This window comes from Nymphaea colorata, chromosome 13 (assembly GCF_008831285.2).
Source record: "Nymphaea colorata isolate Beijing-Zhang1983 chromosome 13, ASM883128v2, whole genome shotgun sequence".
NCBI lineage: Eukaryota > Viridiplantae > Streptophyta > Magnoliopsida > Nymphaeales > Nymphaeaceae > Nymphaea > Nymphaea colorata.
This window is the reverse complement of record NC_045150.1, coordinates 9,025,449-9,141,340: the sequence shown is the minus strand read 5'-3', so window position 1 is coordinate 9,141,340 and position 115,892 is coordinate 9,025,449. Positions and strand designations below refer to the sequence as shown.

The window sequence follows — 115,892 nt, the reverse complement described above, 5'->3', positions numbered from 1 at the left end:
GCCAGAACTTTTTCATGGGGAGGGAGGTTGGATTAAAGTTTTAAAATTTTGGTACGGGTCTAAATATCATTTTTCAAATTTTTTATATAGGACAAGTAATTTTTTTAAATTTACATGTAATTTTTTTAAAAATAAAATTGAGGTGGGGTCAAGGCTCTTTTCTTCGATTTTGCTGTAAGAAAGAGGATTACGACCCACTGCCCATAAAAGAGCAGAAGCACACCCTTCTGTCCCTTCCCTTTTATTCCCTTTCCATTCCTCTATGATTACATTAGTGCCGGACGAGAAATCAATTAAATAGTCGACACGTCATTTTCTAGACATCAGTCCGACCAGTTATGTAATGCTCCTCGTTCCGCCATCTCATCATCATGGAATTGGTCAAACCTTTTATCTGTCCCTTAATTTGCACCTTAAGTAGGCATAAAGAAATCCATGCGATCTCAAAATGATAGTCCAACTGAAGTTATATATATGGTGTTGTAAGCATGTTGTTGGTCAGAGCTTACCTAGGCTTTCTTTTAACCCAGCCATTGCTTCAGTTGTCATAGAGTTTTTAGTAACAAAAAAAAAAAAAAAAACTGTTGTTTAAGTTCTTTTACCGCACAATTATTTATAGAATTTAGTTGACTCATGCATAGTATTTGACAAAGAAAGCAATTGATTAATTAAATGAAGTAATACATAAGTTAATTTTCCACCACATGTGACATTGATTCGAGCGAGCCCAAGGAGTCTAAAAACCGATGGTCCTCCTTCTAGGGTGCACGATAGGACTACGCTGGTGTCTGGTGTGAAGCCTCAAGTTGCATGAGATAATATACTAAACTGTCGCTAACCCCAAGTCTAATGTGGTCACCCTAGCTAATTTATAGCTCATCACAATGTAATTTTGAATTTTTAAAATGAAATTTTTGATAGGCTGATGTGGGCGGTGTTCCATACCAGGCCTCGTGTATCTCCACCACTGTGTAGATCTGTTTCAACATTAACCAGACTAGAACTGGACCACCACCAGCTGTTTGGCAGTTATTTTTTGTAAATGCATATAAACACTTAAAATTTGACTTCATTTAGTTCATTCATGTTATTTATTGCAAGAAAAAAAGAAACTAAATTCTTATTTTTTTGGGAGAGAAAAGTGCATTCAGGAAAGCAAGATTCGATGTTCCTTATGTGAGGAGAAAGAAGAATAGTAGAATATAATAAAAAAAAGTAATGTAGTTAATCAAATTTCTGTTTAGAACAGTGTATAAAATGGGCATTTCATGTATATTTGGCTTGTAATGTAGGATATTTGTCTCTCTTGTTCTCAAGATAATGCGTCTTGATTTCTCTTGGCTAAGCAACTTGGGAATCGAAGCCAGCAATATTATGTGAGTTACTGTGCCTATTCTTATATTGGAACGCTCAAAGAAGAGTTTAAAATGTATAGGTTGTGTGTTCTACATGTTCTTGTTCAATGTTTGCATTTACTTTCATAAAGCAGAACTGGTGAGTCCTAAATCAGGCATAATGTAAGGAGGCAATTAAATAAAAAGAATATGATGTCCTTGAGACAGATCTACGAAATAAGATGAAATTATTGCTAGTGTATGAATGTAACAATTTAAGAACAATATTTATGATAACACCACATTTACTAGCACAAGAATGTGTTGTTTATGGTACATGTGACTTAAGTTGATATATTTCAAAAGCACATATTCATAAATCTCATAAGGCCACACCCATATAACTTCGAAGTTCTGGCTTGCTTTGAGACCCAAATGAACTTATGTTTGGTCTTTCAACTCGAGTGTCGTGATTGCTGTTGTTTACTGGTTACACTACAAATATTTTTTTAATAATACAATGTCACTGCAAAATAAAATTACACTTTTGAAAAATAGTCGAATATTTATGTACAATACATAGGGGTGAACATGAGCCGAGTCGTGTCCAATTTCAGTCAGTTTGAGCTCGGCTCGACTAATGAAACCTTGAGCTCGAGAATAGCTCGACGGAAGCAGCTCGAACTTGACTCGATTAAAGCTTTACAAACTCGTAAACTTGTTTGAATATATCGACTTGATTAAGGCTCGACAAACTCGATTAAGGCTCAAGCTCGACTCGGCAGTTACGCGTTGAGCTCGAACTCAACTCGACTATTTGAACGAGTCAACTCCTGAACTCGAACTCGACTCGTTAAGCAGATGACTCAGCTCGAACTTATTTACGAGCGGAGCTTTAACGAGTCAAGCTCAAACAACTCCACTCGTTGTTCAACCCTAACAATACACGAAAATTATATCTTCATCCTAACTTGTCCATCATTTCACTTTCTTATAAATTGCATTTAATGAAGAAAGATGATGTGTGTGGGAAGAAGGTGGGGGCCAGTGCACCAAATACCAAACCTTTTCCTTTGGACACTTTCAAATGCATGAGGGACCAGTGGATGCTAAATCATAGCTGGTCAACAAAGACTAAATGTGGGCCTCCTAGAAATCGCGAATTCGGATATTCCCAGCATATGCAAACTGCCAATTGTCAATTGATTTGGAAGGCATAGGTTGAGTGCGTTTGGTAGCCGCGGATCTAAGATTCACAACCATTTCTAATTATCGTGGATCTCAGATCTGCGGATTTGAAGCCCAACCCCTCCCTCTAACCTCACATTCATGCTTTTTTGCATGAGACCCGCCCTTGCTGCCCGTAGCGGAGCTAATTGCTGGTTGGGGTGGGCCACTGCCCACGCCAAACCATCAAAATTTCATTATAATGTGTTAACTTCATATTGTTATGACTCTAAAATTATATGCACTGTTCACACCAAAGTTGTGCCACCAACACAAGTGCTCCACTGATGAAAAGTCTTGGCTCTGCTGCCGATCGCACATAGCTTGATTTACATGTAGGCTTCAAATTTGAGATTCAAAACTATCAATGTTACAAAAACCCTTAACAGAAGATTAAGGATTGGCATCCGGATAGAAGTACTGAAAACCCCTACACAAAATTGATCCAAAGACAAAAGAAAAAAAAAAAAAGAGCAAGTGCTACATACTTAACTACTAGATTGATAACAAGTAATCTCAGCCCTTGATCTTTTTCAAATCCACAATATAAAGAGAAAAACAAGAAAAAACAGTGATAAGACATTTTAGTTATATAGTATTAGTTCACACATTTTTTTCTTTATTTTTTTAAATTATTGATATAAAAAAGATGAAAGCTTGAGATTGTTTTTTTATTCATCTAGTGTCTAACACCTACTCTCTCTCTCTCTAATATATATATATATATATATATATATATATATATATATTGACAAATACTAGCACTTGAATGAAGGACAAAAACCATTTCAATTTAACCAGATCAATATTATATTGACAGTATTTTGGTGAAAAATACATGACAAGTTAATCATTTTTTTTAATTTAATAACGTTCCTTTTGGTAATAAAAATTGAAAGGCTCTTATAACATCAAAAGTTTGAGAGTAGAAACTCTCTTTTTTTTATAAAAAATAATTTGAACTAACATATGATTTATATTATATTGGTGGCTTCAAATAGATTAGGAGGTTCACACTTTTGTTTAAAATATGTTTCAACACAAATTTAAGATGTCGGGCTTTTGTCCCTTACCCAAAGGATTCAGTATTCACTAATTACTAAATTATTTGGCTAACTTTTTAATTTGTTTCTTTTCACAAATTAAAAAATGAACCTTGGGTACCGACAATCCTTTGCGCATGGTATCAACGTTGCGCTACAGTTACGGGCCAGCGTGGAACATAATGGCCCGCCTAACCTTGTTTTGCTTTTGTTGCCATTTCTGGGACAGATTGTCCCGGACACATTTTTTGGATGCACTTGGAGAAGAGTGGTCCTCCAAGTTCCTCTTCCTAGTTGCCTCCCTTGATCTATACTTCCTTGCATGAACCTGCCTCTCGTCAAAGTCAAGTATAATATTTAACCTCAGGTAAATTAAAGTTTCTAAATTTTAACTGGGGCCGAAATATCATTTTTCAAAATTTTTATACAAACCAAGTAAATTTTTTTTATAAATTTATATGTACATTATTTTGAAAACAAAAATTTGAGGTGAGACCAAGCCCCAAGGGGCCCTACGTTTGACTTCGCCCGTTGGTGTTCCAAAAGTTCCTTTGGGACTACTGAACAAGAAGATCAATGCATCCTCAGATGATGTATGATTAGAGGATTTATTCGTCGAAACTTAGGTAGAAAAATCTAAAAATCATGGTATGTTTGTCTATTTATAATGGACATGGATTTAATTAATCAAATGTTCGTGAAAGTAATACTTGACTAAAACGCATCTTCTTTATGTGCTCTCAATAATAAAACGTTATACGAAGGATAACCATATAATTTTGCTTACATATGGAAAGTGGCATGAAAGCAAAACCTGCTTGAATCAATCAGCTTAAATATTCGCTTCCACTTGCAATAAAATACACCAAAAATAAACATAAGCCGCTCAAAGCCATGAATCAAGTGGGCACTTGATAGAGAAGCCGTATCATGAATCTTGGTGCATTGCGTTTAAATGAAACAACATTGAATCCCTGCTGATAAAATTTAATTTTTGAATGAATTTGCACAATCCGATTAAAAATGGGAATAACTACAGATTAGAAAAAAAAAAATTATGAGATTTCATAATTTTCAGCATTAATATTTGGTGGATACCAGACTACGTACATAAAGAGAAAAGCTCGCGTTTTTTGATGGAAAAAAATCTAAAAGAGGCGGAAATCGGAAATTTAGGAGAAACGTAAGGGGGGTAGGAGAAAAAAGAGGTGGTGAGTTGGCGCTGAGCTGGCAGTGTAGGAGGGAGCAGGTGTCCCGGTCATCATTCTTAAGAGAGAGAGAGAAAAAAAGAAGAAGAAGAACGTGGAACGTGGATGACAGCTTCCCTCTTTCTCTCTCTGTACGATTAACGCCGTCAGGTTTTCCGTTAATTATGCTGAGCTGGCAGGACTCGAATTTTAAGTATTTCCGGGGATGGGCCAGCTGGAGCGCCACTCCAGCACATGGCCAGCTGCCCCTCCCTGCCTCCTGCTCCGCGAAATTTTTGGTATTCCGATTATACCCTCTTCCCCGACCCGTAACCCGTAAACGACGCTCAAAAACCAAAATATTGGCCTTTTTTTTTCTGAAATTAATTAATTTCTTTGAGAAAGTAGTACTTGCGTCAAAACAGTGGCATATTTAAAATTGTATTTATTTGTTATTTATCTTTTTTTTTCAAACTAAATGTTAATATTATTCTTCCTTCATTTTGAAAGGGAAGTCGGCTACGTGAATTGTGGAGGAGTGCTAGGGACATAAGTGAAATACTACCCCTTTTTAAGGGTAGTTTCGAATTAAGGGAGTGTAATACGAGCCGAAAACTTTTCCCCTTTTCACTTAGCGCGGGCAATTTGCGCGGTTTGAAATTGGATGGCATTTTGGTAATTTCACGTTGCAGCTCGATTGATCCCCGATGGGAAAGAAATGTCCGACACCTTAAGCAGCCGCAGCTGGCGTCGCTTCGTACTTAAAATGCCCGAAATACCCTTTTCTTTTCCGAAATGCCTACTATCTCCTCTCCTGGGTTTAGTTTTCGAAGAAACCACCAGATTCACCTCGAATGAGAAAAAGGTGGGAAAAGGGATCCCGACGAATGACGTCATCCAATGCTTGAGCCATATGTCGTAAATACCCCTTCAAGAAACGAGCATGTTTCCTGGATACCCTCACAAAGAGAGGGTTTTAAAGTCATACCGTCCTGAGGATTGGGAAAAGACGAAACGGCCCCTCTTCGAGTCCCGCACCCCTCTCCGTCTTCCGTCGACGGTAGCGACCAGAGGGTCGTCGTGGTAAACGATACGACTCGTGAATCGGGTCGATTCGTTTGTGTCCATAACAGGGGGAGCTGACCCGGTTCGCAACCTGTCAACGTTCATATTGAATTTTGTTGACGGAAAAGGACGAACGTGTCCCCGCAGGTGGAGATGGAAAGTGAGCGAGCGTGGACACGTTCGTAATTATCGGACGCCTCGTGGACGACGGCCGTCCTTTTGTTTTAAGAAAAATAGAAAAAAGAGTGATAAATAAAAATAAAATTAGAAATATTAAATAATACAGATAGGTGGAGGAGGCGGACAGGCAAGAAGGGGATGGACTGTAGAGAGAGAAAGTGAGAGGAGAAGAGGAGAGAGAGAGAGGGAGGGAGAGTCCCGTGAAGCGGCAGAGGCTAGTGAGACTCCTCGCTTTTTTTTCTTTTCTTTTTTTTTTAATTTTAATTTTCATTATCGCAAATTCTGTATGTTTTTTCTATAAGTATTCAATCTCCGGCAGCTGCTCATTTTTTCCCGTTCCCTTCGTCTCTCCTCTCTCTCTCGTAACACATTCATTCCTCGCTTCCTCACCGATCACGAGATCCCCATCTCTCTCTCTTTCTCTATCGATGTCTACGAGACGTCGGGCTAAATCGTCTTCCTCCTCTGGTCTGTGTCGAAGGGCAGATTGTTGACCAGAGGAGAGAGAGGGGGAAGCGGGGAGTGGAGAGATTTCTCTTCCCTGAGAGAAGATTTGTTCTCTGGTAAATTTGGTTCTTTCTCTTGGGGGAGAGGAAGAAGTGGGGATGTCACATTCCGGGGAAGGGAGACCCAGGTGGCTGCCGACGAGCCAGAGGAGGGCGACGACCCCACCGCCGCCACCGCCACCGAGGGAACTGGGACTGGGGGCGCTCGCTGATGAGTTAAGAGACGTGCTATGCAACAAGCCGGACACGATCGACCTGAGGCTCGGGTCGCCGGTTTCCCCACATGGACTGCATTCTCATCCTGGCGGAGCTACCACCAGCTCGTCCGGCTCCTCCGGCCCCCCGACAACCAGGAAGGCAAGCAACAACAACTCGGGCGAGCTCTCAGCGGGGAGCAGCGGCAGCTCCAATGGTGGTGGTGGCGGCGGCGGTGGCGGGGCAGGAGGAGGCAGCCCCACTGCGGAGAGCGTGCGCAACTCCGGTAGATCTGTCCGGACGGGGAACATCCTCGCCGCTGCTCCGCCAACGGAGAACCCTCCGGAGTCATCCTGCGTGAGGAGGTCGGTAGGCCCCGCGGCAACGGGGTTGCTGATCCAGTCGGGAAATCCGGTGAGGAGCAGCTCGCCGGTGACACCGGCGAAGACCGGGCGAAGCGACGTGCTTGGTTCCGGGATGGGGAATTATGGACATGGGAACGTAATGCGGGGTGGCGGGAAGCACAGTGACTTTCCGGCTCCTATGCCGGTGGCGGCGGGGAATATCCGGCTGGCAGGAGAATCCATGCTGGTGCGGCGGGCAATGGAGAGCGGAGACCCGGAGGAGGTGAGGAAGGCAGGGAACGAGCAGTACAAGAAGGGGCATTTCGTTGAAGCCCTGCGCCTTTATGACCGAGCGTTAGAGATCTCGCCTGACAATGCCGCTTGCCGAAGTAACCGAGCGGCTGCACTGACGGCTCTGGGGAGGCTGGTGGAGGCAGTCCGGGAGTGCGAGGAAGCGGTCCACTTCGACCCAAATTATGGAAGGGCGCACCAGAGGCTGGTCGGGTTATACCTCCGGTGAAAATTTCTTCTTATTGATTGTTTCTTAGTTCTTTTCAATTGTTGGATAGATTCAGATGTAAAAATCGATTTAATCGTTGACTCTCAATGTTTCATAAAGAGCTTGATGCAAATTTGTATTACCAAAAATTTGGTGTGGTATGCTTCTTGTTTTGTACGCGACATATCTTACATTTTTGTGGTCGTTACGTAAGTAGTTTCATTCAGGAACCTGAGTGATCCGTCGATCCTGGATCGGGTTCTTGGTGTGCTCTTGTTTAGGTGAAGCGGGTCTCATTTGGTTTTGCACGTCCCGTCGTTTACAATTATTACCCTTTTCTGTGTAGTCGTATAGTCAAAGCGCACTAGTTCTACTGCTGTTTTTTATTTCTTCAGGCATTGGGATTGGATTCTGTAGCTGCCATTTATATGACGGTCTTCCTTTCAACTTGTTTATAACCCTTCTGCTAATCGAGTTATTTTGGTTTTAATTTGCACGGTTTATTTTAGTCGCGCCATTACTGGTGATAGAGGTTTATGCTATTTTTAGCAAGATCTGTCAATATGTTGCTTTGTGAGTGCCATTAGCACATGGTGGTTCATTGAGATTGTGATTGGATCCTTTGTCTTTCTCCTTCCCCTAGTTGATTTGTTTCTGAATGAAACCATGATTTTAGCTTCATGTTTCAGTTGGTTTTAATTTTTGGGCACTGATTTTCCATTCATAGGTGCGTTTGAATGAATTTTAGTTTGTATTTTTGGTTGTCTGGCACCCTATGCTTGTTTCGTTTGTTTCTGAATGAATACTGTTTGTGCGCATTTCCCGTTCTTGAATTGTCAATCCATCGCATATTGGGCCTATCCTTTACATGGACAGGCTTATTTCTTATTTCTTACACCGTTCCTATCTCGTATAGACTAGGCCATGTGGAAAATGCAAGAAGGCATCTCTATTATTTTGGCCATCAACCAGACCCAGGAGAGCTGCAAAAACTGCAGATCATAGAGAGACATATAAGCAGATGCACTGATGCCCGGAAAATTGAAGACTGGAAGAGTGCTTTAAGGGAAGGTGATGCAGCCATTGCTGCTGGAGCAGAATCTTGTCCTCATGTAAAATTCTCTCTCCAGAATCATTTGTCGATGGATTTTCTTTCTTGTGGTATAACTATTTAACATGTTGTGTTCGCAGTTATTTGCATTACGGGCAGAAGTGCTGCTCAAACTCCACCGGCTGGATGAAGCAGATTCATCTCTATCTAGTCTGCCCAAGTTTGATTTACCCCTGCCTTCCTGTTCTCAGATCAAGTTCTTTGGAATGGTTGGTGACTCCTACTTGTGTTTTGTTCGTGCACAGGTCGAGATGTCATTGGGCAGGTGTGCTTTTAGATTGAATGTATTCTTGTTAGTTATCTTGCTATTCCTAGTCCCTCAAAGAGATTTTGGGTCTGTTGCAGGTTCGAGAATGCAGTTTCAGCAGCTGAAAAATCTGGGCAGTTAGATCCACATAACAATGAAATTTCAGTACTCCTGAGCAAGGTGAGAGCTGTTGCCAGAGCTCGAGCAAGAGGAAATGATCTTTTCAATGCTGGCAAGTTTGCCGAGGCGTGTTCTGCTTATGGAGAAGGTTTGGGTTATGATCCATCAAATCCTGTTCTATATTGCAATAGAGCAGCTTGTAGATCAAAGCTTGGCCAGTGGGAAAGGGCAATTGATGATTGCAATAATGCTCTGAGAATTCAACCCAATTACACCAAAGCTCTTCTTCGGCGAGCTGCTTCCAATAGCAAGGTATTTTGTAGCCTTCTGTTGACCATGTGTTTATGGTTTTTTTTTTTGAGTGCTGTTTGGAGTAATAATGGTGATATAAGTCATTGCAGATCCATTAAGTAGGTATTACTACATCAGATCATCTCCTGTGGAACATTTACAGATTTTATTGGATATTGCTATTTTGATTGGATTGTTAGTTTTGTAACACTGGGATGTTGCATGGACTTGCTATAGTGAGTTAAATTTGATTGTTATGTGTTGTGGGATTGATTTGTTGGGCTGCAGTTGGAACGATGGTCAGATGCAGTTCATGATTATGAGATATTGAGGAAAGACTTACCAGATGACAATGAAGTAGCAGAGGGATTATTTCAGGCACAAGTTGCATTGAAGAAATCAAGAGGTGAGGAAGTATATAACATGAAGTTTGGGGGTGAAGTGGAAGAAATTTTTGACAGTGACCAATTCAAAGCAGTGGTTGCATCACCTGGTAAGTGTGCTTTTTAATATGCTTACTTTAGATTGACAGACTATTCTTTCTGACACAGTAGGAGCTGGACTTGCTAACCTCCACATGTTCTGAATGATGATTAAAATGTTTAAGCAATGGACAGGCATGCAGCTGATCTAACCACTCAAGTAGTCTAGGCTCATACGTCCTAACTTTCTTAATGATCAAACAGTGTCTTGTGCAAAAGTTAGTCAATCATGCAACACACCCTTCTGAAAATCTATTTCTGAATAATCATGCATTGCGTCCACCCAAGGGTATCGTTTGTGTTGAGTGGATAATGTTCACGGTGGAAACCAAAATAGGTTCATGGTTCAATATGAAAGTCTAACTTGCAATGAGCCTCTGCTTCATGAATAAAGTGTATGCTGCCGGATTTATTTACTTTGGAGGATGAAAATCTTTTACCTCATTAGCAGCCTGTTGCAGCAACTGATTCAAGTTTCCCTCAATTAAAATTTTTTGACTTTGACTTATAACCACTTAAGATGAAGTGCTTGCCTAAATTCCTGTCATTTAGCCCTCGTACCTTATTGATATTCATAGAAATTTCATTTTCAGGTGTTTCAGTGGTGCATTTCAAGAGACGTTCAAACATACAATGTGAGCAGATCTCTCCATTTGTGGACACACTTTGTGTTCGATATCCCTCTTTAAATTTCCTCAGGGTGAGTGCAGAGCCTATTCGAGGCTCTTAATAACAAGATGAAAGCTACCATTCGATTTGTGTGTGTGTATTTGTTGTTATCCAGAACTATATAGGACAATAAGTTTTGGAGAATATGCCCTATTCATCTTGCTTCCTAATTCCAAATGTTCCTCGCTGACTCTCCTCCTGTCATGCAATGAAGGTGGACATTGATGAAAGTCCAGCAGTGGCCAGATCAGAGAATGTGCGGATTGTTCCTACCTTCAAAATCTACAAGAACGGCAACAGAGTGAAGGAATTGGTGTGTCCAAGCCAGCAGGTATTGGAGTACTCTGTCCGGCATTACAGTCTTTAAGAGAGTCTGATCATTTATTTCTCATTCTTCCCATCCCTTTTGAAATTCTTGCACTATGCATTCCACCAGCAGCTAGAACCTCAATTATTCTTAGTTTTGAGGCCGGAACCAAAAGATTTCAACAATTACTGTTTTTTGGCCTTATTATTCTTTTTATTTATCCCCCTGTACGTTTATTTTTTTTTTTCATCTTTGTTGCTTTTTTCCCTTCTTTTCCATGATTAGGTCAGCCCTGATTCTTATTGCCGCTCACCTTGAGAAGGTTGAGTGAGAAACTCTGTACTATTACTTGGCTGTAGAGAGAGAGAGAGGGAGAGAGAGAGAGAGAGAGAGAGATTGGTGGTGGAGAAATCTTGTAAATGTATATATTGATATACATATTGGAATCCATGTTATATTGAATGCTCTGCTATTCAAAGTCATTTTTTTCAGTCTGATAAATGCTGATTGCAAGAGGATGATGATGTTGCTGGAAGTCTCATCAATTAAAAACTGCTTGATCTTCATTGTGTTTGGTGGTGCCTGCAGAAGTTGCAGTCTTTGATGGTATCTTCCTTTTTGCTTCTCTCATTTCAGTTTGTCTCCTAAAAAAACATGGTTTTTCTAGCCACCGGACGTTCCCAGATCTTTCAGGTGCCCTTCTGCACGTTTTGCTTTCTTGGCCTTGGCGGGATGGGCCCATTCAAGCCCCCCCCCACCCCCCCCCTACAACCCCTACCGTGTTTACGTGTTTGATAGGACTACAGCTATGACATTGAGGCCCATGGTCGAGAGGTTAGATGCCCTATTCATCGAGCAATTCTCTCAGTCACCCGATGGTGACTAATACTGTTCCCATGCTTCCCTGTTCACTGAACCCTAACCTATAGCCCCCCCTATTGGTTCTGTTCGAGCACAGTTGGATATTACACATGAATATCTTCTTTTCCTCTCTCTGGCATGGGTAGTAACAAAGAGGCCATGATAGCTTGTTTAATAGCTAGTTTGATTGTGGCTAAGGTTAGGTAGCAAATTTGGCAAATTTTACCTTTTGAAATTATTATGATTCATATGTGAATATTAACTTGCTGGGAGACGAAGGCGCTGGAGATCTCTCTGCCGCTTGAGTTTTTGCTACTCTACTTGTTCTCTCTCTCTCCCTCTCTCTCTTCCAGAACTTAACGGTTCACGGGGTAATGAAACTTACCATTTGCTCTAAACCAATTTCATTTTCCACTTAACCAATAGGAATGAGTGTTCCATCTGTTCCTAGAACAAGGAACCATTGTCCTCGTGGACAAGTCGTAATTCTGTGCGGCATTTGTTTACTTACACATCATTTTCAACTTGTCTTATCTCATGGTTTGTTTAAATCATTGGACATGCATGTTGAAGTTTTGCATTTATCTCTTTCTTCATCAAAACACATGAACTAATAAATATTCTTTCTCCTCATACATATAGATGAATTAAAATTAAGATAAAATATATTAAAGAAATATGAGCCGATAAAAATATTTTTCTATCCTCTTTCTCTCTCTTCACATATGAGAGACTTAAAATTAACATAAAATATCTGATAAAAATATATAAAAAAACAAACAAGCCAATAAAAATACTCTCTCTCCCTCTTTCTCTTTCTCTTTCTCTCTCTTTTACAAAATAAACCGCCTAAAATCCAGGTACGATGAAAGAAAATATACTATAAAACTTGTAAAAGAACATACGAGCCAAAAAGTGCTCTCTGTCTTTTCTCTCTCTTGTTTTTTCTCTCTCCACAGATAAAAACATGTAGCCACTCCCTTTGCTTTTTTCTGCATTAACATTACAAACAGGTCGAATACTGCAGCTTAATGAGCAAGTTCCCAAGCTTAGCACAAGCTTTTGGGTGACAAAAAATAAATTGCTGGAGATTTCCCTTTTGGCACATAAAGCAGCAGTGCACTTTTCCCAAAAGTAGCACGACTTCCATTTCTTTCTTCAATAATTTTCCTGTTTCTTCCTTCCCCGTCAATAATTCTCCTGTTTCTTCCGTCCCGCACAGACATGGCAGAGCTCCAAGGATCTGTCCCAAGCTTTACACCATTTTCCAGATCAACATTCAAGATAAAAGTAAGATAAACCTCAACACACCCACGTATACATGTGTAAGATCTAGAATGCCAAGAGACTATTTTATTACTCAATATATCATGGCAATTTCACGACCAAATGTCTTTTTAGCCTCAGACTGCAAATCTCAGCATAAATAGCGCTGTTTTTCCAAAATATTCTGGCTCTTAATGACTATGACTAGGAAATCCATGAGAGAGAGCGAGAGAAAGAGAGAGGAGCAAGATAAAATTCTTAGAAGTGGAAGGCAACTAAGTGAGATTAAATTGAAATATAATGATGCTCTCTCATTCAGAAAGGATCAGTTAGAAGGAACGCAGGCAAAAGCAAGCCAAAAACACAAGATGCTCTATCGCATAACATGCTTCTGTATCAGTCTCTGATCAGGCTTCCACTACCAGTAAAGTGCAATTCTCTGTCCAATCTTCTGTAGTGTACTCTCTCTCATTCCCTCTGTTTGCTATAAATACCCTTCTCATGTTCATCTCTGCAAGGGCTCCTGCAGCTAAGTTCACTAGAAGTCTAGAAACGCTTGAGGAGCTTCATTTGCAAATTTTCATTGTGTACCTGCAAAAGTATTCTTCATGCTTGTTTGAAAAGCTGATCCTTCGCGAGAGACATAAACATGAAAATTTGTCTTCATCGTTTCTTTGGAGAAAGGATCTTGCCTATGTATTTTAAAGGACTCTGGTTCTTAGAGATACGGACCCTTCCTTTAACAGTTACTATTATCGAAAGAGAAGGCCTTTCTTGGGCGACTTTTCTCGTTATGCAGATCAAGAGCCTTGTTTACCATCTTTAAAAATATCAGAGGTTAGGTAAACAATACACAGAACAAATTGGTCCAGGAATAGTGCATTACGATGTGAAAACTGACATTTAACGAAAACGCTGCTTACCAAATAGAGTTGCAGCTACTGTTCTTCAAAATAGAAATACAGAAATCCAACGCAATAGCACCAACAGTTAAGATTATTATAAATTTACGTATTCTTTTCTAAAAAAAGAATAAAACAAAAGGAAGTGTACGAGGTCAAGACGCTTCAATCAGCCACAAAAATTCAAAATTCTTTTGTCGGTGAATAGAATGCATGTGACAACGAGAAAACAGTGGATGGCTATACAGATGACAAAAAGCTTCAGAAATGTTGCCTGATCTTGTTCTCTCTTCCTCGTTGTTTGCCAATACTTGTATATCGCTATGCCCGTAAAGGCACATAAACAGGAACGACAAGCTACAACAAGCACCACCAATACTACATTCCCATGTTTAGCAGTATTGCCAATCGGTGAAATAGATTCATAGCCGCCTGCATCCATTGTGATAAGTACCAAAAACAGATTCAGGATAGAAAAATAGCAACACAAGTAATTAGGCTCCAGCCACCATCCAACAAGTGAAGGCGCTTGCCAATTTATTCAACCAAGAACTAACAAAACCAACGCAGAGTCGGAAGATTTGCAGAACCTCACAATACCAATCATGGAACATCCCGATCTCATCACTGCTGAAGAAACAAAGGCGTTTCAAAAGCAAGCAACCAGTTCCTCATAATCAGCACGGGAATCATCATATTCATAGACCTATTTCTTACACCGTCTACAAGTCCCAAAATTATACTTTCCGACTTTTAATTTACATGAACAATGACAATGAAAAAGGAACAATCAGCATTCCAATGGGAAAAACAGCAGACAGGATCAGCAGCCAGGAGGCCTGCCTCCAAAGCGATTGGCAGTCTCTTTCACCGGTCAAGGGAAAGAACACACAAATTTTCTAAGATGGGTATCATTGTGTACGATTGAAGAAAAAGAAGCATACCAGTAACGAACTCCACATTAGAAGGCTGGAGAGAGGCAAAAACAGCGAAGTCGTGGTCAATGGCCTTATAGAGTAGTAACCCCCGACGATAGAAAAGAGCGGCACAGAAAAGGAGGCGTACGGAGAAGAAAACGAGGAGGAATGGCGAGATTGCGAGAAGAGGAGAGGAGAGAGTTACAATGACGGTTTCCATAAGGGCGCGAGCCTCGCGTTCCTTCCCTGGCCGGGGAACCGGCGCTTCGACTAAAGCGTTCTTGGCGGACACTGAGAACGTACTCGGTCTTCTACTTAATTGATGTTTGATGAGGCCACTTGTTTTTCCTCCGAGGTGCATAGCTTCAACTGGAGGGATGAAGGGATATGCCCAAGAACAGAGGTGGATGGACTCTCAACAGGGTGTATGACCTTAAGTAGCCCACCCTTTGAAACTTTAATTTAGTGTTGAAATCTAAGTGAATTTAAGTTCAGTTACATGATATAGTTTTATAGTCAATTGAAAATTTGTTAATAATATATTAATGCTTTAGAAAAATCTGAATTTTTTCCTGATTATGTGTCTATATTATAAAAAAAGGTAAATTCAACATACAAATTAAAGTACCTAAAGAAAGATGATTCAAGTCTGTTACCAACACAATTTTAAACTGTGTTAATAAAGAGAAAGAAGTAAACTTCGGCTCTCATTGAAATAGTAAGATTAATTATATTAGCTGTTTACTAGAACATCTTAGTGTTCTTAAAACGTTATGCAAACGCTATCCCATCGAAGGCGGTGGTGGTGGGGAAAAAGAAAGAAAGGAGTAATAAATAAAAATAAATTAGAGGAGGCAGACAAGCAAGAAGAGGGGGACTGTGAAGTGGCAAAGGTAAGTGAGGGTCCTCGCGTTCTTTTCGTTTTTTCTTTTCCCTTTGTTTTTTCGTTTTTGCAAATTCTGTTGTTTTTTCTATAAGTATTCAATCTCCGGCAACGCCTCGCTTTTTCCCCTTCCCTCCGTCCCTCCTCTCTCTCGTAAACGTATTCGTTCCTCGCTTCCTCTCTCCGATCACGAGATCCCCATCTCTCTTTCTCTATCGATGCCTACGAGACGTTGGGCCTAATCGAGTTCCTCCTCTGGTCTGTGTGGAAGGCAGATTGTTGACCAGAGGAGAGAGAGGGCCGAAGCAGGGAGTAGAGAGATTTCTCTTCCCTGAGAGAAGATTTGTTCTCTCGTTAATTTGGTTCCTTCTCTTGGGGGAGAGAAGGAGGAAGGGATGTCACATTCCGGGGAAGGGAGACTCAGGTGGCTGCCGACGAACCAGAGGAGGGCGACGATCCCACCGCCGCCACCGCCGCCGAGAGAGCTGGGACTGGGAGCGCTCGCTGATGAGTTTAGAGATGTGCTATCCAACAAGCCGGACACCGTTGACCTCAGGCTCGGGTCGCCGGTTTCCCCCCTTGGGCTGCATTCTCATCCTGGCAGAGCCACCACCAGCTCCTCCGGCTCGTCCGGGCCCCCGACAGCCAGGAAGGCGAGCAACAACAACTCGGGCGAGCTGTCAGCAGGGAGCAGCGGCAGCTCCAGTGGTGGTGGTGGCGGCGGCGGGGGAGGAGGAGGAGGAGGCAGCCCTACTGCTGAGAGCGTGCGCAACTCCGGTAGATCTGTCCGGACGGGGAACATCCTCGCCCCTACTTCGCCAATGGAGAACCCTCCGGAGTCAGCCTGCGGGAGGAGGTCGGTAGGCCCCGCGGCAACTGGGTTGCTGATCCAGTCGGGAAATCCGGTGAGGAGCATCTCGCCGGTGACGCCGGCGAAGACCGGGCGGAGTGACGTGCTCGGTTCGGGGATGGGGAATTATGGGCATGGAAGCGTAATGCGGGGTGGGGGGAAGCACAATGACTTTCCGGCTCCTGTGCCGGTGGCGGCGGGGAATATCCGGCTGGCAGGCGAATCCATGGTGGTGCGGCGGGCAATGGAGAGCGGAGACCCGGAGGAGGTGAGGAAGGCGGGGAACGAGCAATACAAGAAAGGGCATTTCGTTGAAGCCCTGCGCCTCTATGACCGAGCGTTAGAGATCTCGCCTGACAATGCCGCTTGCCGGAGTAACAGAGCGGCTGCACTGACGGCTCTGGGGAGGCTGGTGGAGGCAGTCCGTGAGTGCGAAGAGGCGGTCTGTTTCGACCCAAATTATGGGAGGGCGCACCAGAGGCTGGTCGGGTTGTACCTCAGGTGAACATTTCTCCCTGTTGGTTGTTTCTGAATTCTTTTCCATCGCTCGATAGATTCAGATGTGAAAGTCGGTTCGGTTCTTCTGTTATCTTTGTGTTCTCTTATCTAATGATGATTTATAAATCATTCCTAGCAGTTTAAATAATTGACTGTCAATGTTTTGGAAAAAGCTTGATGCAAATTGGTATTACAAAAATGTGGTGGTATGCTCCTTGTTCGGTAAACGATGTATCTTGAGAATTTTGTGGTCGATTCGTGAGTTTCATTCAGGAACCTGGGTGATCCGTTGCTCCTTGATCGGGTTCTTCGTGTGCTCCTGTTTTGGTGAAATTAGTCTCTTTTGGACGTCCCGTCATTTACAGTTATTACTCTTTTCTGTGTCGTCATATGGTCAAAGTGCACGAGTTCTACTACTGTTCTTGATTGCTTCAGACAGTGGGATTGGGTTTCGTATTTGCCACTTATACGATGGTCATCTTTTCTGCTTGTTTATAACCGTAATTCTTCTAGCTAATTAAGTTTTTTTTTTTTTTTCAATTTGTATGATTATTTTTAGTCGCCCATATTTTGGTGATAAGGGCATAAGGCTATTCTTAGCAGGCTCTGTTGGTATGTTGCTGCTTGAGCGCCAGTAGCCCATGGTGGTTCATTGAGATTGTGATGGATCCTTGCTCTTTCTCCTTCTCCCGGTTGATTTTAATTTTTGGGCATTGATTATTCATCCTTAGGTGCTTTTGAATGGATTTTTCTTTGTATTTATGGTTGTCTGGCACCCTATGCCTGTTCTTTCATTTGCTTCTGCATGAGTACTTTTTTTCAGCATTTGCTATGCTTGAATTGTGAATCCATCCCATTTTCGGGCTATCCTTTTCGTGGACAAGCTTATTTTTTACACTGTTCCTATCTCATATAGACTAGGTCAAGTGGAAAATGCAAGAAGGCATGTCTATTATTTTGGCCATCAGCCAGACTCAGGAGAGTTGCAAAAACTGCAGACCGTAGAGAGACATATAAGCAAATGTGTTGATGCTTGGAAAATTGGAGACTGGAAGAGTGCTTTAAGGGAAGGTGATGCAGCCATTGCTGGTGGAGCAGAATCTTCTCCTCATGTAAAATTCTCTCTCCAGAATCATTTGTCGCGGATTTTCTTTCTTGTGGTATATTTATGTAAGGTGTTTTGTTTGCAGTTATTTGCATTACGGGCAGAGGCACTGCTCAAACTACACCGGCTGGATGAAGCAGATTCAGCTCTATCTAGTGTTCCCAAGTTTGATTTACCCTTGCCTTCCTGTTCTCAGATCAAGTTCTTTGGAATGGTTGGTGACTCCTACTTATGTTTTGTTCGTGCACAGGTGGAGATGTCATTGGGCAGGTGTGTTTTTACTTTTTATATTCAATGTATTCTTGTTAGTTAGCTTACTTTCCTAGTCAATGGAAGAGAGTTTGGATCTGTTGCAGGTTTGAGAATGCAGTTTCAGCAGCTGAAAAAGCTGGGCAGTTAGATCCACAGAACCATAAAATTTCACTAGTCCTGAACAAGGTGAGAGCTGTTGCCAGAGCTCGAGCAAGAGGAAATGATCTTTTCAGTGCTGGCAAGTTTGCTGAAGCATGCTCTGCTTATGGAGAAGGTTTGGGTTATGATCCATCAAATCCTATTCTATATTGCAATAGAGCTGCTTGTAGATCAAAGCTTGGGCAGTGGGAATGGTCAATTGATGATTGCAATCATGCTCTGAGAATTCGACCCAATTACACCAAAGCCCTTCTTCGGCGAGCTGCTTCTAATAGCAAGGTATTTTCTTACCTTCTTTGATAATTTGTTTGTTTGTTTTTTCTGAGTGCTGTTTGGAGTAAGAAATGATGAAATAAGTCATTGCACATAGATTAAGTAGGTATTGATACATCAGATTATGTCCTGTGGAACGTTTACAGATTTCATCTGTTATTTCACCATTGTTGGCTGAAAAGTTGAAAGCACATGGATCCTTAAGATTTCATTGTTTCGTTTTCATGTAGTACCAACTGCCAGGATATTGATCTTTTGATTGCATGACTCGTTGTCTTGTAACGCTGGGATGTTGCTTGGATTTGCTACTGAGTTAAATTTGATGTGTGTTGTTGGGGCTGATTTGTTGGTCTGCAGTTGGAACTATGGTCAGATGCAGTTCACGATTATGAGATATTGAGGAAAGAATTACCAGATGACAATGAGGTCGCGGAGGGATTATTTCATGCCCAAGTTGCATTGATGAAATCAAGAGGTGAGGAAGTATATAACCTAAAGTTTGGAGGTGAAGTGGAAGAAATTTCTGACAGTGACCAATTCAAAGCTGTGGTTGCCTCACCTGGTAAGTGTGCTTTCTAATCTGCTTACTTTACAATCACATTTTATTCTTTCTTGCACAGTAGGAGATGGACATGCTAACCTTCACAAGTTCTGAATGATGAGTAACATCTTTAAGCAGTGGACAGGCATGCAGCTGATCCAAATATGGTTGAACATCTACGTGAAGTTTATTTGATATTTGCTCAGTAGCTTGCATGTTTGCTTCTAGGTGTCAGGATTTTTTCTTTTTTTGAAGTATAGTGGTGGAGTTTTATACACTTCTCTGTCATCTGGTCTCTAATATTATCTGCTGGAATGATACGGAACCCCAGAATGTTTCAAATTACTGAGGTTTCTTGCACGTAGTATAGCCTCATATGACTTAAACGTTCTTAATGATCATGCAGTGGTCTTCTGTGAAAGTTAATCATGCAACACACTCCTAATGAAAATGTGTTTCTGAATAATCATGCATTGCGTCTGCCCGAAAGTTGCTTTTGTCTTGAGTGGATAACATCCATGTTAGGAACAAAAATAGATTCAGGGGACAACATGAAACTCTAATTTGCAATTGATGCCTGCTTCATGAGAGTGCATGTTGTCGGATTTATTTACTTTGGAGGATGTAAATTTTTTACCTCATTAGCAGCCTATTGCTGCAACTGATATCAAGTTTTCCTCGGTTGGACTTTTTTATTGTATTGTAACCACCTCAGAACAAGTTATGCATAATTTCCTGTCAATCTAGCCTCCTGCCTTATTGAGATTCAAAGAAATTCATATTTCAGGAGTTTCGGTGGTGCATTTCAAGAGACGTTCTAATATACAATGCGAGCAGATCTCTCCATTTGTGGACACACTTTGTGTTCGATATCCCTCTTTGAATTTCCTCAAGGTGAGACCAGAGCTTATTCGAGACGCCTAATAATAATTGGAAAGCTACCGAGCTTCGATTTATTTGTGAGTGTGTTTTGTTGTCCAGGGGTATATAGGACAATTAATTTTGGAGAATATGCCCTCTTCATCTTACTTCCTAATTCCAAATTCCCAATATTTCTTGCTTACTCTCCTTCTGTCCTCATGCAATGAAGGTGGACATTGATGATAGTCCAGCAGTGGCCAGATCGGAGGATGTGCGGGTTGTTCCTACCTTCAAAATCTACAAGAACGGCAACAGAGTGAAGGAAATGGTGTGTCCAAGCCAGCAGGTATTGGAGTACTCCGTTCGTTATTGCAGTCTTTAAGAGAGTCCCCTGATTTATTTTTTCGTTTTCCCCTTTTCGCCTACCTCTCAAAATTCCTGCAGCATCCCGCTAGCAGCTAGAACCTCGATTGATTCAAGGCCGGAACTGAAAGATTAGGACAATTCTCATTTTTGGCCTTATTATTCTTTTTATTTATCCCCTCTACGTCTATTTTTTCTTTTCATCTTTGTTCATTTTTTCCTTTGTTTTTTCCCATTATTAGATCAGCCCTGATTCTTATGGCCGCTCACCTTGAGAAGGTTGAGTGAGAAACTCTGTACTATTACTTGGCCGTGTAGAGATAGAGAGAGAGATTGGTGGTGGAGAATGTTGTAAATGTATATATTGATATACATATCGGATCGATGTTATATTGAAATCTCTGCTATGCAAAGTCAATTTTTTCAGTCTGATAAATACTGGTAGCAAGAGGATGATGGTGTCACTTGAAGTCCCATCAATTAAAAAACTGCTTGATCTTCACTGTGTGGTGGTGCCTGCGAAAGTTGCTGCCTTTGATGGTATTTTCCTTTTTGCTTGTCTGACTTGAGTTTTTCTCTGCAAAAAGCATTGTTTTCCTAGCCAGCGGACGTCCCCAGAGCTCTGCAGGCATTGTTTTCTGCGTCACAGCAGTCACATATTGCAGACCCATTCTTTATTCAGATTTGGCCTTTAACGGCTATATTCTTCTTGCTGGTCAATACTGTTTCCATAGACCATAGACCAATGCTTTTACGAAAATGTCCATGTCAGTTTTGTGGGAAGATCCATCCAGAGTTTGGATCGGTTGGCTTGGCGGGACCGGCCCATTCAAGTCCCTCTTTGGCCCATACCGTATTTATGGGTTTTATACAACTGTAGCTATGGAATCTAGACCCATGGGGGAGAGTCTATATGCCCTATTCATCAAGCAATTTTTTTTTGCAAATACTGATGGTGACTAATACTGTTCTCATGCTTCCTTGATAGGGGACATGGTTCAGTTCAAGCACAGTTGGATATTATTTATGGAATATTTGGAAATATCTTCTTTTCCTCTCCTCCTCTCTCTCTGGCAAGATTAGTAACAAAGAGGTCATGGTTGCTAGTTTACTAACTAGTTTGATTGTAGATGAGGTTGGGCAGCAGATTTGTCAATTACTCATTGCAATTATGATAAGGATTCGTATGTGAATATTAACTTGCTGGAACTGTGGAACATGAAGCCGCTGGTGGGCTCTTCGTGGCTGAAAGCCTGGAATCGCTGCTCTTCTGCATGTTCTCTCTCATAACGAACAAATTCGTGGAGTGGGCCTTCATGAACTTGAAGATCACGGGGAAATCGAACTCACCAATTTGCTCTAAACCAATTTCATTCTCCACGTGACCAAGAGGAACGCTCGGAAGATTTTTATGTACCCACGTCTGAAATTCCTCTAAAAACCATAATAGGACGCGCATCGAAACTTTTTACCTTCAATGTTTCAATCTCTCCTTACACCGTTGGGCCTAGAATTCCCTTTTCTATCTCAGAAAAACTGAAACCATGATTTCCAACCGGCCCTGAAAAACGAAAGCATTAGAGAGAGAGCAGAAATCATCATCTCATAACATTGCACTGAGGGCCTTTGACAAGAGGTCGATGCTGTTGGAATTGGGAACATGTAGAAATTCCAGCAAATACATTCAGAAGAGCGGTTGAAATGACCTCTACATCAATGCTTTCCGTCCACTACCATTAAGGAGGCAGCTTCTTGAGAATAATATCTCCACTATATTGGGTAAATTGTAGCTCTTTAGTGTTTTTAATTCGCCAAAAGATAGGCAGCTTCTTTGTAATTCATTACAAGTTTTTAAATAAATGTGGAAGGTTGGCTTGTAGCCATGGTGGGTGGTGGGTGCATTCATTGTCATAGATTGAGAGTTAATGATGCCCATTTTTGGGACAAATGTCCTTTTTAATTATTCCTGCCTGTGTTTGTTTGTGTATTTTAAATGGCCATTGAGCTTCCGTTCATTTAGTTTAATCAGAGGTTCCTTTCTTGGCATGTGGATGGATCTAGTGGATTCTCTGAACCCCAAACATTGTTTGGGTAGAAAACTCTCCCTTAGTGCCCACTTTCCACCTATTTAATGTTACTGCTTCTTCCGTGTGCTCACAATATATATATATATATATGTTTAAAGTCATTTATTTATCTAACCAGGACTCTCTGATTCAACATGAAATGATTAAGAAAAAAACAAGAAAAAAAGTAATAGTTATTTTCATTATCTAGTATTAGTTTATATTTTTCTTTCATTGTTTTACTCTCAAACATCAATCTGCAACAGATGAATTTGGTTAATAGTCACCATTCTCTCTCTCTCTCACAGGTTTGGTTGTGTGTTGTAGTTATGTCCTCATGATTCTATCCAAGGAGTATTGATTTTTGGATTAGGGGTGCCATTATGAAGGCCTGGTGGATGTGTTCTTGTCCTCCCTCCCCTCTCCTCTCTCTCTTTATATATATACATATAACTATATAAGAAGGAAAGGGAGAGCCTTTGTTTTCATTTTCCAAATAAAGCTACCCTTGCATTTGCATCGTGTTTCGACGATGGGGAATGACATTATTCGAAGTTTGTCTTAATTGTCCAGGTAAAACGAATATTAGTGATGCAATAATTTTGTTGCTTGCGTGGTCTGCACCGACTTGGCGGGTTGATAAGTCCACTTGGGAGAAAAGGGTCGTTCGCAATAATCGTGGTCGTGATTCCTTCATTATTGTGCCTTGCAAATTGGTGCATTAGAAAAGCACCGACGACATTTCAGATTCCATCATCATTTATGGCTTTACTGAGACTGCAAGTTCTTGGTAACATCTTCCTCTCCCTCTCTCTCCAACCAGCGACTGACTTTTAACCGAGAGCCTTCAACTGCGGACTCAGTCACTCAAGGGACTCACGTCGATGGCAAATTGCAGAACTTGTTCTCGTTAATCTGAACTTCACAAGCGTGCGTTACCGAAGAGTTGCTTACCCTTTCTTCTCCCACTGCTTATGAATATACTTGGGTTCTTTCATCGATATTGAAGATGACCACAAATGCATTTGAGCCTGCCTGTGGTTAAATTTTCCTGCGACTCATTTCTTCCGCGACTCAATGGAGGGATTCTCCTATTTGGCACCTCTCCCGAGCATGTCTTTCTGTTATAACATTGACAAACCTCTCAAAGGCAATGATACTTCAACGAACATGGTGTGACCAAAACATCTGGCAGAACAAGTGGGTGTTAATGAAGTACAACATCAATTAATGGCGAATAATCTCATCTGGGAGCAACTAAGACAGAAATGGTACTTCAAGTTTCGGATTGAGGAAAAATCACGTCAACTCTCACACCTTGAATGGGTTCATGATAAGCCTGCTACTTAAACCTGCAATTTGCTTCTCCCCGCTTAGAAATATGGGGATACCTTAATTCTTGAGCACGCAAGCTTACTGTCACACCATTATTTTTCTGCTGTTGTTCTGTAATTAAGCAGGTGCAGTTATAGCCAATCGAATGCTGTATCTCGCACATGCAATAAAGTGGCCAATTTTTTTTTCTGCCCTTTGAATCCTGCAGTTAAAAAAGTTCTCGAGTAGGTGCACCACCTACAGACTACCCATCTGTTCTGAATAAATTGCTGGAAAAATAAGAAAAGAAGGTAGAAGGACCTCAAAGTTTTAAGGGGTTGGATTAAGACTTCCAAGTCTAATATAGTGGAATAAATTGGCCTTGTCTATTGGCATAATCTAATAGGAATCTACCCAGCTCCAGTTTGTGAGACTGTATATATAGTTATGGACACACATCTTTCTTCTCCAAAAGGTCTACTCTCTGGTATTTATAAGGTGACATTGACTCCAAATAGTTATTCATATGATCAAGTGCAATGTTTCTCCTGCACCAACCATCAATCTTCTAGTTTGCGGATGCAGCTTACCTTTCTGGTTTAGTTGGACTGTGCATAACTTGATCTTTGGTTTTCCATGTGTTCCACACTACCATTTGAAAGGGAAAGGAAAAAAAACCCACTGTTGATACTACATAGGTAAATTAAATGCAAGAGATGGTCTATGGATCACTTAGGACAGGTTTAAGATTCTATGCAACATAGAAATTCCCCAAACTGCTATCTCAAATTTCATTTGCTAACTGCATCTTCAGTTTCTTGATATCAAACATATTTTTTGGTACAACTAACATGTCATGAACACAAGAAAATAACAAACACTGCAGAATATGCAAACTGATGAATATTAGAAAGACTGGTTTCTAAGTGTACCTTTTGCTTATAAAATTTTCATATCCTGAACTTTGCATGCAAAACATTGAATGAAGAGTCGAAGATTCCGCTTCTGGGTGTAATGCAGAAGACACAGAAGAACTTGTGTCTCTAACATCTGCTAACAGATCTTCGAGATTTGGGGTCAGGCTTATATCCCTGCAAATGCATAACCATGAATCAATACTCGGTTGCTATGCATGTGCTCAAACCTATGTTCACTTCATGGAAACTAAGTATTCTTAAACTAGAACAATTAATAGCAGTACTAGGACTGTGCATCTTCAAGTGGTTCATATTCAATAGCAACATTAGGAGGTCCATTCACCAAGTAACAAAAGCCTACGCTCACCCTTGCATAACTCCATTAAACAACACACAAAAAGTGCCCTTTCCAAAAATATTTTATTCATATACTCGTCACTCAATTTTGTTAATGAATTCCCATTTTGTCAACAACAGTGCATGTCTATTAATTAGTGACAGAGCCAGGAATTTTGTTCAAGGGCCACTAAATATAAACTTTTACACTTTAAGGGGCAGTACTATATATAAATGAACATATTTTTTAAAATATCAACATGAAAAGAAGGAGATTGTCTGGGGCGGGTGTGAGCGACTGCCTGTACAATATCTTGTGAACTTGGTGCTAAGAGGCGGTCTCTAGTTGTGTGTCCTGAGCTGGGTTCAAGTCCACTAGTCACATATTCTAAGCCTTCTAAACTTGGGGCAAAAATTGGGAACCTCTGCTTCCAGATGTGAAAGTTGGTTCCATTTAACTTGACTGTCTTGGATTTTATATATATATATATATATATATATATATAAGCAAGAATATGGTTGAAGAAGGCTTAGGTAAAAAATAGTCATTTTAAGTCAAAAATATTATAACTGCAATCAAAATGTAAATCTGATATTCATCGGCCTTAATTTTGAATTGATCGAAAATGTATTTATCCTCTTGTTCAAAAAAAAAAAAAGGTCCAGCCGGAAGATGTTATAAGCCATGGTGCATAACATGTTGAAATTTACGAAAATAGCCCTGTTGGGCCGTTGGCTAAATGGAAGATTCCTCCTCTATAAAACCAGCATAAAAAAAATATTATATATCCATACCAAATAACGAAATGGCCTTCAAGTTATACCGGCGGTTTTCCGTGTTATGTCAGTTCAATTGAAAAGAAAAAAGCATTGGGAATTAAAATTTTTCTTAGGGGTCTTTTGATAAATGGAACTTTTTGTGTGTGTTCATGAATTTGTTTAAATTTAAGCAGAATCAAACACACTTAATTGTAGCATTTTATGAATTTGTCCAAATCTTTAAACTAGATTTATGAAAAAAGAACCTCGAGGTCCATCAGTTTAATTATATTAAAGTTTAACCATGCTTGTGAAAATGGTGCAAAATTGAGGGTTAAAAAGTAATGTTCGAAGCCCTGGTGTCGAAGCCCTCTTCCACTGGAGTTTTCTTTTTTTTTTTCCTCTCAGCTTCTCTCCCCACTCTCGAATCTTGTCGAGAGTGTCTTCTCTCTCCGAGAAAAGAAAAAAAAAACAGCAGTTATTCAGGCGGCCGACGGCACCCAGGAGCCGCGGGAAAGCATATTACCAACAAGCTTTCTCCCCGGTTCCCAAAACAACGGACAAAGATGGTAACAGAGAGGGTCGTGAGGGTTTTTAAAGATTTCGGCGCAGGAAGGAGAGCAAGCAGGAGATTCCGGTCGATGGCGGAACCTTCGTTGTTGCAGAGCATCAGATAAGGTTGGGTCGGACGGAAAACAGGTACTCAGTCTTAATGCACGGATTAATCTGATGATTAGTCTGTCACTCTGTGTTACTAGAACGCATAAGCACAAAAACACAGAAGCCGGGCACGCATTGGGTGTTTGGAAAGCAAAAAGTTATATGACTCCTCATTATACTTTTGACATTATCAACTTTAGGTATGTGTACTAAGCTTAATTTTACTGTTAACTATTTCAGCTTGATGCGAATGCCTGCAAAGCCGGGGCCGGTGTGTTGAAGATCCTTTTAACCCCCTATAGAAGCTAATTTTGGTCACTTTCACCCATTCTGGTTCGTTTGGGCCCAGCTTATATGTTAATGAAATGGTTTGTTGCTAACCTGTCTGTCGCCCTTTCCACTACGAGCCACCATTTGTAAGGTTAATTCTCTGGTTTTGGTGGATCGACTGATACTGTTTATCAGTTGACATGTAGAATTCTGAATGGTTATTGGAACCCTACTAGCTGTTGCAAACCATATTTATGAACTAGCAACTGAACCTGATTTCATGATTTGGGGCTCATCTTTAGTCTGACTCCACTGCTACCTAGGTCAAACTTCCCATTTGTAAGGTTGGGAACCACGAGTCTTGGTCATTACATTTTTGGCCTTTGGGGATCACGTATTATTTGAATGCCGATAATGGTTTCTTGCTTGCATGCTTGCTTCACCGTTTGTTTTTTGTATTTGTTTTAGTAGACTTGGCCCTCTCATTGTTGTATTATCGTCAGAAGCTTATTGCTGGGACTTGTAATGCAGGGCGTTGCCAAGCTTGCTGGCAACAAATCCATGGTATTGCCCACCCCTACCTTCAATGTTGTCAATGGTGGGACTGGTAACAAACTTGCAAAGCAGGTACCTCTCGCTCTCTCTCTCTCTCTCCTTTGGCTAAGTGGCTTTACTTTGTGTTTCAAGGAACTTCGTGATCCTTCGGTTGGAGCTTCTTCTTTCAAGGGGACCATGAAGATGCTTTGAGTTTCAAGGAGCTTGTAATCCGGATTTCCTTACCTTCCTCTCTCCTCCTGTCTAGTCGAGATGTCCTTCAAACTAACATGTATATTTCTGCAGTCCGCTATAAAGAAAAAGCAAATCGCCTGCTCAAGCTTTTACGCCCAGTCCATGGCGACAGCCTCCATCTCTCTCGCAAAACTTCTCCGGCATCCTCATTCTCGCTCTCCCCACCCTCCCGTATTCTCCTTCGTCCGATGTTTGGCAGCGGAGGCTTGTCCCAGCCTGCAAGAAACGGTGGCACCGCTGCTGCCGTCCTTAGAAGAGCACCATCAACAGAAGGTTAAGAAGCTTTGTGCTCTCCTCGAGCAAGGCCACCAAGACTCTGCCTACTCCATCCTGAGGTCCCTGGTTCTCTTCAAGAACTCCGCTCCTTTCCCCGCTGACCTCTTCAGCGCTGTCTCCCGCGCCTCCTCCCTCCACCGGTCGTTCGCCAACCTGCTTGTTATCGTCTACGTCGACCTCAAGATGATTGCAGAAGCCAGGGAGACGTTTCGGCTGATGCAGAAGAATGGTGTTTTGCCTTCACTATTGTCCTGCAACAAATTCCTGGAGGCCCTTGTTTCGACCAACATGTATGAAGAAGCTGTAGAGGTCTTCCACGATGTAGTCCGGATGGGGGTCTTGCCAGAAGTGTTCACATTCAACAAGGCTATTCAGGCGTTGATGAAGTTGGGGAAGGTGGATGAAGCATTGGATTTCCTGGAGCAGATTGAGAGGAGGCAAAGGCGGCCGGATGTCTTCACCTACAACGTCATTATCGATGGTTTGTGCAAGAGCAAGAGGGTTGACGAAGCCCGACATCGTTTCGACGAGATGATTGTGAAGGGCGTCTTCCCGAACAAGGTGACCTTCAACACGCTGATCGATGGCCTCTGCAAGAGCGGCAATTTGGAGGAAGGGTTTCGCTTGCGGGATCGGATGCTGGCTACTGGCGTGGCTCCCAATCTGGTAACATACAATTCATTGCTGAATGGGTTATGTAGGAAGGGGATGATGGAAAACACGAAGGAGCTCCTGCGAGAGATGGAGAGCAATGGTATAGTTCCCGACGGCTTCACTTACAGCATTCTGTTTGATGGGCATTCTAGGTGTGGTAATTTGGATGCATCGATGGAACTCTTGGAGGGGACAGTGAAGAAGGGGATTCAGATTAGCGCCTATACTTGCAGCGTCCTGGTTAATGGACTTTGCAAGGCAGGGAAGATGACTGAGGCACAGAGCGTCCTGAAGAGATTGATGCAGAAGGGTGTTGCTCCAACCACTGTCTTGTATAACACTATAGTTGATGGATATTGCAGAGCAGAGAACATGGAAGCTGCCCTTTTGGTGGTCGAGGAAATGGATGCAAACGGCGTCAAGGCATCTCGGATTACCTACAACTCTTTGTTGAACGGGTACTGCAAAATGCAGAAAGTAGCCAGTGCAGAGAAGGTGTTCGCTGAAATGATGCAGAAGGGCTTGACGCCAGACGTTGTAACGTACAACATCTTGTTAGATGGCCATGGTAAGGTCGGCCAGTTCGAGAGGTGCTTCGAAATTCTTGAAGAAATGAAGGTCAAGGGACTCAAACTCAATGCAGTAACTTACGGTTCTCTTATCAACTGTCTCTGCAAGCATGGGAAGCTTTCCGAAGCTGAAATTGTGCTTAGAGAAATGACGGGTAGAGGTGATGTTCCCAACATAAAGGTCTACAATGCACTCATTGATGGCTTCTGCAAATCAGGCAATCTGGAGGATGCTTTGCGATTTCTTGATGAGTTAATACAGAATGGAATTTCTCCCACTATAGTCACATACAATTCTCTAATCAATGGATTCTGCAAAGCAAACAGACCTTGTGAAGCAGAGGAGTTGGTAAACAGGATAAGAGAGGAAGGCCTAACGCCAGATGTGATCACATTCAATTCGCTGATTGATGGATACTGTTCTCGTGGTGATACATTGAAAGCCCTGCAGATATATGAAGATATCACGAGCTCAAGTCTTAAGCCTACAATTGTTACCTATCATAGGCTCATTAATGAATTCGTCAGAGAAGGCAAAATTGTAGAAGCAGATAGGTTATACAGCCAAATGCTAGTGGATGGTTTGACTCCTGATCTCATCATCTACAATCTAATGATTCATGTGCACTCAAAATTTGGGGATACTCAGAAGGCATCCAGTTTGCAGGTAGACATGATAAAGGATGGAATAAGTCCTAATGAGATGACCTACTCCAGCCAGTTGATGAGGCTCTGCCGAGAAGGAAAATTGCAGGAAGCAGACAACCTCTTCCTAGACATGAAAGCTAAAGGACTCTTGAAAAGTGGTCTTCCTTACGTGTCCCTTATTGATGGGCACAGCAGGATGGGCAATTGCATTGGAGCTTACCATGTTGCAACAGAAATGGTTGCAGAGGGCTTCCAACTTTCAGACTCTAAATATGACGAGTTGATTACTGGCCTTAGGAAGGAGGGCAAGGTGCATGAAGCTGAGCTTCTTCTGAACGAGATGAGAGAGAAAAGGGGGAGATAACTGCCTTGGCATTAATGTTTACTTCTTTAATATATCTGCTGATGAAGCATCATAGGCTTTGTTGCTAACCATGCACGGATCCGTATACTTTGGAGTTCTTCCCTGGTGTACAGTTAGACATCATTGTTAAGCTTGAGCTCATGTTATATTTGACTCCTGCCTGTTCATTTTGATAGCAGAACATTGCTTATGCTTCAGACTCGATTTCTTTAGGCACAGTCTGCTGAAAGTAGTTTATGCAACAAGGTCAAACACCATTGGATCCATGACCCGTGCTCCTTGTATGATTGTTGAATAGTTGAAAGAGGATAGGCTGAAGGAAAAATTTTAACTGTACACATGAACAGAATTACATGGAAATCATTAAAATGGCATGCATCAAGATTGTCAGTGCCAGAAGATTGGCAGATGATTAATATCATAATGTGAGATCATGGTTATACTTGCAAAATGTAATTCATTGTTGTAGAAGGAATCCGCCGTCTGGAGCTTCCCAGGTACAGCAGTAGACTCTCTTTGATTGTACTTCTGCTACCCAGTTTAAGCATCATATCCTGAATTCTTGACAAGCTGTTCTTGTGGGGAGCTTACTCGATCTGCTTATCTTGACATTCTCCCTCTGTGGTTTGTGTCAGTCATTGAAACAATGGGTAGCCAGGCCATTTGGGTTCCTAAGGGCACGTTTGATGGATGAAAAATACTCTGTTTAACAGGAAAAAAATTCAAATTTTTAAAAAATTTCCTTCCCATCAAACTAGGGAAGGAAAAACTAACTGTTGAAGGCTCTTCCGGAAATTTCTTTCCACCACGAGGGGTGGAAAAATGTTTCCGGAATTATTTTTCTGCCCGTTAGGGCACTTCGCGTCAGGCTCCCCTCTTCGTCCTCCGCCGCTGCCTCACGCTGCTGCTGCCTCAACCCCCACCGCAGCCTCAAACCCCTGGTCGTCTCTCTCGCCCTCTCACTCTCCTGCTGTGTAGGTAATCCTCTCTCTCTCTCTCTCTCTCTCTCTGTTGCTGGTGATCCGCTGACTCTGCGTTCCTCTGTCTTCCGCCATAACACAGACTTGTTGCTCGCTCAGTGGATCTGCTTGAGTTGCCACAGGAAACATTGTCAAACTCGTTGCAAGGGCTGAAAAACAGTCAGGTGGGGGTTTTCCTTTTCTAATAGAAGTTTCTTCAACAACTCTCTCTCAGTAGACTGCGTCTTTCTCATTTTGTTTATCTCTTGCTCCTTTTCGGCTTTTCCTTGATGTTGTTCTTCTTCTTTGCTGGTTCCTGGAACTGATCCTCCTCCTCTTCCATCTTTTTCTCTATTGTTATTTTCCTTCCTCATTAATGATCTTGGTGACCCGTTTTGCCTAATTTTGTGATGGGTTTGGCACTTGATTTTTGGTTGCTGTTTTTGACTGTGCGTTTCCTACCAGTTCTGCACACATTTTCTGGTTTCAATGTCCTTATTACAATTGCGTGTATAAAATCTAAGCTTCTATCCTGCTATGGTCTTTTCTTGTAGATTTTGGTACTTTGTTTTTTACTTTACATTTTTCGAATATGGTAGCCCAGATTTTGAAATTTTTCTTCACCTGCACCTTGCGACACAGCATAAGGCACATTCCTCTGCTTTAGTTTGTTGTAGCTGGTTGCTTTTTCTTTATGAATTTTATATGCAAGACTTCTCCCAGAAATACGGCAAAGTGAGGAACAGTCATCTTCACCTTACATCCTTCTCACTGCTTTAGTTGACCCACAGACATTAGATTTTGTCTTTGCACTGCCGACCATCTTTGATTAGGCGTTCTGTTGACCTACTGAATAATAGATTTATTTTTTATTGAGTATGCGATTCAGATGCTTGTGGAATTCGAAGGGGAAGCACTGAAGTCATCCTTGTTTACTGGACTCTGAAATTTTGGCATAAGACGGCACAGTTGTCCATGATTTAATCTGGACGCAATTTGTTTTTTTGAGGAGTTCGTAGGCAGAAAATTGCAAAAGAGGTGGCATTCATTTGTTGGATTCGGACCATGATATTTGTTGATTGTTATAAATTGCAAGCCCCGTTCAGTGATCTGACTTATCGTGGTGCCCTACTGAACTATTCTGTCGTGTAAGCATAAGGATGTTTATGGTTGTACGGGACGTGTTCACATTATAACAGTGAAATGAATATATTAGCTCATGGGACAGTCTGGGCTGCAAGTTCATGCTGCTGCTATTTTGGCAAGATGGCATTGGAAGGTCAAGAAATTTTGAGGGGGGTGGTTGATAGTTTTCTCCGATATTGATGTGAAATGCTAAATTTTAGTCGTTTATGCCATCTATGTTATCCTTTTCGAATGCCTGTACTAATTCTGGAATTGACCATTGGTTAGTTGATGACATGAGGAGAACTGAAAACCCTTATTATGATTTAGATATCTAAACTGTCTTGTTCTTTCTTTATTTCTTCTTATGCCTTTCAGACTTTTACAGTCATAGGCATCATCTTCTATTCTTCTAGTGCCTGTCGATCATCTGCATTGGCAGGTTGAGCACATTGACTTCTGGACTGAACTCTGGCTGATTGTTCATTTTCAAGGTGTATTCAGGATCGCCAAGTTGGATATTGTTTACAATTGCTGCGTCATGCATTTATTTGTCCTTGTATGTAAATTGCAACAATAGACTTTCCACTGTCAAAGTGATAGTTGCTTTATACATTTGAAACTTGGATTTTTTTATTTTGCTTCTTACCACCATGTTCATCCTCATATATTTTTTCTTCTTTTCTTCTGTTATTTCTTTCTTGCTTTTGCAATAACTTGAGCCCATTAAATCCTTCTTCTGTTAAACTTTAAGCACCAAGTTTGGGGCTTTTCATTGTTCCAGTTAGCTAAATTTTCTATACTTGTTTTCTCTAGGTGCCTGGACTTGCTGTTATCATTGTTGGGACCAGGAAAGACTCACAGAGCTATGTTAGCGTGAAGAAGAAAGCATGTGCTGAGGTTCGCATTAACTCATTTGGTGTTGATCTACCAGACGATGTATCAGAAGAAGAACTAATAGAGAAAATTCACGAGTTCAATTCCAATCCTGATGTGCATGGTATTCTGTTGCTATTGCACGTTATGTAGATTAATTCATGTTATGTAAATCTGGAAATATGTTTCTTTATCTTTATTATCAAACTAAGAAACAATTTTTCTGGAAATTTATTTTTCAGTCATCACACACATCAAAATGAGAATCAGAAAGATTTTTCCATTCCTTTGTTCTAGGAATCTTATTTCCAGAATTTTTTTTTCAATTCCAGTTTCCAATCCATCAAACTGCCCCTAAAGTAGTTGGTAGAAAAGATGTCTGCGCAAGTTTTTGTGACTATATAAGAATCTCAAAGCTGAAGGTTTAAGAGTTGATTTGACTCTTGGTGGATTGCTCGCAACTGGTAAAATACGAGGTTTCATGTAAATTATTTTCTAGATTTTCTATCTCCTTGATACTTTGTGCACCCATTCTGCGAACACCCAAGCACCGCCTTCCTTCTTAACATGTTGTCCGAGTATTTGGCCCACTTTTTGTTTATAACTCATTGGTTTAGGACAGAAATTGTTTCTTTTTTCATGATGATGAGGCAGAAACTTCTTTGTATCTGATCGATGTTGATCTGCTTCTTGTTTTTCTTCAATTTCTTGTGTTTAGGTTCCGGACGACCAGAATGTTCAGTCCACAATCACGTGCATGAAATATCCTGAAGACAGTCTGTTCCTGTAAATAATTTTTCATTGGATCCCAATGGCAACCCAACTTGATAAACATCTAAGACAGCCTTTGAAAGCGTCGACTCTATTATTTAGATTAAAGAGCTGAATTTCTGTGCTACCATATGGTCCCATTTGGCTGCATAAAGGGATTAGTGGGGAGTAGAGGAAGTTGCGCGTATGGTAGAGGATCAGAAAATTTTGACCGTGTAAACTTGACCTTTTACTTAATCCAAGAGATCCCACTGAACAAGTTCAATTGTCAGTTTGAATTTTGTGTTCTAAAATATTGTTAAACCACCATTGGTGCATATGGAGCTCCTCACAATGTTTCAGGCCTTAGATTCAAGGTGACATGATGTGAGCTGGTAATGTATGATCTGTTTTAATCTGTGCATTTCGGGTGACAGATTTGCCATTTTGCAGCAGTGAGCGCAGATGAGGTCACACCAAGGGGCGTAGCACAGTTGGTCAGGCAAATAGTCAAGTAGAAAGTGTGTAGTCGGTTGGATTCTCATATGTGCTCCTCTAGAATGTAAACAGTGGGATCACAACATTCTATTTGATGGGTGTATACTCCACCCATGACTTCAAGGGTAGAATAAATGGGAGGGCCTTTAGACCTCTTCTACGGGTGGATTATTAACCTCCTGCTCGCCCAGAGTGCATATGAAGTCACTTTGCCGCATATTAACCACTTCCTATACTACACGTTTTCCAGTTGGTGCCCATCATGTGGTCACAAGCTTTCTAGGAGCATTTGTACTGTCTGCTCAGCATGTCGTAGACTAGTAGCCAATTTGGCTCTAGTTCTCTGAGGCAGGATGCACCTTTCATCTGCTTTACCAGGGAACTGATATCCTTATAGAGGGTTTCAGCTTAAGGTCTTGAATCAAGTCATAACTCTGTCATTCCCCAGCTTGAGCTTTCCCACGATGCAACAAGATTTCTCTTCTCGGATAATGAAACGAGGATACTTAACACTAGATAGTGAAAATATTAGTAGTTATACATGTATGATCCATTAACTAGATATGAATTTAAGGTATTTAAATCTTGATTGAAATTGTTAGTCCCTGAAATGCTGCCCTATGGGCCCATTTGACAATAGTAGCATTGTTACAGTCCCATGAATATACCCCAAAGGTTATGGTAGATTCTATTATTATGGTTTATGAATCTATCCAAATCTTTGAGGTAGATTCACACGACAGTAACAACTTGTTATTGTTGTCAAACATGTTCTTCATGTAGTGTTCGATAGCAAATGTTTAATTTGACCTTAATACCATGTAATAGTTAGCAGAATGCATGACAGAAGTGGGTAGAGTAGAGGGAGAGAGAAAAAAAAATAAATATTGTTAAAATGTTTATTTACTGGACACTCCTAAAAGACATATCTTAATGCTTTTAAGGTTTTATTTCTAGATGATGTCCATCTCATTCTATTGGCAAACAACACCGGCAAGGAGGTTGGAACAATGAGTTGGGTAAGGGCTCATAGGTGGTTCGTCTCAATTTCAAGTATCAAGGGCATCAACTTGTACTGCAGCGATACATAAATTGAAGTACGCACAAAGCACCTGAAAAACAAGGAATTGAGTGGAAGCATTCAGCTGCAAGTCTCGAAACCACACCCCACGAGCAACACATGGCTGTCCAAATAACCAATCTGACTATTTTTTTTTTCAGGTGTAGGACTGTTGGGTCGGCCAAGCCAACTCTTTCACCTCAACGTTTTTCCCATGGAACAAAGGTAAAAACACGTTCGTGTTTCACCCACCGGCCACTGCGAACCGCTTTGTGAAAATTAAGCGCCGAATCGGATCGAATGAGTTTTTTTTTTTCTTTTTCTCCATACGGGGTCCGATTCGGTGGAGGCACGGAGTAATATTTTATTATTACTATTATTATTATTATTTTATGTTTTCATTTTTCTTGTTGTTTGTGTTCATTTAAAAAAAGAAATTTAATTCGAGCTGATCCACAAACAACTTCGAGTCCGATACGATTCAAATGATTGCGTTGTTGGTCCATGTGCCGGTACGGCACAATTCGCCACACAAATCCAAGGGTAAAAGGGTCAGATTTGGATGCCACACAAATCTGCTCCGTCCAACCGACAGGGGAAGATATTTTGATATATTTATTAGCGGGGCGTTTGTATTTGCATGTATATATAGATACCAAACTTTATTGGATCTAAAAATTTGAATTGTAATGCTTTGTTTATTTTGAATGAAAATTTTCACTGGGGAGATATATATGTATTTGCCATGGTTATATTTAAATGCATAAATGAGAACTTATAAAAAGTTATTAAAATTTTATTTGAAGGGTATTTCGGTCATTTTATTTTGCGTTTCCTTTGGCTCCCACGCAGGACTCGTGGGTACGTCAGCCACCGTCAAAAGTACCCAAATTACCCTTAACCTTTAAGATTAATACCGGCCGGTCAGAGCCGTGTCTCGCGCGTAAAATTGGTACCAAATCGCCGCAGTTGTCCGTACAACCAAAGCACCTCTCTCGTAAATTGCTTGGAAATAGGAAATTACCGATCAGCCCTCCTCATTAACTGCAAATATTGGATACCATTCGGGACCGAAATCGGACCTGGTTCGGTAAAGTGGACAAAATCTTGGATCCCAAACCCGACCCATTCTCGTCTTTAGATTATTGTATCTCATCGTCGCAATTAAGCATTGAACTTCTGACCTTTAATTTGAAGACTGAACCTGCGCTCGGCTCGACACATAAAACATCGAGTTCGAGCTTGGTTTGAACTCGAGTCAAGGTCCATAGAATAGTTGATAGACTCGTGTGTTGTAAATTTTAAATGTTTGCTTCGGCTCGACCAAGCTCGTTTAAATGAGCTACATAAAACATGTTTTCTGGTTCGCGCATTGAACAGATTAACTCAGTTTTGAATCTACTTAAAAGTTAAGATTCAAGCCGAACCGAGCATAAATGAATCAAGTTCCAAGAACTCGAACTCGACTAGACTCGACTCAACAAACGAGCCAAACATCAACTACTCTATCATATCTGTCATCAATGTAAAGCAACCACTTGGTTTTACGTGGAAATCGACATATTGATCATGGCGATCGCAAAAGCGTCGTCATTGCAAGTTGTAAGTTGTAACTCATTACCAAAAGAGACCGTCGTTTGTTTTATAAGGGGCGTTTGATTCCTTGGAATGAATGAAAGTTTAGAATTATTGTTTTCATTCTTTAAAAATGGGAATTGTGTTATTAAACAAAGAATTTTTGATTACAAAACTATAGGCTCGTTTCAAAACCAAAGTTTTAGAAGCATGATCTCTCCCTAAAATGTGGAAGTTCTTCATCTCTTTGAAGCACAAGAAATGAAAGTTTTAATTGACTAAATTCTCATCAAATAAGTTTTCTTTAATTATGGAATCAAAATTTCACACTATCAAACCAAAAAAAAAAAATTGTTTATACCAATTACAGTTTGAGGTTGAATTTTGATTACGAAATCAAAATTCTAGTACCTCAAATGCCTTCTTAATTAACTAGTTTGCTAATATGAGACGATTCGTCACACATATGTTTGTGACAAGTGCAATACAAATTATCAAAAATAACTCTAAGGTAGCATTTGGACGACGCAGCGAGAAAATGATTTTTCAGAAAACCTGGTTTTGTACAAATGGTTTTATTAATTGATAGTTTGTGAAGTGATTCATGCACAACTATTTGTAAAAGTAAAAATATTATTCACAAAAATAATTTCATACTTGGTAACTTTTGATGCGTAAACTGAATTGATTTTACTTCTTACAACGATAATATGTTTGTTTAGACCACTTATTTCATAAACTTTTATAATATATATATTGCAAACGATCCTTGATTGAGGAGAGAATAAATTTTTAAAAATAAAAAACACAACATTTATTACAAAAAAAAAATATTGAGATATGAGGGCAATTTCGGTATCGAGTTAAAAGTCTGATTTAGAGCATGGACGAAAACCACGTGGGTAGGGAGAAGAATATCCCAGGGATAAAAGAAAGAGACAAAATCGACCGTGGTAAATACCAGAAAAGTTTTGGGTGTCCTTGTCATTTGCTATGACGCCCGGCCTTTAAATTGCGAGAGCTGATCCGGACCGCCCATCGCGACAATCGGAATCGGAGAGAATGGCTGCCTCCTCGTGCTCAACGTCGTCCTCGCTTCGATTCCGCGCGATCGCTGACGAGCCCCGCCGGCGCCCACAGAAGCCGGCGCCGGCGCTCGTCCAGACAAAGAGGAGGCTCACTTCGGCATCTGGCGTTTCCGGCACAAGGCACGGCCTCAATGTCCGGCGGCCCTTGACGGAGTGCCGACTAGCGGAGGTAGCGCATGTGAGCTCCTGCGAATTAACGCCGCCCGATGGAGGAAATCAGGAGGCTACGGGCCTCAAGATCGGGATCGTCGGGTTCGGGAACTTCGGGAAGTTCTTGGCTAAAGCTCTCTCTAAATACGGCCACACCGTCATTGCGACGTCGCGCACTGATTACTCGGAGTACTGCCGGAACAACGGGATTCAGTATATCCGGTGAGTCCCTCGCCTTTCCCTTTCCTTTTCTCCTTCCCTCGCCTCTTGCTTCTCGCATTTCGGTACCTACCGTGAAGAATAACGACAGTACTGTTGACGCTTACCGTTTAGCAGCAGCCGCCTCGCAATCCCGAATGACAGGTTTTCTGGACTTTGGAGAGAGTGACTCGTTCTTTTAGTTTCTGGCCATCATTCGGTTTGATTTTCTGTAGAGTTTACCGGAAAAATTTAATCAAGGTTGAAAAGATTCTCAAAAAAGAAATCAATAAAAATAAAATTTTCCTAATAATGGTAAATTTTAAAGTTATTAAATTGCGGCAAGTCGTGTCCTGTTAAAAAACGTGACACTTCAAGAGTAAACGTTTTTACCAATAGCTCTCAAAGTACCGGTCGATTGGTTTTTACAGCATCAGTTTTCACTGTTATGTAAAATTAATATTTTGGGATGAGGTTGTCATTCACAAAATGTTGCCTGCAGTCTCTAAAATGAAATGTCTCTCACATGCATTACTCTGAAAACCGTTCTACAAAAAAAATGTCAGTAAATAGGTCATTTCACTGGTTCAACTGAATCAGATGCAAATGGGTAACTTTTTTTTCAAGAAAAAACGTTGAAAAGTTCATTAAAAATAATAAATTTCTTTGTAATATTTCAAAAATACTTATTAAAAACACTAATAACATTCTATTTGAATTGCCCCGCATCTAATAATACTACTCATCAGAACATATTTTATGCCCTCATGTCATGAAAGTGAAGGAACCGTTAAGCATGTCAATGGATTGGATCTGGATCAGATATCCAAACAAAATTTTCCTTAAAAAAGTCAGATATGAGAAAAAAAAAAGTAAACATCAGATAGAGAAACCAAGCCTAATTTGGATGTAAAATAGAAGTTTGATATGGGTCAGATTTAGATTGTCCGTGTAAATAATCAGATTCAGGTATAGTTCAACTCCAAATTTGAATCTGAATATGTGAAGATCCTATAACTCACAAACTTTTTTTTTTGTATTATACCATTTTAATCGTAGTGTACAACAATCGTAGGCAAATTTCTTTGTATTATACCATTTTAATCTTAAGTTTCGCTATGCTGTGGGATCCCCACTTTGTTATTGAAAAATTTTGTTGCTATTAGCAAAATAACTCACAAATCATTTTGAATAACTCAAAGAACATGATTGCTAGATGGTAGGCGTGTGGACTTTTCGTACCTTTGATTTTTAGAGTGCAGAAAAGTTCACACGGCGTACTTCTTGCTGGCGTGAGAATTGAGAATTAATTTCTTTTTCTTTTTTTTTCGACGTAGAGAAAAGCAATGGCCTCATAGCCAACAATGCTAAGAAGAAAGAGCTTTCTACTTTCTAGGTAGGGGATCTTCATAATATAACCAGAATATTTGTCTATTTGAACAACCCAATGCCAGTGGTGTAAGACGGACGATCAAGAGTGAGATCTTGTTATAAATGAATGTCAAATCATAAGTAATTCTAATCCACCAACAAAACCAAATGACTTGCCATGCGTGCCACAGGTTACGCTATGCGTGCATTTTTTGCTTCACGTGGACAAGCCAACGTAAGCATTGACACGTAGACATCCTTTTTCTTAATATTTTATCATTTTGGATATTGCAAAATATTTTTACACTATTTTCTCTTAAAATTCAGTTAATTATTTTCAAAGTATAAGCTAATTTTTATGGATTAAAAAACTTTGTAAAGAAAAATCTTGGGTCCTTTTGCCCCCATGGAAATCAAATTTTTAATTTACTAGATTAAATTCGTCATTTATTTCACGTATGCTTGTGACGCAGCTTGTCACTTGTGACCTTGATTGTCCTCAAAGAGTTCAACTTTTATGTGTATTTATTGAATCTTATTTTGTAGAATCATGGTCTTTATGGATCAGAGTCTTCAAAGAAATTGTAAATTGTGAGTTTTGATTCATGGCTGAGGGCTCGTAGCTTGGATACAATGAACACTTCCAAACTTTAGCCAGTTTCATAAATGAGCGCCAGTCAAAGCCACGCGCCAGTGGCTTTCGACAACGTGCAGCGCCACCCCAAGCACATGATGCTGCTATCAGGGCACGCGCTCGAACGCCACTTGGTCAATGTGCGACCCCATCAGGCCCACACAGTTGTGATTACAACCAGTCACTTGTTGGTGCTTTTCCAACTTAATTGTGATCCATTCTTGTGGTGCAAAAGAACCGAGATGATAAATTTATTCTTTTATGAATAAAGTTGGTGGAAAAATATTTTTCTATTTTAAAAATCACAATATTATTTAATATTCATGTGATTATATTGTCTTTTTCCATGAGTAAGTTGGCTCCTGTACGAATCATATCCGCTCCAAGCTCTTCCTGACACTAATCAGATCCATTGGACGATTGCCTTCTCGAATTCAGTTAATTGATCCGGCGGTTCTTGTTTCTCTCCAGGAGCATCGATGCGTTCTGCGAGGAGCAACCGGACATCATCTTCATCTGCACGTCGATCTTATCGACGGAATCGGTACTCAGGAGCATCCCGATCCATAAACTTCAACGGGGGACTGTCTTTGCCGACGTTTTATCAGTAAAGCAGTTCCCCAGGAATCTCCTTCTGGAGGTACATGACCAGGACTCTTTTCTCCTTCCAAATTTACTTCATTGGAAAGATTTCTCACGAAAGATCTGGCTTTCATATCAGTCACGCCTAGTTGGTTATGGTATTGTTTCTACCTCACTAGCAATTTGTTGGTCCCCTGCATTAACCAGAGAGTCTCAGCTATCTGCATCGATCAATAAGAAAAGTCGGAGAGAAAAGTTGCTTGTGGGTTCCATTTGGGAGACAATAGGAGCACGGTATCTTGTCTAACAGCTTAAAATTTCAAAACAATGTCATCAGACTAAACCATATGATCCCGAGAAAAAATAGCACTACTATATATGAAACAAAACTGCTTTGTCTTTCTATGTAGTAGGAACATGAATCCCAAATTGAAATCCAGATCATAGATCTAAGGTGCATATACCATGCACCAAGGAGCGGTTGGTGTCGGTTCATGTTCATCAATCATCATCATCTGTGTTGTGATCTCCGTGTCAACAGGTGCTGCCAGAGGAGTTTGGTATCCTCTGTACTCATCCCATGTTTGGGCCAGAGAGTGGCAAAAATGGATGGGGAGGGCTTCCTTTTGTCTACGACAAGGTCCGAATCGCCGAAGATGGTGTTCAAGACAAGAAATGCAACCAATTCTTACGTATCTTCGAACAAGAGGCAAGCCCTTTACCTTCTTCTGTATAGTTTCATGTGTTTGTTCATTTGTCTTCTTCTTTTGTGTTGTGAAAATCTACACCAAGGTCAGGGACATAATCACACTGGTCTTACTACGCTTAGCGTCGTCATTCTAGCTCTTAGAAGCGTTTACTTATTTATGACCTACACGCGTCGCAGGGCTGCCGAATGGTGGAGATGACATGTGAAGAGCATGATCGTCATGCGGCTGGGAGCCAGTTCATTACTCATACCATTGGAAGGTATGTCATTGATGCATTTTATGATGTTGTAGACAGAAAATCAGTAGCGGAGCCAGAAAAATTCGCTAGAGAAACACTTGTTTAAAACTATTCACATATGGTGGGGGTACTTATATATATATATATATATATAAGAATAAATATTTAAGATTTTTATTTAAAAATAAAAAACTTCTAAAAAACTGGTGTGAACAACTGCCCACACCAATTATGGCTACGCCACTGCAGAAAATGCAGATGTGTAATTTTGTGAATCTTTGACGGACTATCCCAGTTTTTTGCATAATAACTGCAAAGATTGTCGTTATATTCTGAACAGGATATGTCCACCTGCAAGCCCGCAGTGTACGATTGGCTATTTTCAAATGCCCACATCATGAAAATTCCAAAATAAAAGGCCTTTCCAGCAGATGTATTTGATTACAACCCATTCTGAAAATATTATACCTATTCTTTCCGTATAATGCCCTTTGATATGGTTCCATTTGCTCTCTAATAGGATATCTGCATTGTTTTGGCTTTCTTGTACATACTGGAACTTTACTAAGACGTATATAAATTGATTAATTACTGACGCAGTAATTATTTTAGCTAATATTTCTATTATCAGGTTAATAGAAGCTTATTTTAATGCCCTTATTGACACATTTTACAAAAAAAGGTTTTCCCTATTAAAGAAAATGTAGAAGATGGTCCTTTTTTGAAACTTAAATCGAAAAAATGCGTTCAGAAAAACGAAGTGTCGGGTGTCCTTACAAAAAAGGTCTACTAGGGGCTCATTGCTGTAGTCTGCCTTTTCGCTACAGCAAAGAGAATGCAGGAAACGCCTTCTTTCGGTGATTATGATGCGTACTGAAGCTCAAACGCCACCGCTTCTTAGTCCAGCACTCATCATGAATCTGTCGAATGTCTGAGACTCTGAATTCTACTTACAGAGCGTTTCTTGGTGTAGGATCTTATCGTATCTGAACTTGGAATCAACACCCATCAACACCAAGGGCTATGAGACCCTCCTCCAATTGGTAGGCTAATTTGAGGCAAACAGATTTCTTTGGTTGTCCATTCTGCAGTAATTTCTGCTTAACAGTGGGTCTCATTTGAGATTGTTTTCCGATGCAGACCGAGAACACAATTAGTGACAGCTTCGATCTATACTACGGGCTCTTCATGTACAATGTTAACGCGACTGCGCAGGTATGCTCTCGACAGTTCCTCACATTATCTGCCTGCAATCTGGTATTCTAGATGACCATAGATGCCAATCCTAGTAGCATCTCTTGCATACATTTAGAAGAACATCTGAAAACTTTCAAGAGACTAGAAGACTGTATTGCTCATACTGCAAATTATTGTCACTCAGAGCAAATTTTTAACTAGGTAAAATCAGTCAGGTAACTAATCAGATCAAGACCTATAGGCAGTGCTGGAAAATGGGCTGCGCTAAAGCCAACCCCACTTAACTTTGGACAGGCTTCAATCACTTTTCTTTAAACACATGAACCTAAAAAGGGACGAACTATCCCCACAAGTTAGGTTTACCTTATGTGGTTTTCCTAAATGGGTTTTACATTTCCCCTGCTTATGGCTAAGTAGCAAGCTCCGTTTTGTTTTCTTTTCCTTTTTTCAGATTGAAAACTTGGACAGAGCCTTCGAGACGGTGAAACAGAAGCTCTTTGGCAGGCTGCACGACATACTGAGAAAGCAGATTGTGGAGAGAGTCCCATTCCAAGGAGTCTCCAACAGCAACAGGGACGTGGAGTCCCCTTACTTCCTGCTGAAGAGCGAGGAAGTGAAAGATCTGTCTTCATTCGCTGTGCCTGCTGAGGATAAAAGCGAGCTTCTTGGCCTAACAAAAGATACTGCTGAAGTTGTTCAAGTATAGGACAGTCCCAGTTGTAAGGGTGCCCAGATTCCAGCCAGTTGCAGTGAAGTTTCTGGGGGCAGCAACAGTTGGTGGGCTCTGAACTTGGCTTTCTCCACTTCCCTTTTCTTCCCCTGCTCTTTTCTTTTCCTTTTTTCCAATAAAAAGTTTTTTGTATACAGAATTGCAGCAGGCTAGTACATGGACTAGCTTGGCCTCCTTTTTATTGGATCCCACATAATCTGGTAGGTCTTGTGTTGTATCACATGGTATTTGGTGTATGATTAGTAAATAAATGAAACATAGGCTTACACTATCTTCCCGCAGAAGGTAACAGAAATGTTCATTTCAATTTCACTTTTAGAAGGATCTGTTAAAGAGTTCATGTCGAGAATTATAATTACAGGATTCACCGGCAATGTTGTCAGAATTGGCCTGAACGACGGCTTGAATCGACTGGGTTTCCGACGATGGCCGATTCAAAGGAGCCATGAGTTAACCTTTAACAAACTTTTTAAATAGTTTAGATTTTTTTTGTATTTTTATTTAAAATTTTATATTATATATTTCTTTGAAAGATGGTTTTGGGATATTTTTTTGGCCGATTCATAAGTGCTTCAACATCTGAACCGGTGAATCAGCAGATTCACTCAATCAGCACCTCTGCCAGTTCAAAATGGATTTTTACAAGCTGAATAACAACCGAATCCAACTTTTAGATTAACATCTGAATCAGAATCCAACTTTTAAACCAGATCCAAGCCGCATTATGGACATTAACTATAAGATACTTATTTAAAACAGCATTCAATCAACATCCTAATCCAAATCTGGTCGATCGAGGGGGTTTGAAAAGTGGTTATTTACTTAAATCTGAATCTGATTGAATATCACTTCTCAAATCCAAACCTGATCTGATTTTTTAATCGGATATCACTTATTGTCAGCCCGTAGACAATGGAAAACCAGCTCCTCTATCTTTTTTTTTTTTTGGGGTTCCATTGAACCACTATTGATTGGTCCATATTGACTGGAATATGGTACGAGGCCATTTTCTATGAATATATTTAAAATTTGATTCATAAATTTTAAATATTTACCAAGAAATTTTGTCTTCAACGTGCATGTCAGCCGGCCAGTATCAATTGGGATTCTAGCCAATAATGTAGATAAGACCAGACAACGTCGTTGCCTTCCCCTTTCTAGAAAATGCGGCGATGTCCTTCTTCCTGCAAATCTCTCTCTCTCTCTCTCTCTCTCTCTTTCTTTATATATATATATATATATATATATATATATAGAGAGAGAGAGAGAGAGAGAGAGAGAGAGAGAAAATATATATATATATATATAGAGAGAGAGAAAGAAAAAAAAAAAAAAATATATATATATATATATATATATATATATATATATAGAGAGAGAGAGAGAGAATTAGGCACCATTGCGCTTGAACAACGGATAGCATGCGAGAATTCAGACTCCACAAAAGTAAGCGTCAGCCTAGCAATCTCACTATTGACGGCTTAAAAGGAGTAACGGAAGGTGCTTCCTCATAATATAAAGGTGGAATTCGAGAATTTACTTGATAAAAATGTGTATTGGGCAAACTTTTTTTTCTTTTTTCTATTTCATTGCTCTTTCCAAAGCGACTTCTACCACCTTTTGTTTTCATCATAAAAAAGAAATTCCTTCATATTAAATCGATTCACCTTAGTGAATTTTTCATCAAATAAATAAGGAAAATCTGCATTTGTATTGGGGCCAATCTTTTCCGGCAACTGGCAGTGCTTATCTGTTGTTTTATAAGTTCAGCCAACAACTTATAAGACAATAACAATGTATTACTATTCAGCGGTTAAGCGGCTAACAACAATCCTTTTCTCGACTTGAAGTTGTAGTTTTTGAGTGTAAAACTGAAAGACAATAAAAAGAGAATAAGTTGAACCCAAGTGAAACAAAACCATGAGCAACTTGTCTTGTTTTCTGATTCCACTTTTTTGAAAGTTCGTCGCTAAAAATTCCAAAAACCACTTTTAAAAGTCTTGCAAGACCATGACAGATTTAAAAAAAAAAAAGATCCATCCAGCAAAATTTGGCAGCCCACCTAAACTAAGAAGTGATAAGTGATGGGTGATATATTTTGTATTCATTCAACAAGTGTAATGTATAGGAAAATAGCTTCTTGAATATTTGATTTGAATGTCAGCGGAGGCGTTGAAGATTGCATTTGCGCCTAAAACTGTCTCCTTTCCGGCCCGCAGTTTGGGACTAAGTCGCGAGTTCGGCCGCCGGGCCGGCGATCGAATAGATAACCGAAATGACCCTACATTGTTAACGATTTTTCAGTAGCCGCCTCAATTTTTTATGTATAGCATTGAACTGCCTTTTCCATGGAACATACATTTCAAAAAAGTGTTTTCCAGACTGCGTTCTTCATCTAACGAAGACGTGGCAACACGTGATTGGCCCCTAGGAAACTTGGACCTTACTACTGTATGTGCGTGCTTTTCAGGCCTATTGAATAAATAAGGGTTAAGTTCCAAATTTCCCTTGATCATCTTAAAAGAATTTAGTGTAATGGTGGGGCTTGGTAGGTGGCTAGTGTTGTTTCGAACTTCAATGACGTCAACCCTCTGTACTGCAAATAGGAGACAACTGATATATAAGTTAAAGTGCAGCACTTATCTATTCTTATCTAAGATTTTCAAGATTTGAGGTCCATGAATGTGTAAATTCAGACCTTCACCTCGCTAATCTTAAATCTTGCATTTTCTCAATGTGAAAGTTTATGATAAGGGTTTTAAGTACGGATTTTGGATAACTTAGAAAATCAAATCATGATTACATGAATTGCAAAGTCTTCTAAGAATCTTTTGCTGTATCAGCAAGAAAGTGTGTGTGGCATCTAAAACTTAAAGTAATCAAACACACTGTAAATGAGTCAATCATTCAATTCAAACGCAACAAGTTCAATAATGGGTTCTAGAACCATCCCTTCAGTGTTTGCTTTGAAAGAAAATTGAAACCGCTACATCCCTTAGATACCAGTTCAAGTCTTCTACGACCCTATGGTCTTTGTCCCTTTCAAGGTTGTTTGGTATCAAAAATACTATAAGAGTGTCTTATGAATTTGTCGAGAAATTTATAAACCATTGAAATTAGTGTACCATTAACATGTCTTAATTTTTTGGAACAAATTCATGAGCGCCAAACAACCCATTGAAGAGACAAAAAAGAAAACCCTAAACATTTGCCCTTTTCATGCCCTACAGTTTCTCTCACCAGAGTTGATTTCATGGAGAACTCATTTAGGGTGTGCTTTAAACCGGTCTTAATCAATTCAAATTTACAAATCATGGATTTCTTCTTATAAACTTGCAAACAACTAAAGTTTTGCCAAGGGGCCATTTGATATTCATTAATGAAAAGTATACTGAAAGTAATAACCGATAAATTTAGTGGGTTTTAGAAACATACGGCCGAAGTTTAGAATGTGGATCCAAAAAAGCCGAAGATATTTTTGGAGCCTACACGGAGGCGGCTTTCCACAAACAACAAATTTGGCGGCAATTGCGGTCAACCATTTTAAAAGTTAAAAAAATGAAGAAATTAATATCCATCCAATTTGCGGTTATTGCAAAGTACCTGACTGGCTTATGGCAATATACACGGCCCCCCCTCAAGAAATCGGCCGATATATTAATAATGGATCATTTATGATTACTTTTAAATTTTAAAATTGCTTTTTTAAAGCTGGTATTGGCAGTTTCTTGTACTAAACGGAAACTAAGATTAATTTAGAACCTTTTTTTAATTACAAACACCTTTAATTTTATGACACCGACACAGTTCAGGATCTGAAGGTAAAGAAAATGAGAGGCTTTGAGGTCTCCTCTTTCGAGCAGTGGGAACCTCTCGCTCACCTAAAGTTTAAAATTTAAGGATAATATGGGTAACTCACCCTACTCAAGGTTGAGGCTTAAGCCTGAACCTTAAATTTGAGAGTTGAATTGATTTGAGTCAATGGATAATTTGTTTAAAATATTATTTTATTTAAATTATATATCTTATAATTATTTATATGTATCATAGTTCTTATCGATTATATTACTATTAGTGTTATTATTAACTATGTTTTATAATCAGGTCAGACCTAGTCCAGCTGTGGCTCGGCCCAAGCTCACCTTACCCAATGCCGATTCTCAACCCTACTCTAATTTAGAAGTCATGAAAACTAATGAACCTTCATTTCGGTGTTGTCTTTAAAAGGCCATTTGTTTTGTTAGGGCTCTTCCTCAATGCCAAAAATTTAAAAAAAAAAAAACTACTTGGCTAATTGTAATAAAGTTGTTAGTGACAGTTCAATGTGGTTCACTGAATCGAATGTATGTAGTTGTTGTATGATTAGAATCGGTCTAGTTGGTCTCCGTAAAGAGATTTGGACCAAACATTAATCAAATTCAACTTTGGTATACGTAGTTTTACGAGTATGTTTGAATCCAAATTTGATATTCAACTAAGATTTCATGAAGGTTTGATCTAATTATATATAAACGTTATATCTTACGTAAGTCCAATGTAAATTAGGGTTTAAAAATTATAGTTTGAATTTAACTCACATGTGAACCTAATTCTATTAAAATATATTCACTGATAAACCAGTAAAAGTCTAGTTATCAATTTAATTCTCATAAGTACTGCTTTGATGCACAATACTTAGCAAAAACAATTATAAACCTTCGAAGTAAAAAAAAAAACAACTGACTAGAGCTGGACAATATTTGCATCACTATGCAGGAATAAGTGGATGTCTCAAACACACGGTTCAATAACTAGGGGTGAACACGAGCCGAGTCGATCCCGAGTTCAGTCAGCTCCAGCTCGGCTCAACTAATAAAACCTCCGACTTGACTCGGATCGACTCTACAGTTATGTATTGAGCTCGAGCTTGACTCGATTAAGGCTTGGCAAACTCGTTTGAATAAAATTTATATTCATCATTACATGGAGCTCAAGGTCGACTCAATTAGGGCTCAAGAATAGAATTAATATTCATCATTATGTGATGAGCTCGAGCTCCACTTGATTAAGGCTCAGCAAACTCGTAAACTCGTTTGAATATATTGACTTGATTGAGGCCCGACAAACTCGATTCTGGTTCGAGCTCGACTCGGCGGTTATGTGTTGAGCTCGAACTCAACTCGATTATTTGAACAAGTTGAATCATAAACTCGAACTCGACTCGTTAAACAAATGACTCGACTCGATCTCTCGTTCAAGAGCCGAGCTTTTTAACTTCACCCCTCCGAGTAACGCATATATTAAATTTGCATCATGCGTCACGGCTTAATGTTCGTCGACGACTTGACTTCCAAATTCGCGCTTTTGCACATCATATTTCATTCCGTTTTCTTTTAAACAACTTTTTTTTTTAATATGCAAGTCAAGGACGACATTTGGTGGATGATATTTTTTTGTTAGATGACATTTTCAGAATGCATCATTTAACACTATGGTAGATGTCACTTCAACATACATTTTTCGCTCCTTTTTTAGTGTTTGAATGACACCAAAATCAAGTTTTTCATGATTATTTTTATAAAATCCTGGTTTTCAAAGTAAGGGGCATTTGATAGACTCAAATATGCAGATTTAAGGGCAGACTCTCTGCCCATCCGACTTAAAACCTGCTATAAATTGATGATTTCAAATCTTCCTTTTCTCTTAGTGTGATAAAATTTGGTGTTTGTTTACATTATGAGTCTCACACAAAAAGGATTTTAAATCAACCTTGGATCTCAAACACACCTTTAAGTGAATTCTCTTGATCAAACTATAAACATGAGACTTGTAATTTTGGCATGATAGAAACTGAAAAAAGGCTTACTTTCATGAAATATTCATGAAATACTTGTTTCAATATTTCATAAATCTGCGTCATTTTTTATATCAGATTTATGAGATAGTAGTAGCGTTACTGCCGCCAGCCACAACCCCTTAAAGTTCTTTCATTAATTATAAAATCCCATTTAAGTTGTATGGTCGTCATACATTTTTCGCTATCAATCTTGGAATATTGATTATGACCCCGTCTCTAACTCGCCTATTGACATGGGTGTTATTTTATTTAGTAGTAAGCAAAGATGTCGTTGTTAATAAGTAAACGATAATTCATTTCACCGCTTTATAGAACAATACGAAATTCAATTAAATAATAACGAAAACGACAAGGACCAGAAGGACTTTTGGTAATGAATTAACATGTATTTTCTAAATGCCTTCCAGCTTAATGCGCCCATCCCTCTCTCTTCCTCCCTCTGCCCGAGTCTCCCCGTTTATATATTTCGAGTTCGATTCCCATTTTCTGAACGATTTTTTTTTTCTTTTTAGGCTGCTTATTTGTTTGGTTTCTCTCAGCTTCAATTCATTCAGTGTGTCAACGGATTTGAAAAGTCTCAGCCCTGAATCCCTCTGTTCTGTTGCCTTTCTACTGATACTTTCAGAGTGTTTTCTTCGTCTGATGTAAGCAGCGCCGCGGATCTCGGTAAGAAGCATCTTTTTGCTCGGGTTCTTCGAGTTGTTGTTTCCGATCTGGGTTTGTTGGGTTTGCTAGGTGTTGTGTGTTATATATGCATTTACGACGTGAAGATTGAAATCGGTGTGTTAAATCTGGGACTTTCGTCAAGTTTTTGGTCGTTCGTAGTCATATTTTTTGGGTTCCGATGTTGGGTTGTTGGTATTCTCCCCCTTTGTTGAGGCTCCCTGCTTTTACTTGCTTTGGAGATATTGCTCTCAGTACAGAAGAAGTTTGATGGTAATTGGTCCATTCCCTAGACCATCGGATGGTAGTGATTAGGAGTTGAATTGAGACCAGAATGGACGATCCTTGCTTGGTCGATTTTCGGTAAATGCACGGACAACTGATGTTTTCTCTGTTGATTTTGGACGTCGCGGTTCCGCATCTGTATTTGGTGAAAAATATCTTGATTGAGCAATGTCAATTTTCAGGTGTATACACCCATTCTGTGGTCCATTCAAGTTGTCGAAAATAGAGATCTATCTTCATAAGCGACTCAACTTAGGAGAGTGAGGCAGATTCTCGTTTATTGACTATCAGATAGAAAGGACAGTTTTTTTTTTCCCCCCTTTCTTTTAGTGTCTAATTTTTTTCATATTGTTTCCTGGCAGCTAGGAAATAACATCTCTCAGGATTTAAAAATCTGTATCTGTATTTCTATTTTTGTTGGTCTGCGTGAAACTCTGATGCAGATGTTCAGGAAATAGGAAGGAAGAAAAAGAACAAGTTGTGTACTTATAATGGATATTGAGTTCTATTGGACGTTCTAGTTTTAAATCCTCAGACGGGAAAAAGTTGGTAGCTGCCCAATCCTAATGCGGTTTAAGGAATGTTAATGACACAAAAACAGTAGTATTGTTTTGGGAACCTTTGGACACATTATTTTCCCTTTACAATGCCGTCATGTGGATTTTTCTTTTTCCCAATGCCAACCTGCTGGAGAGAGACCCCAAGATGCTATTGACACGTTTTGGTTTGAATCCATTTGCTCAAAGGTTGATTCATATAATTGCCATCGGCCTACTATTTGTGGTTTTTAAGGCTGCAGCATGCATTTTCTATTCAAAGTATGATAAGTTTCCTATTTGTGTGCATCTAGTATCATGCTGCTCTGAGCATTTGCTCGATACAGCACCTTTCTTTTCTTGTGCAAGTGTTATTGTTTTGCAATCACACCCTTTTTTGTTTATGTTTGAGAGAGTTTTTTGAAATTATTCTCCCTCTTGTTGTCTCAATAATGCAGAGACCTAAGGTGGAAATTCAGGCACTCTGAATTGGCAAATTTGCTGCAATTCCACTTGCAGCTTTGAGTGATGTGACAAAAACGACCTTCTTAAATTCCACCCTGAGCATTGGATTCAGTGCCAGCTACAGCCTCAAGTTGGAGATTTTGGTTTAAGCTGGATATGGAAAGAAAACAAGCATGAGACTTTCCTCATCTCTCCAGGATTTATCAACATATAGCAACATTGATCCTGAAAATGGTCGTCTTAACCACGGAATTGATGCACGTACGCGTGCAAAATTTGTTCCTCCAAGTCTACAAAAGGAAACAGCAGGTTCAAGTTTTTCAAAGCAGAAAGCCTTGCAACCAGCCCCTTTTAACCGGAGAAGATGGCTGAGAATCGCTACAGTTATTTTTTGCATTTTCCTGCTTATTTTGTCTCTCTATGTATGTTCAAAATATTTTAGTTCTTTTTGGTCTCGTGGACCTTCACAATATTCCGTGATTTTAGACAGTGGAAGCACAGGCACTCGGGTTTATGTATATGAGTGGTCGTCTGATAACAGTAGGCACCATGGTAACCTTCCATTGGTAGTTAAATCATTACCTAAGGATCCTCAAAGAAGACCTATATTGAGGAATGGTCGCGCTTACCGTCGTATGGAAACAGAACCAGGACTTCATAAGCTAGTACATAACACATCAGGGTTAAAGTCTGCCATAAAGCCTCTTCTTCAGTGGGCTGAGAAACAGATACCAAAAAAGGCACACAAGAGTACTCCTTTATACTTTTATGCTACTGCAGGTCTACGGCGACTGCCACATGCTGATTCAACATGGCTTATGGATAACGCATGGCTAGTCCTGAAAAATTCTTCATTCTTGTGTCAGAAGGATCAAGTGAGGATTATTAGTGGCATGGAGGAAGCTTACTATGGGTGGATTGCTCTTAATTATCACATGAATACATTAGGTTTTGGAAAATCAAAAGCAACTTTTGGCTCCTTGGATTTGGGCGGTTCGTCACTACAAGTAACTTTTGAAACTCAAAATGTTTTGCATGATAAAACAAGTCTGAATTTGAGCATTGGAGCTGCTAAGCATCACCTTAGTGCATATTCTCTTTCTGGTTATGGCCTGAACGACGCCTTTGACAAATCTGTTGCACTTCTTCTTAAAAAGCATACTGGAAATTCCAAACAAAAAATAAATGAAAAGATAGAACTTGCTCATCCATGTTTGCATACTGGGTATATGGAAGAGTATAGGTGTACTCAATGTGCTCAACTTGACCAGGATGGTAGTCCCATGGTTGGAGGAAAAAGCATGGGGAAGAAAGCACCAAGAACAATTATTACATTGCGTGGTGTTCCATATTGGGAGGATTGTGCATCACTTGCAAAATCAGCTGTTAATTTATCAGAATGGTTGGATTCAAATGGAGGGACAGATTGCACTAAGAAACCTTGTGCATTGAGTGACGATCTACCCCATCCTTATGGACACTTTTTTGCAATGTCGGGGTTTTATGTTGTCTTCAAGTTCTTTAACTTGAGCTCGGAAGCTTCTCTTGATGATGTCCTGCAGAAAGGCCATGAGTTTTGTGAGAAGACATGGGAAGATGCTAAAGACAGTGTTCCACCACAACCATTTATTGAACAGTACTGTTTCCGTGCACCTTACATAGTCTCACTTTTGAGAGATGGCCTGCATATAGATGATACCGAAGTGGTTATTGGTTCTGGCAGTATCACATGGACATTAGGCGTTGCTTTAGCTGAAGCTGGGGCACTTTTGTCAAGAAAATTTGAGATTGAAGGGTCTCTTATTTTCTCTCAGAAGTTCAGTCTAAGCTTTGTTATTGTTATTATATTGATATCTCTGATAGTCATTTTTGCCATTGCATATTGTACGATCAGTGGAATTCCAAGATGCTTTCACAAATCATATCTCCCACTTGTCAAGAACCAAAACACAGGCAGCTCTCATTTTAGATTTAAACGTTGGAGTCCTATCAATTCAGGATTTACTCTTGGATGGCCTGGTATAGCTGCTCTCTCTGGCTCTTTTGTGTAAAAGACTGTTCCTAATGCTAGATCTGCATATTTGAGTAGTTCTGTCTTCTTTCTTTGATCAATCTTGTAAATGTTCACCTTACTGTTTATCTTCAACTTTCTTCTTATTTAGTTTGTTCTTTGCTCTTGGCAACACCATTTATGCTATGCAAATCAATTTTTAATTTAGCTGCTAATGTAATATTTTCCACATTGTCATAGTTCTAAGACCTAGCAACTGTTCTAACATATTCTTGATGTGTTATGTTGCAGGTTTTTCTCATTGACTGAAGCCATAATTACTTCTTTCTAAAATGAATAGAAAAAAAAAAAAAAACTAACCTTTATTAATTAGTATAGCTATTGCAGTAAGAAAATATTTGTCTTTGCTGGGCATGCGTGGATATTTCATATTTCCCTTTTTGTTTCTTTTCCTGAATATGGCTTTGAAATCTTGTACTTTTTTCATTTGAACATGTTCTCTTTTTCCCTAGGTTGTCATTATGGTTTTATGTGAGATTGATCAACTCAGGAGGTTAAGGACTTCCTGTTCATTGTGGCTAATCAAGGTTTCTTATTGACCAGCAGCTTGTTTGGCCCTTCACTAATGAATGTTTAGAAACAGCAATTTGGTAGATGATTGTTGTCGTTAGGCTGTTGTAAAAACATAAAACAACCAAAGATACTATGCGTTCTTGACCTTCTAGGTTCATTGCTTAAATATTACAATGGGTTTTCCAACTCTATCAGAATGGTTGATAATGTTGGATATGTGTAGGCAGAATCATCATGAAAATGGATGATATCAATCCAATTTTTTGTAAACATAATGCCACATTTTGTAAATGCATGAAAATAACAAATAGATGGTTCTTTGTGTTATTTTAGTGATTCTCAAGACAATAATATATAATTATATATAATTCTTCCTGCTGGTAATAATCTGATTCTGATTTGATTCATGTCAAATACTGATTGGGAAGCAAAATGCCTGATTTAGACAAAAATGCTCAAAATAATTGAAACCTAATGCCTTACAAGTTGATAAAGGCACTACACTCACAGGGCAGCTTTTATACATGTTTAAATTGCAACTGTATTCTAACATGGTTTTTCCCCAGTGCACCTGCTGAATTTTGTACCCTCAAGAAATTGATTGACCCTGGTAGGTGTTTATGAGCTCGAGAAGACTGATTTTGTTGAGTCTCCAAGTAAAACTGATTTTGTTGAGCCTCAGACTGTTCTCTCACTACTTTCTTGAATCAAGAATAAAAGATCTGGTGATGGAAAAGTGAACACTTTATTTCATTTTCACAAAAGAAACATATACCCAAAGTTCAGCATCAAGCAGGTCAGCTTGACAGATTTCAAAACTTGAGTGAGTTGGGGAGGTAATAATGGGATTGTCTTGTGATTAGAGCAGGTATTTGTTACAATTATGTTATTAGTATGTGTAATAATATCCTTTTATACATAACAGAGTGTGAGCTAACTATGTAAAATTTATGTGAATGAGATATATAACCTATCCACTTGTATAAAAACGTTGTTGATGCCCATTTATCGAAAGCCTGACTTGGCTTAATTAACCGATGGCTGTGGAGTCAACACTGAACATTGTCTCTCAGTCAGCCAAGTCAAATGGTTGACTTGGCCTGGTCTGATGAAGTTGGAGGTGATTGAGTCTCATCTCTCATCCTGTGAGTTTTCAAGGATCGAATTGGTCCAAATTCTCCTCCCAATGATTTACTCGACATGGTAACACAAGTAGATCAAAATTTTGACAGTTTCAACTAAAGTCTACCTAAGTCAAGCTCCATCTTGCTCCAGCTACGGAGTCAAACTGGATCTTGATAATTCAATCTGTTCCAGTTCATGCTTGGGCTGAGTTCTGTAAATCTGGATATGCTGCACTAGCCAACTCGAACAGTCCTTACCCAGTTTGGTTTTGGCGTAAACAGTGCTATGGTGTCACAGACCTACACTCAGGCAGGATGGTTTATCTTTTGTTCTGAATTGGTAATGTAGTATCTGCTATATATTATATTTGACAGTGATCATGGTGCAACATGCAGTTTTACGAGTATGATCATCTCTTAGACATGCACTATTTTGATGGAAAAGCTGTACAAAACCAAAACGATTCTGTGAAAAGAAGTACTTGTTGCTTTAATATTCAGTTTGATGTGCGTTCTATATATTAAAAACCTTAGTTCCTTCTAGGTGGTAGAGATAGATAGATTATTTTGTTCTTTCCCTTTTTCTGCATGTTCTCGATGATTTACAAAAAAGACTGTAGATGTTCTAAGATGTCACAGCGCTTTCATTCTTGAAGATTTCAAGCTAGAGCTGTTCTGACTGATGTTGGGGTCACCATATCAATTTCAAGTGCTAATAATATTTATGACGTGCTTTGTTGACATTAACTTTTTGCTTATAAGAAGTCATCTGCTAGTGTAACAGCTGCATAAGCTATTCATTATATTTCAGGTGATGAAAGGGTGAAGATGCCATTAAGTCCTACCATTAATAGCCCTGTGCACCGGCCATTTGGAATGCCACACGGTTTAAGCAGTGGCAACATCAGCCTTATGGAGTCTTTACCAAACCCAGCAAGCAGTGGATTTGTGCACAGTTTTTCTGCAAGCAGCTTGGGGCAGATGCAGCTGGAGAACGGCGGGGGATCCTTCTGGGCACCCCATAGAAGTCAAATGCAACTTCAAAGCAGGCGATCACAGTCAAGGGAAGACCTAAGCTCCTCTCTTGCTGAGGCTCATATAGTGAAGATGTAGTACAAGTTTGTAAAGCGCTGCTTTGTTATATGTACCTTTGTGAAGCCTGTAAGGTTGTACCACGTGCAACATAAGGAATTCAATGCCATTGTTGTTCCTTGGTACTCCGAGTTTTGTGGCATCTCCACTTTTGTAATAACATCTCGCCAGCGATTCTCAAGTAAAATCATTTCTTGCATGCTTCTTCTAGACTAGCTTCGCTCTTTTGGCTGGAGACTATTAAATGTAGACGACCTATTTGAACGTTTGTCCTCTGAAGTTAGGACAATATATATTTTGGAAGTTAAGCTTAGCCTTACAAGGATGATGTGCTTATTGACAGCTTTCAGCTGTTAATAGAACGTCAAGAGGGCACTGTGTCTCCTTTATTAAAGAGCATACTTTATTCGTTCGTGTGTTACAGTTTTCTAGATTACTCTTGAAGTGGCCTCTGTTGTTTCCTGGTAATTTGGAACGCAGGAGAAGCTCAGACCTGTCAATATCCAATGAAAACGTTCTATAAAACTAACCGTTATAGAATGGCTGATGAATGGAAGTGTTGGCTAAAATACTTTTTAAAGTTCGTTGATTTGTCAGCGTGTAAGGTCACATATCCACCGGCTGGTTGTCATTTTAGGGCACGTTTGATATGGGCACGCAACATACATACGCAGTAAGAGTAGTGGAACATTTTTTAGTAATTTTTTAAAAAGGTATAAAGGTCTTTTTACTTTCTTCTATTTCTATTTTTGTCCTCTCAAAAAGTTTTCTTTTTCAGTAAGAATGGAGAGTATTTTTGTTATAACTATATTAATGTATGACACATATAACCAGGTTCAACGGTGGTGTCCACCCTTCTGCTTTTGACAGTTGCTTTTAGAGGAGTGATTTCTTTACCGAAAGACCATGTAAACTAAATAGTAAGGAATGTGCACATAAGCCACCCAACAATCATGATACCGCTAACCCAGTCCGCAAGATTGCCACTTTCCATCCCCTTTTCTGCCTGATGTATCCTTCTGCGATCAATCGATTGGTCAAGTCATTACTCCGATTTCAATTATTTCAATGATCATTCAGGTATTGATCTTAAAAAAGCATTGTCAGAAATTGTAATTTCCTAATAAAATAAATATAGTTGGCTCGCTGAAAAGCTAGAGTTTTTACTTGATCAGGAATGTGTGACCTATACTCCATTCCGAAATGATTTATTGATCTGCCAATTGCCTTCATATTCTCATGACTAGGACTAGATGGGGGCTTGAAGTTGTTATCAACTGTGAACCCACAATGGGTTATTTACACATAGGAATGAGAAAATTTGTAAAAACCAAACAATTACGCGACCTCAACCTAATGTGACACGTTAGGATTATTTAGGTACTGTGTTAACAGAGGCGTTCAATTGAAGATCGTCATACATCCGCAATGAATGCCAAGGGCATTAACGTTCTTGCTCTTTTTCTGAATTCAACGATCTCCTGGGGACCTCCCCCAGCAGATCTGCGGCGGGAAAACGATCTCCTGGTGAAATTTTATTTCCCCACACTTGCGGCAACGTCACCATATGTCGTTCCAAGAAAACCAAATATCCAACGTTCAAAAAGATAACCTCGACCCCTCTGCACACACACAGATCTTGATCAACACCAGAATCCCTCTGAACCAGAAATTAAACTATGTGTTATCTCTGAGACCGAACCAGATCGTCCCCAACCTCCTCCCCTGACCTTGCACATTTCCCACCAGCCGACCGAAAAACTTAACGCCCGAGCCCTAGTCAGCTTCAGCTCCACAACCCTGCACGGGGAAGAGGCCCCTGGTTTTAGTCGGCTTCGATGCATGAACTTTCAACCTTACATATACGACACACTCGGTTTCTTACCAGCCAACCATAAAAAACAGATCATCATGACATACATAAACAAACTAAGAAAATACATATATAAAGCATGTTATTTCTCAACTTTTGTGACCCAAGGTTTCCCGATTTATCTCAAGGAAAGAAAGGAAATGTAGAACAAGATCTCCCTTGAGAATAAGGCTCATGGCGGGTTTCAATTGCGTGCCTCCAAGGCAGAGAGACACTAGAACTAGTTATACCATGAGTGTCAACTATACAGTTGAGAACTCAAGCCCCATCACAGGTACGAAAACAGGCAGTCCCCTGGAACTCTGAAGGATGCTTGGTGGACCTAGAAACATAGCAACAGAATATGAGTAATATAATGCAAAGATACGGCAATCACTTCAAAAACATTGCCTCCCAAATACTGACACCACGAGCAGATCTCCTCTTGGAACCTCAAATCTCTAAATGAAAGATCTGTTGTGCATCAGTGCCAACGACAAACAGAACCACCCAACTCGAATGCATATGCGAGTCCAGCTTTCAGATGAATAATTACCATCGGGAAGAAGTGAAGGAAATAAACAGACCCACTTTTTAACTATGATACCGTAAACATGCCTTCTAAGTAACATGGAATTGGAGACTGAAAGCCCAATAAACAACTATTGAAGAGTTTCAGTCTTTTGAAAGTCAACAACCATAATTTTCATCCATTTCCCCTCCCTTCCCTCCAGCAAGAAAATACACAGCAATCATGTGAAACTTTAAGCGAACTTATTAATTCAATTCCACCATTTGTCACATGATTCTCACGCCCCACTGGCATACAAACGGGTCCACTCCTTTGCTGCAAACATAAAAACCAACTATAAGCATACGTCTCTGAGGTGCATATCTATGTAAATGAGTGTCATATGTTAGACAAAGAGGGAAAACTTATCAACCAATGCCACGAGTACCCAAAATGTCCAGGTTAAACCAATTTACAGAAGCTAAGGCTTACCTGTTTCAACAGCTTCAGCTTCATTTGCTTTCCAATGCTTAGCAATGTTATCAGACAAAGGATCATCAGGATTGGGAGCACTCAACAATGCCTGGATGCTGAAAAATAAAAAGCAACCTAATAAATAACATGATCAAACCCATCTTAAATTTGGATATGACAATTGCAATATTGAGATTTACAGTACCTCAACAGCACAGTTCGGATCTGGAGAGCTGGACTCCATTTGTCCTTCAGAATATCTAAACATATCCGCCCAAGCTGCAAAAATAAGAATCCTCTTTATGGGAAGCACAAAAATTACATCACATCATGAAATGTGAAGAGTTGCTTGCCTTATCAATATTTGGGTGGTATATCTTCGTAAGAAAGCGAACCTGCCAAACAGAGTTGTGCAATTTCTCAAAGAAAGCAAAAAAAAAAATGGAAATGCTTGCAGCAAAAATGATGCAAGAGGCAGGCCATATCGTGCAGCTTGTACAGGAGCAAAACAAGAAAGCATGGACCTCTGTCAAAGGCCATACAGTGAAACCAATCAGGAAGGCAAAAAAATTTCCCGCATTTCACATATAGTGGTTAAGGCCTCTATTTGCAATTTTGCACCCAATGGGCTGCAGCTGTCTCTTGACAGAATAAAAAAATGCAGTATTATAAAGTTATAGGCCTATCCATAACCGTTATTTTCATTCTCACCCCTAGTGGTATTTGCAAACAAAAAGCACAAACCTAAACATAACCAAACTCAAGCCACTACTACAGTGATCAAGGCACCAGAAACAACACAGGTTGCCAACAGCTCGACATATTGCTTACACAGAAACTTGGAAGGTCTAACTATGTCCAGAATAAAAATGTATTGTGATAATCAGAAAGTGGCAAAAATGTCTTGATATGTAAAACAGGAGAGCAATCCCATTTTTCAACAGACACTCAAGAAGGTTGATTTCCATGAATGGTTCTCTAAAAAAAAATCATGATTGCAATCCAAAAACCAAAATGATAAAAAATAAGGCAGCTAACTTCAGGTAGAATGTACACAAAATACTGCCTGGAATTGTTTTTTGAATCTGTACAGAATCCTCTACCAATCTCTTTTCATCTTTGGATGAAAATTTTTTGAAAAACTACTAATTATTTCACTTTGAATTTCATATCAGTTCCTAAATACAGATACTTTAGAACTACTGATGAAAATCCCCATCCTACATGCTAAACCCCAATAAAATAGCCAATATTGACAAGAGTAACTATGGTTTCTATTTGGAAATTTTCTGAGTGAAGAACATCAACTTCCCCATCTTCCCCACTTCGCTTCCTTCAAGCCAATCTTTTTTGTCAAAATGACAACGAAAGTGGGATTTGTCACATCAAATACCACGAAGTCTCCTTCTAAGACATTTTCATACAAGTCATGTTTCTACTTTTTAGCAATACTTACCATTTACATACCTTGGATAATTGACAAGCTTAATCATGATAAGCAATTTATGCATATTTCTCACCAAATGGTCAATAAATCAACAACAAGTTGGTGTACACCTATAAATAGCCATTGCAGTTTCCATGACACTTATTGGTACTCTCTAAAAACTTTATTTCAATAAAAAACCAAGTAAGCAACATTGAGGTTTTAAAGGTAGACCACTTTGAATTCTCAAATAAAATCTTATCTTTACTGCAATCTTATATGCCTGTTAGTTGTCGGCTGTCACATGCATTCATAATTTGTGACACGCCTAACCATCTCTCAGTGTTTCAAGAAGCAGGGATGAAATAACTACCAAATCAATGCTAGATTTTTTTTTTTTTTGACCTCCCAAGAAGGAAAAAAACAAAACCTTATACTGGTGGCCAAAGTAGACTCTTAACATACCTTGGGTGCAGCCATGGGATATTCCTCCGGTAGAAACAGCTCCAACTTGAAAACACCACCTGAAGCATTGAAAAAATAATGAATTTAATAATATCACTTCACATGAGAATTCTACCTACATAGCTATGACAAATTGTACAGAGCCTGAGTAACCAATGCCTAAGGTATAACTATTACTGCTAATCCAAAAGAATAAAGAAAAAGAGACTAATGACATGGATGAACTGGTACACATGTTTTAGAACTTCCGTACTCTAAAACCTATACTAAGAAGTGCTTTGCCACTAAATGACAAACAGATACTGGCAACATCAATCAGAGCAATAATATTTCCACGAAGTCATCAACCACAGTATACATTCCAAAAGATATATTCACTATCGGCCGCAAATCTCTTACTCCATGACTACACAAGATGCCATCCTATACCATAAAGAATGTTCTGCCTTTCAGCAAGACCAAACTAGGAACTATAACTGGGAGAAATAAGAATTCTACCACAAAGGAAAAGAGAAACAACGCTGATGGAGCCAGACATATAAATCAGGCAGGCAGCAGTGATTAGGCCATCTAAATATGGTAATAGAAAAGGAGGTAAGGCTGGCCTGCAGTTCTTTATTTTTTTTCTTCATGTATGCATATGTGTGTGAATGCACATACGTGTGCCTGGTGACTAGCACAGGACTCGGGATCCAGAATGGGGCACAAAGAGCTCAAGGACTGTGTTCAAGGCCTGCCAGTGCCTTCTCTGAACACATTATTTTGTTAGATATTTATGTCTTAAAGTGCACAAGTGCCTGCACGGAGTCATATGCAATTTCACTATTGACAGCAGCTCAACAAAAGTACTTTGCTAGGGATATAGCAACAAGATAAAACAGCATACCTTCATAAGGAGACTGAGTTGGACCAAGGATCATCACATTAAAATATCTCATGTTGTCTTCAGAAGGAGATGCACTAATACCAGGTGCTGAATGAAAAAGGAACAAAAGGAAATAAGATCTATGACAAACAATATATTCACGTTGGCCAAAATATCACCAATTTCATCATGTTTCTTTAAGACATGAATCAGAAATTACTGCATCCAAAAAGTTTACTGCTGAGAAGTAAACTAAAGCATCACTTCTCTCGTCTTTCAACTGAATTTTCAATGGCTGTGCATTATAACCATACCAGCAACATATCTTAGACATATGACATTCCAGACTATTTCAAATAATAATATGACAGTAACAGCAACAATCCAACCATGGTCTTCCCTAGATACCATCACGTAAGTATCACATATGACATGGTAACCACCAGGAGACATGGAGTGTGCTAAAGGGGCCTTTTCAAAAACCAGGGAAGCTAAAACTAATAAGAGCCACAGTTTCGGCCAAAAATAACTATGTTCACTTCCAACAGTGCAGGAAAAGAAACTCTCTATCAAATTACCAGTACGCGATTACCAGAGCAATATCCACCCTCTTTCAGCCAATTGTTGCAGTCTTGCAGACATACAATATCTAGCATATGGAAAACCGAGTGTACAAGAAAAGAGAAAAAAGCACTAAAAATAAGAGCCGAACCACAAAAGCTCCAACCTAATTCCCCATTCTGTAAGCTCTAACAACAATGTACCCACAAGATTCACGACCACGTTTTGAGGAAAAAACTATTTTCATACAAGTAAAAATGTCAACATCAAACAAACAGCATATTCTAACCGTAGAAGAAGTGTTCTGTATCACTGCAGTAACATCAGTGCAAAAATAAAAAAACAAACAGAGTGGTGATGACCATAATTAAGAGCACCGGATCTAAACTCATTCCGATTTTAGGCCCTCCTGATGCTCTATCTATAAAATGACATCGTGCAATGATAAGCAAAACAGATGCTGGAAAAGTGCCCAGATTACCGTGTTTCCGATCGCTTTGGTGCAAAAAAATCTAAGAGATAAAAGAATAAATATATAACATTTAAATCGAAAATTGCAATATCAATTTTAAGGTAGCCTAACAAAACAACTGCAAAACCTAAGAAACAAATGAAACGCACGACTGATTGACAGCCACTGTTTTCGTAAAAATAGTAAATGAAAAGCATAAACCCTAACTACTGCAAAAATGCACACACGAAAACAAACCAGAGCTTCTAAGAATTAAAAGCCGTTCAAAAAACTTTCAAGGGTGAGAAAATTCAACATCAAAAACAGAAAATGGTGGAAAAAAAGGCAATCGGGCCGATCAAACAGATGGATTCCCTTTGCCAGTCAACCGGATTTAAGGACGAGAAAATACCTGGTTCGCTGAGCAGACGCTGAGTTTCCTGAGGGAAAGCACAGAACGAAAAGGAGAAAAACCCGGTCAGAACAACACAAACCTTAGGAATCCAAGGAAAACTAATGATCTGAGCAGACACGAACTAGAAAAACCGGAATTGCTCAAAAAGCTCAACCAAAAAAACGAAATAAAAAACGATTGAGGAGGAACCGAGGGTCACCTTGATGATCCTTCGAGGCAGGTTGCTATTCGCCATCTCGAAATTCTGCGACTGAGAGAGCGAACGAGCACGCGAGACTCGAGAGAGAGAGAGAGAGAGGGAGAGAGAGAGAAGGAGGCCTCCGTCTGAGACACGGGAGAGAAGTGGTGGTGATTTTAACCGCGGGCCAGCAAGAATTACCATATGACCCTAAAATTTTCTTTTTTATTACCAAAATGTCATCATTTAGTGCATTTACACCATTTTGGTTTCCGCTAATTAGCCTCGTCGATATGGATCATGGATGGACGTCACTTTCCAAAATTACTCATAGGTGCTCTGACTTTTCCTTTATTCGGGTGAGTAAGAAGACTTCTAAAATTACGTTCAACCAAATCTTATGGTTTAGTGTCTTATTTTATGATTTAGTGTCGCTGCCATGCTTTAACTTATATATTAATTTTTTTTTACAACAAAAAAAATGTTGTCATAAAAGGTTTGAATAAAAACCTTATCAACTCTCTCTCAACTCAATTGTTTCACCAACTTTCTCGAAAAAACGCAACTTAAGGCGATAGGAATAAGTAGTGACATACTCACGTTACTCACGTTTTCTTTTATGCATATGACTGATAATCATTTTTCTGAAAAATGAAGTGTTGTCCGTAAAGGTAGGTCTCTAGTTCGATTGTCGTAGGCGTTATGTTTATGTGTTTAAGGTGGTAGGACGCAGCATTTAAGTTGAAGGGTGCACCGTTGCTATCGCTAACACCAACGCAATTCAAGACCCTGAAGACAAGAAAAATAAAGGTCTTTGAGTCTCATTTCGAGTGGTGGGATGAACCTCTCGCTCACCCAAAGTGAGACCATAAGCTAATGCTTTTAGTGTTGTTAAAATCAAATCGGTGGCAAACCAACGACATGAACTTGCCGACATGTCAAGGCACTTTGCATGTTGTGCCTACGTACCTATCTTTATATTAAAAGGGCATTTTGGTAATCTTATTAAATGAAATTTTTTTTATGCTTCATTTTTGCCCTTATTAGGAAGGAATCTTCTACTTAATATGTAATGGTATTATAGTTATCATCAGTCCATAACGTGGAACCATAAGTTGCAAATGTTGTGTCTTAGTTGTTATATGTTTGAAAATAATTTACTTACTAATGTTGTTGTAGCATTAGGCATGAAGTATTAATTGTAGGACTAGGCCTGAAGAATTAGTTGGGGAGCATCTAGGTTTTAAGAATCTCTAAGCTCTTTTATATCTATACATCCCAGAAAATAAAATTTATGCCCTTTTTTCCGTAAAGGGGTTTAGGTAAACTTACCCCATATTGTTATGAAAGTGAACTATCTTATTCCATGTCCGATGCACACCCTCAAATCATGGGGGCTTTGTTTGTGACATGACGTGACGTGATGTTCCCTACCATAATAAAATGTGGTTGCTAGATTCTAAGCATTTGCTAAGGGTTTGTAGGGGCAATTGACCACACATATTCACACAAATTGTTTATTAATACATCAACACTTCATAACCTGCATGTTGATTCCTCAGTTAAAAATTTATATCTATTGCTACGAGGTTGACATTAAATTCTTCAACCTGACATTCAGACTGGACCTAAAATTTTTAATTGTTGAGAGAATTTAACGTCTGATTGCCGGCTTTGATCGACTGTTCGTTTGCCTGAGGTTCATCTTCCAGTTGGGATCTTCCTTTTCTTTTACCTCATATATATATAGAAACTAGATGATAAGGTCAAGATAACAACCAAACTTTTTAATTTTTTTAATTAAATTTATTTTAAATAAAATGTAAATATCTTAATATATTTATAAAAACTACATTAATATAAAACATATTTTGGTTCAAGTTATTTTTATGAAAAAATATCACAAATGTTCAACTTAATATATGTTTACATCAACCTATTCTTAAAATCATATATGGATGAAAAAACAAATTTAAACATCAAAATTAAGATGTCTAGTTTTCATTCCTGACCTAAGCCTCATATATAGTTTCTACCAATATATATATATACACACACACAAATGGTGCCCTATATAATCCCGAACTTAGCCCACCTTGTTTGTTATTGGGCTGCAAGGCAGTAGGCTGTATTCAAGACCTTAAGAGCCAGTTAGGTGCCTACTATTTTTTACTAACATTTCTTTTAGTATTCTTTCTATTTTTACCTATACATTTCAAATGATTCCTGGCCGGACATGGTTAAATTATATATATATATATATATAATAATATATATAATTAATTTTAATATAATATATATATATTAATAAAAATAATATAAAATGATATATCATGTGAACTGAGGCTGGCCCGGTGCATATTTTTTTGGGCCCGAGCCGGCCTGGGTGCCCAACTTTAGTTCTTCACACGTTATTACTTGAAGAGTATAAGCAATGTATGTGGCCACATCTGATCTAAATCAAACCAATTCGGGCAGGTTATAACCACAAAACTGGGACAGAAGTTTATGCCATCAACATTCAAGAGTAAAGTTATCATGAAAATCGACACCTTCCACCTTTTCTTTTAACTTAAATTAAATAGCTTCAAGGGACGTTGTGTTGTGAAATTGAAGGTAAGGTGGCTCACATTTAAAGGATTTTGAGAATTGAATTATATGGTTGCTATCACACAATGTTATTCATTTTGACACTTGATTTGAAAGATGTACTATATGTCCACTCAAATTGACATATAAGGATGTATAATTGAATTTTTTGCTAAAAGCTGCAAACGTTTAAAAACAAAAAAACTTAATAAAAAAAATCGACTTTATGAGGTGGTTTAACACATGAAACACTTTGTGAGTATTATTTTAATTTGTTTTAAAAATTAAAGGAGATTCATAAACACCATATTTTAATTTTAGTGTTCTAACTACCAAACAATCTTTATTTTTCTTTCTTCCTCTTAAATTTTAAGTCCTAAATGATCAAGAAAGAGCGAGATCATTAAAAAATCTCTTGTAGACTCACAAACACCATATTCTAGCACTACCGGCCGACGCTTCGATAAAATGACAACAAAATTCATGTTGAAAAAAAAAGTCCGATACATACTGCACCTGCTGACGCGTATCAGCCGATACAGTGTATCGTTCAAGTTTCCGATACGAGGCCTAACTTATTTTAGAAACACTGGACGAAACTTTAAAAAAAACAGGTGTTTTTTTAATCAAACGAGTTCCTTAATTTTGTATATTATATTATTACTACAGCAACGGTGAAAGAGGGCATTGATGTAGTTTTCTAAAATTTCATGGCCACCTACGAAAAGAAAAAGAAGAGGAAAAAGGAGGGTGCCCCACGCGTAAGAACAACGCTAACGTGGCGGTGGGTTAGGTCATCGAACTTCAAAGGGATCTTACGTTGTCCAAACTGTCCCTAACAACTTCCACAAATGACGCGGGCGTGCCCGTGGAGGGGCCAGCGGGCAAGTAGTCGGGGGGCGTCGACGTGAACAAGTTCCGGAACTTGATCTCGTCTGGCTACCACCGGGAGCCTTCATTTCACGAACTTGGTCTGATTTTTCGCCATGGTTTTCTCAATGGTACCAAATGTGTTGGAGTGGGGTCAGAGGAAAGGTCCTCAAGCTCGTTCTCAGAGAGGGAATTTTCAATAAGGGCAAGGACAAGATCGTCAGGTCACGCCATAAAGATCGGTATTGGAAAAACTTAATTCTCCATATGGTATAAGTTTTAGTTTTGGATTGACTTCTTTTTTTTCACGTATATCACATGCACAACTTTTTGTTAGATGTTTTAAAAAGTTCCGTTGCCGGGACTCGAACCCGGGTCTCTCGGGTGAGAGCCGAGTATCCTAACCAACTAGACTACAACGGATTGGTTACTTTGCATTCATTTTATAAATTGAAAACCCAGAGAATATTTATTACTAGATCGTTCCATCGCCGATCTCAGACCCCCTCCTCCTAATTCAATCTAAAATTAATGCTATTGGGGTTCTCAATTTGTGTTCCAAAAATACACCTTTCCTTTCTATGCAGTCTTGGATTTAAAACATGAGGCTATCAAACACGACCTACTTGTTTTCGGAGACTAAATAGTTCCAAACTCCTGGTTACTTACATCCACGATCCACCGTTGTTAAAAGTGGTTCACGAAAGCAAAATGTTTTAGAGAATTGCGTCAATCAAATTGAAAGGAAAGTCATTTGTGACTCAAAGCAAGTTAAAATCATATTACTTTTTACTAACAAAATAAAAAGCCAAGTAAGAAAAACTAGATAAACAGATAAAAAAACATAAGTAATAGAAGGTCCACAAGATATGTCGCATGTCTTCGTTGAACGGAAAATGGCTTATCAAAGGTTATTCAAATTCAAATTCAAATTCACAGGTGATTTATGCCTCCTTTCTTCTTAGAAGAGCATGCCCCAGGCTCCTTTTTCTTTTCCAGGTTGAAAATATCTTTATTTTCTCAGAAAAATGAGGTCCTTTTCCGGACATACAACGGAAATACATGGACTGCCGACGAAATTTCCTTCTTACCGACGGAACTGTCCCTTGGTTCCAACTGTTCCAACAGCGTTTGTTCGCCGTCCTGTTCCTGTCTGATTGAGCTCCAAAAATCGACTGATGACTCGAATCGTGCCGGGAAGGGCCGCCAGGAACTTTCGAAAATGAGTGCCCCGTTCCAAGCGGGCGTCGCCGTCCACCACCGCTGCGGCCTACACCCGCCGTCACCGGCCGCGCTAGAGCAGAAACTCGTTGTCTCCGGCGGGGTCGCTCTCTCCGGGCATGTGAGGATCAGCGGGGCCAAGAACTCGGCGCTCCCCATCCTTGCTGCCACTCTCTGCTGCGATGACGCCTCCGCCATTTCGCGTGTCCCCGACCTCCTCGACACCCGCTCGATGGCCGCCGTCCTGCGTTCGTTGGGAGCCCGAGTCGAGTGGCCGGAAGGGGCCGACGGTGGGGAGTTGGTGGTGGACGCTTCCGCGGCGGGAGCGGGCCCTCCCTGCTCCAATGAGCTCGGGAAGACGCGCGCCGGGTTCTTAGTGATCGGACCTTTGCTCGGTCGGTTCGGCGAGGCGGAGGTCGGCTTACCCGGTGGGTGCAACATCGGTGCGCGACCCGTCGATTTGTACCTCCGTGGTCTCAGAGCGCTTGGCGCCGTGGTCGAGATGAAGTGGGTACTCTTCTTGCCTTTCTTCTTTTCATCATATTGTTCAGAAAATTGGGTTTTCCTCCATTCCTTTGTATGCTTGATGGGTTTCTTCTATGGTTTTTCGTTCTGAAAGCCCGAAGACTTCTGTTTTGTTGTCTCTCTCGGGCTGTGAAATGGTCAGTTGTCTCATGTCTGGTTATTTTTTGTGCGTGGTTTTAGCTTAATAGGACGAACATGGTTGGTTATTCTTGTTTTGAACTTGGACTTCAAGTTGGCGGTTCATTTGTTCTGGATCATGAGAACTCTTGCTTTGTTTTCTCATGTAGCTCTTATGAACTGACCGACTGTGAATATTGAGCCTTTAATTCTCCTGGAGATATGCAGTTCGAATTAGCTTACTCGAACGCCATTCTCTAGTAACCTCCTCAGTATAAGAAGACGAAAGAAGAAAAAGGTAGAGGAATAACTTAAATTTGCCCCTCTTTTAGATAATCAGATTTAAACAAATGCATACTGGAACGTGAATGGTTCGAGAGAACAAACAGAGGTTGGCTGGCAAAAGCAAACCCGGTAAGGAATGAATCCTCTTTTTTGACCCATCCAGCTAATTATCTGGACTGAGTATTCTGCCTCATATGATCCCTCCAGCTAATTATTTGGGCATCCTTTCATAATGCCCCTCTAAGTTCTGTATTCCCGTATCTTTAATTTCTGTGAGACCAGAGACTTTCTATTGCAAATGAAGTTGTCAATGACATGGAAACTAATGTGTAAAGCGTTACGTAGTGGGCGAGAAGATTCTAAAGAAATACTTCTGCTGGACAATGGTAGGCCTAATATTCCATTGCTGGTACTGTGTTTGAAAAACCAACTGCACGAGCAATGCGGTTGATAAATCTTTACGATGTCTATGCTCGTACAGCATTGTCCCGTTAATCTAAGTTGAAGTCTTAAGACTCTTAACCCGTTCTTTAAGGCAACAGGTGATCTTCTTTGGTTGATGAACTCAAAGATGTTTTGCTGTTTAATTGGTGGCGTGGACTTCTGCCGTAGCTCGAAGATTTGGACTTCCAACTCAAAAAAGATCTGCTGTTACGTTTGCAGGCAAGATAAAGTTGTTGCATATGCTGCAAAAGGCAAGCGACTCACAGGAGGGACATTTTATCTCAATTATCCTAGTGTAGGGGCAACTGAAACTCTGATGATGGCAGCCTCCCTCGCAGATGGAGTCACTGTCCTCTTGAATGCAGCCAAGGCAATGCTTATCCGATTTTCTTTCTTCCTTCATTTCAGTCTTAGCAACCAACTACATGGTTTTTACTTAACAACCAACCAGATGGTTTTTACTTGCTCACTCTTGATCCTAACTACACTACAGGAGCCAGAAGTATCTGATCTTGCTGAATTTTTAACTGCTTGTGGAGCACGGGTGCATGGTGCCGGGACAAGTATAGTTACAATCAAGGGTGTGAGCAAGTTGCATGGCACAGAGTTTACTATTATACCTGATAGAATTGAAGCTGGTACCTTTATGGTTGCAGCTTCAATTACGTGCTCAAAGTTATCAATGTCACCTGTTATTCCAAGACATTTAACCTCTGTTATCGACAAGCTTTCTGCATCTGGTTGTACGATTACTCAAACAGGGCGCTGTAGCTTGGAGGTGTGGATGTTCTTTTCTGTAGATTTGCTATTATTGGAAACTAGTCTTTTTTAATTTTATTCCAAATTTGGGAACTTATCATATTTTCTGATGCATGCTGGAAGGTTTCAGCCCTGAAGTCAAGACACAGTGCTGGCCTTCGGGGTTTTGATTTCAAAACGTGCCCATATCCAGGATTTCCCACTGATCTGCAGCCTCAGTTTATGGCCTTGTTATGTACATGTAATGGCTCAAGCCTTGTGGAAGAATCAGTTTTTGAATCTCGCATGACTCATGGTATGTGCAGTACCTGGTCCTGGGATATACTTTCTGTAGTTCTGAAGCTCAACATGGATGGTTCTTGTAAATTCCTTGCTGCATCGATACTTTCTTAGTACCCGACTCTGTGGCTGCAGAAGATGAAGTTGCCTTTATTTGCTTGATAATCTGTATATTGTGCTTTGCTTCTGTGACAGTGGAGGAGCTTAAAAAGCTTGGAGCAAAAATACATGTTTGTAGTCGGCATGTACTGGTCAATGGAAAGGATCGGGGAAGGTACAGTTTGGGATTTATTTCCGTTGCAATGGTTCATAGATTTCTTGGAAAACCACAAAAAAGCAGGTCATGCATCATATATATCTTCAATTTTGCAACATTATGTCGTTGTTTTTTTTCTGCAGTTTGTTGTTTGGTGCGCCTGTTATGGCTCATGATATCAGAGGTGGAGCCGCCTTGGTCCTGGCCGGCATGGCAGCCGAAGGAACTACGGAGGTGCTTGGAGCACAACACATCGAGAGAGGATATGAAAATTTTGTAGCTAAGCTTAACAGTTTAGGAGCTAGTATCAGGAGAAATCAAGATGCACAACTCACGCTTTCATCAATTATGTAGAACAACTTTTTCATATGAAATCTCCAAATCCAGCATCAAAAAACGTCAAAATAAGTTAATTGCTTCTAAGTTCCGAACCGTCTCTTCTTGCCTTCCCACAGATTCTTTCTTTTTATAGTCAGAGCATGCTTAGGCTTCCTTCTTCGTCCTCCTTTGGATCATCGCAAAATCTGCAATATTTGCAAGTCAGCGTAGATATTTCTTGTTAATTATCCTGACCCAAGGAAAGATGAAGCAGCAAGAAGTTTGGGAAGTCGGCGGAGGACGCTTCTAAAATGTTGACATATCCAAAGATATTTCCAAATGCTCCTATCTATTGTTGTCATGTTTGAATGTTGAAGGTGTACAGATTCACCTCTGCATGCAATATTGTATATAGAAGCGAATATTTAACTTCCCCATTCTCTGTGTTATTTCTTGCTTTTTCGCAGGTGATAGGAGGAAACCAAGAACGAATCAGATGCCACAAAGAACCAAGGGCTCAATTGGTTGATTCTTTAATTTGTATGTCGAATCTAAATCGATGTCTGTACTCTTAAAACCCAGTTTTCTTTCTTCACGGTTGTCCCTCGTGTATGCATCACACAACACAAATGTGTAAAATTCTTCACTATCCATTGGCAATGGTCCTGCTGATCTTCAACTACGAGTCATCGTGGTGAGCACGAAAACTCGGCACCAAAACTGAACGCTGCCGTGGATTTCCACTGTTCAATCCTGCTTCCCAGGCTCAAATTGGCCTTTTTATGGCAAAAAAGCGGGAGCGGCCGGAGATTCAACGATGGCAGCCGATTCATGGGTTGGAAATAAATAAATTTTTTTATTACAGTTTAAAAACGCATGTTCGTTAATCTTAAATTTACCCGAAATCGCCAGGTGGAATCGGCCTACGACGGGTACGTGTCGGTCAATATCTACAACATTGTTTATGCCCATTCCCAGTCTTTGGGCAAGTGGATGATTTCTTCAAAAAATCTACTGGCAGCTTTCTATAACATGACGTTAGCATGACATTGTTAAAATTTTATATACAGTCTCATTCTTTGCGGTTTGATTTCTCTTTTCATTATCTATGAACAGTTGTCCACTTGTCCTGAACAGGATAATTAACAAGGCATTCGTGGAATGTCCCAATCGGCTGAGGTTATATGAACATGATGCCAGGCAGTCGAAGCATGATATTGTTATTTTTAAATGAATATTTAGCATATTTATAGAGTGGTTTAGCAAGTGTTTTGTCTTATTTTTCGAAGAGTCACAAACACAAACTTTGTTTTACTATTGTCAAACAACTCTTTAGACCGTATTTGATAACCTTGGATCTTACATCCGAGAGAATCTGAGATTTACGGATCTAACATCAAGGAAGGTGGATATCAAGCACGTGAAACCGCAACTATTGAACGAATCCACCGGCTTAGGCTGGAAGGAAATAACCCAGAAACACAACTGCATCTATACACTCGTTAAAACGAACAGGTTCATAAAGTAACAAAACATGTAACTACGACGCTAGCATAATCACTCGACATGTGAGGCAAATGAAAGAAGAAACTGGAAGAGCTAACACGCAGATAAAGGACCGGAGGGAAGAATCCACACAGAGCCCAAGAGTGGAAAAAAATACAGCCATGTTGTACAGACTTCCCAGAGCAGACAGCACACAAATTCCCTATCCTCCAAGGAAAGCAGCTTGTAGCTACCAATGACCTATAACTCTCATTGAACCCAAACACACTGCACTTTCCTAATACACACCAGTACACCTTGCACCCTTCTTCTTGATCCAGAAAGCCGTAACGATCTTCATTACTGCAGAGAAAGAGACAAATTATTGGTCAGAGCGTACAAAAGTTTGGTAAACAAGAATCAAGCCTATTAGCTTGACTTATCAACTCCATAATGCTCACCTCTGCACCTTCAACTGTCGCACCGGCAGAGGTCTCCATCTTTTGTTGGTCTTCAGCTGAAATTCGTACATTGGAAAAAGGAAAATTATAGAGGTCCAACGGCACAGGAAGCCATTTCGTTCAAATAGAATAGCATCAACGTTCCAGAATGCAATAAAAGGAACATGAAAGACATAAAACAAAGAAAATTTGAAAGGGAACATATATCAATATTAAATTCCTATTTTTAATTATTCTTACTATAGCTGGAAGAAGGGCGTTTATAGTTTATTATTGAACACTCCACTTTTACTTTTCTCAAGATAATATTAACATTTCATGTATTTTTTTTATGACTTCCAACGACTCAGAAGGGGCATCTGCATGCAAAATGCGAAGCAAATTGCACATTCAAAAATTTCTTATACATGGTCATTTTGACAAAAATTATATAAGAAACAATTTCGACCTCTCCCACAAAAGCTGTTCAAGTTTCTTAAAATGTAACTAATTCTATTAACTGCTATTCAACATTCTCCATTTTTCCAGTATTTGTTTTCCCGTTTTCTTTGATTCTCTTTAGATATATGTATCATGTATAAGTTATTTCATCTTTGAATCTTCAAATTTTTAAGAAAATGTTTATGATGGAAACAGATTTTTTGTTTTCTTTTATCTTTGGAGAAGTTTAAAGAATAAAACTTTAAAATTAAGCAACTTTGCAATCTGATGATAAAACGTAAGAATCATTCTTTACAATTTACACATAATGACATAAAGCATTAACTTGAAATAAGTTTTGAGTTCTGTACATTACATATATAGATGTACTGTATATAAATTTATAAGTAATATATATTTAAAATAAAAAGTATATCATATAATTATAAATTAGTACAAATTTCTTCTCAATGATTTTTTCCATTCAGCACATTCACCTGGCTCAATCTGCCATTTTCTAGTTTTTTTTTATTATTATTATTATACACACAGATCTGCAGAATCTAAACAATATCCATACCCCCATCTTCTGGGATGTCAGATGTCCACAATGTTAAGTTGTCCCTCAGCAGTTGCATAATCAAAGTACTGTCTTTGTAAGATTCTTCGCTCAAAGTATCGAGTTCAGAAATAGCCTCATCAAATGCTTGTTTTGCAAGGTGGCAAGCTCTACATCACGAAAGGTAGGAAGGCAATATCAGAGATCACAAGTTTTCATATAATTGGGTAGTTATTGTTGCACAGTTAGGAAATAAAATTGTCAAGGAAGTCGAAGACAATCACCTTTCAGGCGAATTCAAAATCTCATAGTAGAAAACTGAAAAATTTAGTGCCAAGCCCAATCTAATAGGATGGGTGGGTGGCAAATCAGCTTCGGCTGTAGTGGAAGCTGCCTGCAAAGAGACAATTACACAAGCCAGCACCAAATGAGCCCCATTTTCATTACGAAAACTCATGTCAATTGTGGAAATCAAAAGCCTCTTCCTCCTGTATTTCTTTTTGGAGAAGCAAATCTTATGTCTGATATGAAATGTACATCACGTTGCTCAATCACCACTACAAAACAAGTTTTAGCGAATCAGTAGCCATTGCTTGTCTAAATTAGCAGTTACCTGAATTCATGCAAAATACAATCACTTGTGACCCATAAAATATTATTTCAACCATCCAAGTAGAATCTCAGTCTGACTAAAAAAGGAAACCTCGTGCTTCACGACAGCATATCGACTATTGACCAACAAAGGCATTAAACAGAACATGCAGAAACGTTATTCTTCTCTGTCTAGGAGAACCAACACAATATTCTTAAAATGTGTAGTTGGTGTTTGTTTTTAAACCCAAAAAAACAAACATGGGACAAATTGTCATTAAATAACAAGTGGTGGGCAAGCAGAAATTTCATCTTGCCAACAACAAGCCAATTGCTGAGACAATACTTGCAACAACAAACTGCGCACCTACTTTTGTTTTTTTCTTTTAGCTGGAGGGCAATGAGGTTGTGGAGTGTATTGCATGGTAAGCAACAGTAAAAACTCAATAAGCAAATTATATAATCAAAATCATCAATTAAACTGAATTAAGTTAGATTTTGCTCAAAACAGAAAGATCCTATCCTCTTTGACCCATTTCCAACTGCAAACATTTCAGCCATCGGATAGAATGATAAAACACTAATCTTTAAACTTTAAATGAAGAATTCAGTGCATCATAAACCAACACAAGCCGTTCAACTAAGTCAGAAAGCACTTCAAATACAAAGCATGTTCTCTACAGCTTGATAGATTGCCAAGTTCCCTTATGCCCGTTTCAACTTCTCTGGAAGAACTACCAGTGGTAAATTTTCATGAGATATTCTGCATTATTGAAGTCCTACATCCTACAATATTCACATTCAAACATGTGTTCAAGGATCCCCAAAATCTGTTAGTTTTTGGGCAAGATTTTATGCTGCTATGTTATGTTCTGAAGTGAAACTTCCAGGTTTTTTTTTCAAAAAAAGGAAGCCGGTTATCTAAGACCTTACCTCATAAGCTTTCAGTGATTGATCTGCGGCCTCCTTCCTCTCATTTCCAGTCTTGAACTCAGCCAAGTATCGATAGTAATCACCCTTCCTATGAAAGCAAAAACAAACAGAGAGGTGAAAGTTAGAAAAACCTAAAAGACCTAAAAGGAGAAACATTGTAACCATAAAAATGAAAAGGGATTTCTTACATCTTGTAGTAAAACACAGTAGCTTCACCAGCAGGAGATGAAGGTATTAGATGCTCATCGATGACAGTCATTACATTTCCACATATACTTGACAGTTCTGATTCCACCTTCTGGCGATAATCCCGAATCCTTTTTGCATTCACTTCATTCCCTTTTGCCTCTTCTTTCTGTTCAATTGATGAGAGTATCCGCCAAGAGGCTCGGCGAGATCCAACGACATTCTTGTACCCTACGGAGAGTAAATTTCTCTCCTCCACTGTCAATTCCACATCCAAATATGCGACTTTCTTCATTGCATCAACCATTTCTAGAGATAGAAAGTGCATCAATTAGCATCCGTAATCATTCTAGGGAAGAAATGAAAGTACAACTATTTAAATCCTCCAAAAAGAAAAGATCGACGCTGTCTGAAGTTACTAAATTTTCACTATTAACATTTCGAGAATAAAAAAGGGATCAGATACCAGCATTTCAATCTTGAAGAAGGAAAGAAAGAAAATAGCATCCGGAATATGTATGTATGTATGTATGTATGTGTGTGTGTGTGTGTGTGTGTATATATATGTATACACACACACACACACACACGCACCATTGCAGGCTTCTGCTCTTCCATTTTCTATGAACTTTCATCTGCTTAATGTCCAAAAATTGCCATTTTTATGGCAAAAGACTTCATGAACAACCTACCTTCCTAGATGTCCAAATAGTTAAGAGGCACAGAATAGACTGACTGGAAATCCCTGTCACCGTCAATTTGACCTTGAACTCACTACTAGAAGAAATATATGGCGGAACAAACTATCACATACCTCCATCACCATCAACCTCCTCTTTAAAAGAGAAACACTATTCATAAATGCGAAATTTCGACGATAAAACGACTGAACCTAAAAATTCTGAAATATGAAAAAGAACAAACTAAATGACTAAACTTTAAAGTCTTTTAAATCCCCACCCAGTACGCCTCCAAGCGGTTCATTCCGTCCGCCTGACCTTTCCATCATAGTTAGACAAAGAGGAAATAAAACTTTACCCGATAACACAAATAAAACCAAAGAAACCACCGCAGAGAGAGAGAGAGAGAGAGAGTCCACCTATCAGTCAAATGGTGACAGAAGAAGCATAAATGCAAGCCAAATATCCAATTACAGAAAGGTAGCAGGAATAGAAACCATAGCTAACATCTGCCAATGGAACCGCAGAAAGAGAGGAAGAAAATAAGCACCATCATAGCGCTCGGCCTGCTCGGCAAGCTTAGCGAGGTAGACATAGCTCTCTCGATCCTTCGACGACGCCATGCCCGATCTCTCCTTCCTCCTCCTCGGTCTCCCTTCTCTTCCTCCCCCTCAATCCGAACAAACGCGGACAGAAAAGTGAGAGAAAAATCGAATCACAGGAAGAAAGCGAAAAAGAAAAGGCCTTTCCTCCCTCCCCGCCCCTTTTTTCACGGTGAGCGGTGGGTTGGAAGTGCCCGCTTTTATGCAGCCGGGATTCTTCCGAAATGACTTTCCTATCCACAAGCTTGATAACATATGTCTCCCATGTCCTTACCGGAGGGACCCGTAGTTTAGTCCGCCCTTCGGGTTAAGGAACCACCATGTCGCTTAGCTTAGCTCGGTCGCTTCAGCTGGAGAGGGACGCGAACTAATTGGACGCGACCCGAACCTCGTATTGAGGGTTCCAAAAAAAACTCCGCTCATGCTGGACTCGTTTATAAATGAGTCAATAAAATACTCCAAATGATAAACTAATCGAGTTTGAGTTTCAACAACTTGGCTTGTTTATTTTATGCTCGACTTGACTTGCAAACCCATACTTTATATAATATTATCAAAACCGATTTCACAAGTAACACGAGTTAATGCTAAATGAGTCGAATTCGAGCTCGATTTTATATAGTTCGAGCCAAGCTTGAGCTCAAGGTGGCCAAGCTCAGGCTCGACTCGGCTTGTGTGCAGCCCTATATTCGAGTGAGCATGAGGAATCTCAGCACCTATTAAAGCCCTTCTCATACTTTGCAACGAAATCTTGGTAGTTATAACATCATCATTTAACTTAAGTGTCATGCATGTCATAAATTTTATGTGTCAAAGGATGTATTTTATGTGCCTTGTTTGGATGAACATGAGAGATCCACTCTTCACGGTAACGCTGCCTTTAGCAAAAATAAGGACTTCACCACTAAAATAGATCAGCCTCTTTCTTTCTAGAAGCAAACCCCAAATCAATGAAAAAAACAAAACTCCATGGCCAAGTCTCAAGGTCTAAAATAATAAGATCAGAACTTGATTCAGGGACTTCATTCAACTGTTTTGCTTTATAATATAGGCGATTTTGCATGAGGATATGAGGTTGATTGTAATTTCTTATAAAGGTAGAACCAGATTTTAAAGGTGTATGTTGGTAACTAGCATGTAAATTTCCCCTTCCAGCATATAACAAGTAGGTAACGTGCCACTATCTTATTAACATTTGCTTTTTATTGTGTTCTAATTATTTCAAATTTAGCTTTCGAGAACTGAATAAACCAGTTTTGCTTTCCTATGTAGGAAGTGTTCTTACCCATCTCTTAGAAAAAGGAGCGTCCTTTAATTTCAGAATTGGTGACCCTCTTCCTGGAGTCAGACCGGAGCTTAGACCATTATGTTAGGGGCGTTCATAATGGGCATTCCTTCCCTCCACTACTCGTACAGTGTCCATAAGTTCGGATTTTTGCATCAATACTATCTTATGTCACGATAGTACAGGGTGCGGCACATTCCAAAAAAAAAAGGTGCGGCGGTGCGAGAAGGGTATTTTTTAATTATTTTTTTAATTTATTATATATATAACAAAATAAGCATATTATTACAATTTAGTTATTAATGTATATAACATACTTGAGTAATTGTATTGCATAGGAAAATATCAAAACAATATATTATATAAGTAATTTAGTAATATGACATTCTAATTGGACTCGGGTGTGAGTCGGAGCCGCACCCATGTCTGGTGCGCACCCAACTCAATGCAGACTCCAGTGCGGCAGTAAAATAGAAGAGTCTGGTGACTTAGATACTATCAGCCGGTCTCAGTTACTAGCTACTTGTGATTATTATATATGGTCAGGCCCGACCAGACCTGGCCCGAATAGTTGTTGGTCAGGGCCAAAGTCCTTTTTTTATGGCCTGGGTTCGGGTACCCAAAGAGCCTGTTGAGTACCTGGCTCGAAGCCCACTTTTATGGATACTCCCCGGATCCATCAACCAGTCTGCCCTTGGGCCTAACCGGACATGTATAATCCAAGCCTAAGACCATGGCAATACAGAACAATTTATACTGCTAGGCTACTTTGGGGCAACTATTTATGTATGTGTCCTAACATGTGGCCTAGGGCCGTGTAGAAGCCGATCTGTTGATGGGGATGTAAAAAGGTCTGGCGTTTGGGTTGAATATCCCGATTGTATTTCAACTCTTACTGATCATTGGGTGTAGGAGAATATCAAACAATAGGATGCGTTTAGGCCCACTTTTGTGGGTCAAAAAGTTAAACCTACTTTACCACCCTGGTTGTAAAATTTTTTGGTGTAAGTCCAATTTGTTAGTATTTTTTCCATTGAGATTCACAAGGTAGCTTATGAAGTATAATATTAAGAAGTGAATGTCAGAAATAGTCTCCTGAGAGTTTCGGTATAATAGTGAATGTCAGAAATAGTCACATGCAGCACGCTATGTTCTTGTTGTTTTAGGTGGTCAGTAACATAAGCAACCACGCCTGCACCGGCATTCTGCAGCTACTCTTGATTCACCTGATTCATTACAGATTTTTGTCAGTGAACGCAAATGTAGAAATCCCTATCTTCTTGTTTTCAAGAGGGAAAGAGAGAAGCTCGCACAATATTTACATGAGCAAAAATGGCCAATGAAAGCTCACATCCACTTTCTTCCATCCGACACTCTACAGTCCACCAATAATTTCCTCTGTCCACATTCAAAACATCAGATTAAAAATGGTAACAACAGGACAAGACTAATCAAAGAACATTAAACTCCAGGTTACAACGGGACAGGACTAAGCACATCACAACTTTTGGCAATATTCAGAGACCCAATCTTGCAAATTCAACTGGCCTGAACATGATATACTCCTGGTTTGGTAATGTAGGGGGGTCCAACAAACAATTCCAATCAGACACACATGGCGATATGAAATGAGACACCAGAACTATATCTGCACCTAGTTCTAATTTAGTGCAGCAATTTCGAAGGGAAAAAGCGAAAAATTAGGGAATAAGTCTGGTTTATGTGATCCTCATAGGATTGTAGATGATTTTACATACTGTATGTTCAGGCAGACCACATTCATGTCTGATACCATAACCAGAAAATTGGACAAAGGACCGAATTCACCCAGGACACATGGCAGGTTGAACCTGTTTACACTTGACATGCCTAATTCACAATAATATTGGTAAAGTCGATATCGGCATAAATGGACTACACACCCTTAAACAAATTGACCAATAGAAGATCAAGGGGAAGTATCATAAGCAAGAGAAGGGATATCCTTATATAATAGACAAAAAAGGAGGGATATCCTTATATAATAGACAAAAAAGGAGGAATACATTCAAGTATTATAAATTAATTCTTGTCAACAAGTTTTAATAGTTCAATACAGATGCAGCACATCAAAAGTCTCAAAGGATCTTACCTCGACAAGCGCTACCTCCCTCCTAATGGAAGATGTGCGCCAACCAACCATATCTAGAGGACGTTAGGTAGAACATTTGCAAAAAAGAACCAAAACTTTCTTTATGACGAGACAGATCAATTTCTTACTATGATATACATGAGGATACAGTCATATGACACACTTACATATAAGATCCAGTGTCTAGATGCTGCAAGGGCAGATCCGCATCAAAGTTTACTTTTCACATGAGAAAACCTCAATTCAATGCCAGCTAGCTGAATTGTCAATATGCATAGAAGATACCTTTCAACCTACAACAACTTTCCATCTTGATCATCAAACACCCTTCACAAAAGAAGGGGTGGTTTAGAAGACCTGCCATCAGTCAGGAACAGTTGCCAATTTGTTTGACTAACCAGAAATAGAAGCTACAGGTGGAGCGAACTTTTCTAACAGTGAAACCCCCAAAGGCATTGGAAGCTGAACAATGAAGTATAATAAAAAAATATCAGCATAATTGTCACTGCAAATCAAAATAACAAACATTTATGCATCAACTCATCAGAAACATGACTATACTACAGCATGTGCACATATCACCATGTCCTATTACAACATGTGCATGTATCACCATGTCACGTTGTTCATAAAATTAAGGTGTCCATTTCGTGCAACCACCTCATATCAAGTTCACATGGTTTTACTACTGTCATGCTTATGAATAAATGCATGTAAGTTGGTAACTTTTGGTCGACATTTGCCTGATGGCAACAACAAATTTTAGTTGCTAAGTTGGAACCGATTGCTTTATTGGGCCCAATCTTTCAGGATGGAATCCAGGTGCAACTTAATGAAATTCTAGTTATACAAGCCAACATGCATTAAGAAAAAGATGTATGCACATGAGAGCAACACTGAAACCCTGTTTTTATCAAATATTAAGAAGCATAAGCATTTGAACCTTACAATAAAACCTAAGCTTAATAGTACAGACACCAAATACTAGAATAAGGCACGAATATGACCAATGCAATAAAGCAGGATTAGGCTCATTAGCTGTTGAAGTCCAATACAAAGATGCACCACATAACCAAAGGCAGAGTCAACATTCATTGATTCTCATATGACAATGCTATTTCTAAGATAATCATATGTTTACTAGAGATGTAGAATCCACGAAGAAACCATAACTTGATAAGGAACTTCAAGAGCAAAAGTGCATTGTGTCCATGTATTTTATAACGAATCTCATTCCTGCTGAGCGAGATGTTAACAACCCACTTCCCGGAGACAAGGCCCCTCCCCCATCCCCCCTCTGCCTTCAGTGCTAAAGCTACCATAAACATCATGTGGCTTCCTTCACCACAATGGAGCAGCCTCTGCTTTGATTTTGAGCTCTTGTCTTACTTTAGGATAAGCACTTCTGTTGGAGGCATGACAATGACACAATCTAAAAGACTTTTTATCAATCAACATGATAATATGATATACAGATGGAAGACAACAGGAATATTAGTAAATATTTGCATCTTGCCTATAGAAAGGACCTGATTTTTTGCTCAGACTCATGAATGTGGGGTTGTCAAGGTAATAAATTTAACTGGCCCTAATCCTGGTATAATGGGTTTTGGGGAAAAAGATTTTTATTTGTTTCCTCTGCTGGCTATGTTGTTAAGGCCTCGCCTAGGACTAAGCGTGGGTCCACACCCATCGCCTAAGTCCACCACTTAGGCGACGGGATATGTGTTGGCGCCTAAGTCACCTGGACGCTGCAATTTGACTGCCGCACCCGTGTCGACACAACTCGGGTGCGGGCGCGGGTGCTGCTCGGATTCACACCCGACTCGGGTCAACAAGAGTTGGGTACACCTGACCGCACCCGATCATTTTTGTCCATTTTGGACACGCACCCGACTCATGTTTTACTCGAGTTGGGTGTGGTCAAACCTCGTCAAGCCTATTTTTTTCTTTTTTTGATATTTTTTATTTTAAAAATTTTTAACGTTAAAAGGAGGGTTCAACATTTTTTTCCTTGTTTAATGTTTGTACTTTGTAAAGCCGTAAGCATGTTAATGCTTAATATGTTACATTCATAAACACAATACATTATAACTTATAAGTATGTAATATATAATATTCATATATAATTTATCTATAAAGTGTGTAGTGTAGAGTGTATAGATTATAGTGTATACTCTAAATTTCTTAATTCTTATATGTGCGTGTGTGTCTATATATAATAATAATAATAATAATAATAATAATTAATAATAATAACAAATAAATATTATCGCCGCACCGCCGCACCTAAATTTTTTGGGATGCGCCGCACCAGCACCCCACACCTAGGTGACATAGGTTTGCGCCTAAGCTCACCTATGCTGGCCTAGGCTCCAACACGCCGAGTCCATGGGAAAGTGAAGAGTCACATTCCCTTTCAATTAAAGTTTCTTAATTGAGTATATATTGTTATGTATTTTATGTCGTATTGATTACATATTTTGATGTATTGTTATGTTCATTATGTTGTCATATGTATACATTGTTAGTCACTTAGTTTGTTATATAGTATTAGGATACCTCATACATGTTATATACATACATGAGTATGGTTATGTCTTTCTTTAAGTACAAATGGATTAAAGCCTTCTTGCAGATTTACATTCCTTCTTCTAGAGATTAGATCTAATTTTTCTTTGTTTTTTGTATTAGATTACATTTAATGAGTAATATTAAACTTCTTATATTGATTTTGCATATTCAATGAAGTAAACAATTAAAACTTTTATTGTTTAAGTTGATTATTCTTGTTATATTATTACTCTCCATATGTCAAATATTAGTAATAAACTAATAATTAATTAAAATATCTTGACATATTAACATAACTAAAAAAAAAAATTGGTTGTCTTTTTTGCCTAGGCCTCGCCTAGGCACTAGGCGCAGCCTGGTGCCTTGACAACATAGTCTACTGGCATTTGTGGGATCATAATCTTGAGAATATACAACAGAAATTGCATATAGTGTGAACAACCCAGCAAGTGAGCACAAAGTAGGTTAATGTTCAACCCTTGAACACACGATATCGTACTAGAAAATGCTAATGTAAAAGATGGTGTTAATGTAAATCACTGTTATTCCATGAAAGTCTTTTTGTAGCATGTAACATAGTACCAATATGGTGCAAATTGTTATATGCCTAGATGCAAATTGCCATATAATACAAGTGAAACATGGGTGCGCCAAAAGTGGCGACGCACCTGAATAGACTCGGGCTCGGGTGCAGGTGCTTTCCGACATGGCAGCTGACTTGGTCAAACCGAATCGGGTGCTGCTGACTGCATTTGCTATTTTTTTCTTCTCCCATCTTTTCCCTCTTCCTTTTTCCCTCCTCTCTCTCCTCCCCCTTTTTCCCTCCTATTTCTCTCTATTTCCCTTTTTCCCTCTTTCTTTCACACTTTCTTTTTTGAGAAAGAGAGCCCCAAAGGATCAGAAATTTGAAGTCCTTTTTAAAGGACATCAAGTTTTATTGGTCTACGTTTTAAATTTTTTAATGAAGGTTACAAGTCTGGACATCCTTTTTAAAGGACGGCTAAGACTGTTGACTATCCTCCTTTAAGTAGAATGACCCAGCCTTTCATCCATTTATTATTTTATTTAATAACTTTGAATTTTGTATGAGACCAAGATAACCTTGATAAAGAAAATATAGACATCCTAACCCGCACCCCGCACCCATGTGACATCGAATACAACCTTACTACTGCGTTGCAATCGTATAATAACATGCACATTTATGTATATGATATGTTCTTATTGCACATGTTATACAAAAGTCTGTGAATTACTGCAAAAAGCTCCTGCAACAAATGAAAGAGTACAATTTAGCCTGTATTTCATGGTATACCCACTTTAGCTTATTTTCTTATTCTCATCATAGTTGGTTGTATAACCTGCAAAACTTAGATTCTTTTGGTCAACTGAGCACAGTCAGTCAATTGCTTTTCAACTCTAGCTTTGAGTAAAACTTTCATGTCATATTGTAATCCAAATTTTAAGGACTTTACAGAATGGAAGAAGCAAATATACATCTGCATTAAGGCAATTCAACGATTCCAACAAATAGCAACTTATTCTGCAACTTTGTCTCATTTCTCTCGTTAATATTTCAATATTTTTGAAATATCAACATATATGTGACAATGGTTAATTGACAATCAGTTTTGGTGATTTTTCCCATATTCTATTTCCTTTGTGAGAAAAGCATGAACAATAGCAATGCATGTAAACAAGAATGTGCTTTAACTATTTAACATAGGATGAAGATCTAACAATATGATGCAATAAACAAAGATGAGTGTTTTAACAAAATACAATTCAAAGTAAAGACGCATGTAAAGTAGTAAACATAAGTGATTTAACCATAAATGTGCAAACTATGAAACCATACTTGAGCAATGATGCAATTATGGTTTACTTTATTGTTGCGATACTAATGATATTATGATACCACAGTTACTTGCATTATATGACAGCAATGCATGTGGCTATTTACATTATATGATAGTATATATATGACAATTAACATTGAAGTCAATGTTCTATAAATACTACAATCTATAATTTGTTTAGTGTACATGAATATATATTGTAAGTGCTTCAATAAAAACGTTAAAATTGAATAATCAATGGTACAATTTGCCAAAGAAGCAGTGCTGCAATTTTTGTTGAAACAAAGAATTTTTTATTCCTGTTGCCAACTTCTCCATCTATTTTCTTATTCAATCAATGAGGTTGTCCATGTGAAAATCAATCTTCCCTTGTAACATCACGTGATATTAAATCAAATGACGCTATGACAAAACAAAAAACTTTAAACATTAAATCTGTGTCGTTATCTTACGGACAAAATTTAATGACATACCAGGAGATCAGTAAAACTTCCATCATACAGTTGAAATAACAAGTTGGATGCCATATAAGTTTCAAGGTGTTCAGCACAAATGTATGTTCCTGCACATCAAAAAACCATATTCTAATTAAACAAATGAAATAAAAGGAAAGAATTTAGTATAGTCCATACTTGTCACGTACTTATAGGAGTTGTAGGACCTTCATAGTGGTCTTTTACTCTTATTCTTTAAGACTGGCCTCCATGAGCTGAAGCACTTTCGTGACTTGTGTTCAACATTTTTGTCTTTGCGTGTTTCGTCCATCTTCGCATAATATACAACTCAGGTATTTCTTTAATATTCACTCGGTCAAGTGCCTTTAATGCATGACGACATAGAATACCCTTAAATTCATAGTTTTTGCATGTACATTCAACAATTTTATTGTCGACATTGTATGTAACATATGCTTCTTGCTTTTCAAGAGGCTCTTCTCCATCCCATAACACATGGTACCGGTACATATTTGTTCTTTGTATATCTACTTCTAATTTGCAATTCCAAGCTTCAATAACTTCCTTTTTAAACCATTCAAATATAGTTGGTGTATACAGATCTGCAGGTCGCATTAGTACTTTTATGCCCAAAGTTACAGGGCGTGTGTTGAAGCCCTTTACATCTTCCTCAAGTTCACTTTGTCTAAGACTGTCTATGAATAATTCATATTGTTCCATAAAGCAAAAAATTGTTAAACAAGAGTACAAGCAATTTTTCAATGTAGCATGCATATGTTCAACTCTCTGTGTGCTTATCATATCTGCACAAAAGTGTTGTCTTCCATATGCCAATGCCCACTTTTCCTTATTTTTATATAATCTCTGCAACCATATATTTTCTTCAAGATTGTACACATTAATCATTTGTTCCCATGCAGATGTAAAAGTGTCATCATCTTGGAACTGAAGTATGCACCTTATAAAGCTTTCTTTAAAGTCTGTTTTCTCATTAAGTATGTGGCCTATGTTTTTGACTGCATCTTGGAAAATATGCCATAAACAGAAACGATGATGTGCATTAGGCCATACACAAGACACTGCAATAGCTATTGCATTATCATTATCTGTTAATACAACTTGAGGGTGTTTCCCATTCATTGCTTCAGTAAACACTTTAAACAACCACTCAAAAGTTTGTTCTGTCTCATTATACAAAAGTGCACTGCCAAAAATACAACTCTGTGAGTGATTATTCAATCCTACAAACTGCACAAATGGCCACTGATAAGTATTATTTTTCACTGTTGTGTCAAAAACAAGAACATCATTAAAATATTCATAATCCGCTTTTGACCTCGTGTCTGCCCAAAACACATTTGTAGCAGATCCATCTTTATCTAATTGAACAGCACTATAAAAACCAAGGTCCTCGTTTGATTTCTTCTGCAAGTAATCAAGCAAAACATGTATTTCACTCTCTTTCATGGTCTTTGTCCTTTTTTTCCTCAAGTGGTTTCTACAATCCATGGCCGTGAATAACACATTCTTGCAATCATCATTTACCTTTACAAAGTTTTTGTATGGCTTTTTTGGTGCAATGCCAACATTATCAACTAATTCACCTGTTGCAAGATGTGAAGATGTTATTTTACGATGAGACCTTAATAAAGGAGATATAGATGGAGGTGCCAAAGGATGGTTATGGCCACATATGAAGGTACGAATGAAATATCTTCCATCTGGAAGTCCCCTTAGCACCATTTTTGCTGGACAACCGCATCTTGTATCTGGCTTACGTGTTGATGGATTTCCCCTTGAATTCTTCCAACCTTCCTTAGAACAAACAAATGTCCTTCTCACAATGACGCCCCTTGCATTTTTATCCCAAGTCGACTTTCTAACACTAAAGCCATATTTGAAAGCATAATCATTGTAGAAATTATATGCATCGTCCTCACTTTCGAATTGCATTCCTTCTATTGGAATATACGAGTCGACAGTATTTCCAGTGCTTGCACCTGTATCACTTTTACCACTTTCAGGCGAGTCATTCATATCACCAACCAAAAAGTTTCTATGTGCAGAACTGCATTCAAGTGCATCATTCCTGCATATGTTCTCTTTATCAATAGAATTTTCCACCAACTGAGATTTAGATTCTTCATTTCTACTAGATGATAAGGGTACCACTGCAATAAACAAAAAATCAATCATATGAAGTGATATACAGTATATGTAAACACTCAATGCTATCCAAGCAAAAAAATATTGGGGTGCTGCAATTTTCGCAAGCAAAAACATTCACAATGATTTATAGGATATATGTATAGAAATTAAACAACAACGATTAATAGTGCAAGTAAGACCTACCATCCATACAAAATTAAAAAGAACAATGACCTACCATACATATCAAAAATAAGGTACAACAATTTACCAATACAAAGCAATTTAACATACATGAAAAACATTGGATTGTTAAAACAACTTCTTTGTCGAAATGCCAAATTTGTTGCAATCCTAATTAAAGCATCATTTTTTGAAATATGAAACCATGAAATATGAAAATTATATGTATTAACTATTGCACAATATGACCAACTTGTTTGATGATTTATAAGAGATCAAATCATACTTGCAGTTAATTCTTCAAAATCGAAGGAATAATTATTATTTTCTTTGGAATATCTTCGTATATGACATTTTGTAAACCATTAATCGAGCTGATCAGGCAATTCACAAAGCCTATACAAAGTCCATATATTTACATAATTTATATATTTCGCAAAAATGGTTGCACTGCATTTTCTTATATACTAATACTACTCACCCTGACAAAACAAGCTTTTTGGTTGTCAACAGATTGGATTTCAATTTTTTAACAAATAAATTTTCAAGTTGTAATTTGTCGCCCAATGGGAACTTAGGACTTCCCCTTTAAGTTGGATATCCTAATTGAGACAAAAACGTGGTTCATATACAAATATTTTGACTCACCAGGATAATTTACAATTATATATATATGAGTGAGAGAGAGAGAGGAAGAGGGGAAAAGTCAACGCTGCTGTGTGGTGGATATTTATCAAATGGGTAAAATTTAAAAATTCGTTGGTAAGATGGTAAGAAAACTATAGATCAGTGCTAAAGCTACCATAAACCGTCACCACAACATAAACCATGAGCTATATATATATCTATATAACTGTTGGGCAGCATTGAACTATATATATATATATATAGAGAGAGAGAGAGACAGAGAGAGAGAGAGAGAAAGTAGTAAATGTTAGATACTTAAATGCTATGCAGGTAAAGAATAATCTCTTGATTTTTTTTAGATCGTTAGTTGAAAGAAAAACAATGAGAGAAAGGTGATAGAACATTTTCATTATCTAGAATTATTTTACACCTTTTTCTCCTTGTTTTTCTTTCTCTCAACCACCGATCTGAAAAAGATCAGATGTTGAGATTGTTCCTTATCTGTCTAGCATTCACCGGTTCATCTCTCTCTCTCTCTCTCTCTCTCTCTCTCTTATATATATATATATATATATATATATATATATATATATATATATATATTCACAAATAATGTCTCAGAGCTTTAAACGGTGAGGTTTTTCTCGAGTATAATATGGCGAGCTTGAAAAAAAATGGAAGAAATATGGTAAATGTTTAAAAAATTTAAAAAACTAAAAATGGGGAAAAATAAAATAAGTGAGAAACTAATAACATGAACATCAAAAGATAAGTCGATTTGCAACAAATAAAAAATGAAAAATTTGGCAGTAAAAATCTTTTAAAAAATGAAAAAAGTGAAAAAAAACTTAGAAAATGCAAAAAAACGCGTTAAAAACACGTTTTTTTGTTTCTTACGTTTTTTTTTTCAAAAAAACACGTCTTTTTAAGTTTTAAACGGTCATTTAATTTACCACGTTTTTTTCGAAAAACACGTGTTGTGACTATATAATATATATTAGTTTTTACTTTTTATGCTTCAACCATTTTTCTTTCTTGCTCTGCCTTTCCTGATAACTAAAGTTTTGACCGAAAGGCCACTTGCTCCTCAAAAGTAACTACTGAAATCACAAAACGTCGGAGGGAGTCTATGACTTGCACTCTTTCTACATTGTCACTTTGAAACCCCGTGCAGCTCTAGCCTAATCTATTTTAAATTCCAACCTAATGGAAGAACTCTCCCACCCTCTACGAACTTTCATCTGCTCACTTAATGTCCAAAATTGCTCTTTTATCGCAAAATTACCAGTTTTACCATTAACATGCACGAACGTCCTAGTTTCCTAGGTGTCCAAATAACTGAGAAACTATAATAGATTGGCTGGAAATCCCTATCACCGTCAAGTTAGCCTTGAAAGAAAAACGTAGACACCAACTATCATGCTACTAGATGAAATAAACGACGGAACAATCCATGAGAGATCTCCATCACCCCCAACCTTCTTTTCCAAAGGAAACACTAATCCTACACGCAAAAATTCAATTCAGAAATTTGAAAAAGAGAAACGAAACGACTAGATTTTAAAATCGTTTACTCCGCACCGAGTCACGCATCCGAGCATTGTTCCATCGCAGTTGGATAAAAATGAACTATAATCTTAGCTGATAAGACAAATATTAAAAAAAATAAAATAAAATAACCACCGAACCCGCGCCCCCGCACACACACACACACAGAGAATTCACCTATCAGTCCAATTGCGACAGAAAACATTTTCAAAAGAAAACAAAAATTCCAACCCACGGAATCGTAGCAGACATAGAACCCTAGACACCAAACCAAAGAAAAAAGAGGAAGACAATAGGTACCAATTACCATCATGGCACTCGGCCCGCCCGGCGAGATTAGCGGTGCAGACATAGCTCTCTCGATCATTCGACGACGCCATGGCCGACCTGCTTCCTCCTGCCCCCGCTCGTTTTCCCTTTTCCTCTTCCCCCCGCTCTGAACAAACGCGGAAAGAGAAGCGATAGAAAAATCAAAAAATACACGAGAGAAAACGAAAAAGCAAAGTCCATGTTTCCCTCCCTCCACTCTCTTATAAGTGTTCCTTTGAAATGATTTTTGCATCCATGACATGGACAAGATATGACTTCCATGTCCTTCACCTGTACAACACACGATCCCTTACGTGAGCCTACGCATGGTTGGATCTTACTTGGTCCCACGTGGATAGGCCCCGCTTGTTAGATCTCAACTTGAGCTCGAGTCTCTTCCTTTTGCTAAACGAGTTCGAGTTGTCTCGAGTCCCAACTTTGAAGGCCAAGAATGATGATATGATATTCAACGGCAATAAGGATAGCAACAGATCATATTCGAATCGGATGTATCTTTTACAATATTATATTCATCAAACGTTCCCAGATTTGGATTGGTACATGAATGAAGAAAAGTTTATACAACATCTGAATCCAAAATTTTAAATTACCAATCAAAATCTGATCCGAACGTTACCATTACTTTCACACCTCAATTAAAATGTTAGATATACAATTGAAAACATCATTTTGACATGGTGAGAATGGCTTTCAAAATTTACAAACATTAAATGCATATTTTTGAAACTAAATCTGTATATGAACTTGAATTCGAGTCTAAATCTGATAGGACATTTATTAAAACCAACTACAAATTTGAACTTGAATCCGGACCCAATCAAATTCCTTGTTCAAATGTTTTTTTTTTTCATATTCAACTTTTTTGAAGGAATTCGTTGAATAATAAATCCAAATACGATCAATTAACTTCCCTAAATGCCATCAATAATAATTGCTCACAAAGCTAAAAACAGATTTTAAGGGTGTGTTCTATTGGTGGAACATTCTTCTGCCATTTAAATATCCTCTTCAAAAATAGAAAAGGTAGGTACCTGCACTTTTCTTCTTTTATTTGTTAATTGTTAAATATATTTTAATTATTCAAATTCAGCTTTTCAGAATGCGCCAGTTTAGATTCCAATGTAGGAATTTTTCCTACCCATCCATTAGAAGGGGGAGCTCCAAGAAATTGCAAGAACTGGTGGTTTTGTTCATAGAGCCGGACAGTACATTCTTTTGTGAGAGATATTCAATATGACCATTCCCTCCTTTCGTTATTCCTACCACTTCAATAAGATCAGACTTTTGCATCAAACCAATGGAAACATTACCCGATTCCAGATACCAGGCTTCTTGGAACTATTTGGATCTGAGATCCAGGAGATGCAAATGAGCCCTATAAGACAACTCCAGACAATGGTTAATCCATACCTGCAATGGCAATAGAGAACCAAAATCTTTCTTCTAGGGTACTTTCGCAAACTCGGGCAATTACGAAGATGCCCTGCCAGGTGGATAGGATGAAGCAGATGCATGTTGATAGGGATGTCAAAGATCAGTGTCCAGGTTGTTATTTGGCAATCATTCAATTTTCATTAAATGTTAGATCAAGCAGTACACAACATAATAAGATGCCTCACTCAAAACAGTTTGTTACTATTTTATGAATCTATTCCAAAACTGTGTTACAGTATTTTATCAAATTGAGACAGATTCACGAAACATCATCAAATTGAGACAACGAAACATTAACAAACTGTTGCCAAACAACCCTTTGGGGTCACTAGTAGAATAATATAAATTTAAAATCTATTTGTATCCCTCTGGTTGCAACATTTTTGGTTAAGTCCAGTCCATCAAAGTATTTTTTCGTTGGAATTCACAAACAGCAGAAAATTGGTCGACTACAATGTTTAAGTATCGGAAGGATTCAGAAATCTTCTTGTATCTAACGGTTTCAGATATGCTAGTAAATATATAGAGCTTTGGATATAAGCAAACATGCATACCTAATTAATTTGGTACCACTTAGTGTCCTTGTTTATAGTTAATTTCTTAAACGCAAGCCACAAAGCCAATAAAAAACCAGCCACGGGACTCATTTTACTCAGTACCAAATCATCATCATGTACTTCAACATAAACGTAGCGACTAGGCATGTCTGGTTGCATATGCACTATTGACCGTTTGAATAGCAGGGAACATAAAGAAGTGAAAGACCGTTTTTGCTCAAGATACCAAGGTACGATTGGAAATATGGAGTGGTATATAAGATCCTGGAAAGAAGTTTCCAAGAAAAATGGAATGGGAAGGAGGCAGCACCACCACCACCAGCCCCTTCAAGCGGCGGCCTTACGAGACGCAAAAATGAAATTTTGAGAAGCCCTATCGGGCAGTTTTTTCATCAGGAAATTTTCTTTCCACCCACGGAGGTGGGACGATATTTCCGAAATATGATTCCGAAAATGCATCCAACGGACAAATTTTTCATCCTCCGTTTGATGGGGAGGAAATTTAAAAAATGTGAATCATTTTCTTGCCGCTACAGTATGTTTCCTCCCCATCAAACGCCCACCGAAAGAAATAAAATATCATGATATTTGTCTATTGCATTACATCACCGTCAACTACTGCCAATGTACTCTGTCTACTGACTAATGAAGTTATCAACAGTTAAAAAAAATGCGTATCTTTTTTACTTATTTAGACAGATCATATGATCAATACTAGTCTTATTCAAAAAATTAAAAATTAATTGTTTCGTCACTTTGACAAGCCAACATACCATAAACAGACATACATAAATTATGTACTTGTTGATGCAGGAAAACAATTGCAGAAAGAATAAAAGTAAATAACAAAAATCAGGCCTTTAATTTTCAAATATTTCCAATATGTACCAAGAAAAAACCTGATTTCAGTTCCAGGCTTGAAATGCTATGCAATAACATCTATCATTTCTAAGATTCAGATGCTACATGTAGTTGTACAAGACAAAGGTCTAATCTAACTTAATAACCGAATAATCAATTTCTGATTGTCTAGACCTTCATCTTCTTTCTTCACCATCCCAGTAAGGCAAAGTTACTTCTTGGGCAACGTCACCATCGGTGCCATCTTTACAGTGTAACTAAACATCAGCCATGGGAAACGTAGACATTCTCTGCTTTAAGCTTTAGTTGTCAATATGGTTTACACGTAACTATACGTTGATACAGAAGACTTCAGGCAATTCAACTGGGTGAGTCCACTGCTGATATTTCTTAATTTCCCCCATAACCACCTAATGGCAACCAATAAATAACACATTTAACAGTCCTTTATGTGTGTGTGTGTGTGTGTGTGAGAGAGAGAGAGAGAGAGAGGGAGAGAGAGGCAAACGATTGTGTGAGTAAAAATAGTTCATGTTCTGTGTCATGTTCATAGATAACATCCTTATGATCTGACATACAATGGCACCATGCTCTCTCCCTCTTATATGGATGAACATTACAAGATCAGTCATGTTTCCTGGAGATAGTAGAAAATGGACTCCCCATTCACTCATTGGCCGAATATATGTAATTTTATTAAGTTTCTAATGAAAATAATAGAATACAAAACATAGATGTTTGATGTAATAAGTCGACTAGATTCTTGCTGTTTTAGGTGGCGGTAACATGAACAACCACCCTGGCACCAGCACTATGCAGCCATTCTTGCTTCACCTGATCTTGTTACAGTTTTTTGTCAGTGAATGCAAATATAGAAAAGGGTATCTTCTTATAGGATAGCTAGTTGCTTTCACATTCGGTAGGCAGACTGCACTCATGCCTGATAATACAACCTGATAATTCAATAAAGGCCCAAACTCACTCAATGTACAGGAAAGGTCGAACCTGTTGATGTATGCATGCCTAATCATGAATAATGGACTACACTCCCTTAAACAAGCTGACCAATAGAAGATCAAGTGGAAGTCTCATGGACATTCATAGGATTCTGATTTCCAAGATTACTGGCATAAGAGAAGAAATATCTTAATACAATAAAAAAATATGTGCAATATATTCATGAAGTGGAAATTAATTTTTGTCTACAAGTTAAGTTTTAACAGTTCAATACAGACAGCACATCCAAAATCTCAAAAAGACCTTACCTTGACAAGCTCCATCTCCCTCCTCATGGAGGACATGCACCCACCAACCATATCTAGAGGATGCTAGGTAAAAGATACAAAACACAAATAGAACTTCTTTATTTATGAAGAGACAGATCAATGTCTTACTATGATATACTCGAGGATAAGGTCACAAGGCACATTTGCGAACCCAGTATTTAATCACTGCAAGTGCAGATCTGCAGTAAAGTTTACTTAAACACAAGGAAACCTCGGATCAATTCAATGCCAGCCAGCTGAATTACTAATATACATAGAAGATACCTTTGAATCTACATAAACCTTCCTTCTTCACAATCAGATGCCAGTCCAAAAAGAAGGGGTGGTTTAGAAGACCTGCCATCAGTAAGGAACAGTTGCTGACTTGTTCGATGAATCAACAAAAATCTTAAAAGTTAAAACAAAGAAGCATTACTACAATTTGATGAAGTGGAAAAAAACCCAATGCTACAATTTGTTGAAGCAGGCTTATTGAATCCAATTCAATGCCAACTCTTACCCATTTTCTTATTCAATCAAGCAACTTGTCCACGTAAATGAGCCACATTCATTGTGACATCACATGACATTGAATCAAAATGATATTATGACGAAAAACAACACATTTTGTACATTAAATTCATGTTGACATCTATATATAAACATTTGTCTACATGCCATCATTTTCAAACTTTAATGGCATACCAGGAGATCCTAAAATTGCTGCCATCATGCAGTTGATGAACAAGTTGGCCAGAACAAACGCATAGACCTGCACATTGATTAGACCACGTAGGAAGTAAAAAAAAAAACATACAATCGTACAACAGAAAATTAGTGTATTACATACTTGTCCTGTGGATGGCTTGGTCATTTCTTGATTTACATTATTCTTATCTGTTTTCTCACCAATAGTCTCTACTGCATTCTTCATCTTGTGATGGTTGCAATCAAATTCTAACTTCTTTTTAATACCCTTCACTATATGTATCGAACATCTTTATCTACAACACTGACTTCTGACTTTCTGAAAATGATATTCACACTTAAGCATGGGAGGAGCTTCATTGTGGTCCTTCACTTATTTTTATAGACTGATCTCCATGAGATGGAATAGACTGATGGTGAAGCAAAAACACCTTTTCTAATGCATCGTTTGTTAATTTACTCATGTATTCATACGCATCTTCACTTCTTGATGCTAAATCTGCAACATGCAAAAGTGATTTGCACATAAGTTGGTAACGAGAGGTTACACAACACTTATCATCTACACCTACATAACTTGTATTCAACATCTCTATCTTTGCATATTTTGTCCATCTTCGCATTACATATGACTCAGGTATTTCTTTAATGTTCTCCCGATCAAGTGCCTTTAATGCATGACGACATAAAATACCTTTGAACTCATATTTTTTGCATGTACACTCAACTGTTTCTTTGTTAACGTTATATGTAACATATGCCTCCTGCCTTTTAGGAGGCTCATCTCCCTCCCATATTACATGGTACTTGTGCATATCTAGCTCTTGCATATCTACCTCTATATTGCAATTCATAACCTCAATTACCTCTTTCTTAAGCCATTCAAATGCAACTGAGGTATACAGATCTCCAGCTCGTATCAACATTTTCATGCCCAAATTTACAGCACGTGTGTTAAAACCTTTTACATCTTCTTGAAGTTCACTCTGTCTAAGACCATCTACAAATACTTCATACAGTTTCATGAAACGAAAGATTGTTGAACAAGAATATAAACATTTATTTAGGGTAGCATGCATACTTTCAGCTCTTTGTGTATTTATCATATCTGCACAGAAATATTGTCTTCCATATGCTAATGCCCACTTTTCTTTATCTTCATATAACTTTTGCAGCCATATGTTCTCTTCAAGGTTGTAAAAATGAACCATTTGCTCCCATGCAGATCGAAAAGTGTCATCATCTTCACATTGAAATATCCACCTTGTAAAACTCTCCTTGAAACCCATCTTTTGATCAAGTATATCACCTATGTTTTTTCCTGCATTTTGCAAAATATGCCATAAACAGAAGCGATGATGTGCATTAGGCCATATATGAGACACTGCAACTGCAATTGCATTATCACCATCTGTTAGTACAGTTTGAGGATGTTTCCCATTCATTGCTTCAGTAAAGACTCTAAACAGCCACTCAATGGTTTCTATGGTCTCGTTATACAAAAATGCGCTACCAAAAATGCAACTCTGTGAATGATGATTCACTCCTACAAACTGCACAAATGGCCACTGATGACTGTTCATCTTTATTGTCGTGTCAAAAACAAGCACATCACTGAAACATGCATAATCTACTCTTGCCCTTGAGTCTGCCCAAAATATATTTGTAGCATATCCGTCTTCATCTAATTGCATTGCATTATAAAAACCAAGGTCTTCACTTGATTTCTTCTGCAAATAATCAACCAAGGCACATATTTCACTATTTTTCATGGTCTTTGTCCTTTTTGTCCCCAAGAGGTTTCGATCATCCATGGCTATCAATGGTACATTATCAGGATCATTGTTTTCCTTTACAAAATCATTATCTGTCTCCTTTGGTGTAATGCCAACATTATCTGCTAATTCACTTATTGCACTTGTTGCAAGATGCAAAGAGGTCACTTTACGATGAGACCTTAATAAGTGAGACATAGATGAAGGTGCCAAAGGATGATTATGACCACATACGAAGGTACGCACAACAAATTTTCCATCTGAAAGCCTTCTTAGAACTATTCTCGCTGGACAACCACATCTTGTATCCGGTTTACGTGTTCTTGGATTTGCACTTGAATTCTTCCAACCTTGCTTAGAACAAACAAATGTCTTTCTCACAACTACACCCTTTGCATTTCTGTCCCAAGAGAACTTTCGAACACTGAAGCCATGTTTTAGTGCATAATCATTGTAAAAATGATAAGCATCATCCTCACTATCAAATTGCATTCCTTCTGCTGGAATATAAGAGTCAACAATAATTCCAGTGCTTACACTTGTACTATTTTTACAACTGGTAAAAGTACTATCATGTTCATCTTTCTTATTGCCAGCAACAATGCTACTTTCGGGTGCATCATTCATATCGCTGACCAAAAAACTTTTATGTTTGACAATGCTTTCAGGTGCATCATTCATGCATATGTTTTCTTTATCATTAGAACTTTCCACTGATTGAGATTTAGATTCTTCACTATTACCAGATGATAAGCGTTCCACTGTGATAAGCAAAATATGTATTAGACGAAAGCAATCTACATGACATGTAAATACCCAATGAGGTAATTTAAAGCAATTTTGCACTAACATGTTGCAACTTACATTAGCCACCAACAGCATTCACAACTATTTATGGGAATGCATGTAGCGATTGAACAACAACAATTAACAATGCAAGTAAGACCTACATGTGTATAAAATTAGAAGAACAATGACTTATCACACATATAAACAATAAGGTACAACCATTTACCAATGTAAATGGATTTAACGTATCTGTATGCTAACACAAAATTCACTGGATTGGATTCTTATAACTTGTTGATTGAAATTCAATCTGGATGCACTCCTACTTACAGAAAAGCATTATATACATGGATCTTGAAATGCGCAAATTGGGTAGATATGAAAATCATATGTATTAACTATGAGTCATTTCGTCAACTTGTTTGATGAATTACAGGATGCCATAGGCCCATATTTATAGTTGATTTTCGAAATCAAAGTAACAATTATTATCCTATTTATGAATATCATTATTTAAGACATTTTGTAAACCATTAATCAAGTTGATTCGCTAGTTCATAATACCTACAAAAAATCAATATATTATGCAATCTACAATTCTACATATTTGATGAAGATGCTTGCATGACTTTTCCTTATATACAACCACTAATGACTCTCACAAAACCAGCTTCTATGCTGTCCTCAACCTGGATTTTAAATCTTGTCTTGTAATTGGTCATCCAAGGGGACCTTGGGACTTCTCCCTTAGAGTTGGATGTCCTAATCGAGCAAAAAATGTGTTCATTCAGCTATAACCAAAGTCAGCTAACTAGCTAAGCTATTGGTTTGACCTACCCAATCAGCAGAGTCATGCTAATTTAATAACTATGAAGCACCCTTTCAATTTATTGTCCTCTCTCTATATACATATCTCTCTGTGTGTGTGCGTGTGCACGCATATGACAAAGCATGTATGTTTTCTATTTTTATGCTTTAATTCTTTGTCTTTCTTGTTATGCCTCTTCCGATAACTAAAGCTTCAAATCAAACACCTAGACAACCTCAGATTACCCATGCAGCTCTACCCTAATATTTTCTATATTGCAACTTAATTGAAGAAGCCGCCTAACCTCTACAAACCTTCGTTTGCTGGCCTAATGCCCAATTTTGTTATCTTTATATCACAAAGTTACCAGTTCCTTCCATAAAAAATACATAGCTTCATGAACTATCTAGTTTCCTAGATGTGCAAAGAACTGAGAAACATAGAACAGATTGACTTGAAATCCCTATCACGGTCTTACTATAAGCATAAATGACGGAACAGTCTATGAGAGATTTCCAACACCATCAACCTTCCCTTTACGAGAAACATTAATCACAGACGTAAAGTTTCACCGCTAAAAGCCCTGCTGGGCTTAAAAATTCAGAAATTTGAGAAAGAACAAACCAAACGGCTAAACTTTTAAAATCTTTTAGCTGCCCACTCGATCACGACTCCAGACAGTCCATTTCGTTCGCATTACCGTTGCATCACAGTTGGACAAATAGGAAATATAACTTCATCAGATAAGGCAAATAAAACCAAACCAACCACTGTAACAGAAGAGAGAGAGAGAGAGAGAGAGAGAGAGAGAGAGAGAGAGAGAGAGAGAGAGAGAGGGAGCACTATCAGTCAAACGGCGAGCGAAGAAACATAAAAGTAAGCCAAAAATCCAACCGCGGAAATGTAGGAGACATAGAAACCATTGACAGTATCTGCCAATGGAACCGAAAACAGAGGAAGAAAGTAGGTACAGTCATCCTGCTCGGCGGGCTTAGCAATGCAGACATGGCTCTCTCGATCCTCCTCCGACGCCATGGCCGATCTTTCCTTCCTCCTCCTTGGTCTCCCTCTCTTCTTCCTCCCACTCGATTTGAACAACGCCGAGAATGAAGCGAGCGAAAAATCGAATTGCCGGGCAGAAAACGAAGAAGCGGAGGCCCTCTTCCCCTCCCTCCGTCCCCACAAGGAGCGGGGAGTATCGGAAATCGCAATCGTGTCCTGTGTCCAGCCGGCATTCATCCGAAATGACATCTCCATCCATGAGATGGACCTTCTATGACTTCCATGTATTTTAACTGTACGACCTGCAATTTCGGAATGACCAATAGGCCCTTCGGGGTTAACGAACCTGAATTCCTCTCGGCGTGTTTTTTGTTGGGTCGGGGCGTGGATAATATTTCACAGAAAACGCGTACTATTCGAGAAAAAACACGTATAATACATAAAAAATAAATCAGTCATATAAAACAGCAATTAAACGTATTTTTTTTAAATGTCAACAAATGAAAATATATGAAAAAATGCATATTACATACATTTTTTTACGTTTTCTATTATTTTATTATTTTTTATAATTTTTAAGATTTATTAAATGTTTTTAATTTTTTTTACAACTTTGTCATTCAAGAAATTTCTCACCTTATAATACCCAGAATGATATATGACAATGGTTTGAACTTTTTTATAGAATGTGAATTGTTGGGTTATTTTGGCTAAGTGGTCATTTAGAGAACCGTGACAATCTTAGTGGTCACGGGTGTGTTTGTTTCAGCAGATATAAGGTCCACGGTTATTTGAAATTAGAGGATCTTATATCAATGGATTTAAAGTCGGACACTCCATCTGATCTTAAATGTATAGTTTTCTTTCATGTACAATGTGAATTCAAAATTGAAGCTGCAAAAAAAAAAAAAAGTTTGTTTAAAGTGTATAGTTACAAATAAGGTCTTTAAGTTTTAAACAGCGATGTTTTTTTCGAGTGTAATAAGTCGAACTTGAAAAAAAATGATAAATTAAAAAAAAAAAAATGAGAGAAAAATAAAATAGGTGAGAAACTAATGACACAAACATCAAAATATATGCAGATTTGCAACAAATAAAAAATATAAAATGAAAAAAAACTGTTTGACATAAAAAAAACTGAAAAAAAAAATGTGTTTGTTTTTAATGTTGTCTAAAAAAAACGTATTGTTTTAAAGTTTCAAACGACTAGATAATTTATCACGTTTTTTAAAACTGAAGATTGATAACGCACATCTTCTAATGCAATTTTGAATAAGAGATAGGAGACTATCAAACACTACCACAATGATTTTTACCATAGGTAATTGAAAAAAGTTGGCGCTGTAATTATCTTTCATAAAAATTAGTGTTTTCATGTTCATTGCAGTGTTATTAAAATTTACATATTTAGAGAAAAGAAGTGTATTGGATGATGAGAAGAACCTCTAGAGTACAATTTCTAAAATGTGGGTTTATAACTGTTCAATTTTCTCCCCTCTTTGGGACGTTCCGAGAATGTCGCAGACACTTTGTCTAAAGCACCTTGATTGCGTATCTTATCTCAACTTTACAGACCACACTAATAAAGACTGTCCCACAAATGAAAGAAGAAAACAAAAATGTAGACCAAGTATGGTTGGAACTTTACTCAATAGAGAAAGCATCTCCTCCTCCTCCATGCGGATGCGGAGGACAAATGTTTCTCCTATCAAACACCCACAAAAAGGTAAGGTATACTGTTTGGAGTGCACATTGCATGTTTGGGCCGAACATGCAATAAATACTCAAATATTTGCATGCAACAATATAGAAATAAAGATCCACGCCAGGCTACATGTAGCTCCGCTAATGCGGCCTGTTCTACCTTACACTGTTACACTGTCATGTGTGAGTGTTAATTCAGTTATTTGTAAGAATTAAAGGGTATTTTGATGATTTTGCAATATTTTTTTTCCAATTTTGCCCTTACAAATACAGGAGGTCTCCTTTTAAAGCTGAGGATATTTAAGACCCGAATGCCACTCACGTGTTCGGGCCCAAAAATAAATATATCTTTATGGTTTCATGCAGAGTGGTCGCGTGTACCACCAGCCCTATGCAACATAATATATGCGTCACAAATGATACGGAGCATTTTTGTCATTTTTTAAGAAGAGTTGTACATTTTGAAAAGTGTTTGGGCACCCTCCTGAAAAGAGAGAAGTTGGTTATACTAATTTTTTTTGGTGCGTTAATATGATTAATGACAAAAATACCCCTAATTATATTGAAAAAAAAAAACTAAAAAAGTGAAAAGATTAAAAAGAGCATTGTTTGTTAAATAATTACCAAATATTCTCATTTTTCTTTTGGCCTATCTCACTCTTATCTGCAAAAGCAGTTTTGAACAACTTGGTTTCGTGAAAAATCAGTTTTTAGTATTTTTGTTTAAAAATTGGTTTGTATGTTTCGGTGAAACACTCAAAACTTTTTTTTTTTTTGGTAAATAACTCAAGAGAACCAGTTATTCAATCCCTTTCGAAAACTAAGTTTTTGATTTGTGAAAGAACTTGGTTTTGGTATCATCCGAACATTTAAACAAAAAAAGATTTTTGCCTTCAAAAACCTGTTCTGTTGTGTCATCCAAACATTGCATCAAAATTTCCGCTTCCATTATTTTCATCCTTTTGCCCTACGATCGGCACAGTGGGGTCATCCTCGGAATTTCACACCAGCAAAGCCATGCAAACGGGTGCACAATAATCAATCTAACTTCATCGATTTAGCGACTTCGTCTCGAGTGCCTTTCTCCATACTTATGATCATCTCGGAATAATGATAATTTCTTGTTAAAGCTAAACAAAGATGTTAGCAGTGTGTTCTATTGGTGAGACATTCATCGATCAACTAAGTCTCCGCCTTAAGACATAGAAAAAGTGGATGACTGCACTTTCTTTTTCTCCTTCCTTAATACTTTGCTTTTCATAGTTTCTGATCGTTTCAAATTTAGCTTCTTAGAACTGAATACACCAGCTTTGCTTTACTACGTGGAAACATTTCCTACCCATCTCTTAAAAACAGAGTTTTCTTTGATTTCAAGAATTGGTGGTTCCATTCGTAGACTCGGATCATACACCCTTATGTGAAAGATATTCAGTATGGCTACTCCCTCTTTTCATTACTCATACAGCTCAGTTGAACTGACATTTGCATCAAGACGATGAAAATATAAGCAGGTTCCATATGCTAGAATACTTGAGGTCGCGTTTGATTATCGCAGATCCCAGATCCATGGTTTTGAAATCTGACAGCACCCGCGGCCCGGCACCTCCCAATCGGATTTCAAATTCATGATTTTTATGCTACAACATGGATTTACGATGGGGGTGGATGCTGAAATCCACAGTTTCAGCTATCGTGAATTTCAAATCCAGATCCAAAGGGAATCAAACGCCACCTGAGATTAGTTGGTTTTAAGAAACCCTATCCTACCAACTCCAAATAGTGGTTAATCTATTGTCTCTCCTCTTGTCGACCACGTCACCGAGATAGGCGGCCTTTGGGCCAAACTTACTGTAGATAATTCAAGCCTAAGACCATGGCAATAAAGAACCAAGCCTTGCTTATAGGCTGCTTGGAACCACTTGGGCATCTATGTATGTATCCTAAAGGTGGCCTAAGATGAAGTAACGTAAAATAAACCAAGATTGATCCCCAAATATTCAGTTTGATAACATGCTACTAATTCCTTCTTGGCTTCCGGTAAATCGAAGGGCAATTTGTCACAAACACTCTACGCGGAGGCCAGAGATTCCACCCCCAAATTTACATTCGAATGAAAATCAACTAAATTAACCATACTTGAATTGTTCATAAACATAGCTGGTGATAAATGCGACCTATAGATCAGGCCAAAGATTCCACCACCAAAAAAACAAATTTTGACAGCACCCCCGACCATATTAACCATAACTAGATACTCGTAGTTGATGATAAACACGGCCTCAGCTTCATACGGCACATCAATGGTCACGAATAAACTTAAAGTATGTATATATCCTCATAATTATTTTTAACCAATGGAGTATACACTGATCGACATTATGGGGGAGCATTTTTTATCATTTCTATCAACTTCACATTGTTGGTAGGGATGCAAAAAGATACGAGTTTGGGTTAAATACTCAATAATATTTCAATTCTGATAAAACATTGAATCAGGTAGTAGTATATGACAAATACGAATACGTTCAGCCCCATCTTTTGTGGGTCAAATAATTAAACTTTAAAACCCACTTGTATTTCCTGGTTTTTACATTTTTTTAGTGCCAATGCCTTGTGTATTTTTCCCTGAACTTTACAAACAGCAGAAAATTGTAATGGAATATAGTATCTAGGAGTTTTAGATGTACCAGTAGTAAACATCTGGAGTTTGACATATCAGTAAACAAGCAGACCTGATTAATTTGGTACTACTTGGTTTCCATGTTTGTAGTTTATTACGTGCAACCAATGTTTGTAGTTTCTTACGTGCAACCAAACACATGGCGACAAAGCCAAAGAAATCCACCCTGAAAATTTTACCTTGGAAAATCATTATAATTTACTTCCATACTATCCAATATAGTGCATATGCGCGTCCGATTGCATGTGAACCATTGACCGTTGAACAGCAACAGATAGAAGTCAGGTTTTCGGCTCAAGACGCCAGAAGAAAATAAAACACCATCATCCTATTTGTTGTATTGCATCATTGTTAACTATTGCACTTGCCAATTTACTCCACTGGAACGAAGTATTCAATATCCACAAAAAAATAGAAAAGACATTACCTTAACGCTCATCTAGACAGATCATAAGGTAAATACTAGTCATCCAACAAATTAAAAATCCATGTTCCATCACTTTGTCAGACCAACATACCAAAATCAAGAAGTAAATTCTGTTCATATTGAAGCATAAAAACAATTTCAGAAATAACAAAATTCAGGCCTTTGATTATCAAATATTTCCAATGTGAACTAACAGAAAACCTCATTTCTGTTTCCAAATGCTATCCAATAACGTCTATCACTTCTAAAATCGAGACACTACACGTAATTATACAAGGCAAACCCTTAACCAACCAAGTTCTAGGAATACTCAGTTTCTAGTCGCCATCTAAACCTCCATCTTCCTTTTTCACCATACTTTCCAAGACTCTGCGAGACAAATTTACTCCTAAGGCAACACCACTTTGATTCCATTTTTCAGTGTAACTAAAGCTCAAAAGAATCGTCTCTCGCTTCCCAAGATACGGAGGCTCGCAGCTTTATTTGTCACGAGGCCCTTGAGAGCTACTGAGAAGAAAATGATGAGGCTTCAGGCGATTCAACTGGTTAAGTGCCACAGCACAGAAAGTCTACAAGGGACATTTTTCTTGATCTCCCTCATAAACAATTAAAATGGCAACCATGTGACTGTGGGCATGCATGCATGCATGTGTGTGTGTCACTGTGTATGCATGAGAGAGAGAGAGAGAGAGAGAGAGAGAGAGAGAGAGAGAGATGAGTAACAAATTGTTATGCATCATGTTGATTGTTAAACACTCTATTCCACTCCTTTATGACCTAATATACGATTGCACCATGGTCTCTCATATGGATGGATGTAACTCGATTAGTCATGTTTCCTGGGAATATTAGAAGCTAACGCTCCTTCTTTCTCAATGTCACATATACTGACTTAGCATATGTTCAATTACCAGGCTTCTAATGGAAATAATAGAATACAAAACCTAGAGGTTTGATGTAATAGGCATGCTAGATTCTTACTGTTTTAGGTGGTCCATGGAGCAACCACCCTTGTACCAGCAATATGCAGCCTTTCTTGCTTCACCTGTTTTATACAGACATTTGTCAGTGAATGCAAATACAGAAAAGCAGTCGGAGCGGGAAAGAGAAGCTTACAGGAATGTTGTAAGCAAAAAATGGGCCAAAATGCTGAATGAAAGCTCACAGCCACTTCCCTCCATCCAATCATCTGCAATCCATGTATCCTTTCCTCTGTCCACATTCATAACACCAGATACTTAATGGCAACAGGAAGAACATTCAAAGATCATTCAACTTCAGCTCTCATAAAGTGAAGGCCTAGAAGGGAACCATGTCTCATATGCCAGGAAATAACTTGAACATGAAAATGCAAGAAAAGAAAGCTTCCAGAGGACCAGAACAACTCATCCTCTAAAAATTAGATAAAAATCATGCTGCTATACCAAACAGCAACTTGGTTCTGTATGTACATTCTCTATCACTGTCAGACTTGCCTACAAGGGTGAAGCACTTGTATCAACACAGAAGCAAGAAAACAAGATATGGTGCACAAGCAAACCATATATATATATATATATCCAGTATCCACAGAAAGAGAGAGTGTGTGTCTGCAGGTTAACAATGAGACCTTGACTAAGCAAATTATAACTTTTGGCAGTATGCCAGTGACCCACTCTTGCAAATTCAACTAGCACTGAACATGAAAGACTTCTGGTTTGATAATTTAGGAGGTCTGACAAGGAATTCTAGCCAGACCCAGATGGTCATATGAAATGCCCTTGAACCTAACTCAGATCTGCAATTTTGAAAATGAAAAGCATAAATTTACAATTTGGAACAGGTATGGTTTATGTAGTCTTTATAAGCAGATGGTTTTACGAACAGTACATCCAGGCAGAAAGTATTCCTGTCTGATACCATAATCTGAGAATTGAATAAAGGACCAAGTCCCCCAGGGTACAGGACGTTGAACCTGCTGACACTTGACATGCTTAATTCATAGTAATTTTCCAATAGATATCAACAAGAACAATGGACTGCAATCCCTTGAACAAATTGACCAATAGAAGATCAAAGGGAACTCTCATAGACTTTCATGGGATTCCGATTCCCAAGATTACTGGCACAATAAAAGGACTGTCCATGTATATTTGAAAAATAGGTGCAGTATATTCAAGCACGGAAAATTATTTTTTTTGACAGGGTTTAACATTTTAACCCTGATGAAGCACATAAAAAATTTCAAAAAAGATCTTACCTTGGCAAGATCCATCGCCCTCCTGATGGAGGATGTGCGCTGACCGACAATATCTAGAGGATGTTAAATAAAACACTTGCAAAAAAAGATATAGAACTTTATGAAGAGACAGATGAATTTCTTACTATGATACACAGAGGGTACAGTCATACAGCAGATTTGCATATAGGATGATCAAGCATTTAAACGCTGGAAGGACAGATCTGCGTCAAAGCTAATATAAACACATGAGAAAATATCAAATAAATTCAGTGCCAGCTAACTGAGTTATCAATATACATAGAAGATACGTTTTAACCTACATGAACTTTACATCTTGACAACCAAAAGCCATTCACAAGAAGGGTGGTTTAGAAGCCCTGCCATCAGTAAGGAACAGTTGCCAAATGCCAATATGTTCGACGAACCAGAATAGTAGCTATAGCCTGCGCAATCTTTTTCAACAGAGGAACCCCCAAAAGCATTAAAAGCTGACAACTGATGCATAATAAAAAATATCAGCATATTTGCAATTGCAAACAAAACAGAAAGATTTATGCATCAATTCATCATAGACATTACAATACTTCCACATGTATTGCCACATGCCATTGTTCATAAAATTGAGGTGTCCATCTCCTGCAACCATCTCACATCAAGTTTACATGGCACTACGGCCATGCACATGAGCAGATGCATGAACATTGGTAAATTTTGATTGCCATTTGCCTGATGGAAAACATAAAAATTCAGCTGCCAATTTGAAAACATATTGCTTTTTTGGGACAAATTTTGGAGAAGGATCCACGTGCAACTTAATGAAATCTTAATTATACAAGTCAACATGCATAAAAGTAAATGTACAAATAAAAGCACTGCTGGAAAAATTCTAGCTTGTGTTTATCAAGTCTGAAGAAATAAAAGCAGTTGAACCTTAACATGAGAACTCACCCTACATAAACAGTACTGCCATCAAATACCAGAATAAGGTCATGAACATGACCAATGGAATAGAGCATGATTAAGCTTTTTAGTCATCGAAATCCAATATACAGACACAAAGGGAGAGTGAACGTTCATCAATTTGCAAATGGTACTGCTATTTCTCAAACATGCATAGGATTGCAAATGGAGATGTGGGATCCATGAAGCAAACAGACTTGACAAGGTGTTTCTTTACCAAAAGTACATTGCAATCTTATATTTTATGAAGGAATTTCTTTCAAGGTATTGAAAATCCAATGGATTTACAACTACATCCTTTGTAATTGATGTGGTGTTGCTGGAAAATACAGTTAGTGCAAAAACAAGGATTCAAGAAATGGTGGACACATGCAACAATAAAGAGAACGACTGAAACGTGGCCTAGTCAAACGGAAAATATATCTAAAAATCCATGCTGAACCACATGGTGCATTCAACAACTTTAGAGGCACAAACAGCATATATTTTTTGCATATCATTAATGCATCAAATACTTATCCAGGATAATATCAAGTACCAACCAATATCATGTGGCTTACCACAATGGAGCACCCTTTGCTTAAGCCTTCTCACATTTTATGGATAAGCACTTCAGATGGAGATATATTGCTCCATGACCATGATGATGAGAACTTTACACAACCTACATGAACAAATCTTTTATACAATCAACAACATGATATACAACTATATACCAGTATGAACATAAAGAGACACAACAAGCAAAGTTGAACATTAAACTAGAAAGGTATCACAAAAAAAAAATGTAGACCAGTTAAAGAAAAGAATGATCAAAGAGGAAGATAACAGGAATATTAGTTAATCCTTGCATCTCTCCTAGATAAACCCACCTGACTTTTTCCTCTGACTGCTAAATGTGAGGTTGCCAAGGTAATAAATTTAACTATCTCTTATCTTAGTTTACTTGGTCTTTGGGAGGAAAACAATTTTTCTTTGCTTCTTCTGCTGGCATTGTTGAGATCATAACCTTGAGAAAATAAACTTTTGTACAAAAAATTGCATATCTAGCAAACAAGATCATGCTAGAGTAAGATCGGTGTTATTCTGTGAAAGTCTTGTCCTAAGATGCAACGCAGTACTAAAGTAATGTAAATTGCCATATGGTTTAGGTGCAAATCGCCATATATTATGATTCAATGATATAATTATATGATTCAATGAAATAGCTACGTGAATCACCATGAAGCGAAATGTAAATCACACTAAAAATCAGCAAACAATACTATACAATATAATATTGTGTATTCCAAACTGCAATGTTGTCAATGGCCAACTATAACAGTTTGTAAATTGCCAAAAAATTAATGTACATCACCATAAACATAACGCAAAATGCAAAATGTGGGACTGCCAAGGTAATCAACTTAACTGGCATTGGTAAGATCATAATCTTGTGAATAGAATACAGATTACAGAAATTGCGCATATCTTGACAACAACCCACCAAGTGAACGCAGAGTAGCTACTGTCCATACAAGATAGTGCTAGAGTAGATTGTTATACATGATAATGTTAACGTAAATTGTGGTTCAAGATGCTCACCATTATTCCATGAAAGCAATGTAGTACTATGTAACGTAAATCACCATATATGATTTAGAACATAGAAGTAAATTGTGATATTATATGATTCAACGAAATAATTATACAAATCCCACACAATGTAAACTAAATTGGCTGGAATGGCCATATGATACTATAGTACTATAATATCATCTACTCTAAATCGCTGTGTACTGTTTTAGTAGTATGTAAATTGCCAACAAATATACATATATATATGTGTGTGTGTGTGTGTGTGTGCGTGTGTGTGATTTACATTATATCAAAGATTTTATAAATGCCACAATTTTATCATCTGTTAACTGTATAAAAATGTTACAAGTGTTACAATAAAACTGTTACAGTTAGGATGTTAAAACAAAGAATCAGCGCAACAAAAACAATTTGCTGAAACAGAATAATCATGAGTCCATGTCTACAACTACACCTTGTTGCCAAACTTTAATGACATACCAGGAGATCAACACAACTGCCGCCATCATGCAGCTGATGTAAAAAGTTGGATCATATGTACCTTTCAACCCCATTCTACATAACAAATATACCTGCATATTAAAAAACTGCACAAGTGAAGAAACAAGCAATGTACAAAAGTAGTTGGTGCATTACATACCATGTATTCATAAGGTCGTAGGACTTTCACTATGGCCCTTCACTTTTAGTTTTTTCATACTGGTTTCCATGAGCTGCAATGGACTGGTGATGAAGTAAATACACCTTTTTTAATGCATCGTTTGTTAATTTACTCATGTATTCATAGGCTTCTTCATTTTTTGATGCCAAATCTGCAACATGCAAAAGTGACCTGCACATAAGTTGGTAACGGGAGGCCACGTAGCATTTATCATCCACACTTGAACCACTTAAACAGCTTGTATTCAACATTCTTATCTTTGCATTCTTTGTCCATCTTCGCATAATATATGACTCGGGTATTTCTTTAATGTTCTCTCGATCAAGTGCCTTTAATGCATGACGACATAAAATACCTTTAAATTCATATTTTTTGCATGTACATTCAACTGCTTTGTTGCCAACATTATACGTAACATATGCTTCATGCCTTTTAGGGAACTCTTCTCCCTCCCAAACCACATGGTACCTTTGCATATTTGCTTCTGGTGTATCTACTTCTAAGCTGCAATTCAAAGCTTCAATGACTTCCTTCTTAAGCCATTCAAATGCGGTTGGGGTATATAGATCTGCAGGTTGCATCAATATTTTCATGCCCAAAGTTATTGGGCGTGTATGAAAGCCTTTTATGTCTTCTTCGAGTTCACTTTGTCTAAGACCATTTACAAATGCTTCATATTGTTCCATAAAACAAAAGATTGTTAAGCAAGAATACAAACATTTTTTCAATGTAGCATGCATACTTTCAACTCTTTGTGTGCTTATCATACCTGCACAAAAATATTGTCTTCCATATGCCAATGCCCACTTTCCTTTATCTTTATATAACCTTTGCAACCATAAATTTTTTTCAAGATTGTACACAAGAATCATTTGTTCCCATGCAAATCGAAAAGTGTCATCATCTTCACACTGAAATATGCACCTTGTAAAACTCTCCTTGAAGCCTGTCTTTTGATTAAGTATGTGACCTATGCACTTCTCTGCATTTTGGAAAATATGCCACAAACAGAGGCGATGATGTGCATTTGGCCATACATGAGACACTGCAACTGCAATTGCGTTATCAATATCTGTTAGTACAACTTGAGGGTGTTTTCCATTCATTGCTTCTGTAAACACTCTAAACAACCACTCAAATGAGTCAATGGACTCATCGGACAAAAATGCACCACCAAAAACGCAACTTTGTGAGTGATGATTCACTCCTACAAACTGCACAAATGGCCAGTGATCAGTATTAATCTTCAATGTTGTGTCGAAAACAAGCACATCATTGAAACATTCATAATCCACTCTTGATTTCGAGTCTGCCCAGAACACATTTGTGACATATCCATCTTCATCTAATTGCATTGTATTATAAAAACCAGGGTCGCTGCTTGATTTCTTTTGCAAGTAATCAAACAAAGCACATATTTCACTATTCTTCATTGTCTTTGTTCTTTTTATCCTCAAGTGGTTTCTACAATCCATGGGTGTGAATGACACATTCTCATGATCATCATTTACCTTCACAAGGTGCTGATACGTCTTCTTTGGTGCAATGTTAGCATTATTAGCTAATTTACTTGTTGCAGAACGGGAAGATGTCACTTTACGATGTGACCTTAACAAATGAGATGTAGATGGAGATGCTAAAGGGTGGTTATGATCACATATGAAGGTACGCACAAAATATTTTCCATTTGGAAGTCTTCTTAACACCATTCTTGCTGGACAACCACATCTTGTATCTGGCTTACGTGTTGTTGGATTTCCACTTGAATTCTTCCAACCTTCTTTAGAACAAACAAATGTCTTTCTCACAGTAATACCCTGTGCATTTTTATCCCAAGAAGACCTTCTAACACTGAATCCATGTCCCAAAGCATAATCATTGTAAAAATTATATGCATCATCTTCATTATCGAACTGCATTCCCTCTGTCGGAATATGAGAATCAACAGTATTTCCAGTGTCTGCATCTATATTGTTTTCAGAACTAGTAAAAATAGTATCATGTTCATCTTTCTTGTCACTAGCAACAACGCTACTTTCAGGCGCATCATTCATATCATTGACCAAAAAATTTTTACATGCAAAAATGCTTTTAGGTGCATCATTCATGAAGACGTTCTCTTTATTACCAAAACTTTCAACCGACTGAGATTTAGATTGTCCACTGCTACTAGATGATAAAGGTACCACTGTAATAAGAAGAATATCAATTAGATGAAGCAACAGTATTTTATATACCCAATAAGGCAATTTAAGCAATTTTCCATGCAATAAAGTACTTAAAGGCTAATATTTATGTTAGCTAGTAAAAACATTCACAATGATCTATGAGCTATGCATGTGGAAACTAAGAACCAACAATCAATAATGTTGCTAAGACCTACCATCCATATAAAATTAGAAGAGCAACAACTCACCACACATATAGACAATAAGCTATAATGATTTAACAACATCAAGTGATTTAACATATATCTATGTGCAATCCTAGTTATAGAAGAACATTAAATACATGAAATTTTGAAATATGCAAACTAGGTAAATATGAAAATAATTTTTATTGACTGTGAGTCATCTCATCAACTTGTTTGATGATAAGATGCCACATCTATAGTTAACTTTTCAAACCAAAGTAATAATGATTATTTCATTTGAAAACATGTTTATGTATGGCATTTGTAACATCAGATAGATCACAATACCTACACAAAATCCATACATTTACACATTTTACCTATTTGACAAACTTGCTTAATTGACATTGTCATTTTATATACTAATAATGATTACTCTCACATAACAAACTTTTAGGTTTCAACAAATAAGTTTACAAGCTAAGTCCTATAATTTGTCGTCCAAGGGGGTCTTAAGAATTCTCGCTTAAAGATGGATGTTGAGATTGAGCGAAAAATGTGGTTCGCGCTGACTCAGCAATGGCCAAACACGACCAAGCCAATGTCTTGACTCACTAGTTAGCTGAGTCATCTAATTTAGTAACTATGACGAACTTTCTTATTATTACCCTTCAAAGTATATTATATATATTTGTATGTGTAACAAAACAAGCATATTTCTATTTTTATGCTTCAATTTTCTTTCCTTGCTCGTGGCACCTTTGTTAATAACTAAAGCTTTAGATTGAAGACCTAGACAAAGGCCACTTGCTTTGCAAAAGTACCTGTGCGACTTATAAAAAGTGAGAGAGAGACTTCGTCCTGCTCGGTTTCTATCTTGCCACTTTGGAATTCCATGCAGCTCTACCCTAACTTATGCTATATCACAACCTAGTGAAAGAAATCTCCCACCCTCTGTGAACTTTCATCTGCCCACGTAAATGTCTAGTATTGTTATTTTTATCTCAAAATTACTAGTTCTACTAGGAATATACATAGCTTAAAGAACTACATACTTTCCTTGATGTCCAAATAACCGAGAAACATATAATAGATTGACTGAAAATCCCTGTCACCGCCAATTTAACCTTGAAAGAGAAATAATGACATCAACTGCCTTACTAGATGAAATAAATGACGGAACAATCTATAAGAAACCTCCATCACCATCAACCCTCCCTTTAGCGGGAAACATTAATCATACACGCAAATTTCACCACCTCTGAAACCCCACTGAACTTAACAACTCATAAATTTGGAAAGCAACAAACTAAATGACTAAACTTTAAAATCTTTTAAGCCCCCGAGCAATCACGCCTGAGCGGTCCATTTCTCTCGACTAACCTTTCCATCACAGTCGGACAAAGATGAAATATAACTTTATCTGTTAAGACAAACAAAACGAAGGAAATCACCGCACACACACACAGAGAGAGAAAGAGAGAGAGAGAGAGAGAGAGAGAGAGAGTCCACCTATCGGTTAAATGGCGAGAGGAAAAGAATACAGTAGGGCAAAAATCCAACCAGGGAATGGTAGCAGAAATAGAAACCCTAGACACCATCTGCCAACGTAACCGAAGAAAAGAGGGGAAGGAAATAGGTACCATCATCAGAACGCTCGGCCTGCTCGGCGAGCTTAGCGATGGAGACATCGCTCTCTTGATCCTTCGACGACGACATTCTTTCCCTCTTCCTCCTCCTCCGTCTCCCTCTTCTTCCTCCCCCTCCGTCTCCCTCTTCTTCCTCCCCCTCGATCTAAACAACGTGCAGAGAGATGCAAAAGAAAAATCGAATTACACAGGAGACAAAACAAAAAAGCGCCTTTTTTCCCTCCCTCGTCTCTTTTTCTGGAGCGGCAGTAGTTGCGTGCGCCGCTCGGTGCACGGAACACATATACGCTAAAAAATATATATTTGTCTTTTTTTATTAAAGACGTTTTCGTCATTAATCATACAAAATTTCGTTTCGTGTACCCAATTTTTGTTTTTTCCCCTCCGCCTTCCTTTTTTACCCAAAAAAGGCTTTGTGTTCGGTTTAGAACGCGAGAGCCGCGTGTTGATGCTATAAAATGATCGTATGCCTTTTTTTTTATAAAACTTTCAATAAAAAGAAAAAAGAAAAAAATCATTAAAATATATATTTTTAAATTTAACCATTTGGGTGGGGCAAAACGAGAACTAGATAATTTATCGAGTCGGCTTAGTTGGGATCGATAAACTTGGGTGGGATAGATATTTTTTTATAAATATTTATTTTATTAATTTATATATTATAATATTTTATTATATATAATTATATTTATATATTATTTTATACTAAAAATATATATTTTAAAATTTAATCAAACCAAACTCAAACTCAAGCTTTGAATGATTGGGCCAGTCCGAGCCCAGGCTCAGTCACACGGTACATTTTAAAAGTGTACGAATGCATCCATAGCACCTAGTTTAAGACCAGTAGATCGCATATATCACGTTTTTTGTAATACCTTCAAATGCCAGACAGAGAAGTATGAAATGAATTTAAAAATAAAATATACTAAAATATAGACGGACTATCTTACACTCGACTCAGCGTTTGTTTATGCGATAGTATTATCGAGAAATGGTTAGCCTATCAAACTTAAGGGTCTGTTTGTTTGGCAAGACTTTAATCTATCGTATAAATCTTGGTTTAAACATATAAGAAGCGACTCCACATTTTTTTTTCTCTTTCTAAATATTCTGCTTTGCGTATGTTCTTCTTATTTCACAATTAGCTTTTCCGAACTGAATACACCAATTTTGATTGTTGCATCAAGATAATGGAAATATATGCGAGTTCCATATATTGAGATCATTTGGGCCCGAGATCCAAGAGATGCAAATGAACTATATCCTACCACTACGTAATCCAGTCTAAGGCCATGGCAATAGAGAACCAAGACCACTTCGGCCCACTTGGGGACCTTTTAATTAGGGCTGTTCATGAGCGATTTCGAGCCGAATTGAGCCAGCTCGAACTCGGCTCTTTTGTCTTGAAAGGAACTCGAACTCAGCTCGAGCTTGACTCGAGTTCTATTTCATTAGCTTGAGCTCGACTCGGCTTGAGTTCTTAAAACTCGAACTCGGCTCGATTAAGCTCGAGGTGATGATTGCATGAGCCGAGCCAAGCATTTCATTAAAAAAAATATTTTTTAAAGGAAGGACAGCCAACATGGAACCTCCTACATACCAATCAAGTGCATACCCATTTGAACAATCTACTTTTTTTTTATAGTTTTACAAGATTTTTTTTATATATTTTATTTCTCAAGCTTAACCGAGGTTAAGCGAGCTGAACCCACTTAGCTCGAGCTCGACTCGTTTAGGTTGTCAAGTTCATTTCTTAACTCAACCTCGACTCGTCTAATCAACGAGTCAAGTTTATCGAGTCGAGCACGAGTTAGCTCGACTGGTTGAACAGCCCTTCTTTTAATGGGACCTAACAGGCGGCCGAAGATGGCATAGATGTTGATTTGTTGATAGGGATGTAAAAGAGTTTGGGTTGATGATAAGGTTACCTTTTGTTTCTCATTAAACATTGGATACAATAATATATGTTTAGGCCCATCTTTTTTGGGTCAAATAATAACTAAAACTTCAAAACCTACTTGTATCCCGTGGATGTAACATTTTTGGTGTAAGC

General features: G+C 38.4%; 11 protein-coding genes and 1 non-coding gene across 77 annotated transcripts; 6 read left to right on the top strand and 6 right to left on the bottom strand.

Moving 5' to 3' along the window:
• The first annotated feature begins 6,171 nt into the window (after window positions 1-6,171).
• LOC116266735 (TPR repeat-containing thioredoxin TTL1-like) lies at window positions 6,172-11,308 on the top strand. Of its 2 annotated transcripts, none has more exons than XM_031648043.2 (7): window positions 6,172-7,597; window positions 8,497-8,692; window positions 8,772-8,956; window positions 9,037-9,370; window positions 9,638-9,842; window positions 10,425-10,531; window positions 10,715-11,308. In XM_031648043.2, exons 1-7 carry the CDS (start codon window positions 6,642-6,644, stop codon window positions 10,865-10,867), a joined length of 2,136 nt encoding a protein of 711 aa, XP_031503903.1. In that variant the 5' UTR covers window positions 6,172-6,641; the 3' UTR covers window positions 10,868-11,308. The 2 variants fall into 2 exon arrangements, with proteins under 2 accessions (XP_031503903.1, XP_031503904.1); XM_031648044.2 differs by having other exon boundaries at window positions 10,425-10,466; window positions 10,715-10,857.
• A 1,156-nt stretch (window positions 11,309-12,464) lies between these two features.
• LOC116266737 (uncharacterized) lies at window positions 12,465-15,160 on the bottom strand. 3 transcript variants are annotated; one of them, XR_004175414.2, is made up of 2 exons: window positions 14,781-15,160; window positions 12,465-12,921 (listed from the first exon to the last, which is right to left on the bottom strand). XR_004175414.2 is itself a non-coding variant. In XM_031648050.2 (2 exons), the coding sequence occupies exons 1-2, from the start codon at window positions 15,112-15,114 to the stop codon at window positions 12,718-12,720; spliced, it is 528 nt and encodes a 175-aa protein (XP_031503910.1). In that variant the 5' UTR covers window positions 15,115-15,160; the 3' UTR covers window positions 12,465-12,717. The 3 variants fall into 3 exon arrangements, 2 of the variants coding, with proteins under 2 accessions (XP_031503910.1, XP_031503909.1); XM_031648050.2 differs by having other exon boundaries at window positions 12,465-12,911; XM_031648049.2 differs by lacking the exon at window positions 12,465-12,921 and adding an exon at window positions 12,942-14,268.
• Window positions 15,161-15,643: 483 nt separating this feature from the next.
• Window positions 15,644-21,894, top strand: LOC116266736 (TPR repeat-containing thioredoxin TTL1-like). Of its 4 annotated transcripts, none has more exons than XM_050081281.1 (8): window positions 15,644-16,987; window positions 17,901-18,096; window positions 18,175-18,359; window positions 18,446-18,779; window positions 19,131-19,335; window positions 20,102-20,208; window positions 20,405-20,521; window positions 21,763-21,894. In XM_050081281.1, exons 1-8 carry the CDS (start codon window positions 16,032-16,034, stop codon window positions 21,826-21,828), a joined length of 2,166 nt encoding a protein of 721 aa, XP_049937238.1. In that variant the 5' UTR covers window positions 15,644-16,031; the 3' UTR covers window positions 21,829-21,894. The 4 variants fall into 4 exon arrangements, with proteins under 4 accessions (XP_049937238.1, XP_031503908.1, XP_049937239.1 ...); XM_050081282.1 differs by lacking the exon at window positions 21,763-21,894 and adding an exon at window positions 20,620-20,964 and having other exon boundaries at window positions 15,645-16,987; XM_031648048.2 differs by lacking the exon at window positions 21,763-21,894 and having other exon boundaries at window positions 20,102-20,273; window positions 20,405-20,522.
• A 4,425-nt stretch (window positions 21,895-26,319) lies between these two features.
• Window positions 26,320-33,403, top strand: LOC116266775 (pentatricopeptide repeat-containing protein At5g12100, mitochondrial-like). 11 transcript variants are annotated; one of them, XM_050081199.1, is made up of 6 exons: window positions 26,320-26,629; window positions 26,831-26,861; window positions 27,392-27,487; window positions 27,701-31,134; window positions 31,223-31,304; window positions 33,061-33,403. In XM_050081199.1, the coding sequence occupies exons 2-4, from the start codon at window positions 26,835-26,837 to the stop codon at window positions 30,158-30,160; spliced, it is 2,583 nt and encodes an 860-aa protein (XP_049937156.1). In that variant the 5' UTR covers window positions 26,320-26,629; window positions 26,831-26,834; the 3' UTR covers window positions 30,161-31,134; window positions 31,223-31,304; window positions 33,061-33,403. The 11 variants fall into 11 exon arrangements, with proteins under 11 accessions (XP_049937156.1, XP_031503979.1, XP_049937157.1 ...); XM_031648119.2 differs by having other exon boundaries at window positions 27,701-31,138; XM_050081200.1 differs by having other exon boundaries at window positions 26,831-26,923; window positions 27,701-31,138.
• A 4,647-nt stretch (window positions 33,404-38,050) lies between these two features.
• On the top strand, window positions 38,051-44,172 carry LOC116267039 (arogenate dehydrogenase 2, chloroplastic-like). Its single transcript, XM_031648587.2, has 7 exons — window positions 38,051-38,463; window positions 40,916-41,084; window positions 41,568-41,735; window positions 41,913-41,995; window positions 42,948-43,017; window positions 43,115-43,189; window positions 43,623-44,172. Exons 1-7 carry the CDS (start codon window positions 38,066-38,068, stop codon window positions 43,875-43,877), a joined length of 1,218 nt encoding a protein of 405 aa, XP_031504447.1. The 5' UTR covers window positions 38,051-38,065; the 3' UTR covers window positions 43,878-44,172.
• Window positions 44,173-50,128: 5,956 nt separating this feature from the next.
• Window positions 50,129-56,696, top strand: LOC116266886 (probable apyrase 7). The gene is made up of 3 exons (XM_031648338.2): window positions 50,129-50,403; window positions 51,680-53,705; window positions 56,206-56,696. The coding sequence occupies exons 2-3, from the start codon at window positions 51,860-51,862 to the stop codon at window positions 56,505-56,507; spliced, it is 2,148 nt and encodes a 715-aa protein (XP_031504198.1). The 5' UTR covers window positions 50,129-50,403; window positions 51,680-51,859; the 3' UTR covers window positions 56,508-56,696.
• A 2,211-nt stretch (window positions 56,697-58,907) lies between these two features.
• Window positions 58,908-63,843, bottom strand: LOC116267024 (ubiquitin-conjugating enzyme E2 36). The gene is made up of 8 exons (XM_031648570.2): window positions 63,706-63,843; window positions 63,504-63,531; window positions 62,101-62,187; window positions 61,215-61,273; window positions 59,677-59,718; window positions 59,529-59,602; window positions 59,342-59,439; window positions 58,908-59,185 (listed from the first exon to the last, which is right to left on the bottom strand). The coding sequence occupies exons 1-8, from the start codon at window positions 63,739-63,741 to the stop codon at window positions 59,148-59,150; spliced, it is 462 nt and encodes a 153-aa protein (XP_031504430.1). The 5' UTR covers window positions 63,742-63,843; the 3' UTR covers window positions 58,908-59,147.
• Window positions 63,844-67,493: 3,650 nt separating this feature from the next.
• Window positions 67,494-67,566, bottom strand: TRNAE-CUC (transfer RNA glutamic acid (anticodon CUC)). Its single transcript has one exon. It is a non-coding gene; the product is annotated as a tRNA-Glu (tRNA).
• A 707-nt stretch (window positions 67,567-68,273) lies between these two features.
• LOC116267086 (uncharacterized) lies at window positions 68,274-71,933 on the top strand. The gene is made up of 6 exons (XM_031648652.2): window positions 68,274-68,871; window positions 69,955-70,105; window positions 70,229-70,513; window positions 70,618-70,789; window positions 70,969-71,047; window positions 71,173-71,933. Exons 1-6 carry the CDS (start codon window positions 68,366-68,368, stop codon window positions 71,381-71,383), a joined length of 1,404 nt encoding a protein of 467 aa, XP_031504512.1. The 5' UTR covers window positions 68,274-68,365; the 3' UTR covers window positions 71,384-71,933.
• An 883-nt stretch (window positions 71,934-72,816) lies between these two features.
• LOC116267103 (14-3-3-like protein B) lies at window positions 72,817-77,450 on the bottom strand. Its single transcript, XM_031648676.2, has 7 exons — window positions 77,213-77,450; window positions 75,985-76,291; window positions 75,797-75,884; window positions 74,557-74,666; window positions 74,294-74,442; window positions 73,294-73,349; window positions 72,817-73,195 (listed from the first exon to the last, which is right to left on the bottom strand). The coding sequence occupies exons 1-7, from the start codon at window positions 77,283-77,285 to the stop codon at window positions 73,193-73,195; spliced, it is 786 nt and encodes a 261-aa protein (XP_031504536.1). The 5' UTR covers window positions 77,286-77,450; the 3' UTR covers window positions 72,817-73,192.
• Window positions 77,451-79,597: 2,147 nt separating this feature from the next.
• Window positions 79,598-99,844, bottom strand: LOC116266957 (protein FAR1-RELATED SEQUENCE 5-like). Of its 26 annotated transcripts, none has more exons than XM_050081093.1 (7): window positions 99,573-99,844; window positions 96,311-97,765; window positions 80,966-81,037; window positions 80,829-80,870; window positions 80,681-80,733; window positions 79,872-79,947; window positions 79,598-79,775 (listed from the first exon to the last, which is right to left on the bottom strand). In XM_050081093.1, the coding sequence occupies exons 1-6, from the start codon at window positions 99,838-99,840 to the stop codon at window positions 79,897-79,899; spliced, it is 1,941 nt and encodes a 646-aa protein (XP_049937050.1). In that variant the 5' UTR covers window positions 99,841-99,844; the 3' UTR covers window positions 79,598-79,775; window positions 79,872-79,896. The 26 variants fall into 26 exon arrangements, 11 of the variants coding, with proteins under 11 accessions (XP_049937050.1, XP_049937051.1, XP_031504225.1 ...); XM_050081094.1 differs by having other exon boundaries at window positions 79,901-79,947; XR_004175495.2 differs by lacking the exons at window positions 96,311-97,765; window positions 99,573-99,844 and adding exons at window positions 81,079-81,142; window positions 85,587-85,675; window positions 85,757-87,739; window positions 90,382-90,573 and having other exon boundaries at window positions 79,764-79,775; window positions 80,681-81,007.
• Window positions 99,845-104,550: 4,706 nt separating this feature from the next.
• LOC116266795 (protein FAR1-RELATED SEQUENCE 5-like) lies at window positions 104,551-114,078 on the bottom strand. Of its 25 annotated transcripts, none has more exons than XM_031648177.2 (8): window positions 113,831-114,078; window positions 109,814-112,022; window positions 109,654-109,728; window positions 106,956-108,259; window positions 106,779-106,867; window positions 106,654-106,706; window positions 105,531-105,626; window positions 105,130-105,459 (listed from the first exon to the last, which is right to left on the bottom strand). In XM_031648177.2, the coding sequence occupies exons 1-2, from the start codon at window positions 113,904-113,906 to the stop codon at window positions 109,843-109,845; spliced, it is 2,256 nt and encodes a 751-aa protein (XP_031504037.1). In that variant the 5' UTR covers window positions 113,907-114,078; the 3' UTR covers window positions 105,130-105,459; window positions 105,531-105,626; window positions 106,654-106,706; window positions 106,779-106,867; window positions 106,956-108,259; window positions 109,654-109,728; window positions 109,814-109,842. The 25 variants fall into 25 exon arrangements, with proteins under 25 accessions (XP_031504027.1, XP_031504028.1, XP_031504031.1 ...); XM_050081195.1 differs by having other exon boundaries at window positions 105,531-105,889; window positions 106,798-106,867; XM_050081196.1 differs by having other exon boundaries at window positions 106,798-106,867.
• Window positions 114,079-115,892: the final 1,814 nt, after the last annotated feature.

Bases quoted from the DNA above. Each gene is read 5' to 3' on its own strand.
- LOC116267024 (XM_031648570.2), bottom strand. From the start codon at position 63,741: ATGGCGAATAGCAACCTGCCTCGAAGGATCATCAAG. The intron at 62,188-63,503 runs GTATTTTCTCGT...TTTTTCATTCAG, and splicing joins GCGTCTGCTCAGCGAACCAG to CACCTGGTATTAGTGCATCT. The intron at 59,719-61,214 runs GTATGTTAAGAG...TCTGTTTGGCAG, and splicing joins ATCCCATGGCTGCACCCAAG to GTTCGCTTTCTTACGAAGAT.
- LOC116266775 (XM_050081199.1), top strand. From the start codon at position 26,835: ATGCGAATGCCTGCAAAGCCGGGGCCG. The intron at 26,862-27,391 runs GTGTGTTGAAGA...CTTGTAATGCAG, and splicing joins TGCCTGCAAAGCCGGGGCCG to GGCGTTGCCAAGCTTGCTGG. The intron at 27,488-27,700 runs GTACCTCTCGCT...ATATTTCTGCAG, and splicing joins GTAACAAACTTGCAAAGCAG to TCCGCTATAAAGAAAAAGCA.
- LOC116266735 (XM_031648043.2), top strand. From the start codon at position 6,642: ATGTCACATTCCGGGGAAGGGAGACCCAGGTGGCTGCCGACGAGCCAG. The intron at 8,693-8,771 runs GTAAAATTCTCT...TTGTGTTCGCAG, and splicing joins GAGCAGAATCTTGTCCTCAT to TTATTTGCATTACGGGCAGA. The intron at 9,843-10,424 runs GTAAGTGTGCTT...TTTCATTTTCAG, and splicing joins AGCAGTGGTTGCATCACCTG to GTGTTTCAGTGGTGCATTTC.
- LOC116266886 (XM_031648338.2), top strand. From the start codon at position 51,860: ATGAGACTTTCCTCATCTCTCCAGGATTTATCAACATATAGCAACATT. The intron at 53,706-56,205 runs GTATAGCTGCTC...ATTATATTTCAG, and splicing joins ATTTACTCTTGGATGGCCTG to GTGATGAAAGGGTGAAGATG.
- LOC116266736 (XM_050081281.1), top strand. From the start codon at position 16,032: ATGTCACATTCCGGGGAAGGGAGACTCAGGTGGCTGCCGACGAACCAG. The intron at 18,360-18,445 runs GTGTGTTTTTAC...GATCTGTTGCAG, and splicing joins GTGGAGATGTCATTGGGCAG to GTTTGAGAATGCAGTTTCAG. The intron at 20,522-21,762 runs GTATTGGAGTAC...TGGAACATGAAG, and splicing joins TGGTGTGTCCAAGCCAGCAG to CCGCTGGTGGGCTCTTCGTG.
- LOC116266957 (XM_050081093.1), bottom strand. From the start codon at position 99,840: ATGAATGCCGGCTGGACACAGGACACGATTGCGATTTCCGATACTCCC. The intron at 81,038-96,310 runs GTATGCATGCTA...GACTGATGGCAG, and splicing joins AAATACACAAAGAGCTGAAA to GTCTTCTAAACCACCCCTTC. The intron at 80,871-80,965 runs GTATCTTCTATG...CTGCCCTTGCAG, and splicing joins AAGTTGTTGTAGGTTGAAAG to CATCTAGACACTGGATCTTA.
- LOC116266795 (XM_031648167.2), bottom strand. From the start codon at position 113,906: ATGTCGTCGTCGAAGGATCAAGAGAGCGATGTCTCCATCGCTAAGCTC. The intron at 112,023-113,830 runs GTACCTATTTCC...TTCTTATTACAG, and splicing joins GGCCGAGCGTTCTGATGATG to TGGTACCTTTATCATCTAGT.
- LOC116267103 (XM_031648676.2), bottom strand. From the start codon at position 77,285: ATGGCGTCGTCGAAGGATCGAGAGAGCTATGTCTACCTCGCTAAGCTT. The intron at 75,885-75,984 runs GTAAGAAATCCC...TTGCTTTCATAG, and splicing joins ACTGTGTTTTACTACAAGAT to GAAGGGTGATTACTATCGAT. The intron at 73,350-74,293 runs GTATGGATATTG...TACGAATTTCAG, and splicing joins TGACATCCCAGAAGATGGGG to CTGAAGACCAACAAAAGATG.
- LOC116266737 (XM_031648049.2), bottom strand. From the start codon at position 15,114: ATGCACCTCGGAGGAAAAACAAGTGGCCTCATCAAACATCAATTAAGT. The intron at 14,269-14,780 runs GTATGCTTCTTT...CAATGGATGCAG, and splicing joins TAATGTGGAGTTCGTTACTG to GCGGCTATGAATCTATTTCA.
- LOC116267039 (XM_031648587.2), top strand. From the start codon at position 38,066: ATGGCTGCCTCCTCGTGCTCAACGTCGTCCTCGCTTCGATTCCGCGCG. The intron at 43,018-43,114 runs GTAGGCTAATTT...TTTCCGATGCAG, and splicing joins ATGAGACCCTCCTCCAATTG to ACCGAGAACACAATTAGTGA. The intron at 43,190-43,622 runs GTATGCTCTCGA...TCCTTTTTTCAG, and splicing joins ATGTTAACGCGACTGCGCAG to ATTGAAAACTTGGACAGAGC.
- LOC116267086 (XM_031648652.2), top strand. From the start codon at position 68,366: ATGAGTGCCCCGTTCCAAGCGGGCGTCGCCGTCCACCACCGCTGCGGC. The intron at 70,106-70,228 runs GCAATGCTTATC...ACTACACTACAG, and splicing joins TCCTCTTGAATGCAGCCAAG to GAGCCAGAAGTATCTGATCT. The intron at 70,514-70,617 runs GTGTGGATGTTC...GCATGCTGGAAG, and splicing joins CAGGGCGCTGTAGCTTGGAG to GTTTCAGCCCTGAAGTCAAG.